Below are 141,321 nucleotides of genomic sequence, written 5' to 3'. Positions count from 1 at the left end.
TAAACCATAGTTTCCTACCCTCCTACATTCTGCGGAAGACTCCTAGTTCACTGTGGAGTTTCCCGTTGCCCTGGAAAATTAATAAGACTCCCGGATTCCCCACTGATGTGATGGAGGCGGGGTCTGGAAGAGAGGGCGTCACCTGAGAGGACCACTCTTAGGAACAGGAGTGAGGACAAGACTGGACAATGTCACAGAGGCTACTGTATTGCGCAGAGCTGCAGTCAGTGTCACCATTGGTGGGCTGGAGGCGATCCACATATGAGACCTCAGTGTGGTTGTATGTGTGAGTACAAGCGAAAGTCGGAGACATCAGTAGATGGGTGGATGGTCGGCAGTGCCGTGCAGCGGCAGCGCAGCCTGTATGCTGACAGTACCTTTACCATACCATTCCTCTCTGGTTGGCTCCTCATCCTAATCACAATCCTGCACTACCGCAACAGCATTGAGACATCAGCCTACACACAGCAACCGGAAAGCAGTGACACTTACAACCCCCAGGACCTACATTCCGCAATATCCAACCCCAATTACCTGTTATTGCTGGAACCTCACCCCTGAGTAGCATAGATATACCTATGGGTGAAGCTAGACATGCCTTTTAGTTTTTAGATGGAGCATGACACACTTCCTCGGTGGGGCATACTACCACTGATTCTAATCTCCCTTAAACTAGTTTTCAAAAGTAGGCAAGTATATATATATATTTGTTAGATCCAGTCAGAGCGAGCCGAGGCAGAAGCAGCGGGAGTGGAGCGGGCTAGTCTGGCAGCACTGGAGTGGGCCAGTCTGGGAGTACTGCACAGTGGCTGACATTCTGTGGTCTTTTGAGACCACGCCCCCTTACTGTGAGACCACACCCCCTCACAATGAGGCCACGCCCCTACCCGATATTACTGCTTCTTTGGGGGGGGACGCATTTTGACTAGTCGCACTGGGAGCCTCAGATCCTAGAAACAGCCCTGCCAGGAGGTCTGCAGTGCACCCGTCAGTGAGGGATGAAGGAGATATAGAGTAGAGTATTACGTCTTATGGGCAGTGTCCCGCTCGTATACTCACCAGAGTCTACTGCAGATTCATTTCTGGAGTCAACAGTGTTATGCTCCTAAGGTCTTGGTTATGCAATCTTCTTCTTCCAAAAGATTGATGTGGAGAGATGCAATCACAATTGGTCTCCTCTTGTACTGTAGATATGCCGGGATATATAAGGTAAATATACCCGCCTGAGAATATACCCTACACTATACCCTAAATAAATATACCCTACACTGAGACTCAGTGTAGGTACTGGCCAAATGGGAAGACCTTGATGTGGTTGGTCTGCTGGACAAATTATTACTAACATTCTATATATTCAAAGGAATTACAGTTTGAAAAGTGAGTGGCGAGTTTGTATGATATTTTTTCAGTAGATGGTGTGGTCACAAGCAGGGCCACCAAAAGCCGCGCCGGCCAGGGTGACAGGGGGTGTGGCCTAATTGTGGGAGGCGTGGCCATGCCCCCTTAGGAAAAAAAATACAGAAAGAAAACATTTTAGCGCGATGCTGCGTGCTGGGAGGGGGGTGCTGTGAGCCCCTCGGCCCGGCGCACAGCCAATGGTGGGCATGATCAGCATGATCGCTCCCCCCATAGGCATAGGAGTCTGCTCCAGCTCCTGCTTAGCAGCTGCAAGCAGTCTCCCACTGCAGCCCAGCGCACAGCAGCGTGTGCTGGGCTGCTGTGATGTAGAAGGGAGGGGAGCAGTGCTGGACCCAGGCCCCTCCAGCATGCCCAATTTGTACCCGCCCCCCCCCCTCGGTATCCCTGGTCACAAGGGCACCCCAGATGTTGAAGTGCCGTGGATTAAAACTGTCATTTATATATACATTTCAGCAGGTAGACGACTGCTTCTCCTGCCACTGGACTGCGCCTCATGTCAGTCACACTGTCCGAATAACAGTTATAAGATGGTGGAACATGGTCAAACATTGGGGGCGATTCAATTCAGCGCGCTGTTGATAGTGTCGGGAAGGATTTCCTGGGGCTATTCAATTCAGCACGCTGTTAGGTCGACTAAAATATTTATTTTTGCCCCCTCCTAAGGGTGCGAGCAGAAATCCGATTAAATAGCCGACCACAAGGCTGTTAATCCGGCTTAACGCAGCGTTAACAGCCTCGTGGCCGCAGTTTAGTCAGAGAATGTTGGTTAGCGCGACTAATCACCCAGCTTTAGTCCCGGCAACTGGCATTCTCCGACTTAAGTGGTTTTAGTTGGACTAGACAGCGTGCTGAATTGAATAGCTCCAGGAACTCCTTCCCAGCGCTATTAACAGCACACTGGATTGAATCTCCCCCTATTGAGGTGTGTAGTGTGATCAGATTTCTGAGTCTAAAGAGCACATCAGCAGCTGAAATTCACCATCAACTTGTCGAGGTGTACTGTGATAACGTCATATCATGGAAACAGGTTTGGGTTTGCTGCACTGCATTTGATAATGGCAGGACAGACCTACAAGATGAGCAATGATCTGCCAGGCCAAGCACGTCCACCACAGATGACAATTTGTGCCACACTGAAGGTCTGATGCAGGAGGACAGAGGCATTTCAGTTAGTGATGTTGGGGAACAGGAAAAAGTGTTCACGCTGCGTACCAAAGCAACCTTAAAAAAAAATTTGACACTGATTTCTTCTATGTCGGGATAGATGCCTTGGTGCACTATTGGAACAAGTATGGGGACTGTGGGGAAAAATAATCTGCACCAAGGCCATACTATTGATTATACATATATGTATGAGTTGAATCAATTTACAAAATTAGAGGTTCTGTAACCTTATTTATTGAAGTGTGTGTGTGTACATAGAAGCACACACATATTTAGGGGAAAATATTTGACTGCAAGTTGTATGAAGGTTGAAAAAAAATTCCACAAAACCAAAAAGGTGACATAAAAGCCTCACAGAGCTACAAGTGGCCCTCAAGCCGCAATATTCACAGCTTGCTTTAAATAACGTTTGCCCCTGAAGCATTTTTAAACTCCACCTGTGGAAGTGTGCTAATAATCCAGAACTGAGCTACTATACAAACCACAATACCAGAAAAATATTTTCATACAATAAAAATTGTTACTTATTTAAAAATTGCACAAGAAAAACAAAAAATACTCATACATATAAAACATCACATTCACCCTGATTCCTAACTGGTACACAATACTTATGTACAAATAACCAGATGTCCATTTTCCAAATAGAAGCCAGCTTGTAAACTTTTAAGAAGGTTTCTTGATATTTCATGTAAAGTGTCTGTCCAAAGATAGTGTATTTTCCCAGTTGGTAACACTTAGAAAAACAATTTCATAATATATCTACTGGCTGATGGGTTTTCTGTTACTCGTGTTGCTGTGGATATTAATTTCATGGTGATAACAGTCTTTGCATTAATTTCTTTGGTAATGGTGCTTAAATGTTGTTCCATTAGTGGGCCCAATACAAAGGCGGATGCTGCTGCATTTGTTACCACAGTGGCTGCTGCAATAATATGTAAATGGTATCATCAGCCCTGCCCCTGGCGTAGTAGCCTGCATCTGAAGGTGCAGGGACTGAGATGCCCACTTACAGTGTCTCTGCACTCTGTAAGACCGCCAGAGATTCCCCACACACCACCATCAGCAGGATGATTGCGACTTGCACCAACCCTATGGCAGGTTCAGTTTCTCTGTCTGAACATGGCCTCTGTGGCCCTGCATCTGCGAATATAGCCGCTTTCACTGACAAGCCCATGACACACCCATAACACGCCCATGAGACTCCCATAACACGCCCATGAGACGGCCTTTTTTAGGATTCACTTCAGGCCACCTCCCAGTCACCACACAGGAAAGCCCATCACTTTGCCGCCCCATATCTGATACCTTTCTGTCCAGATCACATCAGCATCTTTGTGCAGACAATCTGTGTAACACAAGTGTAGTAGGGGATTTCAGGACTTTGTGTGCATGCGCAGTTGCAAATAATCACTTAACTTAAACAATGGCATTGCGTTAGAATTGCCTGCACCTCTGAATTCAACTTAACTTTTGTGAAATAGGCATTTCTGGGTGGTTACAGTATGGAGGCAAAAAAACACGTCTCATGGGCATGTCAGGAACATGTAGCCCTACTTCTCTGCTTGTTGGAGGCAGGCACACACACGTGGGATGCAAGTTTTAATTGGATTTTTTGCACCCAGTATAAGGGAAGGTGTAACTGCTTATTCTAATGATTACTGCAGTCTAGAAAAATAATGGGTGGTGCAACGCACAGATACTAACACAGACGGACAGATGCTTGCATTAGCATAATGTAGTAAACAGATTCCTGCCACCACGGCTGCCATCAGAACTTGTGGGGCCCGTCTCTGACAAAATAGGCAGCGCCCCCCAGCCCCCCTCTTCCAGTTTCTCCTGCCCCCCTCCCTACAACCCCCTTTTCCCTGCTACCTTATTCATACACAATAAAAAAAAAAATTGGCAAATTGAGGCGTATTAAAAATAGCTGGAGCCTGCCAGGCAGCATGGGGAGAAATCCATGGAGCAGGGACAGGCTGTTCTCCAAGTCCCATCATGCTCTATCCACGGTTTGAATATGGAATCAATGGCCCGGGACTCTGGGAGAAAGGACACACAGTGAGTGAGTGACAAGCTTATCTTACCTTACTCGCTCCTTCCTTCTTCTGTCTGCTTCGGGTAGCTCCTCAGATTCCTCACATGACACCACCCGCCCGCTGCAGCTCCTCTCTCTAATTCAGCGTGCCCTCAATAAAGTTTTCCTTTGATCACTGGAGCCAGCGCGGCGTAATCATGATGTCACGCCGCACCAGCTTCAGTGATCAAATGAAAACTTTATTGAGGGCACGCCGGCCAATGCTGTGTATGTAAGGAAGGAGGCGGAGCGGGAGGGCGGCTGAGTGAGAAATGACTCATGATGAGTCACTTTACTCACTCTATTGTGCAGCCGCAGGGGTGGGGATGTCACTGTGTGCCTGTCAGAGGGGTAACAGTGGGCGGTAGTAGCTGTGCCAGGCGGGCCCCCCGAGTGCCCATGTCCGGGACTCCAGTCCCGGCAGCCCCCCCCTGATGGCGGCCTTGCCTGCCACCAACGTCTTAAAATTTTATATATCTCGTAATAAATAAACCATACCAGATTTTTCTCTGTCAATTTCTATTAAAAAAAGGTAAGACAACAGAAAGAAGCTATGGAGTATATGTACTAAAGTGTGGGTGTTTAAGATTCTAGCTATTATCTTCTAGAGGGTGCTAGATAAATGTTAAGTAGAATCTGATTGGTTTCTATGGGCAACATCTCCACTTCTAAAAACCAGCACTTTAGCATACCTCCCAACATGACCCTCTCCAGGAGGGACACAATGCTCTGGTCCTGGACTTCCCTGGTAATTTATGATTGGTGGAGGCTCCAGAGGTGGGGCTGCAGCACAGTCCAAAATTCAAATAGGAGAGTCACACCAACTGAGTGAGTCCCAGCCAGTGATGTTTGGCAGTGTGTGAAATGACAGTTGGTGTGACTCCCCTATTTGAATTTTAAACTGCGCTGCAGCCCCACCTCTTACCAGGGAAATCCAGGACCAGAGCATTGTGCCCTCCTGGAGAGAGTCATGTTGGGAGGTATGCTTTAGTAAGTATACCCTTAAGTGTGAAGAATAGTTTGCAGCTTTAATGTTAGTAAAGAATGTAATTTTAGCCAGGTGCTGCTAATAATATGCCCTTTATCATTACATCATCAGGAAGCACTGCCACCTCAATGTAAAAGCAGAACCTTTGGCTGTTCGGCCTGGAGCATTAAGCTTTGTGTTAACACTGTGTGAAGGAGAAAAGGCATATGCAATTATTTCAAATACGCAACTGTTGCTACTTATCAGTCGGGAAAACATTACATGGCTATTTCCATCAATATGAGTCAATCATTCCACTGTGATAATTATTATTTACAAAGGGAAAACAATAAAGTTGTCAATCTTCCGAGGAGTAGGCACATCACAGCAACTTCCCTCAAAGATCTGTCTGTTCAAAGCTCAGACAAATTGCAAAGTTCCCAAAACATTCGTGGATGTACAGGGTCTCTCTGCCAATATGTGTAAAGTTTATGGCTCTACCATCCAAAAAAGACTGACAAATATATTGCTATCATGGAAGGGTAGCCAAGAGGACCTACAGCTTATGTTTGCATTGGTGTAGCTGAATTGAACAATTTCTTCTGCACAGATGAATACAAAGTGAAGTTCTTTAATCTTAATGCACAGTACCACCAAACCCAGTTAATCACCACAGTAGCCTCATACTTTCCATCGATCATGGTGGAAGAGGGTGATGATTGGGACTTGTTTTGTAGCTTGAGGATCCCAACATATCACTATCATGTAAGGTGCCCACACACATACCGACTTTTCATCCAATTTGTCCGATTTCGACAAATCGTGATGATAGATCATGTAAAAAATGTCCAAATCTTGAGTTTCTACTCTTGATCACAATGCCAATACGTGTCCCCGCTCGTCGTGCCTCCCATCTTCAGATCTGCCATGCTGTAGGGCAGATTAGCCAATCTGGCATACAATGCACTGGCTGCACGATAGATCTTAAGTCAGATTGGACATTTTTAGCTCCAAATTGTGACCACAACTGCCTGGGGAGAGTTCAGGGGAAATCGTGTACAACGGCTGATTGGGAGCAAGTCGGTATGTATGTGGGCACCTTTAGTCCTCCTAGAACTCCTCTTTATACTAATGTTTTCTAGAGGAATATGTATCTGTTCAACAAGTCATGTGACAAATTACAAGCATAATGTAAGGCAGTAGCTTCCAGAGTCACTTACTCCTAGACCAATCCAGGAACAATGAGTGTAAGTAGAGATTAATGACATTTCCAAAACTGTTCTGCAAAATGTTTGCCTCTTTTACACATACACAGCAAAATGCATTGACTGTTGAGGTCCTAAATCAATTCATAGACTATATATTCTGCAAAACGGGATATTTACAACTACATCATGGACAATACTGGAACTTGACATGTGAGTGGTTTGTCCTCTGCTAAAGTCCTTTTCCACTGTGAAATTATGTAAAATTGTGCCTTAATTTCATATATCTATAGCGGAAAGCTTTATAAAATATATTTTTATATATAAGGTTACACTTGTGACATTAGTTTATGCTTCCTCAATGACTTGATTGTATTGATTCTGCAAAAAAGTTAATTAGGCAAATGTGGTCCAATTCGTGCATTACGTTGTGCATCAATGGAATATGAATGAATTTCAGAATCAGGTGAATTAATTGCCCTTCTCTAGCTACTTCCACAGTAGCTTACAGAACTCCTTTAAAAATCACTGGCTGCTATAAAGGTACAGTGCTTACACTGGGGACAATTCTGAGTCAGACACAATGCTGATATTAAATGCTCAATGTTTTTCAACTGCGCATGTGTCTAAGGGCCTGATTCAGCGAGCAATGCAAGTGAGAGAACGCACGGGGCGTGCCGATGTTTGCGATCTACGCATGCATCACATTGTACGTGGGCGAACAGGTTTTCGGAGTACGGTAAGGACTCTCTCAGTTTATGCAGAGAGCCCGCAGAGATCTTCGATGTTGATTGACAGGAACTGCCGATTGTGGGTGGTGGACGGCCGAACGCAGGCGTACCTGTGCATTCGCACTCTGTTACAGGGGCAGGCATAAATTAATATCAACAGCGCAGCACACAGCCGGGGGCCTCTCTGCGTGCAGGAATCTCTCAAGTCCTGTGGCAGGGTCAGGTCTACCCTTAGCTTACACACAGCTTCGATGGCACTCGATGTTCCTGATGTTTACGCTGTCAATCACGGCATAGATTGGCGGCTTTAAGTTTGGCTGGATGTCTGCATCTTGTGCTGCGGTCTCCGTGCGTATGCATTGATTAGCATATTCTCGCAGCGGCTGGGTGCGTGCGTCTGCTAGGGTGCGTTCCTTGTTGAATCAAGCCCTAAATCGCTTAATCTCTTACATTTTAGGCCATTATCTGATGGAGATTCTGGACCTAGCATGAAGCTGCTACAAGCTTCAGTGGTGCGTCCGATGGTTGCATCTAAAGGTGCACCAAGTGTCCTAGTCCTTGCATATGCAGACACAAAGATGTACACCAGGGAAGGGCTTAGACTAGTGTTTAGCATAAAGTCACAGGTTTGACTGTGACAAAAGTTGCACACAAGTATGCCGCTGCATCCAACTCAGAGTTATCGGTTTTGCAGTCTGGCTCCATATAGGAATCTTCCATACTATGGGGGATGTAGAGATTATAGACATGTTAGGGCATTGTAGAGAGGGAAATACCTTCAATTAATAATAATTCCAAAAAGAAAGTAGCTGCAGAGTCTAAAAGTAACAATTCAATCAAATCAGTTACATTGTATAAATTTTTTTAATATGCAACAAAATTAATATAACATAATAAAACAAAGTTTAAAAAGCATCCAATATCGACTGTGCCAATTGACAAACAGCACTAGGCTTGTAATCCACCTATTGCTCTAATGATCACAAATATATATATATATATATAAACATTGTTTTTAGTAATCAAAGTCAGTTGCATGTAAATCACACTCAGGACACAAGAAGTGGTTTGCTGTAATTTCAATTAAAATTTGCATCCCTTATATACTGTGATCAGAAAAAGTCTTTTGTCTGTGGGATGCATACAAATGTGGTAAGGATGCCAGCCTGACTCCTAACACATGAGGGAGGTAAACAAAGAGCAGTCTACAAAAGGTGTATTCAGACATAATCGGAAATCAAAGCCTCATCGTATTTTATATGGTTTTGATGTAAAATTGATATTTCTATAATATCTAGGAGTTCCCAAAATCCTAGAAATATATCTGAAGTTTATATGCAGGTAAGGTGCTATTTGGGAATCGCTGGGACTTATGGTTTGAGAAAGATGAAGTATCTAACCAAGCACACATTGCAGAGATCATATTTACATTAATTTGATAGCTTAAATCGTAGAGATCAATGTGAACTTATAATATTTTATGTTATTACACTGGGGGCATTATTTACAGTTATTTAAAAGTTACATGGGTGGAACTGACATGTTTCCTGGGTCAATTAACAAACCAATTAGTCATCAGAAACAGTTATGACATCATGATGGGGTGGAAAAAGTTGATAAAAGGTATGTTGCAGACGGGATGTAGTTAGGAGACCAGCCGACAGGATGCCACCAGACGAAATCCTGACGTCTCAATCCCAACATGGGACTAAAGAGAGGCATCGGTATTTCGACACCTATCTTAATCCCAACGCTGGTATCTAGACAGATGCCACCCCGAACGAAGTAAACTGGGGCGTATTAGCTGTTAGTTGTGGGGGGGGGGGAAGTGTTAGGTTTAGGCAGCATTGTGGGGTTAGGGTTAGATTCTGAGGGGATGTTAGGCACCCCTATGGGGGTTAGGGTTAGGCATGAAGGGTGGAGGGTTAGGTTTAGGCATGAAGGGGGGAGACATAGGTTTAGGCACTAATGGGGAGGGTTAGGCTACAAGAAGGAAGGGATAGGGGGAGAAGGTGGGAGGGTTAGTATACTTACCCAACCACTGCCGGGATACCTACCATTGGGATGCCGCTGTTGGTATTTTGACAGGTGGCATCCCGACTGCCGGTAATTCATACCCATTCTGTTGCAGACTATCACACTGGTTGATCAATTTCTAAGTTGAAGCCTATACCTTGATTTTCTGTCTTTCACCCCAACCAGAATAGACTGTGTGTTATATTCTGTAAGTTTGCTTTTTTTTTTTTAATTGCAACATGTTTGTCTATGTAACCTGTAACCCTTTTCCTTTACATATTTTCCATAACTAAGCAATGTACTTCATTTGTAAATAAAGTATTCCAAATTGCAGGAACATTTCATGCTTGGACAAAGACAAATGTGTCACCCAGGAGCTCAGTTATTGGTTCTGCAGCCTGACACCATATAGGAATTTTGGTGCTACATCCCCAGAGCCCCTGTGTAATGAATCTCCTGTATTTCTATAAGTCCCCTAGAATCACTCTATGGAGGACTTATGCCTGTAACAACTGCCCATTGTTCCCATAGAGTATGACGCAGTCACCAGTACTTAGGATGCCACCAGGTCTTAACCTCTGGACAGTAGGGGCTTACACAAACAGCGTGAGTTCACAAGGTAAAACTGGAGTAGTAGTACACATAATATTAACCATGGAGCAGCTTTCAGCCATGGACACAAGCAAGATAGAATGCACACTAATAAACAGGTAGCGTGAATATCAGCAATACTAATTAATAATATCTCAGGGTAATTACCATAGAGCAGCATACACTGTGGACAATAACAGAATATGATTGCATAAAAAAAAGTGCATAAAATAGTGGTAATCACAAACAACAGATATATTGCAAGACTGGTATAGCAATAAACTCAGATTCACATGCAGCTGGCAGCAAAGCAGAATGGAATAGCAATATATTAACCAGCGTGTGTTTTGCAGAGTATAATAGCAACAAGAGATATGCACATATATTTCAGGATGGAATAGCAACAGTACACAACAGGAATGCTTGCAGAGTGAATTTGCAGCACAATGAATGTTCCAGGTATACTTGCAAGGGGTACAGGTAACACAAGGAAGAGCCAGGATGGGAACCAAGAGTACCAAACAGCAGATACAGGAATAGGGACAGGATAGCACAACTTCCACAAGAAACTATCTCTGGCAAGACAGGAATGGGCTGGCTGCCCTATAACAGAAGCCTCAGCCAATCCCATGTGAGCAAACGAGACCAGCCTCTGGTAATTACCAAAATGAGCAGCTGAGTGCTGCATGTTCACAGAGGTTTCCCAGCTGGAAGCAAACAGCCGGGACCAAACCGCACTGTGGCCTTCTTTGCCTGTTAACCCTCTCAACTCTGGCCGAAACCTGCAGCAGATATGAGCTGATACGACAGCTCATAACACCCGGATGCCAAGGCAGGAATTTTGAAATGCTACATCTGCATCCTAGTTCTTTCTTTCCCCAATAATATGGTGCTATCACCCATTGAATTGTTCTATGCCTGCTCTGGTGACATCCATCATTTTTGGCCCCTGTACCTAGGAATATCAGCCAAGAATAATCTGGCCCTATCCAAGATTTTTGTCTCTCACTAAAACCAACTCTCCTCCAACCTCAATCTCCCCTGCCCCCAGCAACCAACACCCATCATCCTACTCCAAAATCTGTGTTACTATCCCCTCCCTCAGAACCAACAGCTACCAATCCATCATGGCCCTTATTGTTGCACCCAGGAGCATTTTAAGATAGGAGAGGGCCCTTTGTGCAGACTAGGGATGTGTGCCAGACCATTTTTGTTGGATTTTGATTTGGCTCTGATTTCTCATCCAGCTTTGGATTTGGATTTGCCAAACCTGCCTTGACTGACTTTGGATTTGCAATTTTTACAAAACTTTACAAACAAAACTAAAATCACATTATATGGGCTTTTTTTTCCCTAGAGTATTATTAACCTCAATAACACTAATGTCCAGTCATTTAGAGGTCAATTTAGACCACCTCACAGCTTATATTGTTTTCACCATTATTGGCCAAAGATTGCAGTGAGCTGACTGGTTACTAAGCGACAGAGCAGCGGCGCAGCGGCACAGACACCACAGTTTAAAGCACATCTATGAAACATTGCCACACAGCAGTGGCAGAAATTAAAGCTAATGCAAGATGGAATTGTCCTTGGGCCCTCCCACCCACCCAGTGGGGTATGGGCAGCAGAGTCACAGTACTTGTATAAACAGATGGCTAAGGCCCTCATTCAGAGCCGTACGCTCTGAGCAGAGCGCACGCTCTGAATGAGGGCCGGGCTCCATTTTCATGGAGCGTCCTCCTGGACGCTCGTATAGCTGTGGGTCACCACCCACAGGCTATACGAGCGTGCATTGTGATGGCCGCGATGGTCGAGACCATCGCGACCATCGAAATTGCGAGTCGGAGCCTGCGGTTGAGGTTTTCAAATGCAAGCTCCGGAGTGATTTTGGCTCTATCAGAGCCAAAATCACTCCCACTGACATCACTAGTGATGTCAGTGGGCCGGCTTCTGACGGGAGGCGTTCCCGTGGGAACGCCCCCGTCAGGGAGGCACGCCCCCGGCACGCCCACCAAAGGGGGCGTGCTGTCAATCAACATTGACAGCACGCCCCCTTTGATCGGACACAACGAGCGAAGGACTTTCCTTCGCTCGTCGCGTCTGGCGCATGCGCACGACGGAGCTCCCTCCGTCGTGCGCATGCTCAGTCCATAACATCGACCCACTTGCGAGCGGACAGCCGCTCGCGAGTGGGTCTGAATTAGGCCCTAAGACCCAAGGAGTTACAGTGCTTTATACACAGAGGGCTAAGGCCCACGGAGTCACGGTGCTTTTATTTTATACACAGAGGGCTAAGGCCCACAAAGTCACGGTGTTTCTATACACAGAGGGCTAAGGCCCACAGAGTCATGGTGCTTGTATACACAGAGGGCTAAGGCCCACGGAGTCACGGTGCTTGTATACACAGAGGGCTAAGGCCCACGGAGTCACGGTGCTTGTATACACAGAGGGCTAAGGCCTGTACCTGTATACACAGTGGGGTTTTGCACCAAAAATACACACAGCCACTTGTGAGTCTTGACAGCGTGCAGTCAGTGTGCCCCTTTACACAGTCACTTTGCCAGCACAGCCACTTGTGAGTCTCTGGACACAGCACTTAATTAGCAGAGTATAGCGCAGCATACATCAGCATGCAGTGTGCCCCCTATACAGCCACTTTGCCAGCACAGCCACTTCTCCCACTCTAGTCTCAGCCAGCACAGGGAATCAGTATGTATGGCCAGCGTTTCAAATCCTGACACCGGAAGACCGGCAGCAGTGAGGATCCCGACAGGGGATTTAGGCAAGTAAAACTAACCCTGTCCCCCCCTAACCCTCCCTTAGAGGTGCCTAACCCTAACCTCCCCCCTAGTGCCTAATGCTAACCCCCACTAAGTGCCTCCCCACAGCCTAAACCTAAGTCTAACAGGGGGTGCCTAACCCTAACCCCCCCTTCCCCTAACCCCAAGTTCCCCCCGGGAGCCCCTAATCTAACCTCACCCCCCCGCGCGGCTGTCCGCGCCTGCCTTACCTTCGTTCATTATGCTGGGCGTCGGGCTCCCGGTATAGGGATAATGATAGGCATCTGGATTTCGATGCCTATCATTAGACCCCTGCCGGGATTAGACAGTCGGGAAGCTGGCGATCTGCATTTCGACTGTTGGCTTCCTGACGGCATCCTCAGCACAACCACTTGTCCCACTCTAGTCCCTCCAGTGATCTCAGCAGAGCAGTGAGCAGTGCGGAGCGTGCAACTGAAATGGCACCGGGCGCCTTATGTAGAGGCGAACTCTTGCCTCTCGCGAGAGAGTTCAGCACTCTCGCGACGATTCGACGTTAGGAGGCTGACATTCAGCCTCGCAGTGGGATCCCCGATGTTCAGAGCGGTCCGGATTCCATAGAATCAACAGAATCCGGACCGCTCATCCCTACTGCAGACTCAGTGTCAAGGCAACAGATTCTGGCTTGGTGCGCTGGTCTCTGGGAAAATAGCACCCGCGCCTTATTCCTGGAGACATCTCTACTGCGCATGCGCAAGCCACTGGGAAAATGGCCATCGCCCTTTCCCTGTGACTTTTGCAGCTCTGCAGCACCAGCCCGGCAAAACAGCACTCTGGAGATTGTGGAGTGGTAAGTACAACTATATGAGTGCAGGGTGTGTGGCGTGGGTTCAGGGGCCCATGTGCACCACACACCGTTCACCCATTATAGATATGCCATTTGCTACACCACTATATACCTCTACTTCTCTGAATGCTTTTAATGACCCTCCGCATTTCCCTTTCACCTTTTTCATACCCCAAACTAAACTATTCCACTTGTTCCTACTGGCTCTCTTCATCCCACCTCTAGAATTTCACAGGCAAAGTCCTCTATACCTTCTGTCTAATGTTGATTATCAGTCTACCTTGTAAGTCCCTTGTGATACATCATGCTGAATTTATATTGCAAGCCATGCGATTTGTTCAGCTAATTGTATCCATGCAGTTATTATTCTGCTCAGATGTCCCCAAGTACCTATTAATATGCTGTTTTCATTCATGTATGTCACATATATCAGGTGCTATGGAATCCGTGCGCCATATATATAAATGATCATGATCATGTCTATTTTTTTCATCAGCAAAGTAATATAAATTGATGTAAGACGAGGATAAATTGTGTTGGGAATTGGTGCTATATTCTGCCTCTAAAATAACTGACAAAGAAACAGATTGTGTGTGTATAAAAAACAAACAAAAAGAACCAGGCTCTAATAAACAATAAGTGTACTAATGTTTATAAATAATGAATTAGATATAATTATATATGGAATAGAATTGCAGCAGCAATTTCAATAGTAGTGTGTATCACTCACTAATCAACAAAACATACTAATATAGAACACTGTAATACTGCACTAGTAAGCTTGTGATAATGGCAGACCACTCACATGAATCAATTAGAATCGCTCGATAGATAAGAAACAGATTTAATAAAAATAACCCAAACCAGGTATCATTCAATATCACAATAACATAGATGTATAGCACAATAAAACTACAAATAAACATGCATATATAACTGCTGGATAACCATGGTTGCTGTGGGGGCAATCAACCATCGTTGCTGTGGGGGCAACTATGGTAACATGACACAATTTTCCAGGTAATAACAACATCGGTAATCCGGAACAATATGTGAAGACTTCTATGTAAGTCTAAAGTGCCTGCTTCATTCACCTCATATTGTTCTGGAGCACCGGTGTTGCTATAGTTTGGGACATTGTGTCACATTACCCTAAGATTGCCCCCACAGCCATCATGGCTATCCAGCTATAGTAAGGCAGTATGTTGTCTATGTACTAATCCTTGGAGAGAAATAATATACCAACCAACCAGCTCCTGTCATTTTTCAAACTCCTATAAAGTGGCAGTTAGGAGCTGATTGGTTGGTGCTATTATCTCCATCCACTTTCTCTCTCTCCAGGGCTTAGTACATAGACCCCTAAATGTTATGTGTTTACTTGATTCTAATTTGTAGTGAGTTTTATGCCATTATCACACGATTACTAGCGCAGAATCAAAGTGCTCTATACAGTAAAGTGTGACTAGTAGATGGGAGCAGGCTTAGGACAACATTGGTTATGTGTCTATAGCAGTGATTCTAAAACTTTCTTGAATCACGGAGCCCTAGAGTATCAGCAGTTTTTCAGGCATCCCTAGGTCAAGCATTTCTTATTGAGAAAGTCAGAAATAAATTATTAAATAAAGTCAGTTGTGCTTATCTATCATCCTAAGGTTCCGTTATGGAGTGTTGAACAGGGCTGGGCTTCCGTTTGTACACATTTTTTGATTGGCAGCCACAAGCACTGGTTTTGCCTTTGACACTGATCATAAATAATTTGATTTGGTCCCAGACTACCAACTCGAGGCACCCCTTCAAGTGACCTGGGGCACCCCAGGGTGCCACAGCACCCAGTTTGGGAACCTCTGGTCTATAGACTCCATTGTGTAAATCCTGCTATGTTCAGTATGTACAACATACTTGCCTACTCTACCGGAAGTTGCAGGACTCTCACGATTTTTCAGGTAGGCCCGCGCACTCCAGAAGAGTAGGCGGTTCTCAGTCATCCTGCCCACTTCCTAGTTAAGTGAGCAGAATGGGGAGATAATACAGGGAATGTTGGGTGGGCTATACGGAGAGGTGAGCTAAAATGACGTGGAGAGCCCACCTCCGAAGCTGTCAGCTACATCTCCTCTGCTGGCTTTTCCCAGGGAGGAGATACTGTACTTCAGTAAGTATGATGTACAATATATTTTTACTGTTGGGACCAATCAGTGAGAGATAATCACTGCCTAATCAGGGAAGAGGCATGTCCCCTGCCATCTCCCACCAATGCTCTGCCCCCCTCCTTACCAAGCTGGTTTCCATTCATGGTGCGATGTGCACCCAGCGATACGATGCATGATCCGACACCCGACATATCGGGCGGTCTCCACACAGAGCAATCCGCTGCCCTATATGCCGCCCCCCTCCACCCGCATAGACTAGCATGAGATCGTCCATCAATTCTCAAGATCTCTTGTGCAGACAGAAAAATCTGGAGGAACGACGGATGACCTCAAGGGAGCATGCAGTGGCAGATATCATGTCCACACACGGAACAATATAGCTACGATATTGTTACAATCCATCGGATCGGCTGCTATATCGTTCCGTATGTGGGGGCCTTTAGCCTTTAAAATGATTGCCACTTTAAAAATACAGGGATACTCGCATAAATCTCCGCAGTGGCTGAAGATTGGAACCTATTACATTTAGCACCTTCGGTGCAACAAGACTGCATCTGAGTATCTCATGGAGAAATAGATCTTCAGTATGAAGTCCACACATGATCACATTTTGCAAGACTTCATGCTTTTTCTGGGGTTTATATATCCAGAAAAAGATCAAATTTAAGGCAAGAAACAATGGTCATATGAAAATGCAACGCATAGAGGTCGATTTGTCACCTAAACAAAAATGCTGGTCTGATAAGACACATCCAAATTTTTAATTATAGCAGTGTATACAGGGTAGTACAGTAAATCTATATACAGCTTGAATATATATATATATATATATATATCTTATGCCCCTAATAGATCTGTAGAAAACAACATATGTTCTATGCTGCAAAGCTGTACGTTGTTACACAATTACAACAGTAATAAGATGTAGAATCACAAAATACAGTAATAGTAATGGCCTAATATACTAAAATCCATGATAAAATGTAGTCTTGGAATCTGTCACAGCGCTGTTTTCCTCTCTAATATAACAAGCAGTGACAGTATAATTATCTACAAGCAGCTGTCTGCGATTCCAGAGAGAGAATGGGTGTGCCACAGGCTGTGCGTGGCATTCTATCTAGACACTGACAAAATAATAAGCAGCCCAAGGTGTGGGATTGCTGTCACGTCCAGCATTTTATATCTTGCATTCCTTTTTGAAGATCCTGATCAGGAGGAAGAGTGTACTGCAAAGGATGTAAGAAACCACCTTCATTAACTTTGTCACTACCTGGGAGAGTCTGAGGTATATTAAAAGAGACAAGGTCCTGGAAAATTACTGCTTTTAAAAACAAGATATAATTTGAGCTTGTTGAATACATCAAGATTACTCCGGTCACTGATCAAACTGCAGGCTGCAACAATCCACTATGCTTTTCCATCCATTTGCAGTAAAACAAAATCAGAATTTAAAGTTAAACCTTACCCTGCAGAATAACCTAAGCACTTTTAAGGAACTACGTGGCTTCTTAGATGTCAAGGTAGACTGGCATTATATTCCCACAGTCTCCAGCACTCCTAGGCGGCATCCTTGTGCTCTTAGTTCTAGCATGCCCAAACAGACAAGGGCAGTCACAGTTTGGTGGGACTTGTAGTTCCACAACAGTACTTAATGTCATTTTATTTTACAGTTTACAGTTATCCTGACACCCACTGCTCAACGGGTGCCAGGCAAAGCCCCATAGCTATTGCCTTGAGATGCTGACCAGGGTGGAGCTGGCTTCAAGATAGGCCACCCAAACAGGGAGAAAATATAAACTCCACACGTTGCCCCAGGACACACAATACTGACAAAGAACTGTGACTTAAGGTCTTTAACTAGGATGGTATAGCACATACTGACTGAATATACAAGACACTTCACGCTCAGCAAAGGTAGCATATATATGCCTGCTCTGCTCCTGATGTGAACAGTAGTATGTGTGTCTTGTTTATGCTGTGGGACTCCCCAGTAATGGTAGTAAATGCTAAAAATATAGTACACAAATCATATATAATACAGAACATGACTGGATAGTGATGTTAATAATAAAGTTGCATTATCCATGTAAAAGGTGATTAGACCATGATGCAAAGACAAATGTTTTTATTAAGTTCAAAGCACATTGTTTCCCACTTTAAAAGATAAATGACTAATCTCTCTGTGATAATGCAAATAGATAACATCACCCATATTACTATTGTATGAGTGCAAGTAGGATTCAAAAACATTTTCAGCGAATCAGAAGAGGCCGTCTATTGTCCCGAGCACCTGCAAGTGATCTGCCCCCAAAAAGGCACATATGCATTTATCTTTCGGTCACAGTGCAATGCGTTAGTTGCACTTTCAGTCCCCATCAAACCCCTGTCCCACTTTGAGCAACGATTTGTCAGTAAAACATGTGTCTCACTCCTTATTGGAAAGCATGCATGGGGTGTTTTGTTTGCGACTGTGCAGCTGAAAAATAAACACATCATTTTTTTTCACTGCAAATTGTGTTATGTGCAACTCTACATTAGCCCCTATATAACTGCAGATAGGCAAAAACTTCTCACATTATTGCCGGCATCTTTGTATGGAGAGAAATCCTAGGGAAATGAATGAAGGGTGTTGTATATATTTTGGAGAAGAAATGATTTCATGTACAATATATTAGGTCAATTTCCTCTGTTATTAATCTTATAGAATGCCTGGAGGTGAATGAAACCGGTCAATTCAGTCTCACCCATTCTGTTTTAATTCCATTATTTAATAACAGTTATGTACAGTGTTGGACTGGGTCATGACGGGTCCACCAGGGGAATGCAGTGATAAAGGCCCATAATTTGGGGTGTGGCCAGCTTCCAGAGGGGGTGTGGCCAGTCGCCACAGAGGCTTGGCTAACCATCAGAGAATGCATAGACTGGACCTCTTAAAAAATGTTTATACATAAGTACTGCTAGTGCATGTGTGATAATGTGCCAGATTAATAATAGCAATTGTCCATAGTCCTGTGCAATATAAAGTAACATACAGTATGTAAAATGTATAGTTCAGATGCAGTGTCTTAAACCTGATCCTTAGAGGAGGGGGTGGGTCCTCAGGCAGTGGGGCCCAGGGGGGGTTTCCCCTGTACCCCTGTGGGTTATGTACATAGGTTCTTATTCAGCAGTGAACCCAGATTTCCGATGTTTGGGAATCTGTGCAGGTGCCCGATCCGTACTGAGCATGTGCAGTACGGGTCCTGCGTGATCATTTACTGACAGTCTACTGCTGTTTGTGGGCGGGAGGGGGCAGTGAAGGCCTCAGTTTCTAAAATGGAGGCATGTCGCCACCATTTGGGGAGGGAAAGAAGAGGCCAGGAGCTTTGTCATCTGACGGAGATTCCTGGCCTCATTCTCTCATCTGCTGCGGCCGGCGTGACCCCATGGGTCACTTAGCCGACTGAGGTTTCCGCAGAGTATCCTATGCTGCTTTGGACAATGCAGCTGGGATAAGTAACGCATGCAGGAGCCATGATGCAAAGACGGAATTGCAAAGCTGCTTGCGTGCAGCTTGAAATTCCATTTAGTACTGAATTGGGCCCATAGAGCACACATTACATAGCGTTTTCCAGACAATGCTTAAGCCGGGTAACACACTAAGCCGACATATCATACCTCGGGTACATATTAGAATGAGGTTATGAATGACAGAACGATCCTTCGTTCCATCCTTCATTACCTGCAACGGAGCCGAACGCGATATGCGATATTGTCCGGTTGGACATTCAGCAAGACGATGGCGCATGCTTCCGCGGGAGTGTGCATATTGGCCTACACACTGAGTGATGCGGGCATTATGTCGTTCCGATTCAGCCGGACAAGTCATATCGTGCCAACATCGTCTCAGTATGTACCCAGCTTTAGTCATTAAAGTCAGTCCCTACCACTGTGCAGCTTATCTAGATTCACTACCACATGTACACATATATAATAAAGTAATTTTTTCTTGGCAGAATCCAACTAACCTACAGTACGTTTTTGGATTGAGGGAGGAAGTCAAAGCAGCTGGAGGAAACTCATGAAAACACGATGAGGACATACAAACTCCACCCAGATAGAGCCTTGGTGGGCATCAAACTCAAGCTCAAGTGCTGGGTGGGCAGTAATTCTAACCACTACTTCAGCCATGATGCCCATGAGACTCAAAGGGTGCTTACACCTATATGAAAAACAGAAATGGATCTTTCATAATATTTTCTGTATTTGAAAAAGTGATTGTGGCACTGAGCAATGTACACACCTGTGATATTCCGCTCTTACTGCTCCACTCTGTATATGCCTTACCAGGGTCTCCATATCCTCCAGGAGCCAATATACTCATACTCCCCTTCAATACCATCACTTCACACAACTGAAACATCTTGACACTTTGCCCTCCTAAATCTGCCTCTCACATCATCTACAATATCTGCCTGTCACTCCCACCTACTGTACTTCTCTGCCTATACCCACCAAAGGAATTCCCCAATTTGCTAGATCAATCTCTTCCACCTCTTTAATAAAGCAATGAGTTCTCAGAAATTGTTTAAAGTCTACCCTACCCTAGAATGCTCTACTACACTGGTACACCCTCACCTCTGTCCCATCTTCTGTGGTGAGCGCTCCTCTTTTCTTCGCACCCATCCTTTGCCCATTGAGCCAGGTCTTCCCTACCCTCGATCTTCAGGTCCACATTTTTTTTATGTATGCAGTTTTCTCCACGAACGCTATGGCTGGTATGGTATGGTAGAGCCTGACAAATTAATGACCATAAAATAATAACAGATCCTGATCAGCAGTCTACAGAATAAGGAAAAGAAATAACTATCTATTGGATATATACATTTCAACATTTAAAAATCTCAGTTGTTTGGCCCAAATCTAGATACTGCAATCATACATGCTACACAATCCTCATTTTCATTCTACAAAGTTTATTGGTGGAGCTGTTGCCATTGTGGTATATAGTTTTATTTTTCTTTCAGATAAATCTCATTACTTCTACAACCGATGCATACAGGTTATACGTCATACATACTCTTCTGCTTTTTATTGAAGAAATTTAGTTATTACATAAACTATAATGCTGTTTGCATCAGAATCACTATTCGTACCCTTCCTATCTGCCAGACAGGCTCCACTGCGGATGTAAAATTGAGATTACTTGTGTTTAACTACATTTCCACGTGTTCCTTGTTAGACATAGTATAGTTATACCCCTTTCACACATAAGCCAAAGGACAAAAGGTTTTTTCCGGTGCATGGGCATCGACCCGGGTCTTGGTTACGGATGAACAGAAACTACCCGGGACTCCGACACAGATCCGCGACCCTGCAATTGACCAGGGTTATTCCCAAGATTTGCAACACAGGTCAGTGCCCCGGCTTATGTCTAAAAGGCATGACCCGGGTAATGCCTAAAAAGACTTGAATGATAGGCACAGTAGCACTTGGAGATGACATAATTTCCAAGCGTCCACTTTTAGATGGAAGACCCAAATCTGGAAGACCGGTATGAAGGGTGATGACCTGGGAATAACCCGGGACCATCACCCAGGTGTGAAAGGGGCTAAGAACTGAAACCCCGGCTTCAACCAGTGTTCAGGCTTCCGAGCAGGATTTAAGCCGGGGTTAATGTCTGAAAAGGGGGACGAGTGGCATTTCTCTTAAGTAGGGGCAATAAGATTGTGGACTAGAAAGCATCACTTCTCACTAGAATATCTCACAATAAACAAAGTCTCTAGGTTTAAGAAAGAAGGATGCTGCTGTAGGAGAACAAATGTGAGCTAAGGTTTTGGAATTTAGCACAAGGTTGTTAAGTTTCATATCCCTGTAGAGCTGCTGCTATAGGTACATCCACAACAGGCCAAACACTCTGGCCTCTAGAGGTCAGCAGAGCAGCAATGCAGACTGGAACCATTATGGAGTTAGTCTCCAGTGGGACACTTTAGTTTACGCTCACTTCTCCTTTGTCGAATTTCACATCCGCCTATTCAACAATACAAACATTCTGACACTACATGCAAAGATATGGATAGTGTATAAACTATTTCAGATGTTTTAAATTGTCTAAACATCTCAAAAATTATATTTGATTTCAAGAAATTTTAGTTTATCTTTGATAGCTTAATAATACAGGGCCGTAACTAGGGTGGTGCGGCTGGTGCGCCCACACAGAGTGCACATGCTCTGTGGGCGGAACCGGCTGCCTCCACCATCGATTTCCCCCTGATTCATCTACAGCAGCCGCCTGCTGCAATGTAGAATAGTAACTGTCTGCCCGGCTCCTTCTTTGCCGGGCGCACCGCTACTATTACATATAACAGCGGGCAGAACTACGGCAGCAGCTGCCTGCCCCCTCTCTGGTCCTGCTGTAGCAGCTTCAAGGACGTCTCTCCCAGTCCAGTCCCAGAGTGCCCTGAGCAAAGGAGCCGTTCCTTCAGAGTTCGGCAGCAGCCCAGTCAGTGCAGAGAGGAGGCACCAACGGAGACGGAGACTGCAGCTTCCCCCGGCTCCCACAGTGATGCAGGTAAGTGCTGAGAGACCTTATACTATGTGGCATAATTTGTAAGGGGGAGGGGGATGAAGTTGTACTGTGTGTAATTAGGGAATTTGTACTGTGGGCATAATATGTAAGGGGCACTACTACAATTTAGCATAATGTGTATAAGGGGCACTACTACAGATCTGTAGTGTAATGTAAATAAGGGGCACTACTTTGTGGCTTAATGTGAATTGGGGGTACCATAGTGTGGCCACAGCCTTTTCCTACGAGACTATGCCGTTTTTGGCCTGCTCGCCTGTGGCACGCACTGTCCCTATATACAATTGGGTGGGAGACCAAAGCATTTTCTGGCACAGCTATGTAATAATGTAACTGCTTAATAGGGATTGTACATTTTCTATAAATATAAAATTATATACATATAATATACACACACCAGGGTTGCCAGATCGTCCCTTTAATAAGAAATACATGTATTACACAGGTTCTATGGATTGCTAACTTCTAGGGGTATAATCCTAGAAGTCAGCCATCCACAGAACCTGTGTAATTCATGTGTTGCATATCAAAGGGACGATCTGGCAACCATGACACATATATATATATAGCCAGGGCCAAAAGTTTTGAGAATGACGCAAGTATTGGTTTTCACAAAGTTTGCTGCTTCAGTGTTTTTAGACCTTTTTGTCAGATGTTACTATGGTATACTGAGGTAAAATTACAAGCATTTCATAAGTGTCAAAGGCTTTTATTGACAACTACATTAAGTTTATGCAAAGAGTAAATATTTGCAGTGTTGACCCTTCTTTTTCAAGACCTCTGCAATTCGCCCTGGCATGCTATCAATCATATTCTGGGCCACAAACTGACTGATGGCCGCCCATTCTTGTCTAATCAATGCTTTGAGTTTGTCAGAATTTGTGGGTATTAGTTTGTACACCCGCCTCTTGAGGATTGACCACAAGTTCTCAATGGGATTAAAGTCTGGGGAGTTTCCTGGTAATGGACCCAAAATTTTGATGTTTTGTTCCCCGAGCCACTAAGTTCTCAATTTTGCCTTATGGCAAGGTGCTCCATCATGCTGGAAAAGGCATTGTTCATCACCAAACTGTTCTTGGATGGTTGGGAGCATTTGCATTTGGAGAATGTTTTGGTACCATTCTTTATGGTACATCCTCCTGTGTTCTTAGGCAAAATTGTGAGTGATCCCACTCCCTTGGCTGAGAAGCAACCCCACACATGAATGGTCTCAGGATTGTTTACTGTTGGCATGATACAGGACGAAGACTTTTGGAGGATGGCCTGGTGTCAAGAAGGGCAGCAGCAAAGAAGCCACTCTCCAGGATAAACATCAGGGACAGACTGATATTCTGCAAAAGGTACAGGGATTGGACTGCTGAGGACTGGGGTAAAGTTATTTTCTCTGATGAATCCCCTTTCAGATTGTTTGGGGCATCTGGAAAAACGCTTGTCCGGAGAAGGAAAGGTAAGCGCTACCATCAGTCCTGTGTCATGCCAACAGTAAAGCATCCTGAGACCATTCATGTGTGGAGTTGCTTCTCAGCCAGGGAGTGGGATCACTCACAATTTTGCCTAAGAACACAGCCATGAATAAAGAATGGTACCAAACATCCTCCAAGTGCAAGTTCTCCCAACCATCCAAGAACAGTTTGGTGACAAACAATGCCTTTTCCAGCATGATGGAGCACCTTGCCATAAGGTAAAATTTATAACTTAGTGGCTCGGGGAACAAAATATCCAAGTTTTGGGTCCATTACCAGGAAACTCCCCAAACTTTAATCCCATTGAGAACTTGTGGTCAATCCTCAAGAGGCGGGTGGACAAACAAAAACTCACAAATTCTGACAAACTCCAAGCATTGATTAGGCAAGAATGGGCGGCCATCAGTCAGTTTGTGGCCCAGAAGTTGATTGACAGCATGCCAGGGCGAATTGCAGAGGTCTTGAAAAAGAAGGAAGGGTCAACACTGCAAATATTGACTCTTTGCATATATTTTATGTTACTGTCAATAATAGCCTTTGACACTTATGATATGCTTGTAATTTTACTTCAGTATACCATAGTAACATCTGACAAAAAGGTCTAAAAACACTGAAGCAGCAAACTTTGTGAAAACCAGTACTTGTGTCAATCTCAAAACTTTTGGCCATGGTTGTACAAAAACACAACAAGCCATCACTCACACAATGTGAACAGTTTGCCGTAGTACCTTCCTAACAGCAGAAACAGTGTAAAAAATAAATTAAAAAACTGTACACATGGTCTTAATCTCATTATCCCAACTAATACTAATGCCTGTAGGGACACTTCTATTGTTACACACACAGGTTTTTTTTTTAATTTAAAACAGGCTTGCTTATCAGCATGTACAATACCGCAAAACACAAAATTTTACAAATCTAAAATATTAGAAATCAGATGAATTCATTGAGAATGGATTTATAATAATTGATTAGAACAGGTAGAAAGAAGCCATTTAGAGTAAATAAAATAATCATTTAATCTAGGAGTCCTAGAATCCCAATTTTAATGCATGGTTTAAAATAAAATACATCATTATTGGAGACATGCACCTCAAAAAGTATTAAAAAGGTAAACATATGGCTTTATACAATCTGTACATAATATAGCACTACATTTTATATATTTATATATATATATATATATATACACACACACACATTTTTTACCCTATTAATACAACCGTATTATATATATATATATATATATATATATGTATTTATATATACATACATAGAGAGAGAGAGAGAGAGAGAGAGAGAGAGAGAGAATTATTAGGGTAAAAAAAACACAACACATTGTCTTGGCTGATATGCTGTGGTATCATTTTCACTTCATCATCTCTTAATTACCACATTTTATTATTAATGTTCTAGCATATATTCTCATACTAAAGAAACACTTACAGGCATCTGAGTATTTTGGCTCAGAACATTAAGTGGATACTAGTGCTACAAAATAGTAATGCTGTTAGTTTGACGCTGTGTTCGGTTTTGGCGTTCTGTTCAGGAACATTTTTATTTCAGCTTTCTTTTTATTACCAACAGGAAAAAAAGAGCAGTATGCATTTGCGAAGGATAAAAAATGTGCTTAGGGAAAATATTACATTTAACCCATAGATTCTCAGTTACTAGAATAAATTGTACCGCTACAAAATTTGTAACCTACATCTTCATAATAGACATACAAGCATTTTCTGTATAATTGAAGAACTATACAACATTTGTTACCTACCTTAATACATCCAAACCTATATTTTGTTTCAATAAAATAAACTTGAAAGATACAAATAATAAAAAAAGTGTTAATAATGCCGTCATAGTGATCGTTGTCTGCTGATTTTATATTTAAGCTATACGTTAACAATTCATAATGAATTTATTACATCTTACAGTATATGCAAGTTGTATAGGAATACAAAAAATTATGCATAATGCAGTAAATTCAGGGGTTATTTATACGGAGTTCATACAAGGATGGCATCATGGTACCAGTTTATATAAAATGAACAACAGACCACTTAAAATAAGGTCTTATAATGTAATTATTTACAAAGGTTTCTGTTCCATTTCCTACAAGAAATTAAACCATATTATTGCCCGATTACAATGATTTCCTGGGTAAAAAAATATTTAAGACTGTTTTAAAAAGTGTGAGTTAAGATGTCTAAGAAAATCTTCTCCTGATCTAGTCGATGGTGGGAAAACAGCTTGGCAAAATTCACATACATTCGAATAGACCTGTTCACAATTCTCATTGGTTGGAACGGATAGGTCGTGTTCTTGGTGCGACAATGGTTTCCAAACAGACTGCAAGAGAAGAAAATAGCATTTATTTTGTGAGGCGTGGAATGTTCAACACTAACCATTCTGCCAACATTTTTAAACCAGAGGGGTAAAGCTTTATTCTATATAGTAGAATCAGGTTCTTAAAAAAAAAAGTCATTTAATTTCAATGATGAACAGTTCATTTTTATTTTACAAATACAGAATCAGTATAGCAAAAAGTGGTATTTCATCAGAAACAAGGTACGTCAAGAATCTGATGATGGTGTTTAAAAATAAAATAGTTTCTACTTTTTTTTTTTCATGTACACAAATATATAGGTGCTGAATTATTATCTCAATAACACTGGCAGTAGGCAGGAAAAGAAAGAATAAAAATGGATGGGCAAAATAATAAAAAAAATAAAAATAAATATATGGATGATTATTTTTTTAAACAAATTTTTTGTAAAAATCAGTAAAAATCCGTATACAATTTTGGCGCTTTAATCATGCTAAAGCGATATTGGCCCTAAAGAAAACCAAGATTAAACTGTGCTAAGATTTATTATTGATATAAAGTAAACTACAAGCGATTGATTCTAAAATCAGTATTGCATAATATCTCACCGTTATTTATTTTTTTATAGACCGTGGAAGCATATTTGATATAGGAGATGAACCGACTCATTGAGATTATATATTGGGTCAAAATTTTTGAATCTGTATGTTTTATTATGTAGTATACAGATGTGCAGTTAGCATCACTAAGGGGGTGCAGACCGCTCCAAATGACACCAAAATGATGAAAGCCTGGTGCTGCAAGATAACACATTACAGCACCAGGCTCCCAGTCACCGAAGAGCTGGCAGTGCGAGGAAGTTTCTCGGGGCAGCTCAGCATCTCTGGGAGTACTGGGCATGCCCCCAGAATGATGAAAACTGGGGGTGTTGTGAGCCTACATCCCCTTTTCGGGCACACGCATGGTCCATTTCCAGCACTGAGTGACACCAACCCTAGTGATGTCACTGCAGACTTAGGGCCATATTCTCTTAGAGGCAAAAAGTCAGAGCTCGGACTTTTCGCCATCATCGGAGGTTTCTGAAGGGATAAAGTATCGGACATGTGCCCACTTATCCCCGTATTCAAATAGGATCTGTGAAAATGGGACCTGGAGGAAAGGTAAGTATTGAAAAGTGCTGTCAGTTTTTGGGGAAATCATCCTGTCCCCCCCCAAAATATTTTCTGACATGGAGGGCATTACTTTGGGTACCCCTGTTTTGGCCTGCTGAAGATAGTCAGGGTTTTTAAATAGCCGCAGCAGGTGCATAAATGCGCCTGTGAAGAATAGCACTTGGGCATAGTTATTTTTACAAAAATAAAAAGCTATCAAATTTGGGGTACATGAAAAAGGGTGTAAGCATATTTTTAAGTCCCTAAAGCCATTTTTTAAAAACTCTTCAAAAATGTACCTGCCACTACCAGACGCATTTTAGAAGACACCTGCCGAATACTTGGGAACCCCCACTCAATCAATGTCGCTAGTTTAAAACTTTGCTCCCCAATAATTTTTTTTGCCCCCAAAATGAAAGTACATTGTTTTGGGGGTGTCGTGAGGAATTTTTTTTTTATTTTTTTGATACATTACTTTTAGGGGACACTCCCTATTTTTTTTAAGCCTGCACCCCTAAACCCTAATTCTGCACTTTTTTTTCCACAAAAGAAAAAAATAGTGAAACCTTATCCCCATTTATCGCACCGGCGAAAAGTCTTTAAAATTTAATATGGGGATACTTGAAACAGGCGAAACTGACGTCGTCGGCGATAAATAACCGCCGATAACGGACTTTTCGCCTCTAATTGAATATGGCCCTTAGACATATTTGTTGGTACCTATACAGTTAATTGAAACAATGGGCCTGATTCAGAGCCGCTCGTAAGCGGCCGCTCGTTCGCTCCGAGCGATGTTTGCCCAACTGCGCATGTGTACGGATCGTTATACACATGCGCGAACCAGTCAGTGCGGTCGAAATTCATGTGCTCGCAAAATAGCGAATGCCTGATAATTTGAGTGACAGAAAGAGGCGTATGTGGGTGGTAACAGGGGAAGGTGCTTGAAAACGGGGAGTGGAGATCCGATCGCAGGCGTGATTAAAGGTCAAAACGGGCATTTTATGGGTGTGCATAATTAAAACAGCAGCGTCATTGAGCACGTCACTGGGTTATTTTATAGCCAGAACTGCTCGCAAAATTGTGGTAGCAAAAACCAACCACAAGAATAGCGAGCAGCTCATACCCTACTCGATGTACTCGATTAATCTAATAAATAGCGGACATTACGTAGGATGCGAGCGGCCAGGGGGCGTAGTTTCCCAAAAAACGACCGCAAGTTTTGTTCGCTCGTTCAGACCTAGAGGCGTGAACAGACCGCAAAGAGCGAATGGTTCATTTGAATAGCCACTCCTTTTTTTTGAACGAACGACCGCAAATAGCGACCGGCTCTGAATCAGGCCCAATGTTTGTAAAAATTATGAAATTAAAAGTTATTGTCTTATGTATACCTGCATGTCTTTGGTATGTCATAGAATAAAGCAAAGAAACTGAAACGTTATAAAAATTCTTGCTTATTCTCCAAAGATATTTTAAAATGGCCTGGACAGATTTATTGGTACCCCTTAGAAAAGATAATACATATTTGGATTATAGGGATATTCTTGAATTAGCATCACACTTCTTCAATCTTCAAAATCATTCAGCCTATTTAAATGGAGAAAAGTAGTCACTCTGCTGTTTGGTATCATTGTGCGCACCACACTGAAAATGGACCAGAGAAAGCAAAGGAGAAAGTTGTTTTAGGAGGTCAGAAAGAAAATTGTATACATGCAAAGGCTATACATGATCAAGACTAGAAGACCATTTCCAAGCAGCTTGATGTTCCTGTGACTACAGTTGCAAATATTAAGATTAAAATCCATGGGACTGAAACCAACCTTCCTGGATGTGGCTACAAAAGGAAATGCAACCCCAGATTAAACAGAAAGATAGTAAGAATGGTAGAAAAAACATCCATAGAGATATAAATCAGGCTTGCCTACCCTCCCGATTTCATTGGGAGCCTCCCGAATATTGGGTGCCCCTCCCGAAGCCCCGGAAAGGCAGGGAAGCCTCTTGGCTGCTGCCTGCCCCCCACTCCCGACTACCTACTAGAAACCCCCGATGTGGAGGGGGCCCCGATGACGCGATTCGTGCTGAATGGTGCAATCGTGGCTCCGCCCCCTGCTTCACAATGCCTTTGTGAGGAGGGGACGGGGCCACGATAACGCGATCGTGCGGCCCCACCCTGGCCCTTCCCCCAATACGGACCCATTGCCCGGCCACGTCCCCCCCGCTGCATGCAGGCATTCAGCTCCCTCCTTCCCGGCAAGTATGGGGTAGATAGCACACTGTTAATGGGTAAATGAGCACATCTTGCTTCTAATAATTGGTATATAGAGCATTTTAGATATTCTATTTGTGGGAATATTAGACAAAAATTCTCTCATTTGTAACCTGTTGTGCTGAGAGAAGGACCCCACCCCCCATTGATGTGTTAGAATGTGGTAATAGGGGGTCTAACCTTTTAAAAACATGTTCGGTAGCACCACCCTAGCCATTATATTCCAGCCTCAAAGCTCTCTGTTTTTAGCAAGTTTCTTCTTCATGGTTACAAGAGAAAAAAAAAAAAAAAAAGTTTTTGCAATGTTAATGCAATTTTATGCTTTTTCCCAAAAGGTACGTATAAACATGTAACAGTTGATGATCATTTTCCTCACTGCTATGATAAGTATCACAGTCTACCAGAGTTGCTATGTCTCCTGATCATCATTTACAGCTAAATAACCCGCATTGCTTCGTTTTATAAATAACGGTGTTTTGTAACAGAGCTTTTTTCCGTCGATGGGTTAGGGCATAAACATATGGACCATATGGGATCTCTTGAGCATATCGTGAGATGTCCACGTTATTATGTCAACCTCCGGAGTGGAGGAAAGTTGGTACAGCTGTCTGTATTGGATGTTTTAAGTAACAGATTAAAGCATACTGAGATTAGAGAAGGGAATTACTTGGCAGTATGTTAATGTATTGACTACATGTTGAAGCATTGCATGGACCTCCATTATCTGCTGTGATAACAATGTGTGTTGCTCCCAATTGCGTTTTCACTTGTCAAAAAACTTTTGTTTTAGTTACTCCCCCCCTCAACAGTGTTTCCTTTCCATAATTCCTGGTGCATTGCATTTACAGTAGTTATTAACAGGTTCACAGGATAACATAAAAAACAGCAGTAAAATATAAAACACTAATGGAGTTTATTTAATATATTAGTAAAAATAAAACATGCTGTAACGTACAGCAACAAGTCACATTATCTTCATATTATCCCAATGACACTAGACCTGAGATGCACCTCAGGGGCCGCATGGTTTGGACCTCTATCTTTTAAAAAGTATGCACCTTATCTTTAAGCTCCTTAGTACGTTAAGTGACTCTTGAGTTAAATATTTTATTGAAAATAAAATATAAGAGGGCAATTCAAACAACTGTTACAAGCTACAGTATAACCAACAAATCTGACAATAAAGCAGGCCAGAGGTAAGGACCCTGAGGGCAGTCTGTGACCATCATTGTACTAGTGCAGTGGTTCTCAAACTCGGTCCGCAGGACCCCCCACAGTTCACGTTTACCAGCTCACCTAGCGGGTGCACAGGTGTATTCATTACGCACTGACCCATTTTAAAAGATCCACAGGTGGATCTAATTATTTCACTTGTGATTCTGTGAGGAGACCTGGAAAACATGCACTGTTTGGGGTCCTGAGGACAGAGTTTGAGAACCTGTGTACTAGACAAAAATGGAGAGACATTTGGCTGCTATGGGTTACATCATTGCAACAGGTTATTAATTAAGCCCCAATTAGATGATACAGAACAGGACTTGATTGTCTAGGACATTAACTCCTGACAATGATCAGATAGGCACGAGTATCCCTATATTGTCATTATAGAGTAGTAACATTATAGTATCCTCTTACTAAACTCTCCCTCAGCATCATCTCCAGTCCACTGTGGGCATCACCCCTTCCCTGAGTATATACAAAAGGAGTATTTAAAATACATTCTAATGACTATTGGATATACTGTATTTATCAATCTCAATTCTGACCTTAAAATATGCAGAAACGACTAAGCGCTGCGGTCATTGTATTTCTTACTCATCGGCAGGACGTGCTCTATCGAAGCCTGTGTCCCGGCGACTGTAGCTTAATATAATACATACTCTAAAAAAAAGATAGAGTATTGCCACACAACACACAGTTTTCTAAATCTGTCCCTATAAGTGGTTGTACCTGCGTCACCAGGTTCTAACCAGAGTACCCTGCAAAACACTTCATATGCTTATATACTTTGTGCCTGATACAGAGAGAGTACCAGGTCAGATTGTGTAGGCATGAGTTCACGGTATGCCATCACCATGGCAACAAGATATATATTGACAATCATAATGTCAACACTAGAATGTTGACAATTATGTCAACAGTGTTGAAATGCCAACATTCTGCAGTATGTTGTGGGAAGGGGAGTGTCAGGTGGCGGGAGGGTAGGGTTAGAATTAGAGATCGCAGTAGCAGGCTCACCGCCGCTGGATAAGCTGACTGCCGCACACAAAAGGCGCTGCTGCTTCACTGGAGCTGCTAACAGGAAAATGACCGACTGGACACACAGTATTGTCAACATTTCATCAGTGTCAACATGCTAAGCATGTTGACATTACGAACATGTCTAAATGATGTACAGTATGTCAACAAAACAAACCCAACCCTATGGGTTACATCATTGCAACAGGTTATTAATTAAGCCCCAATTAGATAATACAGAACAGGACTCTTGATGGTCTAGGACAGTGCACATGCTCAGAAAAGTGGGTGTACACGTGTGCCCGGGCAGATATGTATGATTCTGCCTTTTAGATCAGCTTACGGTTTACAAAACTAGCAAACTGCTTGTGACTTGTTTATGCACATGTGATGGGAAGTTGTTTCTGCTGTATTACAGAGGTTTTAACAGTTGTATTTATGCCTAATATCAACTGCATTTGTTGCAAATAAAACAAATTGTTCAAAACGAAGGGTGACACAAGTGTATAAACCAGATACAATCAGTCAGTCTGTAAAATGACAGTTAAGAGCTGATTGATAGAACCAAAGAATAAATACATCTCCCCCATATGTGATAGGGGATATAGATTTAAGCTCCACTGGAGCAGGGGCTGATGTGAATGACTAAAATATTCTCTTTGAAAGCACTGCATAATATGTGTGCACTATATAGATAACGGTTAAAAAATACTGTTGTTGACCGTGTCAAATCTTAATATACTTACTACTTTGTCTATAGTTACATCTGGGGGTACAAATTAAAGAAGAGTAGAGACATCGATGGACAGATAAAATATTCACTGCTGCAAAAATATGTTTCAGCATATTGAGAATTGTATTTCATCAACAGTTCATATTAAAAATAGTTCACCATATTTAAAACACATTATTATTCTTTAAGTCATTGAGTACTGCGAGTTCTAAATTTAATGATCAGCCTATAGAAAAATATTATTTATTTTGCTCATCAACCATGGGCTCAGATGCAGGAAATGTAATATGAAGTTATGGAAGAAGAAAAAAAAAAAAAAAAAAAAGAAAAAAAAAAGATTTTTTCACAAACGATTCTGAAGCTCACAAACCAAAGTCATCCCAAGATCCCCCCTTCACCCTGGTGCGAAAGTCAATTATCTAACCTTCTGCCCTGTGCCTTTTGACAGCTCAACACCAATTCACTCGCATTTTTTTTTCTTTTTTAAAGCTGCCTACTTTCCTATCAACTTGTAATTGCATAGCAGCTGTTTCTTGTGTATCGGTATAGGAAAAATACACAATGCATGCTGACACCTAGTGGACAGACAGCATTAAGCAGAACAAAAGCCCCACAATTCTAAACAAAACAACACATTGAAAATATGATTGAAACAGAAGCAAATAAGTTAACGAAAATGCCACATTAGTTTCAAGATCACACAGATTTTGTATAAAAGTTCATATTCCAGCAGCAGGTGTTAAATGGAGATAGAATTTGGCTAATTAATTCTATAAACTAATACAAAGCTTCATACAGTATAACCATATTGAGGAGTATTGGTCACTTATTGTATGTTTCATTACAAATGCAATATGTTGTTTATTAATTTACAAGGACAGTTTCAGTTTTTGTCACCCCCCCCCCCAAAAAAATGGAGCTTTTTGCAGTATACATGCTACCATTGGGTGAAATAATCAGACGTCATGGCCTGGTCTACCACTGCTATGCAGATGATACACAACTGTACCTGTCCTTTGCTCCAGGTACAAAGGACCCAATAACAACCCTAAATGGCTGCCTAGCTGAGCTTCAGGAGTGGATGAGTGCCAGTTGGCTGCGACTGAACCCTGATAAAACAAGAGGTCCCTATGATAGGTCACAGGACAGGGCTACAGCATAGCCAACCAACAGGATTTGCGCTTGGGTTTTCAGAATTACAAAACACTAAACATGTACGGAATCTTGGTGTTGTCCTGGATAGTGGCTTACTTAAAATATGAGATATGGTAAGAACTTACCCTTGTTATCTCTATTTCTACGAAGTCCATAGGGTTCCACAGGATACCTTGGGGTATAGGTGTGACGTCAGTCGCAGGGCACCAAAGAGTTAAGCTTTCAGCCTCCCAGGATGCACTAGGTCCCCCTCCTATACCCCGCCCCCGGGCCAAGGCACCTCAGTTAGTTACCAAGCCATAGGCCGGAGGAGGAGAAGGAAGAGAGAGAACAAAGATCTGGACACATACAAGAATCACATTCTCACCAGAGGGAGACGGAAAACCGGTGACCAGAGCAAAGCCCATCTGCAGCACAGGTGCGACAGGGCGGGAGTCCTGTGGAACCCTATGGACTTCGTAGAAATAGAGATAACAAGGGTAAGTTCTTACCATATCTCATATTTTCTACTTCAGGGTCCATAGGGTATCCACAGGATACCTTGGGGATGTCCCAAAGCAGTATCCTTTAAGGGTGGGGACGCTCCTGTGCAGAAAGGAGAATCCGCCGCCCGAAGGAAGCATCCTGAGAGGCGAAGGTGTCAAACCTGTAATACCTCACGAAGGTATGGACAGAAGACCACGTAGCAGCCTTGCAGATCTGAACTGCCGAGGCACCACGTCGAGCTGCCCACGAAGGACCCACAGACCTAGTGGAATGAGCCTTCAGAGAAGGAGGGACCGGTAGGCCTTCATGAAGATAAGCTTCAGAAATAGCCATACGGATCCAGGCTGCCAAAGTTTGCTTTGAAGCAGGCCAACCCTTTTTACGGAAGCCAAAGAGGACAAACAAAGCGTCCGACTTCCTAAACGAAGAAGTGCGGTCAACATAAGTCCTTAAGGCCCGCACAACATCCAAAGAGGCCTCACCCACGGAAAGACCCGGTGAGTTAAAGGCCGGAACAACTATTTCCTCGTTAATATGAAACTGGGAAACAACTTTGGGAAGAAACTCGGGCCGAGTGCGGAGCACTGCCCTGTTCCCATAAAAAACCAAGAAAGGGGGTCTACAAGAAAGAGCCCCTAACTCAGAAACACGTCTGGCCGAAGCAATGGCCAGAAGGAAAACAGTCTTAGCTGTTAGCCATTTAAGATCCACTGAGCCCAGTGGTTCAAACGGCGGTCCTTGGAGAGCCCTCAGGACCACAGCCAAATCCCAAGGCGCCACAGGTGGAACAAAGGGCGGCTGAATGCGGAGAACACCCTGCATAAAGGTGCGCACATCCGGGATTGTAGCAATCCTACGGTGAAACCAGACAGATAGGGCCGAAACCTGTACCTTCAAAGAAGCAAGGCGAAGCCCATGATCTAGTCCCGCTTGCAGGAAGGCGAGAATCCGAGACAGACGAAACTCCCGCGGTGCATAACCTCTCGGTCGACACCACTGGAAGAACGTATGCCACACGCGATGGTATATCCTCGCGGAAGACGGTTTCCGAGCTCGCAACATGGTACGCACCACAGAGCTGGAAAACCCCCGGGACCTCAGCATGGCCGTCTCAACAGCCACGCCGTCAAAGACAGCCGAGTCAGGTCCGGGTGAAGGCAAGGACCCTGAGACAGAAGGTCCGGTCGTAGCGGCAACCGCAGAGGAATGTCCACGGACAGACCCTGAAGGTCTGAGAACCAGTGCCGTCTGGGCCACGCGGGAGCTATCAACAGGAGCGTCCCTCCTTCCTGTTTGAATTTCCGGATTACCCGTGGAAGAAGGGAGACCGGAGGGAACAGGTATGCGAACCGGAACGTCCACCGGACGGACAGAGCATCCACCAGAGACGCCCCTTCGTCTCTTGTGCGAGACCCGTACACCGGCAACTTGTTGTTGTGCCGGGACGCCATGAGGTCGATTTCTGGAAGACCCCACCTGTCCACCAGTAGTTGAAAAACGTCCGGGTGCAGGGACCATTCCCCCGGATGAACGTCCTGGCGACTTAGAAAGTCCGCCTCCCAATTGGGCACTCCCGGGATGAAGACCGCTGATATGGCCGGAAGATTGCGCTCCGCCCAAACCAGGATCCGAGAGACCTCTACGAGAGCCGCCCGACTGCGAGTTCCTCCTTGCCTGTTTATGTAGGCCACGGTGGTAGCGTTGTCCGACTGGACCTGCACCGGGCGACCCTGGAGAAACCGCTGTGCCTGCTGGAGAGCATTGAAGACCGCACGGAGTTCCAAGATATTTATTGGAAGCTCCGCTTCTGTCGGCGTCCACCTGCCCTGGAACAAGTGTGGACCCGAAACTGCTCCCCAGCCCCGAAGACTGGCGTCCGTTGTCAACAGGACCCAATTTGGAACCCAGAACGGACGTCCCTTGTTGAGGTGGGTCGTCTGTAACCACCACGTAAGGGACAGGCGAACCTCCTGGGTGAGCACAATCGTCTGGGACTTCAGAGACTGAGTCAGCCCGTTCCACTTGGACAGGATCAGGTGCTGCAGAGGTCTGGAGTGAAACTGGGCGTATTCCACCATGTCGAACACCGACACCATGGAGCCCAGTAACCTCATCGCCGAGTGTAAGGACACCCGGCGGCTGTGCAGACAACTGCGCACCCTTGACTGTAAAGCAGAGATCTTGTCCTCCGTCACGAAGATCCTTTGCTGTCCCGAGTCCAATAAGGCTCCAAGATGCAGAATCCTCCGAGACGGGATTAGAGTGGACTTCTGCCAGTTGATTAGCCAGCCGTGCCGTTGCAGCAGTGCAATGGTCAGGTCCAAGTGGCGTAACAGGAGCTCTGGAGATCCTGCCACCAATAACAGGTCGTCCAAATACGGCAACATGCGGACTCCCTGCAGCCGCAGAGAAGCCGCCATGACCGCCATCACCTTGGTGAAAACACGTGGTGCTGTTGCCAGGCCAAAAGGTAACGTCCGAAACTGGAAGTGGTCGCTGCTGATTGCGAACCTGAGGAACTGTTGATGGCGCCAAAGAATAGGGACATGCAGGTAAGCGTCCTGTATGTCCAATGACACCAAGTAGTCCCCAGGTTCCAGCGCCAGAATGATGGACCGTAGGGTCTCCATCCGAAACTTCGGGACCCGCAAAGACTTGTTGAGTGCTTTGAGGTTGAGAATCGGACGATATGACCCATTGGGTTTCTGTACCAAAAATAGATTTGAATAGAAACCCTGGCCCCTCTGGGAGAATGGAACCGCCACTATAACTCCAGCCTGGAGCATAGTGTGCAATACCTTCCGCAGCTCCGTAGCCTTGTTCCGGTCTGATGGGAGACCCGTGGTGAAGAAGCGAGCCGGGGGTCTGTGCCGGAAGGAGAGGGCGTATCCGTGAGAAACCACCTCCAGAACCCAAGTGTCTGTCGTAGTGGTCGACCAACACTGGGCGAACTGTAGCAGGCGGCCTCCCACCCTGGGATCCCCCAAAGGGAGGCCCGGACCGTCAGGCCGCAGGCTTGTCATCTGGCTTGGGGGCCGGACGTCTGGTACTCCATGCCTGCTTCCGGGGCTTGACCGATTTCTTAGGGCCAGCCTGTCGAGGAAACGACTGTGGTTTGGGCCTGCCCTGGGCCCTAGATGACCGAAAGGACGATGGTCCCGAACCAGAAGGAGCAGCGGCCGACGGGAGACAGGCAGATTTGGCTGCCGCCAGCGTGGCCACAATCTTATCCAGATCCGGACCGAAGAGAACTTCTCCGGTAAACGGTAACGCTTCCAGACCTTTCTTGGAATCTGCGTCCGCCTTCCAGGATCGCAGCCACAAGGTGCGACGAGCAGCTACCGCTGCTGAAGAAATTCTAGACACCAGAGTACTAATGTCTAGAGCCGCCTCGTTGATGTAGGTGGCCGAATCACGGAGATTGCCAATCAACTCCGCCTGATCGGCCGGACAGTCGGATTCAAAAGAAGCCTCTAATGAATCCGCCCAGCGCTCCATCGCTCTGGCAACCCAGCAAATGGCCATAGCCGGCCGTGCTGCCCCCCCTGCAAGGGAATAAGCGGACTTCAGGCAGATTTCTACCTTGCGGTCCGTAGCATCCTTAAGGGAGGACATGGATGGCATCGGCAATGTGGCACTACGGACAAGACGGGTCACGTGAGAATCCACCTGTGGAGGGGATTCCCACTTCGCAAAATAATTATCCGCGAACGGATAAGCCACCGCCAGGCGTCTCTGCGGCTGGTATCTTTTGCCAGGTTGTTTCCACGCCTCCTCTAAATGGTCCACCAACTGACCCGAAAGAGGAAAGACTGTGGCATCGCCCTTCACATCTTTGAAAAAGGCATACTTAGATTTAGCCGCTGGGGGAACTTCGTCCTCAATCACCAAGGCTGTGCGGACCGCCCGAATAAGTCCAGGAATATATACTTTGGACTTAGCATCAGCGTCCTTAGTATGGAGAGGTTCCTGATCGTAAGGATCTAGAATCTCCCCATCATCAGACGTCCCTTCGTCATCCTCATAAGGAGCGGACAGAGACGCCACCGGCCTTTTATGAGACCGCATCACAGACTCCCCTTGCAACACATCCGACAAGTGCTGTACAGAACTCGTCAGGGAGTTAACCCACGCTGGCTCCTGAGAACCCGGGAGCGGGGAAATAGGGAGACTGTGGGGTACCACCAATTGTCGTGGGAACCCCTGCATGGGTGACGACACCACAGACTGCTGGGACAAACCCATCGGAGTAAACGCGGGCTGCGGAGCTAACTGGCCCACTAAAGCTGTTAACGCCTGAGCGAAACAAGCCCAGGGCGGCTCCTGTACCGGTGCTGTAACCGTAATAGGCCGCGCCATGGACAAACACTGCCGGCAAAGGCCCTCCGCGCTACCCTCCCCCTCCGCTAACGGTACTTTGCACGTGGTACACTGTAGCCGGAGGGGAAAATCACTTTCAGACATGATGGCACCACGTATGTGACCTCTCTCAGCAATTAAGTATTAAATAGGCGAGAGACCACCCTGCAGCACCGCACCGCAAGGGCTTTAGCAGAAAGAACAGGGACAGTAATAAAGCTGACAGTTTAGATGAAGAAAAGATTACAGGCAGCAGCGCTAGCACAGTCACATACAATGCAGAGAAATAACAATTCCTGCACTAACAGCGCTGATCACTCAACTACACAGACACAGGGCCTGGTAGGACACAGCGCTGCATACACAGACCTGACCACAGCGGAGGAGAGGTATGCGGGGGGACCCAGACCACGATGCTTCCGTCCAGCGCTTCCAGCAGCGTTCACCATGCGTTCTGGAGAAGATGGCCGCCGAGGAGCAGAGAGGAGGCTGGCCTGGGGGAGGAGCGCTGCCACAGGACCAGTCGGCAGCATGCAGAGAGGGCTGTGTGCAGCGGGGGAGGCGCCGGCTGTGAGACAGGGAAGGCGCGCTCCCCTGGCATGCATTTAACCCCTGGGACGCCGCAGCGCTACCGCTCTGCTGCGGTCCGCTGTCCCAGGGGGTAGTGGAAGCGCAGGTTGGTCGCCTGGCTCCACGCTGCAGCCAGTCCCCAGGGAGCCCCCTGCCTGGGGACTTAGGACCATGTGATCAGCGGGGACCCACCGCGGGACCCCGCTGCTTACCTCTGTCCCCCTTGAATCCGGCCATGGTCCGGAGCATCTGGGGTCACCGCTAGCTGTGACCCCAGACGCCCACCAGCATCCCCGGATCAGTACCGGCGTTCTGGTACCGGCGGGGTGTAGGGAAGACAGCATGGACGTCAGGACTGACTGTCCATGCTGTACATCCAGTTGTGCAGCCACAGCTGCATGAAGAATAAGCTTCAGGGGCTCTTCTAGCCCCCACTCCAACAGGTGCACCCGACTCCGGCCGGGCACCAAACTAAACTGAGGTGCCTTGGCCCGGGGGCGGGGTATAGGAGGGGGACCTAGTGCATCCTGGGAGGCTGAAAGCTTAACTCTTTGGTGCCCTGCGACTGACGTCACACCTATACCCCAAGGTATCCTGTGGATACCCTATGGACCCTGAAGTAGAAACATCAGGTATCAGCCACAATCAAATCCTCATTCTTTCATCTGAGGAAAATAGCCAGAATCAAGCACTTAATTCCCTCAGAAGATCTGCCTAAAGTCATACATGCATTTATATCATCACGCCTAGACTACTGCAACGCCCTCTACCTTGGTCTCCCAGCAAAAGAATTGCACCGCTTGCAGATGGTACAAAAAAGGCAGCTGCCAGGCTATTAGCCAACCAGCCCCATTCCAGCCACATAACACCCATTCTCTACTCCCTTCACTTGCTGCCTGTCAGGTGGCGAATTGTTTTCAAGATCGGCTTACTAACTTACAAAGCCCTACATGACCATGGCCCAGGGTACCTGAAGCAGCTTCTGATTCCTTACCGTCCCTCTCGATTACTGCGATCCGTTGACGAAGGACTATTAACAGTGCCTAGAATCTCACGGAATTCGTCTGGGGGTCGAGCTTTCAGTTTTGTGGCTCCAATCTTTTGGAACTCACTTACCCGCACAGTCCGAGAGGCCTCCACTCTAGAATCCTTCAAAAATAGACTCAAGACCGTCACCCAAGCATTTCACTAATGTCCCTTGTTTAAGTTTATTTTATTTTATCAAGAGACAAAGTGGAGAAGTTGCCCATAGCAACCAAACCAGCTGTCATTTTATAGACTGCTGGATAAATGATAGCTAGAAGCAGATTGGTTGGCATGGGCAACTTTCTCCATTTTATCTGTCTTGAACAACAGCTGAAAATCACTCTGGATTGTTCAGTTTGGTTTTCAAACCAGTCTGAACCACCATTTTTTCAGACAATTTCAGGCTGTGAATGGAGATTGCCTCCATACATTGTATGGAGACATTGGCATGTCTATAATAGGTGCAGGGTGTGCGGCGCTGGGTCCGGGGGGGCCACACTACACACCTATAATTATACTTACCTTTCTGTAGTCCTACATCGGCCGGTACTGCAGATCAGCGCAAATTAGTGGGAAAATGGAGCGGCAGCTGTTTTACCAGTGTTTGCACATGAACAATAGAGAAGTCTCCAGAAACGCGGCAAAGGTGCCATGTTCCCGGAGACCTGCTCATGCGCACAACATAATCAACTGCTTATATATAGGAACATTGCGATTTTACATTTACCCGGCGGCTGATCTCCCGGATATATACTGGGGGACTGAGTGCTGCTTGATTTACCTTTCCCCAGGGGCTGCTAATCTCTGAAACCGCCAGTAGGGGGCCCTGCCAGGCTGCCCGGTCAGTGGACACTGGGGGAGAATACAAGGATGCAGAGGAGATGGGAGGTCCCTCTGAAGATGGCAACTGCTGCAAGATTATTTTCCAGCAGCCGCTTAGTAGCCGTTTCTGAATGGTCGCATCTAATGCAACCACGCCAGGCAAGTGGTTAAATGTATGTAAATACAGAAAAAATATGTACGGTCTCATTTGGTCCAATGATCTTTAGTTTCACATACATTAAGAACAGGCGTGACCTTGGGGGACAACTCATTTGTGCCTGCTGTGCACATTTTCATATTTACTTAGCTGCAAACACGTGAAAAGATTAAACAAATATGTCTGCTTGTTAATGTCCCTTTAAAGGATGACATTGTAACAAGGACTGTTTAGGCTTTTGTCCAGTGAGCATTTGTCCACCAATTGCACTTCTCCATTTAGAGATGCAAGTAATCCTAATGTACTGTTACACCACAAAGGCTAAAACAGCCTACAACAATGGCTGGGATTGGAAGGGCAGCATAATATATAGAATCCAGTAAAAGATTTTTGCTACAGAAGTCTATATCAGCATTTTGTTTCTAAATCCAATAGTGATGAATGTGACCATATATTTCTTCTAGACTAATACAGGTGTGTGAGGATTTAAAGGATGAGTGGGCTTCATTTCAGTAGCTACATCATACACCAGAAGAGCGATGTGCACCCCTGCCAAAGACCATACCATAATTATCTCACAAGTTAGTCATCAATAATACATAGATATCATTATGGAAAATATAAGAAAGCCTGATTCAGTACATGCGTAATGAATAAGGAACATATCGGGCATGATACAGTATGTCCTGAGCTCCACCTAATGTTTACTAATCTGATATTAATTGGACTTTCTATATGCATATTAAGGAACAGTTTGTTTACTGATCAACAATTATATTATACTGTATATTTAATTTGAAGCAAATTGACAGTGTGTCGTGCATTTCATATATTAGAATACTAAACAATTTTAGAATGACGACCATACCTATGTTTTTGAATAAAGTAGATTGATATTTGATATATAGTGTATATCAATAGCAACAAACTTTGGTTTGTCCATGGTGCATCCTGTACGTCCTCACAGTATAGTTAAATTGTAAAGCTTGCAATCTAATTGGCGGTGGTTTGGTCATAGTTATAAATAAATGTGTTCAAAGTCACAATAATTTCAAACCTGCCCTCTTCAACTTACACACCAGAATACTAGATTAAAAAAACAAAGACCCGCATGTTATGGATGCACACATTATAAGGCATTAGTGGCACCTTATACATGGACTTGCATGCAAATATATATATGACCCACTGAATTATATTTAAGATTGATTACCCGGTGTGGTCCCCGGACTGTCCTTTCGGCCACTCTTGTATATTCATTCGCATCACAAATATCTGGAATGCAGAAAGTGTTTGTACATGTCCCAGCCGGGCTTTTAGCCAGCAATAAAAGGCTGCTATCCTCAGCTGTCGGCACAGTCGTGTCTCTATAGTTTGTTTCTAGCCCAACAAGCTTATGGTTATCCAAGTGGCATGGTGTTTTTGGTGAGCGTGGAGAGTAGGGTGGACTGCTCCTGGCTGCATTGAAATTCTTCAGGTGAAGGGGGGCTTCAGAGTTAGTTTGGTCACAATTCATGTTCTCCCCTGTAGCAGGAATAAGAACTGGTAGGTTTTCTGTGGAGCTCTTTAAAAATTCAGATTCGTTGCTGCTTGGTGGGAACTTAACACTGAAGGTTGAGAGGGATTCCACGGAAGTGCTCAGTTCATCGTCTGGCCCCAAGCCACGTGGGGTAATTGGTGCAAACCGTGATCTTATATTATCATTTGGTTTTTGCAGGAGTGCTTCCTCATTTTCTTCATCAGTGCACTGGACGGGCATGGAAAACTGCAGAGGAACATCTGCAAATAATCAAGACATTGTAAATACAGTAAAATATATAATTGTACTCAAAGTAAAACGGATGTGAATGGTAAGATATTCTCTGTAAAGCGCTGCGGAACATGAGTGCGCTATATAAATAACTGGTAATAACAATAAATCCTGCATACACATACCAATATTATTTCCATGGAGACAACGCTACTGTCCAAATACAGTAATACAGGATTTACTCAGTCTAGGCTGACACAGAGAGGAAGATTCAATAAAGTGCGAGGTGCTGTCGTCAGCTTGGGCTGCACAATTAGCAGTCCATTATTGTATGCTAATTCTGCTTGCACCTCCATGGCTTTCTGTGAGGTTAACGTTCATGCTTGTGACTTCCGCACTTATTTGAATCTGCCCAGATGGAGACTCTATTCATCATTTCAATTTTCTATATAGAACAATTTTTTAAGATTTCTGTAACAGGTACAGTGATGGGATCTACAATTGCCCGCATCCATTGATATATGGGATGCAGTTTATAGACCAGCGGACTATGGCCCTCATTCAGAGCCGTACGCTCTGAGCAGAGCGCACGCTCTGAATGAGGGCCGCCCTCCATGAAAATGGAGCGTCCTCCTGGACGCTCGTATAGCTGTGGGTCACCACCCACAGGCTATACGAGCGTGCAGTTTGATGGCCGCCATGGTCTTGACCATCGCGACCATCGAAACTGCGAGCCGGAGGCTGCGGTTGAGGTTTTCAACCGCAAGCTCCGGAATGATTTTGGCTCTATCAGAGCCAAAATCACTCCCACTGACATCACTAGTGATGTCAGTGGGCCGGCTTCTGACGGGAGGCGTTCCCGTGGGAACGCCCCCGTCAGGGAGGCACGCCTACCAAAGGGGGCGTGCTGTCAATCAACATCGACAGCACGCCCCCTTTGATCAGACACAACGAGCGAAGGACTTTCCTTCGCTCGTCGCGTCTGGCGCATGTGCACGACGGAGCTCCCTCCGTCGTGCGCATGCTCAGTGCACACCATCGACCCACTTGCGAGCGGACAGCCGCTTGCGAGTGGGTCTGAATCAGGCCCTATATCCAGACAGGAGAAGCCCGAGAGGGGACTTAAGATAGGCGTCGAAATACCGACGCCTATCGTAATCCTGACGCCGGAACACCGAAAGACAACAGCCTGAATGAGTTAAGTCCAGAGCGTCCTAGCATTAGCCAGGGGGGAGGGGGGAATGTTAGGGAGTGTAGCAGGGTTAGGGTTAAGTTCTGAGTAGTCAACCCTAGGGAGGGGGGGGGTTAGCGTTAGGCACCGCCGGGGGTAGGTCAGGGATAGACATCCCCCCAGGAGGGTTAGGTTTAGGGTATATCATTCATATATATTAAGACAGCATTGATGATAAAAATGAGTGATAGAAGATTAACTTTATCCCTAAACCTGCAGTCTCATGTTTTGTTGGCTCCTATGATGTTTAACAAGATTGGACATGGCAGTCATCCAATCAGCTGTACTGACACATACTGCACATAACAGTCTATACAAAATCATCCAAGATGTCAGCCCTGAGGAAGTGACCATTACCAGCACGAACATGGGACAGTCTCTCCAGTTTTGCACATGAGCCTCTGCAGTTCTGCTAATTTTGGGAAAAGGGGGCTTGTCTGTAAAATATAAATGTTGTGATGGCATCTTTTATTCAGGATGACCATGACAACTCCACCAAAAATCATTTTATTCGTTATATCCCACCCAAAAGGGTATAGAATTTAATGACCGCATCTTCATATTTATGGTGGCTAGCCGAGTGACTCTGCAAAAGCGGTGAGCCCATCACACAACACTCCCGCCTTATTGGCTAGCTACGCTTCCCATTGCTGCTATTTCCCCCAACCTCTTTGGGCTCTATTTACTACATTCCGCATATTGAATGCAGATTGTAGTGTGATATTAGCGACTGAATTCGCATTGCAAATATCACAGGGATTTACTACAAATCCCTTGCAGGGACAGAGCTTGCGATAAAGCTCTGTCCCTGCGAATCCCCTTCGGAGCCTTATCACGGTATTTTCGCAAAAAGTACCGTGATTAAGTGCCCACGCATGCGCCGACAGGTCGCCGCTGCCACCCTCCCCACGATCACGGACCCCCCGTGACCACCCTCTCCCTTAATTACCTTACCTGCATGCTCCGGGCCTCCGGTGATGTACTCCATTCCTCCGGTCAGGTGATCTCCCATACTGCACTGGGACCCGATCACCTGATGACCGGGCAGCAGTGCACTATGGGAGACCAGCTGAGGGGAGTCATCACCGGAGGCCCGACCACCGGTCCCTGGAGTCAGGTAATTAATTTTTTTTTTTACTATTTTTTTTTCTTTTTTTTACAGTAATCAGCTTGCGGTCTGTTTAGACCACACAGCTGATTACTAGGACCGACTCCCGGCTCTGCTCTCCCCATTAGAGCAGTGCAGGAGTCCGGTAACCGGGGGAGACCCTGGATAACGCCACCTCCAGGTGGAGTTATTATCGCAGGGCTTTCCCCGATATTTTTTCACATTTTATTTTTAGTAACTCTGGTAACATCACATTTCCCATTACAGTTATGGGAAATGCGATCTGCTTTACTAAAAATAAGTGATACTTAGGGATTGGAGTAGAATTTTTACGAATTCTACTCCAATTGCCCTGTAATAACTATAGGTGATACTAAAATAATGTGAAAAAGGTGTGAAAACACCCTTTTTCACTTTATTTTAGTCAAAATAATGTTAATAAATAGAGCCCTTTAAATTAATACAGGAATGCCTCTGACAATTCAACTCCTTTAAAAATGCAAACAGCACTATATATGTCTGAGTGTCCAGCCACCTCCTACTCTATTAGGGCTATTGCAACTTATCCTGATCATTGTCAGGGAATGTGACCACTGTGTCTAGTCATTAATGTGAATAGATGGATTTACAATCATCTACAGTTTGCCACTGTTAACAAATGCACAAAGTCACCATGATAAAATATTTCATTCAGTCTTCCAGCTTCAGAATGTAAGTAGGCATGCAAGGGTTACAGTTCTGTAGAAATATTGCTTTTCATTCACACTAAAATATAAGACACATCATACGATTATCAGATGCAATTTCTTTCTTGAAAAACGTATTCAGTTGGTTGCTTTGTTCTCTCGTTAACTTGCAAATCCGATTGAATTCTTCCTTTAGATCGGAGAAATTCCGTTCAACACCTTGCCTGCATACAGAGAATGTCATTGGGGAGCATTCAGACGTGCAAATCTCTTTTCAGAATGAAACTGTAACCCATAAAACTTTAAGTGCTTCATACGCTAAAGAAAACACATCCCTGATAATACCCCAAAATGTAAACATCCTTATTGAAATATTCGATCAAGAACACACAAACAAATGCCAAGCAGCCCAGGTTTCCCCATACGTCTTGGCTTGCATAACACTGTAAATACTGCAGCGTCTATGACAACACTCTGCAGTTTTAAATTCTGTTTTATAAGCGCATACATCAGTCTTCACAAAAAAATTAAAAAAAGCAATAAAAAGCATTATTTTAAATAAATAAAAAACATAAAAATGAAGAAAGAGCAGCCTTTTTTTAGCTAGTAATAAGAACAGTTACATACATACATACATACATACAACCTAGCATCCCCCTCCCGTCCTTGCATAGTACATGGAACTGTTATCAAATTTCACTTATTTATATTTGCATTTGTAGATGTGCATAGGTTCAGTCCTGGACACATTTTGATAGCTAGCCATCAAGCAACAAAAAATGTAGAACCATATTTAAAATAGATTTGCAATGGTTGAAAAAGGACTAGTGGACTGTGGCGATTATGATTAATATGAATAATGAACGAGCCACAGAGACTTCTATAAAAACACAAAGAGAAGATTACTCCGTTAGGAAGAGCCGCAGACTCCTCTGGCAGCAGCTGCAGCACCTCAGGATTTCTATTCAGCAGTGCACACAACATATCACACTCAGTACTGGACAATATATCTCAAACAGCAGAGTCCAGCAAATACCAGCAGCTCCCCAAATAAACAAACAAAAACAACAAACAAAGATACCCTATAAAAAGGGCATACTGTATGAAGTGGTAGGCTATATTCTGCCGTCAGTTCTGTTTCTATAAACAAATATCACTAATAATAATACTAATAATTAATGACCTCTATCTTAATAGTGTAATCAGTAGAAGTCTGTGCTAATGACATTTATTTCAAGTGAATAATCAATGAATGTAAGAAGGTAGCCGACATGTTAGTGGGTACTAATTATGGATGACAGGATTACTAATAAATGCTAGCAAATACATCCAGCAGGTGCTGCGATCTGTTAGACAATGGAGTAATGTGTTAATAAAAACTTACAAAAGCAAAGAATTATATTAACAACTAATACTAGTAAATGCTAATGAAAGCTAATAAAACAAAACAGAAAAAAGTTGAGAGTATTAATGGACATTAACAAAGTATAGTGTAGGCTAATTAGTGTTACCAGTGGTTGGCTAGTGCCAAACACTTTACTAGGGGATGCTAATTATAGATTATCAAAATACGATATGCTAAGAAGAGGCCGGGAAATCAGGGAACACTGATGTGTGCTAACATATGCAATTTAGCTACAAAGAACCAACTGGAAAGGAAATAACACAAACACATACATACACACACTAGGAATGTTAATGATGGTGGACGTTCGGTGACGGTGCCTAATTAAAGCTTTTTGAGAGACACAAAATATGGAAAAATGGAATTAATTGACATGACTGAAAACTTATTAATATAAAAAATATATTTTTTTAAATATGGTGCATATTGCAAATCGGGTCTTGTACAATAAAATAGTGAGCAAAATGTCCTGTATCTCACAGTAAACAACCAGGCTCTGCCTGTCATCATTGTAGTGCAATATAGAAAATGAAAGCAAATGTCTGATTGGTTGCTATGGGTAACACATACTTGTCTACTCTCCCTGAATTTTAGGAAACTTCCATATTTGTGCAAGTCTTCCCGGACACCCGGGAAAACAGAAATTCTCCACTCTTGCACACTTTTCCAGTGAAATTGGCGGGAATGTGATGGTGGGTTCGCTATGAACAGCGTCAGCTTGGCTTTGCCACTGCAACATAAGTCTGTGAATCATGGCTTTACAATGTGGGGGTTCAGGGCCATTCTGAGCAATTGGACCTGATGAAATTGATATTTGGGCTAAACAACAAATACTGGGAACAATTAGAACAAATAATTGTGGTGGCATACAAAAGCCAAGACCACAATCTGTATATCAGATTTCATAGCCAGCTCAATCAAAATGTTACTGATAACTTCTGGCCCATGTGTGGTCCAATGGTTTATTTTTGTAGACAGCAAATTAAACATATTGTGTCCAAGGACATCTGTGTCTGATGTGACAACTCGGACATGAAAAAATATTTACTGACTTTAATGGAAAATTTGTTTAGTTGCATTATTACCTGAAAGGGGTTGAGTATTGGATCCCGTCAGTCAGAATACCAACAGCAGCATCCCGACAGGCAGAATCCCAACAGAATTAGGTCCTAACCCTCCCCCTAACCCTCCTCTCCCACAGCCTAACCCTAAAACAGCCTAACCCTCGCCCTAGTGCCTAACCCTCAGAGCCGTAACTAGACTTTTTGGTGCCCTGTGCCAGAAAGAGCATTGGCGCCCCCCACATTTTTCAAAGGGAAATAATGCACCCAAAAAAGGGCACTGGCCTCATGGGGAAGGGCCAGGGAAGAGATAGGAGAGGCCAGGAGATGCTGGGGATGAAATAAGAGGAAGCTACAAGCAAGAATGATAATAAACAGAAATTTGACAGGCCCAAACAGCGCCCCCTGACCTGTGGTGCCCTGTGCGAAGGCACCGGCCGCACTACCCTAGCTACGACCCTGCTAACCCTTACCCCTTTCCCTAAAACTAACCCTAACACTTGCCGTCGGAATGTCGGCGGTCGGAATTCTGGAGCCGGTATTGTGACTGCCGGCATCCCGATCACATCCCCCTGAAAGGGAAATGCTTACTAGAGAAATGTATTTTGGAAATGGGAAAATGGGGGAGCACATAGGATATACTTGATAATATTTTTTGCATTGTACCGCAATACAATATAGTACAAGGCAAAGTAATAGAATATTAAAACTGCGGTCTCAACAACTGCTTAGTGCGGTCCTTACTGAAATAAAAAATACGTCGTAGCTGGAATAGCTTTTGGAGTATAACAATTTTAATGAAAGTACCAGATTTTGTAACAGCTGCTAAAGTTGCCCTATGTAAATATTCAGCAATTTTAAACGTCTCAGATTCTATGTATTGTGAATAGAGAAAAGTCTGAAGCAATACAGCGAGATGAGCAGTGAAAACCCTCAGTCTCATCCGCCTCAGTGATTATTTGTGATGTAAACTCATCTTAATTGGCAACTTGTTGGGTTGTTTTTTTTTTTTTTGGCTTTTTTTTTTTTTATCACCACAAAATGTTGCTGGTTTTTAAATACATATGTGCATTAGTGTTTTAGAGATTTTAATAATACATGAAAAGTGTATTGAAAATTGGAAAATAAATAAATGTTAAAAAAACACTAAAAGGTCATACATCCAGTTAAGTTTGTATGGTTTAGAGAATTCCAGCATCTTCTAATAACTGAAAATATAACAGCGGGCGCAAGGAAGTTAAGAAACAAACATTCTAATTTAAACAACAAAAAAGTACTTGTGTATTATAAATGTAAGCATAGCATTACAGTGTAATTATGCAAATACAGAGTACCTTGCACTCTCATTGAGGTCAGGTGCTGCTGAAGACTGTTCTTGAATGAGGTTTTCACTTCTCATCTAATAAAAACAAATATGCATAATAATAATATATTTAGATCAATTTGGCCAGTAATTAGAAATAGGTTATCTTACACTGAAACAATGGACTAGTTACCCTTTGTAACAGTTTTTTTTTTCTTCAAAAACTCAGTTTTTACCTGGTAAAGTTATGATGTAAAACTTAAATACATACATTGACTTTATTATGTTGACCAGAGATGAACATACTTCAGTGAACACTTAAATGTATTTAGGAGACCACAGTGAAAAATAAATGTCAAAAGGTTAAATGGTACTCTAAAAACAAGTTGCAGTGTTCTATCTCCTCCTTGTGGTCAAAATCTGTATAGCCGACAAATGGAGAAATTGGAATGCTGACTAAATAAAGACAACCTCCTTGAATTGCAAAAATATAATATAGTTTGCATAAAAATATTTTAAATAAACTGATATTGGTCTACGAGTCAAAAACAGTAAAAGCTATTTTTTAAATAATGGCATAGCAACTAATTCATAAAAAAAAAATATGTGGACTAGCCCAATTTGATAAGACAAAGGGCCTGATTCAGACTTGGGGCTCTATTTATTAACATTATTTTTACTAAAATAAAGTGAAAAATGGTGTTTTCACACCCTTTTCACATTATTTTAGTATCACCTATAGTTATTACATGGCAATTGGAATAGAATTCGTAAAATTCTACTCCAACCCCTAAGTATCACATATTTTTAGTAAGCAGATCGCATTTCCCATAATTGTAATGGGAAATGTGATCCGACCAGAGTTACTAAATGTAAAAAAATACCGGGGAAAGCCCTGTGATAATAACGCCAGACCTAAACAGACCGCAAGCTGATCTCTGCTATAAAAAAAAAGTAAAAAAATAAATAAATTCCCTTACTTGATTCCAGGGACTGGTGGTCGGGGCTCCGGTGATGTTCTCCCTCCGGTCAGCCGGTCTACCATGGTGCACTGCGGCCCGGTCATAAGGTGATCGGGTCCCAGTGCAGTATGGGATATCAGCTTACCGGAGGCATCGAAGACATCACCGGAGCACCGATGACTGCAGGTAAGTGCTATTAAGGGAGGGGGAGTCACAGGGGGGGTTCCGCGATTGTGGGGGGCGGTGCTTACCGACAGGGGGGCTTAGCGTCAGGGGGGGGATAGCAGCAGCGGCCGGTCGGCGCATGCGTGGGCACTTTGTCACGGTATTTTTTGCGAAAATACCGTGACTAGTTTGTGGAGGGGATTCGCAGGGACAGAGCTTTATCGCAAGCTCTGTACCTGCAATGGATTTGTAGTAAATCCCTGTGATATTGCCTGAATTTGCAATGCGAATTCAGTCGATAATATCACACTACAATCTGCATTACAAATGCGGATTGTAGTAAATAGAGCTCTTGGGAATAGAGTGAGATATCTCTCTCTCAACTGATCATCTTGGTGAAAACATGTTGCACTGCAGGTGGGGCAGATTTAAAATGTGCAGAGAGATTTAGATTTGGGAGGAACATTTCCAAAGTGACATCTAAATTGTAGAGTAATAATAAAGCAGTGCAGTATTTGTGGGCTACATGCAAAAGCAGCCAGTATTTGCCCCACATGTAAAAAAATGTATGTATTACACCCCTTGCATTGCAACATGGTTTGTTCAGGTTCACAGTTGAGAGAGATATCTCACTCTATTCCCAAGTCTGAATCAGGCCCAAAGTCCATACTCTAGTTATAAAATAAACGTTTGTGACTCTCCTGTGGCGTAGTGGGAGAGTGACATGACGTTTTAGCTCCTTTTCCCCTTCATAGTAATGACCACTAAAAGAGAAGGAGGCAACTCCTCTGTAAGCAGATTGCTTAGAATATTTAATACGAGCTTTTAATGCAGAAGAATAGTAGTCATTTATTTTCACTATTATTGTTTATTTACAGTGCCTTGCAAAAGTATTCACCTCCCTTTTCATTTTTCATGTTTTGTTGCCTCACAACCTGGAATTACAATGATTTGTTCATCATTTCATTCACAGAACATGCCTCCAACTGTGAAGTTGTGTTTTTTTTATATTGTGAATCAAACATTTAAGACAACATAACAAAACCTCAGCGTGCATACCTATTCACCCCCCTAAAGTCAGTACTTTGTTAAGCCACCTTTTGCGGCAATTACAGCTGCAAGTCGCTTTGGATAAGTCTCTATGAGCTTGCCACATCTTGCCCCTGGAACTTTTGCCCATTCCTCAAGGCAAAACTGCTCCAGCTCCTTCATGTTGGATGGTTTCCACTTGTGAACAGCAATCTTCAAGTCTGACCACAGATTTTCAATTGGATTGAGATCTGGGCTTTGACTAGGCCATTCCAACACATTTAAATGTTTCCCCTTAAATGTTGCTTTAGCACTATGCTTCGGGTCATTGTCCTGCTGGAAGGTGAACCTCCGTCCCAGTCTCAAATCACAGGCAGACTGAAACAGGTTTTGCTCAATCCCTGTATTTAGCACCATCCATCTTTAACTCGACTCAAATCAGTTTCCCAGTCCCTGCTGCTGAAAAACATCTCGACAGCATGATGCTGCCACCACCATGTTTCACTGTGGGGATGGTGTTCTTGGGGTGATGGGATGTGTTGGGTTTGCGCCAGACATAGCGTTTTTCCTTGGTGGCCGAAAAGTTACATTTTAGTCTCATCTGACCAGAGCACCTTCCTCCATACATTTGGGGAGTCGCCCACATGCCTTTTGGCAAACTCAAATTGTATCTTCTTATTTTTATCACAAAGTAATGGCTTTTTTTCTGGCCACTCATCCATAAAGCCCAGCTCTATGGAGTGTACGGCTTATTGTGGTCACATGCACAGATACACCAGTCTCTGCTATGGAACTCTGCAGCTCCTTCAGGGTTGCCCTTGGTCTCTGAGCAGCCTCTCTGATTAATGCCCTCCTTGCCATGTCTGTGAGTAAAGGTGGGCGGCCCTCTCTTGGCAGGTTTGTTGTGGTACCATGTTCTTTCCATTTGATGATGATGGATTTGATGGTGCCTCGGGGATCATCAAAGATTTGGATATTTTTTAATAACCCAACCCAGAATTGTACTTCTCAACAACTTTGTCCCTGACTTGTTTGGAGAGCTCCTTGGTCTTCATGGTGTGATGCCTCTTGCTTAGTTGTGTTGCAGCCTCTGGGGCATTTCAGAAAAGGTGTGTTTATACTGACAGATCATGTGAGACTTAGATTTCACACAGGTGGACTTCATTTCACTAATTATGTGACTTCTGAAGGTAATTGGTTGCACCAGAACTTTTGAGGGGCTGCATAGCAAAGGGGATGATAACATATGCACATGCCAATTTTCAGAATGTTATTTATATAGATTATTTTTTATATTTTTCTCATTTCACTTCACCAAATTAGACTAATTGGTGCAGATCCATAACATAAAATTCAGATAAAAAAAATAAATATATTACATGTTGTAATTTAACAAAAAAGGTAAAAAGCCAAGGGGGTGAATGCTTTTGCAAGGCACTGTATATATCACCACCATATTACATAATACTGTACAGAGAATATTTGCCATTCACATCAGTCCCTGCCCCACTAGAGCTTACAATCTAAACAATACCTAACACACAAGTGCAGGATTAATATATGTCAGTTCGTCTCTGGAGTGCATTAATTTTTCTCATATTTATATTATTCTGTACAGACATACATACATACACTCCTAATGCTGTAGCTTACATGCATCCACTTGATATTATATATTCTTTTTTAGGGCTACTATCATGACACGCCATACCATATTACACAAAATATTCGGCACACAGATGTCCACAACACTGCTTACATTTCACCCATCTGTGGACACGGAGGGCTTGATTCATCATGTATCTCAATTACAACTGCGTACGCAGATCGGGCGACGGGGTGTACCGTAGTGCGCGCGAGTTGGCTTTGTATCTACGTAGGTGATCGCAGAGCAATTGCAAAGCTATTGCAGAGTGAGTGACGTCAGGTCAGCGTTTGGGGGGTGGTGATGGGGAAGCGGTCGGAGAAACACAGGCGTGTCTGTCCATTTGAACGCCATTACTTGGGCGTTCATAAATTAGCGACGGCATACGCAGCTTGTGTACTCACTGCGTGCGACGAGGTTAGTCATTTCTGAGTAAGGTCACATACCTGTTGCAATTGTGTGTGAGGGGCTGATGTTACTCAATGTTCCCAATGTATACACAGGATTGCAAGGTATTACGGATGTGCGAAAGTGGTAATGGGCGTCTCTAAGCTGGCTTTGGGCATCTCTATACTAGCTTTGCGATTGCAGTCATTAGCATATTTTTGCAGCATACCTGCATGCATACCTCCCAATTGCCCAGATTTTCGAGGCATAATTCCATTTTTTGGGAGCTGTCCCACCCGCGCTTATCAGCTCTGACAGCAGTGAAACTTTGCCACGCACCAAACCTTGCAGTTATATGTTGTGGGTGGCAGAGACATTCCGCCCAGCCACGCCCCCACCATTGCCTGACAGCAAGCAGCAGTGTTCTGGGAGGGCGTTCTCTGTCAGCGCAGCTGTACAGCCTAGTCTCTCCAATCAGTTGAAAAAAAGTTGACCTAGGGGCGTTTCTACAGAGGAGGGGGCCCTTGTGCAGTCTCCGACATGGGCCCCTTCCTCTCCGCCCGGCAGCGCACTGAGTTGTGCGCAGCCAGCGACGGAGTTATAGATTCTGGGCACTAGAGTGTGTCCAGAGTCTATAATGAATGCACAGATCACCAGGAAAATGGCCACAGCGGCCATTTTCTCTGTAGTGCGTATGCACAAATAACAGGAAAATGGCCGCCGCAGCCATTTTTCCGTCGTTTTACAGCACAGGACCCACGCGCCGTCGTGGGACTCCGGAGAGGCAAGTAATATATGGGTGCAGGGTGTGCGGTGCGGGGTCCCCCTGGACCCAGGGGACTGTGTTCCCCGCACACCCTGCACCCATTATAGATACGCCCCTGGTATGACCAGAAATGGAAAAAAGTTTGTCAGCATTCTACACACAACAGTAGACTGCCCACTGGGTATTACAAGACACTCAGTGGGTATAACAAGACACGCCCACTAGGTGTATAAGACACGCCTACCAATCATGTAAGCCACGCTCCCTCCAGCGTTGTCCATCTTTGGATTTTTCAAATGTTGTGAGGTATGCCTGCGTGCAATAGCGATCCGTAGTGAATCAGGCCATGAGATCCAATATTCTATCATGATGACACATTAAAATAACAATGGATAATCCACAGTCCTATAGCTCATAGAGTCACTGATTTTTCTTATTATTCCGACTTTGACAGTTAATGCTGTTACCAGATACCCGCAATGCAGCATGACATTCCCACAGACTTTTAAGCCACCCAAATGCCGCCTTTCATATCCCCACACAGCATAATCCCACGGTCCACAAAATTACTACCACCTTACCACAGCAGACAGTCATTCACATTCCGGTTACCATGGTAATTGTGGATTGAGTGAGCCCATAATGTCCGCAAGCATCACATGCACCACACCCCAGCCAGCAGATAGACAATATATGCAGAAACTTTATGTTCATCTTTCCCATTGGCTGTACACATCACATGAAGGGATAAAAGAACGCCCATTACCCACACACCCATACTTGAGAAAGGCCTATGATAGGCTGAAACGTATTGGAGGACACACCGTTACCCTGCACCAGCTCTGCGCTCCCACAAACCCCTGTTCCAGAACCACAACCGGTAATCACATCACCACTGAAAGCACCACCACTCACTGCAGCTGCAGGACCCCACTGGCTCATGGGAGCTCCCATCAGCACACATAGCTACAGAGTCTTCAGTGAGGATGCCCCAGAAGGGGTGGAATGGACTGAGAACCTGCCAACCGTATCCGCCTAAGAGAATTCAGCAGCAGTAGACCAATTCACTCATTTATTTGCATACTATTGAGGAGGACTGTCTCCCACTGTAATCGACAATAATTTAGGATTTCACACATTGTCTTTTCACACAACAATCATCACTTGCAAATCCACATACATCTACACTTACCCAAGGTACAGTGCTGGCTACAACCTTTTAACCTCTGGAGTGTATGAGAAAACCCATGCAAACATGGGGAGGACCCCAGCGCTGTGAGGTGCCATGGTGCTGCCAGCACTCATAGGCAAATGCAGGGGGGGTTTCCGTCTGCCTGGAAACCCCCCTCTCCGGCCCACACCATGACCACAATAAAGTGGAAATAGTAATATAAACGTGGTGCATATTCTTCTCAGTATCACAAATGAAATAATTAGCACCACCTGTGGATCTTTTAACATGTATCAGCTAGTAATAAATAACCTGTGCATCAACTAGGAGATCTGGAAAACATTCACTGTTATGGATGTGCTGCTATAGAGCCTAACATGTACATATATGTCCAGGGCAGTGCTAGGTCATTCTGCTGCTCCCAGACTCCTAGACTTGCTCTAATAATCTGGAATGGTGCACACATCTAAAAAAAAACATTCAGCTTAGGCAGGAAAGCCCTACTGACCCATTTAATGGCTTACTGTGATCACTGGTCCTGTATATGCTGTAATTATGATACAAAGTGTCTTGTGTATTACGCATATTAAAGCTGGTTAAGTGCTAAAACTACCCTCTTCATGGACTGGCCATACTCACTCTAAAATCAAGCATTTGGAAACCCCCCTCTAGAAATCCTGCATTCGCCACTGGCACTAGTATTTAAAGTGCAGCAGACGGTGGAGAAAGCCATTTTGCGGAAAGCACTAATTCATGGGAATGAAACTGATCAATTCACTAGGCAGGTTTATTTTTCCTCACCTCCATTTCATGGGCTGCTCTAGACTCCCTTCTCTCATTCCAGTCTTTCAACAGGTTTTTTAGACGTTGAATTTCCTCATTTTGACTGCGTTCCAAATGAACCTGTTTTTCTTCCATTTCCAAAAATCTGAGCTTTTCAAATTCCAGCTGTTCCTGAAATAAAAAATAAAAAAATAAAAAAAACTTTAAGAACCATGATCCAGTGTAGGCAGTGTAGCAGCCTATTGTAGTGTTAACGTATATCAAGGGTAGCCAACAAGGTCCTCGAGATCCCCTAACCGTTCACATTTTCAAGACCACCTAGCTGGTGCACCGGTATAGTCATTACTAACTGTCACATTGTAAAACATGTGGTGCATTCAATTCGAACTGACACATTCTACAGATCCACAGGTGGTCTGGAAACCATGAACTATTAGGGGTCCTTGACGACCGATTAGGCCACCCCCTATATTTAATGTATGCATGTGTAATTTCTTTGACGTAACCTCTTCTTATATTGTTGGAAGACAAGATGCCGAGAGGGTTTACATTAAATGTTTTCAGAGTCATTTGATTTCATCTTGTGCTCTCTAATGAAAGTTCTACTTTGTTGTGTCAATAAAGCAAGGAGGAAGCAGTAGTCATTCTCTTTTTTACTTTTTATTCAATTGGACTATCACAGGAATAAGGAAACAAGATTCTCTATGGCGTAAGGACTAAACAATTACATATGGGGAGTGTTAATTGTAATGAAAGTATTTAAAATCTATATACTGTATGTGGGTTTTTTTTTCTATATTTAGGTAAGGACATGTACCTTAGGGCCTTGGCTATCACAGAATGCTGGTTTTTGTAGTTGTTCAGGCTCTAGAATACTTATAGTTTTACAAGCGCCAGCATGCCTAGGAATTCGATGACCTTCCAAGGCATACCTAACAATTTAAAAAAGGGGAATGATCGTGCATCACAGGAGTTACTCCAGTGTTTCCGAAGTAGTGGGCTTCCCCAGACCACTTCCCCTCCCTTAAAACCACCTGTTGAATGCAGCGATGTCTAGCGGCAGGTTTGCTATGCAGAGGAGTAGTGAAGTGGACATTTCTCCCAACCTTCCGGTCCACAAGACAATCCTGTCACAATGGAGTTGCTGAATAGAGTTCCCAAATAAGGACTGACCTAACAGATAGTTGGCAGGTATAGGCAAGACTTTCTGGGACCTGTAGTTCAACAATGGTACTTACTTTCTTTTTAAAAGTATTCCCCTAGATTCCACCATTGGGGTGCCAGGAAAAGCAGTAGCTGGATTCAATAGAGGGTTGGATTGCCCTGCGATTGGCATGATTGGTAATGTTGCGCTGTGCTGACTTGGCTGATGTTGGTTTCACATTAAGACAGGAGCCCCGATACTGCAGGTTTCTCTGTTACGGTGTGACCATCAGAGTCTAGTACTGGTTGCTACCATTGCAGGGGAACACCAAAAGTGTGGTTCTCCTCTGGCTGTAAAAGGCGAAACTTCTAGCACCAGTGCTAGTTATTTCTAGAGATGTGCGCCGACCCTCGTGTTTTGGTTTTGGATCTGGATCTCCCCTGGTTTTGGATCTGCATATGGTTTTGGATTTTTTTCCCTTGGCGTTTTGTTTTTCGGTTTTGGATCTGGATTTTTTCTTAAAATATCATAAAAACAGCTAAATTCACATAAAATGGGCCTGTTTTTGTTCCTACAGTAAGATTTATTTCCAATCAAATTTGACCACCTCATAATATTATTTTTTTCATCTAGTTAAGGCCAAAAGGTTGCATCCAGCTAGCTGGCTGACCAAGCAAAGTGACACAGTGGGCGGCACTAACATGTGGCAGTTCAGCTTCCAATTTCCAACACGGATACAGTGTGTAATACAGTGTGGGTTGGATACACCAGTAGTGCACTTACTGTGACAGCAGTGTCGGCAGGGCGGGGTTGCTGATGATGTCCTCAGTACATGGAATGGCAGTGCTGCGGTGCTAGCAGTATCCTCAGTGCAAGGTACCGGCGGTGTCAATAGAGTGGGGGTGCCAGCGCTGCCTTTAGTGCAGGTTTGCAGGCTGTGTCGGCACTGCAGGGATTTGCTGACTGTGTCCTCAGTACATGGAATGACAGTGCTGCGGTGCTGGCAGTGTCCTCAGTGAAGGGTACCGGCGATGTTGGCAGTGCCAGCGGTGTTTCTAGTGCAGGTTTGCTGGCTGTGTCGGCAGTGCAGGGATTGCTGACGGTGTCCTCAGTACGTGGAATGGCAGTGAAGGCTACGGTGATGTCGGCAGTGCAGGGATGCCAGCAGTGTCCCCAGTGCATGTTTGCTGGCTGTGTCGGCAGTGCAGAGGTGTACTCAATGCAGGGTGCCGGTGATGTCGACAGAGCGGGGGTGCCAGTGGTGTCCTCAGTGCAGGTTTGCTGACAGTGTCAGCAGTGCAAGGGTGCTGGTGGTGTCCTCAGTGTGGGAGTGCCGGCAGTGTGGGGGTCGCTGACTGTGTCCTCAGTACATGGGGCAGCAGTGCAGGGGTGCTGGCAGTGTCTGCAGCAGTTGTGTCGGCAGCAGGGGATGCTGGCGCTGTCGGCAGCGGGGGGTGCCGGCGGTGTCAGGCGGGCACCATCTTCTTTTGCTTCCTGTGTGCATATTAAATGGGCTTAACGCTGATAGGCTGAGAGCCGTGACAGACGGCTCTCTCAGCCAATCAGCGTTAAGCCCGCTCAAAACAAAACCTTGCGACCCGACAGCGGGATCGCAAGGTTTTACCTCAGGTGAGGGATCTGGGGCAGGCAGGGAGATCAGAGCTTGGCTCGGATCACCCCGGATTCCCGAAATTCGGGTGGGTTTGGTTCTCTGAGAAGCGAACCAACTCATCCGTAGTTATTTTAGGGGAGGGAAAGTGGGTGTTAATGCCATTTTATTCTTGAATTATTGGTATTATTTATATTTTAGATCTATCAGAAAATACTGTAGTAATCATCAGGCTGCTCTAAGAGTACCTTGATATGCAAATTCAGATTTCTTAAAATTTTAGACACCTCTATTTTCAGTAATAGTAGATCCAATGCAAACTAGATTGCACAGTTCCAATTATATCCATGTCAGCAAGGATCTATTAGTAACGTACTGCATGTCACACCTAAATCAGGTATTATAAGTAACCGCCCAGGTCTGTCTAACCATAGGTCGCCTTGGAGACAGCGCCAGCTAATGTTACCTTAGAATTCTTTTCTCGTTGCAGGCTGGCTTTGAGCTGTTCTTGAAGTTGTTCAACAGATAAATTAGATGCACTCTCACTTATACAACCATCTGTATTCTCCAGTTTAGGGGACATTGGTGGGAATGGAGCACCTCCTAGAACACACAAGCAATCTTTAAACCAAAATGGTATTTCAAATAGGGATGTGCAGGCTCGGATAGGTTCGAGTTTGCACGTTGAGTTCGGATTTTTCCCTCCAAAAAAACGGAACTCAGAAAGAGGCTAAACGTCATCTTACATGGACGAACATCATCATTCCTGGACAAAAGTCCAGGAATGATGATGTTCGTCCATGTAAGATGACGTTTAGCCTCTTTCCGAGTTCCGTTTTTTTGGAGGGAAAAATCCGAACTCAACGTGCAAACTCGAACCTATCCGAGCCTGCACATCCCTAATTTCAAATTGAAAAGGACATTTGTCAAAAGTTCAAATCTTCTAAACGTAATAGTTTTCCTTGTGGTAAGATACTGTTATGCTCTTCAAAACCACCCCATAAAACAGATTCCTGAACCTGAATGGGGTGCAAAACATACAAGTTAATTTCTCCAGCTAGAATGTATAGTACATTGTAATACGAAGTGTGAATGTGTATGGAGTTATGTGGGGTCGGGGTGGAATCTAGGTTTAGAATACCATCTACCATCTACTTCCGGAGCTTCTTAGGTCCTCTTCAGCATGGTGATTGTTACAGAAGCCATGTTTGTTATGTAGGCAACATCATAATCACAGGATGTGTCAGCTAGCACAGCCTGACCTTGGTGAAGAACCAAGAAGCTGTGGTAGACTGGAAAGAAATATTACTCTATCATAGCTGCTCATACCACCTCACACTTCAAATGAAGGCTGAAGCTCTCACAGCATTCCTACACAAATCACAGCCTATATAAAACTTTACCTCAGGACCAACAGCAACTAAGGACCCGTATCAGCTGCGTCTATTGGCGGTCACCCGTCTGCAACTTTATACATATGCCAATTCAAAGCCCTTCCCTGGTGTACAACAGTGCATCCAAATGTGCAAGGGCTGAGATGCCCACGGCCAGTGCCTGTACACGCAGTAATACCGATTGGTGCGCTCTTAAGCCCTAATTCAGAGCCGGACGCTCTGACAGAGCGCTCGCTCTGAATCAGGGGCGTCCTTCTCTTTTTTTAGAGGGGCCTCCTGGTTGCTCGCATAGCTGTGGGTGACCACTCACAGCTATAGCGAGCGGCCAGGAAGATGGTCGCGATGGTCAAGACCATTGCTACCATCGGGCTTGCGACGAGACCCTTGAGGTAGGGTCTCGCTGCCGCAAGCCCAAGAGTGCTTTTGGCTCTGATAGAGCCAAAAGCAGTACCACTGACATCACTTGTGATGTCAGTGGGGCCGGCCCTAGACGGTAGGTGTTCCCATGGGAACGCCTCCGTCTGGGCAGCCACGCCCCCTGTCCGCCCACCAAAGGGGGCGTGCTGTCACTCAACAGCGACAGCACACCCCCTTTGTAGCGAGACCCGGACCGGCCGCTTGCCCGTCGCTATCCGGGTCTCGCGCATGCGCGCGATGGAGCCGCCTCTGTCGTGTGCATGCGCACTGGGCCACATCGACCCGCTTGCGAGCGCTTAGCGCTCACGAGCGGGTCTGAATCAGGCCCTTAGTCACCTGAAACAAACCATCTCCGCGCGAGTGCCAAGATACCTCAGTGTCACCGCCCAGTAATGTCACCTACATTTCAATGCACTTCTCCCTGCGTGCACTGGACACAATTGGGACGAATGCGCAGTGAGACTAGACGCACACGGAGCAGCAAAAAAAAAATTTCATAAATTGCTCTGCTACATCGAACATAGGCAGTGCATACACCTCTAAATCAGGGCCTAAATGGGCAAAAACAAAAGAACAAACCTAACTTATGATTTTAGGGGTCTATTTATCAACGCGTTTTAACATATGCAACACATGATAAACCTCGTTGAGTATATTAAATTGTGCTCAAGCCAATCAGCTCCCAACTGTCATTTTTCAAACAGATGACAGTTAGGAGCTTATTGGCTGGAACACCATTATCACCTGTAACAAGTTTATCACTCGCTGCGTAGGCTAGTTAGTAGTTAATTTCATTTGAAAAATATATATATATTGAAAAAAAAAAAATTAGGTTATTCATAGTGTAGAAATACAGTCTGCTAATTTTCAATTAAATGCTGCCTGGGAGATATTGCAAGCAAAGGGGTCAATTTCCTAAATACTTGCATCTGGTGACGTCAAATAAGATGAGCCTCACTTCCGTTATCTAGCCTTCATGTTTAAAGAGAGCAGATTGTGAAGATAATGGACAAGACCCAACAAATAAGCACAAATTCCAATCATTTTCAAATTCTCCAGAACGAGCAGTCTAGTGGATGGATCGATTATTTTACTATAAGGGGTAAATTTACAAAAGTGAGAGCTTTTAGAAATGGAGATGTTGCCCATAGCAAAGTGAGTATGCCAGAGGTTCCCAATTGCGGTTTTAGAGATATCCATGGTTGAGCACAGGTGGTTAAATCAAATTGACTGATGTACTAATTAAGTCACCTGTGGTCAAGCATGGATATCCTTAAAACCTGGACTGTTAGGGTGCTTTGAGGACAGAGTTGGTAAACCTTTGGAGTATGCTAATCCTCTCTGGTCTAGCACAGACAATTCCCTGTAATGCTTCCCAAATAATAGATCCCATATATGTATGTTGCAATACAGCAGATGAAGTGATTGCAGAGCTTTACCTGTACCAGCAGGAGATGAAAGCCGGGAGATACAACCTTTCAGATTCACTATCTGTTTGTGCTGATTGCGTAACTGCTGTTCATAAAACTCAGTCTAAAAAGTGAAATACGAGCTTTTAAAGGTCAGGTGAAAGTAATGGCATATTGTAAACATTTACTTAATACAGGCAGCAGCTCAGAATGGGGACTAAAAATGTGTGTACTTTGCCGATCTGGGACAGCGAACTGCGTTCACCTACATCACACATTTTCCCTCACCTCCTATAGAAAACACTAGTGATGTCTATAATAGTGTACTATGCCAAATATTATTGTATGAAAAGTTTACATTTAATCAACTTAAATGTAGTCTGGGTGTAACATGGGTAACTATGGAATGGCTCATATGTTCCACTTTTCATATAGTAGTAATGTAATATATATATATATATATATATGCCTAATAGCTTATATATAAGCTGGGCGGCTGTAGAATATTACACATACAATCATATATGCATACACCCCGATACATACACCGGGAGGGAGGGAGCACCTGTATAGGCGATTCATATCTACCAGCAAGGGAAGGGGGCATATCAACTCCACTATATAAACCACTGAATTCTTTTTCATACACGGAACCATTAGTATTTTGTGGCACCTACAGTATCATCTAGGCTTTTAGTTCATCCTTGTGTATATTGTGGGAACTGGCGCCCGAGATTACACACCGATATATTATTTCTGTCGTAACATTTGTATTCTAATAATTTATCCTAAAAATAATTATTCTTATATACCGAGGTCCCCTGACAAACATGTTTCCTGAATTTCAATTGGAGGTATGGAAATCCTGCCCAGACTGACACTGTACTGTATTATACACCAATACCTTTATATTGGAATCAGTATGATTTACCGCCGACCCATGCCTGGCGGTTCAAATCCCGACAAGGATGAAAATCTCGATCGTCCCCAGGTAAGTATTCACTAACCTATTCTACCCCCTAACCCTCCCTTAGGGGGTGCCTAACCCTAACCTCCCCCTTAAGTGCCTAAACCCAACCCCCCATTCCCCGCCGCCTAAACCTAAGTCCCCCGGGGGAGTGCCTAACCCTAACCTCCCCTGGGGGTGCCTAACCCTACACCCCCTTCCCCTAGCCTAAACCTAACCTCCCAGGGGGGGTGCCTAACCCTCAGTCCCCCCCAGGAACCCTAAACCTAACCCTCCCCCCCCGGCGGCTATCTGCGCTTGGTGTCCCTTCGAGCGGGATGACGGGCGCCGGTAAAATGACAGGCGTCTAGATTTAGACGCCTGTCATTTAACCCTCGCCGGGATTAAGCAGTCGGGAAGCCGGCTGCCGGGATTAGGTCCCACTGATAACACAGACCGAGCAGTACTGGCTGCCTATGAAAGAAAAGGATTTAATCTGCTAATATCAACCTCTGCTAACAGACTCATTAACAGGCCTCCCTAATGGCGGTGGGGGGAGTTAACCCCCGAAAGGGATCTAGTATCAGTGGGGTTGGGGTAAAATAAAGTAACATGATGCTGAAGGGGTGGTGGGAGGGGGGTAAAATAAAAATTACACTGCCCACAACAGGCTAGGAGGAATAGGAAAAGTAGGGTGTGCAGAAAAACAGGGGCATTTTACAGGGGGGGTGGTTTATAAAACAGGTATTTTTTTATTACTACAAAAGGGGGTGTCAGGGGTACTGTTATTAGGATTTATGATCACTTGGAGGTCTATTGACAATGAGGGGTGGGAAGTTATTTTATAATGGGGGCTTATGGACACGAGGAGTTGCTAAACACAGCTTTGGCATTTTCTTTTTCCCAATAAAATATCTAAATATATTTTTAAAAATACTTTGTAAACTATAGTAAATACAATAAAAAATAAATAAATACAATTTCTGACTGGTTTTGCCAGAAATAAAATCAGTCAGTCAGTCAAGTGGTTAAGTAATAATAATAATAATAATACAAAAATTATACAAAGATGGACATATTGTTTCAAAAAGAATCAGACAATATTCCACAATGGCCCAGTGGGCATTTACCTTTTGCTGCAATTCTTTTCTGAAGTTTTCCTTCTCGATAGTTGCCTGACGAAAGGCTTCGTAGGCTCTGTTAAGCGGATCTGCTGTGTTTTTATCCATATTTCCCTAACCTGTATCATCACTGAAAAGGGTGTGGATAATAACAGCAACCTAAAAAGAACCAAATAAAAGCCAGCGTGATCACCTATGCATTCACATAACAGAATCACATACCAATAGCACAAGCTAAAATGACATAACTCACCTGAAAAGTAACTAGAACACAAGATACCAGTAACTTTTGTATTGTCCTTATATTTAAGTCATCTTCATGGTACAGTTTTGAGTCTGTAAAGGTAAAAAAGTTATTATAAAAATTATAATTTGCCATGTAGTAAAATGCAATATAACATACAATGAACTTGATAATACATATAAATGACATTTCAGTCATTTTACAAAGGTTTACTTCCTTTAGAATGTTGATATTGGACAAACCTCAAAACACAAGTTTTAAAAAAGAAAGACACAAACCTTAAATTTAACAAAAGGTATGTAGATGTGATAAAACTTTTCAATACATTAATTTATTAGATAAAAAATGCAAACTTCATTAATATCATGGGGGCAGATTTAATTAGTCGTGGGCTTTATTGCGTGGCTTTAGATCCCGGGTTAAGTGCCCGAAGCTACTAATATACTGCTCGGTAGAAGCCCAAAAATAGCTTTAGCCTCCGAGTTAAGTGATGGAGGTATTCAATTACTGCCCACGACTAGCCCCATCTGTACACTTAACGTGGATTTTCTTTGCAGCCTTCGGAGCTGTGATGAAAAAAAAAATTGCCATTGAGTGAACCCTCAGGGCTAGCATTGGCATTGCCATGATTATCAGTCCATATCATGACAGACTTAATTTAAACAAAAAAATTAAAAGACGGAAAAATAAGTTTACTTTTTCAGATTACTACATAAGGAGAGATTGATATTATTCCTTTCTCCAGCTAGAAAGCTGGAGAAAAGCATATTGTTAAATAAATATATAAGGAACATGTAAGCCAAATATCAGAACTTCCACAGTTTCAGCATTAACAGTATCTTAGAGACAAATCGCAGCAGATTATTCCTTGTAGCATTTAAAATGAGCTACCATTCAAAAGTAGATGCCTGAGCAATTAAAAAGTTCATTTTTTTTTAAATTGTAATAATTTTGTTTATATTTATATTCTGCAAATGTTTAAAACCCACTTAATAATCTGTATAGAGTCAAAACCAATAGAACCGTTAATAATCTGTATATATTGTGTACAGACTAGTGTGTGTAGGTAAATAAAATGCCCAGTACTGTACTATCATCAACTCCCAGTGCCAAGATTATGAGCCTCATAAAAAACACTCCCAACAATTCCCCATCCCGATTACCAGTCAACCATCTTTCTAGCTAGTGAAAAAGTCCAATTGTTAAGTGGTGCATAACACACTGGCACTACATAAATGTTAATAATTAAGAGGAATATGGCTGTGCCATGAAAGTTAGCCAGTAAATTCCCTCTATTCATCAGCCATATGTATGTGTGGGCAGAAAACATTTATGAACATGTGTTATCGTCTTTGAAATTGCCTGGAAACAGTCCATACACATTGATGGGGACAATGCATATGTCTACACAAAATACTTCTCACACCCTTTTGTTTGTTGTCAACTATTTCATATTTTTTTTATCTGTCATTCTGATTAAATTATTTCCTGCCAGAAAAGCAATCATCACAGCAACTCTTCAGGGATTCAGGGAGACTTGTATGGTTTTTCAACTCCTTATAAGTAACGTAGGACCTGGATGCCAAATATAGGGGCAATTAAAAATATGTGGCTTGTAAAGGCTGGAAAACAATTAGGTAAAAACAGAATTAGATCATCATGCAATGTGAATGCAGGCAATAATGGCATGCCCATTGTGGAACATCAAATCATTGGGGGAGATGTATCAAATCTTGGTGATAAGTATCAACTACTCAGCTGCTAATGGTCATATTTCAAAGCAGGCTGTAAAATGGTATTTAGAAGCTGATGGTACTTTTTTCTCTCTCCACTTTATCTCTCCAAGATTTGATACATCGCCCCTAGCCTTAAAGGAGAACTCCGTATCCAATATCTAACCCCGAACACCCAGGGCAGTGAAGACATAATTGCCCAATTTTATAAAATAATTTTATATTAAAGCAACACGGATGTGCATGGTGCTGAAGGCTTGTTCTGCTCTGTCTGAGGGCCTAATTCAGAGATATACGTAGATTGGATATTTACATACATCTCTGAGATTTACAGATCTGCGCATGTGTAGCCTAAAGCCGTAGCATGATTGACGTGCTGCTGGCTGTTGAGGATGATGACGTTGAGCGTTCCAGAAAATGGGGGCATGTCAGCCCCTTTTCCTGGGTGTGCTGAAGGAAGTGGATGCGTCCTTGGGCGCAGCATCACAGACCCTGGCAGTGTGATTTTGCAGGAGATCCTGAAACCCCTATGGGTTGTACGATTACCAGAAGTCTGTGCATGTGTCTCACCAAGGTATATTACCGTAGTCGCCGTTTCCAGGAGACGTGCGACATCCTGCGCCGTGATCCAGTACGCAGAAAACATGGCTCCAGCGTCTCATTTCCCACGGCCATTCTGCGCCACCATAAAGTTACTCAGGACTGCCAACATCGAATGATCTGCCACCGATGCTGCGTCTTTGTACGCAGATGCTTGGATTTGCCAAGACGCCAGTTGGGGTCTCACAAGTAATAATACATTTACCGATGTGCCTATATTTCCGCCATTAGACACACCAGGCTCTACGTCTGTACACAGCATCATTTAGAGATTGGAAATCGTTAGAGGACTATAATGTAACCCCCCTTCTATCACTAAAGGGTAACTGGGTTACTAACTCCTATATAGTCTACTGTACCCACCCTTACCCTCTCTCTAACAGGGGTATTCAATATGGGAGCGATAAGTCCGTTTTTGCGTTAATATCGGAGGTATGACGTCATTATCGCAGGTTTTACTTTTACACCGTATTCAATTTCAGAGACTTATCGCAGTTTTTTTAAAGTCTGTGATAAAAAACGGGGATAACTTTTCACCATTGAATAGGTGTTGAAAAAAAGTACAGAATTGGGGTTTAGGGGTGCAGGCTTAAAAAAAATAGCCTGCACCCCTGGGAATTACATTTAAGAAAAAACTGTCAAAAAAAGTTTAAACACAAAAATAGGGACACCCCAAAATATTAATTTAAAAATTGGGGTGAAAAAAAAATGGGAAACAATTGTTTTACAATAGGGAAATAGGTTCAGGGCTATTCTGCATGTATGCGGCAGGTGTATTCTAGAATAGAATTATAGCGGCAGGTGCACAATTGCAGAATTTTTAAAAACTTACTTTAGGGACTTAAAAATATGCTAGTACCCATTTTCATGTACCCCAAAATTGATGGGACCACTTCAAAAAAATAACCTAAGTGCTCTTCTGCAACACTTCTTCAATGTCGGGAAAAAAACACCTGCTGCGGCTATTTAAATCCCCGACTTTCAATTAAAGGCTAAAACTGGGGTACCCATAGTGATCCCCCATGTTTTTACAACTTTAGGGGGGTCTTACAATTTTTTTAAGGAAAAATTCGTATGCAAATCCAACTTCGGAGGTTCCCGTTTTCGTTAATTTTATATTCAATACGGGGATAAGCGGGAGCGCGCCCGATACTTTAACGCAGGTAAAAACTCCGATATGAAACGTTACCTTCGGCGGTGAAGTTAACGTTTCATATTGAATACCCCTCTAAGTGGTGTGCCTTTTCTCTATCAGTGCCTCCACCCAAGCTGTATTAACTGGTATTCTGTTCACCGGGCTCGCTTGGGTAAACCAAGTGCCTAGTACTATACCCTCTATTTCCTATCGTGTAAGGATACTGTGTATTGCATACTGTTACCACATAAAATTGTTATAATAACAAACCATCTGTGTTTATAGATTTCGATGACCACAGATTACCCTGATCGCTCCTCTAGGTAAGTAAGCCAATAGTAGATATATCTCAACACCTTTTCTCTTTATAGATATAGGTAAATACTGTACATATTAATAACAATACATTACTACTATGTCACAATCTGTTACATTTATAAGAACATACTACTCCTTAACTGAACAATATATATTATATAGATAAACAAATTCCCTTTAATATTGCTGATAATGTTCACAAATTAGTATTGTAGGTAGCATATCTTTCTAAGAACAATGAAGCCAAATCCTTTCCTAGAAGTATCCCTTTGGAGAAGCATATTGTAGTGAGGTCCTTAAGGATGTCCAACTGCACTTTAGTGTTGCTGACGACAAATAATTGATATATTTTATCAGTTATGCTGCTGGCTGACAGATAGATGTGTTTCCTCCATAGGTAGTTTCCAGTGGCGGGCTGGGCCGGGGGGCAGGGTGCCATGTGCCCCCCGGGCCGCAGCGTCATGCGGGCCGCGGGCCGGTGGTGGTGCAGTCTGTGTCACTGTGACACAGACTGCACCGCGTGTGTAGCGCTGACCGGACGGAGTTCGGTCAGCGCTACACTGACAAACACACAGGCGCCGGCTCCGGCAGCTGTGTGTTTGTTGTAGGCAGCAGCCAATGAGAGTCTGTCACACTCTCATTAGCTGCTGCTGCTGCGCCCACTGCGGGAGCCGCTCCATCTTCCGGCTCCCGCAGTGGGCAATGGGAGAGACGTCATGATGTCATATGACGTCTCTCCCATAATGCAGAGCGGCCCGGCCCGGGAGGACAGACGGAGGAGCAGATGGCGGCGGCGGGAGCGGGGATTCAGGTGTTTTTTTTATTTTGTTTTTTTATATTATGTTGGTCTACTGGTGGGGGGGGTCTGGCACTACTGGGGGCACTACAAAGGGGGGGGTCTGGCACTACAAAGGGGGGGTCTGGCACTACTGGGGGCACTACAAAGGTGGGGGTCTGGCACTACTGGGGGCACTACAAAGGGGGGACTACTACTACTGGGGGCATTACAAGGGGGGTGGGGGACTACAACTACTGGGGGCAATACAAGGGGGGACTACTACTGGGGGCACTACAAGGGGGAGGGGACTACTACTACTGGGGACTACTACTACTGGGGGCACTACAAGTGGGGACTACTACTGGGGGCACTACAAGGGGGAGGGGACTACTACTGGGGGCACTATAAGGGGACTACTACTACTGGGGGCACTACAAGGGGGGTGGGGGACTACTACTGGGGGCACTACAAGGGGGGTGGGGACTACTACTGGGGACACTACAAGGGGGGGGGACTACTACTACTGGGGGCACTACAAGGGGGAGGGGACTACTACTACTGGGGGCACTGCAAAGGGGGGGGGGGCTACTACTACTGGGGGCACTACAAAGGGGGGGACTACTACTACTGGGGGCACTACGAGGGGGGGACTACTACTGGGGACACTACTGGAGGCCTGCATAAGGGTGTTCTCTCCTGTGGCACATGGGGGCACTGCATATGGGCACTATGACAGGGGGCTGCCCTAATCTTTATTTTTGCCTTACATTAATCCCATCTGGACCCGCCTCCTCCCTGGAACACTTGAGGGGGGTGGGGCGCCGTAGCACGCATATTCTTCGGACACCCTGGCTACACGCTACTCCTCTGCCAGGGCCGCCTGCATGCATTTGCCCCCCAGGCTAAAAGTTGCCAGCCAGCCCCTGGTAGTTTCCAAAAGCTACATATTCATATACTGAAATTGCTGAAAATGAGAGTCCAAACTTATCTGGCTCTTAGTATTGGCTTCAGATGACTGTGCTCCCCTTCCCATCTGTGACAGCTGACCTGTCCCTAGCACAGTGCTTATTTAATTAAAGATACAATCAGCTCATACTGTAGATCCTGTAGTGGTAAGTCAGAGATGCAAGCCTTGGACTTATAAAACTGTATATAATTATTCTATGAGCTTCCCAAATCCTATCACTGCTTGTTTGCTGTAGTTCAGTTATACACTGTTAAATATTCAAGTCTCTCCTTATCCCAGCTTATACTCCCCCAAGGTCTCATTGTCCCTATGCCACTGGGGATGCGGTGGATATATATATGAATGTAACTGACACCCCTGCACAGGCTTCCAATACCAACCCTCCACAATATTCTCAAGTCTCCTGATGCTCTGTGAGACTTTGTATGGGATGCAATGTACTGCGGTTACTCACTACTACTGGTGGGCACTACTGCCACTACCAGTCATCCACCTGTCACTATTGGAGCTTTTCACTAATTTCCCTAACGAAGGGGAAATCCCACCTCCACTGACAGCATCCAGATCTGCCTCTCATACCACAGGATGGCTCCCGGCAACCTGACTCTGATTGGCAGCTGACCTCTTGATGCAGCCGCTGCTGCTCCACATCCACGCCTTCGGGAGCACAGCCTCTCAATAGTGGGGGTGTACCTTAACTCCACCCCACTCACAGCCTCCGCCAGTTGCCACCAGTCCCTCTGCGCTGCTCCGCCGCCGAGACCTCTGCCTCCTGTCAGCGATGGGCTTACACCGCACTACTGACAGCCAATGCTGCTGCCTCCTCACTGGCTCCACCCCCCTGTGCCCAGCAGCCCACATGGCCATGCTGCCTGGGTCACAGGGAGGTGGGCACACAAGGAGGGTAATGTCAGACTCCTGTCAGCTGCTGCTGATAGCCCTAATCCCTTTCTCAAAACCGGACCCACTTTCCCTGACAGAAACCAAATCACTCCCACCTATATCACTCCGCCCCCTTCTTCCCCAGTGCATGTGCATCCCATACACTGTGCACGTGCATCCCATACACTGTGCACATCCTCACCACAGGGAAAAAAAGTACCACATAAATGTATATGTAAATACATTAAATATATATATATATATATATATATATATATATATACACACACACACACACACACACATATATACACACACATATCATGAACTACAATACTCCATTATAAATACATGACACACACATACATTTTACCTCAAGAACTGTGACTGCAGTACATATATATTTACCTCATATATGTACTTATTAATATAGTATGTTGTTTAGACCTTAACCAGGGTTACACAACAAATTAACAAAAGTGGAATTAATGTCAGTCTACCCCCTTGATTTGGGCAGATCAAACATTCTCTGGAGAAAAAAAGGGGTTAGAATCCTTGCTCCTCAATAGAAAGCTTCATTTAATTGGCAACCACTACTAAATGAATCCAACAATCAAAACTAATGAGTTGTCGCATGAAGAAGATACATTTCCAAAAGGTACAGAAACTTTAATGGGGGGTCCAGCAAATTCTTCCCCTCTTTACAGTTGTATTTTATTGTCTATTTTTAGGTCTATATCACAGCAAGCAATATCCTCCAACTAGGAGCTCTTAGTTTATGTATCATCTGCTTTTTCTAGCGCAGAACAATGGGCAACTGTAATGCAGCTATATGTAGCTCTTCATACTTCAGCAAGAGAACCCTTTGATCCATTTCTAGACTCCACTCCAGACCCACGACATCCTGGAATTTGTGGGACTTCTCATTCAGGAAAGGCCAATTCTTTTAGTCCAAAGAGATTCATCTGATAAACAACATAATGCTCCACTAAGATAGTTTCCCGAAGAACAAGGTGGTCCACAAAACTGTGCACGTCCCCATTACTCTTAAGGTGCATACACACGGTCAGATTTGTCAGATGAACGATTGAACGATCTGAACGATTTGATGAAGGATTTGACCAACGATTTGAACTATGAACGATTTTTTTACTGCATTAAAATGACTGAAATCGTCCAACTCTGACTGCAAACACATCAGATGTCAGATATCGTTATCTGACCATCGGGAACACGCATCGTTCAGACATGTCAGATTTGTCAAATTTTCCTTCAGATATGACTTGATTTAAAAAATCGTTCAATCGTTATCGTTCAGATCTGAAGAAAAATCTGACCGTGTGTATGCACAATTACTTCTCTAAATGATATCCCTGACATGAGGGAACCCCAATAAACTTATGTAAGTGATAGACACCATCATTTAAACTGAACAAATATTAAAAAATTCCTAATGGAAATGAATCACACATGGATGATAGGTTACCTAATCAAAGACAAAGCAATTTATTAACCAATCTGTGTGTATTACCAAGAAAGAGAAAAAAAAACAACTTTAAAACCGCAGAAAACAGTTGGTTTGTAAAACAGACAATTGGTAAATAAATAATGTCCTAGAACGGAATGCTTACAATAATAAAAATGTAGACCAATCTCATCATACTTTCTTACAATGTCTTACTTCTGTTTTCCTTAAAGAGGAAATTCAGTGTGCAAACTAGAATGTACACTATATTGTGATCCATGGATGGAATTTATATACATGAACATTTATAAAATAAAAAAAAAGAAAAATGTTCTGGCGGCTTTTCTGAAATACAGAAAGTTTTTTTGCAGCTGTTCCACGTTGTTTGCAGTAACAATGCACAAAGAATTTTATTTCTAATAATTGTATTTATATAGCGCTTTTCTCCTAAAGGACTCAATGCATTAGAACAATTCTTATGGAACAAGCTGTTAAATGTAGAAAGCCGATACTTCCTGTAAAGAAATCAGGCTAGAACACATATAGGTTTGTAAAGTCTCTTGGAGACATTAATAAAGCAGTGTTACCTGCTTTTATTGTAATTCCAGCAACTATTCTATCCTGTATACCAGCCAGATGCTTCATGACGACTACAGTTCATTCTGCCGTCTTTACTTATACCTATTCAAAACAACAGACAATTCCTGTTTGCATTCAGCTGTATGGGATACCAGTATACCTGGACTGTCCTATGTACTACACCTTCTGAAACCATCACTTGCAGTCCAAAGTTAAACCCTTCTAACCTTTACCTACTGAGTGAGAGCCACATGATTGCATAAGGGCACCACAACTTTCTACAGTACGCATAGATTTGCATGGCACAGTATTCCAGAACTAGATATGTAGATGAGCCATGGTTTAGGAATGAAAAAGGGACAGCAGTTGCATAATGTTCTGTCTTTCCACAGTATAGAACAATTGAAAGACTTCCTGTTTACTCATTGTAATTAAGTGCACTTTCATGGTGCTCATTGGGAAAGTTTATGCGGAACAACACTACTTTGACATCTAATATGAGCTCATTAGGGTGGATACAGCACATATTTACAATTAGCACACCACATGGTGTTTAGGTTTAACACTGTGTTTTGCAAGATCTTAAAGAGAAAGCTCTTTATTTCCTTCCAAAGAGGTCCGATCACCAGACAATTCCAGAATACATGCTGAACACATGCTGCATAATATCGTCTACATCGTTGTTTTTCACTAGCATAACCTTGACTGGGAAGGCCAAATTTTAATTATCCTTTCCAGGTTAATATGATAAAACAGTGTAAACATTTCAACATGGTTAATGCAGTTTGACATTTAAAGATTTTCCAAACATATGTTTCCACATATTGTACCAGCTTGGCTTCCCAGTTTACCTGAGCAGGGAGGATACCAGACTGAAGCACACTTAAGAGACTGTACTACTGGGTTATCCCTCCTCTATGACTCAAAGAAGAAATATGTACCGTAATTAAAGAGGGTGGAAGCCACATAAAAGGCACATAAAAGGAAATTATTAAATCCAATGTCTCACAAGAAAGAGTTTGTAAATAATCTTTCATAGAGACTCAATGAAGCTTTTCCAATTCTTCTCCAAAGTCACTGTTGTTACACCTACTCTTTAACCACTTTCCAAACCAGTAGATACTATTATTATTACCAAAATATTCTGACCACCTTCTTAATATGCTGTTGTTCCTATGTGTGCTGCTAAAACACATCTGACCCACTAAGCATGGGCTCTACAAGACCTCTGAAGGTGTCCTGTGGTAACACAAGATTACCAGCATATCCTTTAACTCCTGTAAATTGCTAAGTGGAGCCACCATGGATAATACAGATGATTGGACTGGCATCTGGGGAATTTGGAATGTAGGACCAGGGCCGGATTAAGACCCACATGGGCCTGGAGCTGAAAATGTTCAAGGGCCTATACTGAGAAGGGGAAGAGCTGTGATAGGTGCTGTGTGGGTGTAGTCAGAGTAACCCTGGTTTATACACCCCCTAAACTATGAACCCAATGTCTCTCTAACTACATAGAAATAGAAATATTGCATAATTTGTTTTTTTTTGGAGGGGGGGGGGGGGGGACTAGAAAAGTTATTTAAATACTTAAAATGTGTGGCCAGTTAGGCAGCTGGTAATCATGCTGTCATGTTGATGGGCCTATTTATGTGTGAAGGCCTGGAGCTGGAGCTCCATCCGCCCCATTGTTAATCTGGCCCTGTGTAGGACAATACCTTTAAAACTTCGTAGGTATAATTTCACTTCACCATGGAGACTGAATATATGCCATACTCCTCTTCAGCTTCCTCTCCCACCATGAATTGGATGTCATGGCGTGAAATATGTGGCGGAAGGGGAGGGTGCTCAATTTGTATATCATTCATCTAAGTCTGACCCTCTCTAATTTAGCTTAAACTAAGCTGTTTCTCCTTAACATCTTTTCATATTTTAATATTTACATATTTATGTTAATTATGAACAATTTTTTGTTATACACCCAATTTATATTTCTAGTTATTCTATAATGAACCAGTTATATACTGTATTGTGTGATTTTATGATTACAGGTTGAGTCTCCAATATCCAAAATGCTTGGGACTAGGGGTATTTTGGATATCGGAATATTCCGTATTTTAGACTATTTGCATAATATAATGAAATATCTTGGGAAAGAGACCCAAATCTAAGAACAGAATGCTTTTATGTGTTATATACACCTTATACACACAGCCTGAAGGTCATTTTATACAATATTTTCAATAATTTTGTGGCTCAACAAAGTTTGTGTACATACATGAAATTCATTTGTGTTTCATAAACACCTTATACACAAAGGAGCTCATTCAGAGCTACTCGCTGCTGGCGGCCTCTCGCTATGAATGTGGGAGTGTTTTTTTTTTTTTCGGTCTCCGGCCACTCACAAAGCTGTGGGTGACCACCCGCTGCATACTGCATTGTGCAAGCGGGTTGGAGACTGTCGCGATAATCGCGACCATCGGCCCTGCGACGAGACCCTGGGCTAGGGTCTATCTGCCGCATAGCCGAGTGGACTACCTGCTCTAATAGAGCAGGAAGTCCACTACCGACATCAATAGTGATGTCAGTTGGAACGCCTGCGTATGTGCAGCCACCCCCCCATACCCGCCCGCAAAACAGGGCGAGCTGTCAAACATCGACAGCCGCCCATCCTGTTGCGAGCCCCGTAGCGACTGAACTTCATTCGCTCAGTGGGGCTTGCACACGCCAGACCTTGCGGCCCTGAATCCGCTCCAAAGCCTGAAGGTAATTGTATACAATATTTTTAACAATTTGTGCTTTAAACTAGGTTAATGTACATTGAACCACCAAAAAAGCAAAAGTTTCACTATCTCAACAGGAATGGGTATGATATACCGCCGGCCCCGGGGGTGCCTAACCCTAACCCTCCCTCCCCCTAGCCTAACCCTAACCCTCCCGGGGGGTGCCTAACCCTAAGTACCCCCCGGGAGCCCTAAACCTAACCCTCTCCCCCTCGCAGCGCCCGGCATCACTACGATCGTGATGCCGGGCGCCGGTCTCCCGGCGTCGGGGAAATGCGGGCGTCTACATCTAGACGCCCGGCATTTCACCCATGCCGGGATAAGACAGTCGAGAAGCCGGCTGCCGGTATTTAGGCAGTCGGCTTCCCGATTGCTTCCCTCTCAACATGCTAAAAAAATTCCATATTTCGGAATATTTGGATATGGGAGACTCAACCTGTTTTGCTTCTTTTGTACCATGTTTTTGTTCCCCTTTTCCCCTCCTTTTTCTTTTCTGTACCCCCCTCCCCTTTAAAACTCTATTTTCAATAAATACTATTGATGATAAAAAAATCCATCCTCAAACAATATGTGGAGTGTGGCCAGGGGCATTGTCCTGATAAAAAAAAAAGGCCACTTCAATGGAGACAACCCATGCCATGAAAAGATGTACCTGGACTGCAGTGATATTTAGATAGGTGGCACGCATCCACATGAATGGCCAAAACCAGGGTTTCACAGCAGGACATTGCTCAAACCATCACACTCCCTCCACTAGTTTCTTATCTTCCCAAAATGCACCCTGGTAGCGACGTCCTAAGGTAAATTATGCACACGTACCCAGCCGATCACACAATGTAATAGAAAATGTGATCAGGCCAGGCCACCTTCCATCGATCCAAGGTCCAGTTCTGAATCTCACATGCCCATTGTAGGTTCCATCAATGGCTATACAGCCACATAAGCAACAGGATTACATGCACTGCGTGTCATGATACATTACTTCTGTTACTACCAATAACATTTTCTGCAATGTGTGCCACAGTAGCCTATTGGTTCGCACAAGACAGAATACCCTTAATTGATCGCTCGCATTGATGAGTTTTGGCCTCCCAACACCCCGTCGGCAGTTTATGGTTTCTCAGTCCGGTCATTACGTACTCATAAGCTTGACCATTTCCAAAATACATTGACCCAGTTGTTTGGCCATAAAAATGTGGCCCTTACTAAGGTTTTTATACCTTTGCATATGTTCTGCATTTAACAAAGTGACAAGGACTTTTTATCAAGTACCTAATATCAGCTTACTATCTAATATATCCCTAGTGTCGTGCAGGGCGCGGCACCCTGCTAAAACAGCCAAGCGGGAACACCATATCCTTGAGCTTGACATGTGATGTGCCATTGTTACAAGAAAGTAAGTCATATTAATATGTGATGAATCACACTTGCTCTTCAGATAGAACAGGCCTAGAATAGGAGATGGGGCACTAAATTTGGCCCTATCCCAAAATACACTTTGTACAATTAAATCCTCAAGAATGTGATTTTATTTGTTTATCCCTACCTGAATAATTAGAACAGTACTGAATTATAATATGCAATATCTATGTGCTCTTTAAGTCGGGGTTCTCAAGGTGATAGCTAACAGGCCCCATATAGTTTACAATGTTTGCATAATGGGCAACACTCTAAAACAAGTGGTCTTGCTGACTGCTTTGGCTTCAGTTCACAGCAGCAAATTGATTCATTCCATGAATGATTGAATATAAACTACATGGTTTCAATTTGAAACCAGGAAGTAATTGGGTGAAATAGCGGCACTTTCACTCCAGTGGTTCTTTACACTAGTACAGTGCTCTGCTAATGTTGAGAGAACACTAAAACACCATAGAGAGATGGAGAAAAGCAGATAGCCACAAAAGTGCCCATGAAATACTAAAGTGAAAGCTTTCTTTAGAAGGAAGTTCAATTAAGACACATGATGAAGGACAGACATGGTTGCTAGCAACCGAGCTCTCACTTTCTACCACAGGGATTCCCAACCACGGTCCTCAAGGCACACTCACAGTCCAGGTTTTAGGAATATCCATACTTGAGCACAGGTGACTTAATTAGTGGGTCAGTTATTTTGATAAAACCATCTGTGCACAATCATGGATATCACTAAAACCAGGACGGTTAGTGTGTCTTGAGGACCGAGGTTGGGAATCACTGTTCTACCATGACCGGCTCATGTTTCCACCTTCCACTGGCTCTCTTCAATCCAGCCGGGCCACACTACCAACCACAACTGCAAAGAAATGTCAACCGCGCCTTTATTATTGGCTGCTGCTAACTGACAACAACTACAAGCATTTACCCACCATAAGCTACAATAGTTATTCCACTTATGTTTTAAAGTTCTTAGATTGTAAGTTCCTATGGGCAGGGCAATCTTTAGATTGTACTTTGTGTCACTGTAATTGGTTTGTGTCATGGCTTCTTTTATGTACACCACTGTATAATAAGGCAGCATTTATAAATAAAAGATAATAATAAATCATTATCTTATTTACCAAGTGTTACTAACACTTCTTAAAGCGCAAGATCATCAGGGTAACTTTACCTCCCATTTCAAGTTATCGTACATCATTTGTCTGTATCCTAGTCCCTTCGTTGTTCAGCAATGGGAAATAAATTGTCAGTTTATAAATAATGGATAAAAATGACAAGTATGAGGATTACTGCAAAAAAGGAACTGGAAATACTTAGTGCTCCTCACTGTCCTATAAACTTCTAACAAAAGTGCTGGGCACATCATAAAAACTAAACAGTACAAAGGGGAATAAATAACTGCTACAAACATACCAACGAGAAAGGCACCACTGTCCTAAATTGTCTGATAAGAATCCAGTTTCCACTACACAGTTTTGTTATATTGAGAAAACTAAAACAACAACTGATAAGTGTTTTTTCAAGGAAGGAAGTAGAAAATTGCTCCACAGAAGTCATTAAGTGACCTAAACCAGTGTCCAAGAGGATGCAGACTAATCAGACTTGCTACAAACTAGCAAATGAATAATGGCCAAGATGTACTACAGTAATACCACTCAAACACTGCTTAAGTCCGCACAATTGCCTTCTGAATTGTATGTATAGGGAAAGTAGACCTACCACATATATATATTAAGTGGATACATGAAAAAGTATATAATTTGCATGCACCTATTATTATAAAATGCTTTTTTTTTTTTTTTTTTAAATTCACATTTCCAGATAACACCATGAAATCCCCTCTAAAGAAGTCATTCAGTGTTATGAAATGCCTAGGGTGGTGAAGGAAAGGAGGAACAAACAAATTTAGCATGAATAAAGGTGGGTACACACTGCACAGATACACTATATCTGCAGATGATGGTTGTTAATACACACTAAACGTCCATCATCCGCTGGTCGGTGGTGTGTTCCGCCCCCTTCCCATGCCCTCTTCTAAATGTGGACGGGCATTTGGTAGACCGCCCATACACACTGCCCGATGAACAGATATATCTGCCATCAGCTGTGTAGCACAGCCGACGCGATATGTCTGTGAACGACGTCGTTCACAGACATATCGCTGGTACATACAGGCTCACAGGCACAAGATATATTGGCCGATCAATTTGTGCCCGTCGGCTAGTATATCTGGTGCCCAGCCAGTGTGCCTGTTGGTCCGTTGGCCAGTGTGTACCATCAATATGTCTGAAAGAGGTCGTTTACAGACATAACGCGTCGGCTGTGCTGCACAGCTGATGGCAGATATATCTCCCAACCGCCCATACACTTGCAGCAGAGGCCACGGGAAGGGGGGATGGACACCCCCACCAGCCAGCGGGACCCGCGGCCAGAAGCAGGTGATGGTCGTTCAATGTGTATGAATGACCATCATCTGCAGATATATCTGTGTAGGGCCTATCCATTAGCAGATAAATTTGAACGATGAACGATTTATCGTTCAATTTATCTGCTAATGGATAGGCTCTGAACGATGAAAATGCGCACTACCACGGCCAACAAATTTTGTCTTTTGTCTCTCCAACATGTTGGTCAATTATCGCTTATCGCTGACAGATATTAGAAATATCTGTCGCGGTAAACGACGAACGATATATTTTTAATGAAAATGAATAGAAACATAAAAAAAAATCCACTCCCTGACTGATGTCATGCAATATCGTTCGTCGTTTTCAAAAATCTGTCATGTACATGACAGATATCGGTCACCACAGCCCCAGGAATTTGCAAGAAATAATCTTTTGTCTTTCGTCTTTTGAAAAAGATCTGCTAATGGATAGACCCCTTTAGAAAGGACTTCTATTGATCAAGAAGATATTGTACTTACAGCAGCTCTACACTGCATTGAACAAGGAGCAGTGAGATTACAGAGAGGGACTCTCGCTATACACTTTCATGAATTGATGAATTGGTTTATCACATGCTTTTTTGATCTTGATCTTCAGGGGCAAAAAAGTATTTGGGCAGCCACCGATTGTGCAAGTTGTTGCACTTTAAAAGATGAGAGATGTCTGTAATTTCCATCATAGGTACACTTTAACTGTGAGAGACAGGATCTGAACAAAAAATTCCAGAAATCACATTGTATGATTTTTAAACAATTTATTTGTATATTCTTGCGGAAAATAAATATTTGGACACCTACCAACCAGCAAGAATTCTGGCTTTTACAGACCTGTTACTTCTTCTTTAGGAAGCTCATCTATCCTCCACTCGTTACCTGTATTAATGGCACCTGTTTGAACTGGTTAACTGTATAAAAGACACCTGTCCACACCCTCAAACAGTCAGACTGCAACCTCTCCACCATGGCCAAGACCAGAGAGCTGTCTAAGGACTCCCGGGACAAAATTGTAGACCTGCACAAGGCTGGGATGAGCTACTCGACAATAGGCAAGCAACTTGGTGAGAAGAGATCAACTGTTGGCGCAATTATTAAAAAATGGAAGAAATACAAGATCACTGACAATCTCCCTCGACCAGGGGCTCCATGCAAGATCTCACCTCGTGGGGTATCAAATGATCTTGAGAATGGTAAGGGATTAGCCCAGAACTATACGGGAGGACCTGGTCAATGACCTCAAGAGAGTTGGGACCACAGTCACAAAGGTTACCATTAATAACACACTAATAGGGGTATACAATATGGGTGTTTCTTGCGTTAATATCGCACTTTTTAACGTTTTTGCGTTAATATCACTTGTTTTACTTTTACACCCAATTCAATTTCAAAGACTTATCGCAGTTTTGAGAAGTCTTTGATAAAAAACGATGATAACTTTTCACCATTGAATAGGTGTCGAAAAAAAGTGCAGAATTGGGGTTTACGGGTGCAGGCTTAAAAAAAATAGCCTGCACCCCTGAGATTGACATTTAAAAAAGAACTGTGTCAAAAAAAGTAAAAAAAAAAAAAATAGGGACACCCCAAAAAATTTATTTAAAAATTGGGGTGCAAAAAAAAAAAAAAATGGGAAAAATTGTTAAAGAATAGGTTCAGGGTTATTCTGCAAGTATGCGGCAGGTGTTTTCTAGAATAGAATTATAGCGACAGGTGCACAAATGCAGAATTTTTAAAAACTTACTTTAGGGACACCAAAATATGCTAGTACCCATTTTCATGTACCCCAAATTTGATGGGACCACTTAAAAAAAATGAAAAAAATAACCTAAGTGCTCTTCTGCATCACTTCTTCAATGTCGGAAAAAAACACCTGCTGCGGCTATTTAAATCCCCGACTTTCAATTATAGGCTAAAACGGGGGTACCCATAGTGATCCCCCATGTTTTCACAACTTTAGGGGGGGTCTTACAATTATTTTAAGGAAAAATTTGTAACTTTACGCAAATCCAACTTCGGAGTTTCCCGTTTTCGTTAATTTGATATTGAATACGGGGATAAGCGGGAGCGCGCACCATACCTTAACGCAGAAAAAAACTCTGATATGAAACGTTAACTTCGGCAGTGAAGTTAACGTTTTATATTGAATACCCCTCTAAGTCGTCATGGATTCAAATCCTGCAGAGCCCGAAAGGTCCCCCTGCTTAAGCCAGCACATGTCCAGGCCCATCTAAAGTTTGCCCGTGACATCTGGATGATCCAGAGGAGGATTGGGAGAATGTCATGTGGTCAGATGAGACCAAAAAATAACTTTTGGTATAAACTCCACACGCCGTGTTTGGAGGGAGAAGAATGATGAGTGGCATCCCAAAAACACCATAACCACTGTGAAGCACGGGGGTGGAAACATCATGCTTTGGGGATGCTTTTCTGCAAAGGGGACAGGACGACTGATCCGTATTACTGAGAGGATGAATGGGGACATGTATCATGACATTTTGGGTAAAAACCTCCTTCCTCTTAGTAAGAGCATTGAAGATGCAACGTGGCTGGGTCTTCCAGCATGACAATGACCCCAATCGCACCGCCCGGGCAACTAAGGAGTGGCTCAGTAAGAAGCATTTCAAGGTCCTGGATTGGCCTAGCCAGTCTCCAGACCTCAACCCAATGGAAAATATGTGGAGGGAGTTGAAAGTCCGTGTTGCCCGGCGACAGCCCCAAAACATAACACTTCTAGAGAAGATCTGCATTGAAGAGTGGGCCAAAATACCTGCTGCAGTGTGTGCAAACCTGGTCAAGAACTACAGGAAACGTTTGACCTCTGTAATTGCCATCCGAGGTTACTTTACAAAGTATTGAGTTAAACTTTTTGATTGTCCAAATATATTTTTTCCGCAAGAATATACAAATAAATTGTTTAAAAAATCCTACAATGTGATTTCCGGAATTTTTTGTTCTGATTCTGTCTCTCACAGTTGAAGTGTACCTATGATGGAAATTACAGACCTCTCATCTTTTAAAGTGCAACAACTTGCACAATCGGTGGCTGTCCAAATACTTTTTTGCCCCACTGTATATACATACACACACACACACACACATCTTTTCTACTATAGAAAAGCGAAAATTTGTCCTTCTGTCTTTCTATACAAATCCGCAGTTTACAAGCGAAGATCGTAACATTTTACATACGAGCGTATTAAAACACGGCGGAAGCAACTAAAAGAATTTGAAATCAAAATTAATTACTGTTATATTAATGAAAAAACACAATTTTTGCATAGTATTCGCCCTCTACAGTTCACGTACGGAATTAGAAAAGAATTTAGCTTATCTTCTCAACTATATAAAAGCGAAAATTTGTCCTTCTCTCTTTCTATACAAATCCAAAGTTTACAAGCGAAGATCGTGACATTTTACATAAGAGCGCATTAACACACGGCGGAGGCAACTAGAAATTTTTTTAAATGGAAATTACTGTTAATTTTTAATTAATTAAAAACCACAATTTTTGCTGGATGCTCATTGTGGGGCTTCACGGCATATGGGTAGGGCCTCGGAGCAAGCGTTTTGTGTTGTCATGTTTTGTCATGATCTTAATGTTTATTATCGAAGAGAGCCTTAGCAGGCTTTGCCAGCATTCTCAGCTCTCTGACTATACCAAATTACGCAACAACATTCACTTCTTTCTTCCAACTGTGTCAAAAGGAAGACTTTGCAAGGACCTGCTGTACTGTGAGCTGCCAAAATATTACACATGGAATGCTTCTCCAAAAGTTTTTCTGTGCAGAAAACAGGGAGTCACTGTAGATGGTCATCCTGGTATCAGAGCAACAGAAGCTCTTGACCGTGTTCACACTGTACATCCTACAAATTTTGAATGCTTCTATCTGCGAAGTTTGCTTTACACCGTTACAGGTCCTACATACTTCGAAGACTTTAGAACTGTTGATGGGGACGTTTGTCACAATTTTCTTGAGGCCTGAATAAGGAGAGGTTGGTTGGAGGATGATGTGTAAACAAACATTCTTAAAATCCCGGGCAATGCCGGGTACTCCAGCTAGCGCGCGTGTGTATATATTATATATAAAACAAGGAAAGGGCAAAGTTTAGTTTGTCCTTTCCACTATCAGCTTTAGCTTTACAGTACTTCTATGGCAGAAATGTATGCAATTTCCCATCCTTGTAACCATTACTGATAATATATATGTTCCACCTGTTCGGAGCGGTTCGGATTCCTCAGAATCCGAACCGCTCATCACTAATTAACATTATCATAATGTCAATATTTCTAGGAGACAGGGTTAGCGTAAAGGTAAGTACATACGGTACGATATCTATGAATTATATCGTTCAACAATAAATCGTTCACATCATTCATTTTTATGCAGCGAACGACCAACGATGTGCGGTCCCACATGGACGAGAATGATATCTATGGTCATCCATACATGCAGGCCAACCTGGGCGATATCGTCAAGAATTGCCTGTTCAGAGATGTGGCAGGATGACTTCACTGAAATAGATCTATCATAGATATCCATCAGTGTGTACACCCAATATCGTTTGTCCTGCACTACAGAAAGTTGAAGGGAAATCGTTCGATATCTTTCATTGAACAGATTGTACCGTGTGTATGCAGCTTTAGGCTTACCATTACTATAGAGACAGAATCAGTAGGAAAACAGTATGTCAACATTCTAACCATGTCAACACATCAGTGTGGACATACTGAATGTCAATAGCATGAACATGTCGACATGTTTAATGTTAACATTGATGACCATATCTACAGAATGAATGTAGGACATATATACACCAAACCCTGAAAGGTACTGAGCTGTGCTGTATTATATTACTTGTTCTGTAGTTTGCAAAGCATATCAAAAAGTATGATGCAAGGTGGCCCCTTAAGTTTTAGTATGTGACCTGTCTGTTCACTGTTTCACTCCAGGTTTCAAACCCTCAACATTTTTCTTACGAATCAAGTTTTCAAAAAGTCTTCTCTCCCAAACTTAATCTATGCACCCAAATTCATTGTAAGTCTCCAGGTAGGAAAAGAATGGTAGTAGATGGTTGTGAAGCTTTAAGTCTTTTAGTGACATCACTATCTAAACAGCCTTTTAAAAAAATGTCAGTCACCATCAGGGCTGTCGAGAGCCAACATGGGCGCAGGTACTAGGGAGCCTGGCCCAATCCAGGAGGTGTGGCCACGCCCCTCCAATAAATATTGTAAAAAGTATAACCGGCGCCATGCGCTACATAGGGGGATATTTGCAACACTGCAAACAGGGACATTAGCCTCAGTGGCTATAGTGAATAACCTACCAGTACATTTTTGGATTATGAAGGAAACCCTGGTCTGAATCAAACCCATGACCTCAGCTCTGTAAGGCACTAATGCACTGAGCTCAGGGCCGGATTAACAATGGGACGGGTGGAGCTGCAGCTGCAGGCCCCACCATTAAAATAGGCCCACACGATCTGCAGAATCTGAACTGGAGACAGGAAAAAAATATTTTCCTGTTACAGCCTGGCTGCCAGTGGCCACTCAAGACCCGCCCACTGAAACCACAACCCTCTGCCTGCCAGCCCACCGGCGGCTCAAGAACCGCCGTGCCCGTGCCAAATACTGCCGGCTCAATGGGAGGCCTTATAAGCCTCCCCTACGATGCAGTGGATGCACGCAGTTGCCCGGTACCTCCCCCTCGCCATGTGATGTCACACTGCGTGATGTGAGACAAGAGCCGCCGGCCACACCATCAAGCACAAGAGAAGCTAAGCTCAGCTCCGTGAAGGTGGCCCGAGTGACTGAGCTGATTGGGGATGAGCTGCAGCTGGTAATGAAGGAAGTGGTGTCCGTGTCAGTGCAGTGCCTATGAAGAAGGAATGCTCCCTATGTAAGTGCACTGCCACTGACCAAAGATTTTAATAATTGTTTTGTGATGTATATTGTAATATTTACGTAGTGTATGTATGCAATTGTGTTTGTGTGTGTGCATATATTTTATTTATTAACAGTTTCTTATAAAGCGCAACATATTCTCTTGCGCTTTACATAGATCTATATCCATTTGTCATAAAGTACGCTTGACATTGACACCTTTATAATTATTTTGTGATTTATTTTTATTTTTTTACATATTGGGCTATGAGCTCTCTCCTCTCATTGTTTGTTTGAGCTAAGGCTGGTGCAGATTGAAGGGGGCGGAACTGCATGTATATATGGACTACATGCTATATATTAATTTGAAGCTCTGGGGTTGGGGATTTGTCTACATTGGACACTCTTTGCAAGTCAAATGAGGCTGCAGCCTGTCCGCTTGTAGGCGATACTGACAAACTGCGAAAACCTTCTGGGATACATTACATATGCATTGCAGAAATTATGTGTGTGTGTGTGCGCATATGAATAAGAATATATATGTACATATGCCTCGCGTCCTCAATTCTGGCTAGCTCCGTTCACTTTCTGCGGTTCTGACCTCCCATTGATTTTTCTAGATACCCCACACCCCCCTTTCGCTCAGTCCTGCCAAACTTCTACTTGCTCCGTCCCGCCCCCCATACTTATCTTGTATACAAATACACAGATATATAGATTATATCTATATAAAGTGTGTGTGTGTGTGTGTGTGTGTGTGTGTGTGTGTGTGTGTGTGTGTGTGTGTGTGTGTGTGTGTGTGTGTGTGTGTGTGTGTCACCCCTTGTGGCAGCACAAAACAGGCCCTTCATCAATTTCAGCTCCAGGCCCATATGGATCTCTATCTGGCACTGACTGTGCTGTCTACAAAATGTGTTTCTACTGTTTGTATTTTAAAAAGGATGTAAATAAAAATGTATACTGCACCACAGAACGTCTCAGTTCAATCATAGCAATTTTACACTGACCTGAAAACCCCGGGTTGTTGCACATGAATACGTAAATGGATCCACCCAGGTCCAGTGACCCGTTAATCCAACTCGGTTAGCTTTCAGTTTTGGGCATGGGTTGTTCCCGTGTCACCCTGCAGTGTAAACGGCGCGATCCAGGTCATGATGACTCGGGTTGTGCTGCATTCTACCCGATTGATCGGCTTCAGTGGCGCTTGGAGATTACATCATTTCCAAGCGTCCACTGCAACGCAGGAACACTGCAAACCCGACTCTGGTGTGAACGGTGCCGACCCAGGCATACCCTGGGTTGTCACCGCAGGGTAAAATGGGTCATGGGGCAGTTCTAGACTGTCCTTTTAGGGGGGGCATTTAATTATGGATCAATAGTGGATGAGTGGCACCCGAGACATACACACAAATATACAATAATATATATGTATATATAGATTTATTGCAAGTGGAACGGCAGGCAGACATATTCAGATATAATAAAACAGGTTACTTACTGACTGTCAGCTGTCACACTGTGTGAAGTCAGAATTTGCAGGCTGCTGCTGTGCCCGGCATTCTGTGTGCACGGGCTGCTTGTTGTAGCAGCCAGCGTGCACGTTCTGTAGATGGTTCCATTAATCCTGGATGGAGGCCGGCTGCAGAACGCCTGGAGGCAGAGCTGTCAGTGACAGGCTCCGCAAAGGTTTATGGGAGGAGCTGCTGCGGCTGGGCATGCGCAGCAGCTCCCCCGGTGGCCATTTTACTTTAGGTATAATGTAAGTAGCAGCCTGTAACTCTGCCCGATCTGAGAGCAGCCTGGCCACTAAAGCAGAGGGGTGGATGAGGGAAATGCAGCCGCCGGCCCCTAAAAGGCAGCTAAGGGACCAGCCCAGCGGGAACAAGCCCGGCGGCCCAATCCGCCCCTGCCCCCCGGATCATGGACTGAGCTGTTGGAGCAATCGCCGCCCCTAGCACAGTCTGCATCGTGCACTGAGCGGGCTGTGTTCAGCCTGTACTGTGATCGGAGCCTGTGTAATGCTCTCCCCGCACATTACACAGGCTCCTATCACAGCACAGGCTGAACACAATCAGCTCCGTGCATGATGCAGACTAATACTAGTAATACTGAGCTATAGAACCGATGTTAGTACATAAAGATTACTAATTTACCCATTTACCATTTTCATTTGCATAAATCTTCACCACTTACACTTTCAGCTCTTCTCTTTATTTTCATTTAAAAAAATAATAATTAGAATAAAGTATAATCATAAGACTACTGCCTGGGAAGGAACAACATTTTAATATGATAAAAGCTGAACACTATGAAGAAGAGACAACGTATATGCGAGTGGTTTCAGTACAAATAAAGGCAAAACTTGCACGTGTTCTAAGGCCTTCAGAGCCGGATTACCAACAGGGTAGTAGTCTTCATTCTAGCACCCTGCACCTGTCACAACCTGTGCAGTTCCTGTATCCGGCCTGGGGTGTCAATCTCTGCTCTGAAATTCAGCAGTTTGTGTGCTAGAATCACCAGAGCAGAGTGTGACACCCCAGGCAGGAAAGACGAACCGCACAGGTTTCAACAGGTGCAGGGTGCTAGAACGAACACCAGGGTAGCCGGAGCAGTCACTCAGGGGCCCTCACACATACTTACTTCATCAGCGAGGGGGCACTGTGGTATATGTAAACTGGGGGGTCTACAGTGTATTTAACATATTTGTGGAGCTAGGAGTATTTACACATTATAGGCCTGATTCAGAGTCGACGTTGCTGCATCTGCTCTTGCATCTGTTGGCAGAGTCAAGGGATCGATAATATGCAAAAGACTTCCCCTGGTGTAGCAGCCTGCGCCTGAATGTGCTGAGACGCCCAGTTTTAGCATCTGTGCATGTGGTCACACCGCTGGTGATTCCTGACACGCAGCCATTGCTCACACCATCAGCCCTGTGGCAGGTGCAATCTCTGCCTCTGAACTTGCCTTCTGTGGAAGTAGCTGTGCATCCGAGAACACAGCCACTGTCACCGACACTCCCATAACACGCTCATGAGACAGACTTTGTTTGCGTTCACTTCAGGCCACCTCCCAGTCACTGCCCAGGAACGGCCATCACATGGCCACTCTATTTCTAATACTGTCTGCGCCGATCGCAGTACCATTTGTGCCGTACTTGCCTACTTTTGAAAAAGCATTTCAGGGACATTGTGAAAGCAGCACCACTGGACTTACATACAAATGTATATGAGCCCTAAAGCAGTGAGTAAGATTGATTTGTTGATAAATATACACTTACTTTACAGAAAATGCATGTAGCCATAGGGATCATTGTGCCCTATAACAATGCAGGAAAATGGTAATAATGATCCCAATTGAATATATAAATCGCTGTGTTTTTTAATATAACAGCTTCATAATTGGGATAAGGTGCAGTCAGGGAGATTGCTAGGCTCTTCAGGGAGATTGCTGCTATTTCAGGGAGTCTCCCTGACAATGAGGGAGAGTTGGCAAGTATGATTTGTGCGTACACTCAAAATAATGCATGCGCCTTAGGGTTTTACAGAATTGTTTACACATGCGCAGCAGCAAATAATCTCTCAACTACAGTACATGAACACTGGAATGGAGTTCGGTTTGCGCCCCAATTCAGAATCAAGAGGAGCCAAGTGGTCTTCTTTGAACAGAACTTAGGGCCTGATTCAGACCCGCTTGCAGGTCTGATGGGCATTTTTTTTTTTTCCCCCCTTCAGGCTGCTTGTTAAGCTGTGGGTCACCACTGCACTAATAGAGCAGGAAGTCCACTACTGTCATCACTAGTGGTCCTAAGGGAAAGCCTGCGTTTGTACAGCCACCCCCCCTCCCCGCCTACAAAACGGGGCGAGCTGTCAATCAACATCGACAGCCGCCCCATCTTGTAAAGAGACCCGTAGCTATGGATGGGTCTCGCGCATGCCGGAGGCGGCTCATGCAAGCGGGTCGATGGTCCCCCACTGCGCGAGCGGGTCTGAATCAGGCCCTTAGTACACACGCAGATGTGCATAATTCTGCAGAGCAATGAAGAGACCAGCTTTCCTTTTGCAGTGAGAGAGATTAGTGATATAACATAGAGAAGGCAAATTTCTTAGCTGTGCAGAATGACACACATCCGGATCAACTCCAAAAAAGGACTTGAATCCTAAATCCAGATCAGTGCTAACACTCCTCGGTTCTTGTCCTCCAGGATGAAAGTGCCTTACCGAGGGGTACTCTAAGCAATGTAATAAAAAGCATAGACGGACTACAGCGCCACATGTAATGAAGAACGTTCCTATGTCCCCTCACTCTCATTATTAATAATGATTAAGAACACTCACGAATACATGCTCTCATTGTAAAAGGGATCAAGGTCATCTAATTTTAGCATTTAGTCATTCTTTTCATGTGTAGCCTAAAGCACTGTACTTAACAGCATGAAACAATCCCACAGAAACTTGAAACTCTGAACGTCACAACCAATGATTCCCTAAGGGAGTGACAACTCTGTTGCAAGCTGCATGACTGTCCAACTTAAATCAAATGTGATCATAGTGCACAGGTCAAACCTTATTAAGAAGACCAGTGGGGCTGTTGCCCATGGCAACCAGATTCTAGCTTTCGTTTTAAAGAATGTTCTAGATCAGTGGTTCTCAAACTCAGTCCTCAGGAAACCACATAGTTAACGTTTTGCAGGTCACCCAGCAGGTGAACAGGTGTACTCATTACTCACTGACACATTTTAAAAGATCCACTGGTAGAGCTAATTAATTCACTTGTGAAGAGACATGGAAAACACGCACTGTTTGGGGTCCTGAGGACCGAGTTTGAGAACCTGTGTTCTAGATAAATGATAACTAGAAGTTGGTTGGTTGCTATGGACAACACCTCCACCTATCCTTTGTAGAAGGTTTGATAAATTGATGTATCTAACCATCTAAGAGGTTAGATGGAGAAGTTACCCAAAGCAACCAGCTTCTACCTATCAATTTACAGAATGTACTTGATGGGCAACTTCTCCACTTTTCCTCTTTAGAAGGTTTGATAAATCTCCCCTCCTGAGATCTAAACATAAATGACAAACATGTAATTATTTATGCCTTCTTCTGTTTGATTGTAATAGTTAAATTACTGCAGATTAAGGGCCTGATTCGGAGATGTACGTTAACCCGATGGTTAGCGCACATCTCTGATGTTTGGAGGACTGCACATGCGCAGCAGGTGTACTGCGCATGTGCAGCCCTCCGGCTGCAAGCCCGCTCGCAGTGTGTCCCAGCCGCAGCCTGATTGACAGGCTGTGGAGTTTGGGAGGCGGAGTAGGGGCGTTCCCGGAAACGGGGGCGTATTGCCCCCGTTTTCCGGGAGGGACGAGGCCAGGGTCTGCGTGGGTGCACACAGACTTCCTGGCCTTGCAAGCTGCCAGGACCCGGCCAGGCTGTGGGAAGCTTTAGCTCCTGCAGCCTGGCCAACAGAACATTGACAACGTCTCGATTGTTTCGAAGCTGATCACAGGCTACGACCTGGGTCGCATCGCTGGGATCACGCAAATGCAGCAAGGAGGTGTGCAACACCGCCTTCTGCATTTGCATTTTAAATGGACGGACCTGCACAGCCGCCTGTGTGCTGCTGTGCAATTCCGTCCAACTATAAATCAGGCCAAAGTTCCGTGTGATCTACTGTAGCCACATGCCCATTAGATGTCCAGACACAAATATAGAGACTCTGGGCCTGAATCAGAGTTGTGAATAGAGAGAGAGATAGCACTTAACTGTGCACCTAGTCCTAGACAAACCATGTTGCAATGCAAGTGGTGTAAAGACAATTTTTTTTGCGTGTAGGATAAATACTGGCTGCTTTTACATGTAGCCCACAAATACTGCACAGTTTTATTATTACTCTACAATTTAGATGTCAGTTTGGTCACCTCCCTCCCAAATCTAAATCTCTCTGCACATTTAAATCTGCCCCACCTGCAGTACAACATGGTTTCACCAAGATGATCAGTTGAGAGAGATATCTCACTCTATTCCCAACTCTGAATCAGGCCCTCTGCACACAGATGGGTTCAATCTGTAGTTGTAGCTGGAAGCAGGCAAAGAAAGAGTTCTCTATGGAGTAAAGGACAGAGAAAGTACATGGGATTTCCCACCATACAGTATACACAATGGAATGTAAACAAGAAAGGATGGGATGAATGTACGGAATTTCATGCAGAGGTGTGTTTGACACTCACATCAGTACTCAGTACAACTGAGGGCACCTCACTATTTAACTCCGCTTGTGGCTTCTTGCTGGTCTCTCTTCTGAGCCACAGATTGGCAGTGTCCCCGACCTATGCAGCTTGGCCCTCATTAAACATAACAGCACAAGTGGAAGGGTCACCGTTCCCAATCCTGCTGCTGTGAGCATTTCACCTGGAAAAGCAGGAGATGAAGGGCAATATTTACGAAGAGGGCGCATCTCGGTGGGTTGGAGCAGAAAATTTAAAGCGGCACTAAAATTCAGCGTGAAGCACACTGGGCTTTACACCGAATGGTAGTGCCACTTTAAATTTTCAGCTCCAACCCGCTGAGAAGCAGCAGCTTGCATCATAAATATAGCTCCTGCATTTCCATGTGGAATGCTCACAGCAGAAGCATTGGGAAACGGTAACCTTCGTAACTACAGCCTGAAGTCTAAATATATAAAGCTGCTCAGGCCCTCATAAAGGCATTTTCCCTATACATGTGCACAATGGGCCTGATTCAGTACGGATCACAAGTGCGATTGACGCTGCGATTACGCACGCAGTCTCACTGCGAAGATATGCTAATCCTCTACGATCGCTATGCCATCCCAGCACAACATACGGACGCCCACCTTGCCATACACACATCCGTAATACTTAGCAAGACTGCGAAACCATCGGCAACATCGAACCATCGCAGCCTCATGCACACTTGCACAAGCTCTGACCTTACTCAGAAATTGCTAACCTTCCGGTATGCAGTGAGAGCTCAGGCTACATATGGCATCCCAGTAAATGATTTATGCACACCCCTGCAACGGTGATGCACCCGCAAAACGCAACAAGCGGCCGTCTGCGTGCGTATTCACACTTGCAATTATTGTTGAATCAGGCCGCATGTACTTTATTAAGGGGCTGATTCTGAGTCACACGCTGCTGTGAGCGCTTCAGCATCTTTCGTCATAGTCCCGTCTGCAACTATGTGCTAATGCTAGGATCAGCCCTTCCCCTGGTGTACAAGTGAGATTCTGAATGTGCAGGAATGAGACGCCCTCTTTGACGGTCTTCAGACACTGTAATACCGTTTGGTGCATAGGCGCACCAAGGAACATTTCTGATCCGGTCACAACTACACGTCTGTGTGCACACACAGTGTAATCATACATGCCTACCCTCCCGCATCCCGCAGGAGCCTCCCGCTTTAAAGGTGGGAGCTCCAGCTACCCCAGAATGTAATGTTAATCTCCCCCGGTTTCCCCACTGCCACATCTAAAATCCGGACTGCGCATGCTCGACTGGATGTGACGTGGTGGGGCTCAAATACGTTGCGCCGCTTGACGTCAATACACTTTATATACTATATGCCGGCCACCGCAGGGTTGTGGGAAATGGTGGCCGGGCTGCCTAGCCCAGCAACCAGTCTCACTGTTACAGTGCTCAAGAAATAGATGGGCCGGTGGCCGGTAGCGCTGTGCTGCGGCAGCGCAGCCTGGATGGTCGTATGGTCCCTTATATTTTCTTTCTGATGGCTCCTCCTCACAATGCAGTGGGACCAGCTTCCTCCTCCACGGCAGCCAGCCACACTGTAATTGTCAGAGCAATGAGCACTCAGCAGCAGCATGAGAGACTGGTAAGTGACTGTGTAGACTGTGCACTGACCGGGGTGGTATAGTTGAGGAAGTCATCAACTCCCAGTGCACACTGAAATGGGGTATTATTTTTATTATTTACAATAGAGGGGACAGTGACATATGAGGGGAGGGGGCGGACAGCTCCTAGTACACACTGATATGTGGTATTATTATATAGAGGAGAGGGGATTACAGTGATATGAGGGGTAATAACAGCTCCCAGTACACACTATGGACCTTATTCAGAGTCGGTCGTAAGTGGCCGCTCGGTCGTACGCATCCGATGTTTCCAAACCATGAATGCGCACGGTTAGTTGTGCGCATGTGCATACGAGGCTTTGCGATCCAAAATGCTGTAGATCGTATGGCTTATGAGCAGGAAGTGGCTTCCGGGAGTTGATTGACATGATAGGCCGTTTGTGGGCGTTGACCGGGGTGGTGGTCTGAAAACGCAGGCGTGCCTCAGCGTTTTGAGGGTGTTTTAGGGGCGTACATAAATTACCTGCCATGACCGACATAGAAGGCCGGAAGAAGTAAAACGTCACTCTACGAGCAGGTTAGAGGCCTGGCTGATCGTTCAGCTTGAAGTTGGGTATGTGCTCTCGCAAGCCCCAGAGTACAATCGATACTATCGAATGTTATTGTTAGGATTGATGTTTCTATTTTGAGCCACACAATGCAAGCAGCTAATCGATTGTTGAAGCTAATAACACTGCTAATTGGCTTGTAATTGATTCAGCTGCGTTTGCATTAGCGAATAATAAGAATAAATAAATTTCATGGGGACGGCTATTACTATCCAGTTTTTTTTTTTTTTTTGTGGGCATCAACACAACACAAGCGGCCGCAACCATCAGAAGAAAATTAAGATACTGCGACTGACAACGATTGATTCGATCGCTAGCTGCTATCACTCGTTAGCTAGAGGAGGTGCATTGTTCACGTATGGGCGCCACTTTGGTTGCGACCGACCCATTGCTTCCTTTTTCATTTTCTCGGTCGTTAGGTGTACGACCGAGCGGTCGCTTACGACCGACTCTGAATGAGGTCCTATATGTGGTATTATTATATAGAGGAGAGAAAACTGCACAATAATATATGACACATCCTGCACCGCTGCAACAGGAATGACACACCAGCCCACACAGTAACTGGACAGCTGTGACTCTTACCCAAAACCACCAGGACCTGTATTCCGCAGTATCCAACCCCAATATCGCCAGCACCCCCACCCAGAGTAACAATTGATATACCCATGGGCAAAGCTAGACACACCCTTTGGGTGGAGCATGGAACACCCCCTCAGGTGGCACATACTACCACTCACTATAATCTCAAAATGTGCAAAAGTAGGCAAGTATGAGTGTAACGCATGCATCATAAGAGTTTCTCATGCACGCGCAGTAGCAGAAAACGCTCAACCCTGTGACTTAGAATCAGAAGATTTGGATGCAATTTGCATATCACGCAGCGCCCATGAGAAAAATATTAGCATTTTGCTATCTATGTAAAGTGATCTACAAACATGAGATGCAACCAACTCTGTCTAGGTAGACAAAGCTTCTCCCTCCATTTCTGAAAATAACAGGAGCAGAGGCACCAGAATATGATAGGAGGCGTGGCTTCACTGGGAGTACAAAAGATGAGGGGAAAGTAACAGTCAGGGGCAGAACTATGGGAGACAATGGAGGCACCTGCCGCTGGGCTCCAGCACTGAAGGGGTACCTCCTCCATTGTCCACAACATATTCACCCCACTTAGGGCTGTAACTATGTACCCGGAGTGTACCGTCACGGCCGCCCAATACATGGCACCCCTTCCAGGCACCTGAAAAGCCACCATACACTAGTGGAGAGCTCCATGTCAGACCATCAGCTGCTGCCTTCATCTATCTATAGCAGTGTTGGCTAACCTTGACACTCCAGCTGTTGTGGAACTATATATCCCAGCATGCCCTGCCACAGTTTTAGCATGCCCTAATAGCAAAACTGTAGCAGTGCATGCTGGGTTATGTAGTTCCATAACAGCTGGAGTGTCAAGGTTAGCCAACACTGATCTATAGCCTGTCTGCATGCAAATTGCTACATTACAGTGTCAGCGGCTGTGACATGGGGGGGCCAAATTATAACTTGCCTCCGGGTGTCTGGGATGAATTCACGCCACTGGTAACAGTACACAATTCATACACAGTAAATACATGCAGGTCGGAATTGGTATGACATACCACCGGACGTGAGCCCGGCGGATGGAATACAGACGCCGGAAGACAGAAGAGTGAAGATCCCGACAAGGTAGGTAACTATACTATCCCTAACCTTCTCCCCCCCTAACCCCTCCCTTAGGGAGGCCTAACCCTACCCCTCCCCCCTAGTACCTAAACCCCCTCCCCGCACCCAAAACATAACCCTCCCTTGGGGGGTTCCTAACTCTAACCTCCCCCCGGGGGTGCCTAACCCTAACCCCCACCCCCCTTCTCCTAGCCTAACCCTCCCGGGAGGTTGCCTAACCCTAAGTCTCCCGCGGGAGCTCCTAAACCTAACCCTCCCCCCATTGCGGCTGTCCACTCCGACGCCCGGCTTACCTTAGTTTGGTATGCCGGGCGTCGGGATTTCGGTGGGTGGATAATGATAGGTGTCAGGATTTCGACCCCTATCATTAGTCCCATGCCGGGATTTGACAGTCAGGCTTCCTGATCTCATACCCTTAGGTCACATGGAGCCTGTTAAAAGCAAATCAAACAAGACGTAAATGTGTTTTAGCTTTAAAGTCCGAATTATCAGTAAGCAGCCCATCCCTTCAAAAAACAAAAGTAGGAATAAAACTTTATTATAAAAAAAACAAAGAGGTTTGTTCAGCACGCTGTAATCATTCTATTAGATCGCAGTCATTATACTATATTTACATAACTGGTGTGCCTTAGACGCGATTGGCGACTCATCCAGTGGCTGCTGTGAGCTTGCAACTAACACCGGGGGTCAGAAAACTAGCGAGCGGAATGACATTCATTGACCTACCCTTGATGGAAATATTAATTTTGTAAAGGTGGGTTGTCAGGGTAAGCAGTAGCAGGCCCCCTTCTGCCAAACTTACCATGTTTCAATGTCCCTGTATATACATAATTTAATGTCACCTAGGGGCAAATTCATTATCTCTAATGGGCACAGTATGAAAGGCAGAAATGCTAATTTAGTGAAGGAACTCTTCATTATTAGGAGCACAATGGAATGCTTAATATTCAGCAAACTCCTGACACTGAAAGTTTTCAGAGGTTGCCTGTGGGAGCCTATGCCATCTTCCCGAAGCTCTGCTCCTTCCTATGGGAAGAAGATCCAGGTTGTGAAGAGGGGTCTATATAACACACAAAAGCTGACGATCATGCTTTTGAGTAACACTAATGGAGCATACACACGGTCAGATTTGTCAGACTTGTCAGATGAACGACTGAACGATTTGAACGATTTTACCAAAGTTTTGAACGATTTGAACGATTGAACGATTTTTGACTGCATTAAAATGAATGGAATCGTCCAAGTCTGACTGCAAACCCATCAAATGTCAGATATCGTTATCTGACAAACGGGAATGCGCATCGTTGATCGTCCATCGTTCAGGCATGTCAGATATGAACGATTTTCCTTCAGATATGAACGACTGAACGATTTTTAAATCGTTATCGTTCATATCTGAAGGAAAAATCTGACCGTGTGTATGCACCATAAGAGGGGAATTCAATTAGAGGTGAAAAGCCATATTCGCCTGTTTTTTTGTGAAAAATTTGCCTAACAAAAATTCGCCAAATTCAATTCCAGGACAATTTCGCTTAAGTGGAAACAATTCTCCAAAAATGATTCTCCAATCAATAGCTGGTGAAAAGAAATACAAAATCTTTATTTTGGGGTGCAAATGTGGGGAAACAACTCAGACCCCTTGGGACAGCCCCGCAAAGGACAAATACGCAAAAAAACCAGAAACTAAAACCTAAGAACACCCCAAAAAAGACATGTCATTTTTGGGGTGTAAATTTAAAAAGTGGGGGGATAAACATTAAAAGTAGCGAAAAAGACTTCTTGGGGGTCCACAAGTATGGGTCAGGTGTTTTTGGGATTGCAGGTGCATGCAGCAGGTGGATTTTTCACGGTTTTTAAAAGTTCACTTTAGACACATAAAAACATTCTAGCACCTATTTTCAAGTACCCCAAATTTGACAGGACTACTTATTTTCACCGAAAAATACAGCTTTATGCCATTCTTCACCACTTTTACAAAAATGCTAATAGCAAGCAATTTACACAACTTAAGTACGCAAAATAGTTTTATTAGGGATATTAGTACACATCTATATTGATTCCCTATGTTAAAGCATCTTTTTCTGGGGTACAGACTGATTTCCTCATTTCTTTCAGTACTTTTCACCTGTTCCGTATTCGCCTGTTTTGCAATTGAATTAGGCGAAAAGCGGGGATGAGCACGGAATAAATTCGCCTCTGAAACAGGCGAATGAAGTGAACAGTCGGACAGGCGAAAACTTCGCCTCTAATTGAATATGGCTCTAAGTACCAGCCTAACCTGCCAGTCACATGATCCCTAGCCGACCTGTGCCTCTTTAGTTGTTGTGAAACCATTACCTTCTAGTTCACACAGCCAGCTTGGTCTGCTGAGACCTGTAGTTTTACAGCAACTGGCAAGCCACAGGTTACCCAAACCAGCACAAGAAAAAAAGTGTAGCAGTGAAATTTATGGACAACCATGATGTTGGTGAAGGATTTGTATTATTTTATTTACAAGCAAACTACTGATGTGTCCTCAATAGTCTATTATGTTGTTTAGAAAGCAACACACTTAAACTCTTCTGATATAATAATATTACATAAACAGCCTTGGTAAAAGTATACTACAAGACAACCAACTGCTCTTAAAAATACTGAACAGCACTTTATACCAGAGCACCTTGGCATTCCCCCAGTCACATCCAGGAACAGTTACCCCCAGATAACCTTTTGTTCTGAGCTGCTGAGACACTACTCACCAGTGAGGCTGTTGTACAGTACTGCGGAAGCTGTTCCCTGACCGGGACGCAATAGGAAGAGCAGATGTATAATAGAAGATACAATGTAGCTGCCTATGCAGAAACTTCACTGACTACAGCTTTCTCTGTGTTAGAGGAGGAAAGGAAATAGAAAGTGTCCGAGTCCCACCCTCTGACGCTGTAGATACACCTCTTTTGCACACGTTGAAAGGAGAGAGAAGAAACAAACACTCAGTCAGTACAGTAGTAACTTTTCTGTGCTCAGTTGTGCTGCAGCTCCAGTATTTCTGGCAACGAGTTTCAATTCAAAGTACACACATTTGAAAATATGCACCTGCTTTATATTAACTGTATGTGATTTACACAGTGATTAAACAATTAGTAACGTCATATCACACGATTATAATGTATTGCATGTTGGAGGTGGAAAATAGAGGCCTATGTATCAAGCTTTTTTCATAAAATTACATATAAACTGCAGATTATGCATAATGGTACAATGCAGGTGATTTCACAGAAATCTCCAACAAAGGGGCATATTCAATTAGACGCGAAAAGTCCCGTACTTTTCGCACGCCGGACTTTTCTCAGACATCACTGGTTTTCCATGCAAAAAAGTATCGCACGCGTCCCCGCTTTTCGCCATATTCAATTCAAAAGATGCGAAAATGGGACCGGTGCAATGCAAACAGGCGAAAAGTGCTGTCAGTTTTGGGGAAATCAGCCTGACACCCCCCCAAAAGATGCACTAACATTGGGGATCATGGTAGATGCCCCCGAATAGCCTTGCTGAAGCTATTTGGGGTACTTAAATGCTCTTATTTGCTGCTAATTCGTGTTTTTGCACAAGTGGTGAAGAATTGCATTTTGCAGTGTTTATTTGGTGGAAATAAGTAGTCCCAGCAAATTTGGGGTACATGAAAATGGGTGCAAGCATGGTAAAAAATTGCAAAAGTGAGGTCTTAAATAGCATTAAAAATGCACCTTCAGCAAGTACCTGCAATCAAAAAAACACCTCCCTCATACCTGCAGAACCCCCCCCCCCCCAAAGTCTATTTCACTAGTTTTTAAGTTTGTATCCCCACTTTGTACTTTTTCGCTCCCTTTTTCAAAGTAATTTTTTGGGGTGTTCTTTATTTTTTTTACGCAGTTTACCTTTGGAGACCTGTCCTAAGGGTGCAGGGTGATTTCCCCACCTTTGCACCCCAAAACTGCAATTTTGCACTTTTTTCCGACAGCTATTCATAGGTGAAACTTTTCCGCTGGGTATATTTCATTGCATTTTCACACCAGTGAAAAGTCGCAACAATTGAATACGGGGATAAGTTTCAGCTGGCGAAATGACGCCACTGGCAAAACTTTTTTGCAAAAAACGGCTTTTCGACACTAATTGAATACGACCCAAAGTACTAATTAGCACTGCAGATTGCAGTCCTCTCTATTATCATTGGGCCCTACGATCTGACCCCTATATACCAAACTCCAAAAACAAAGCTTATCAGAGTTTGGCCCCGGTAGTTTATACCATCTTCAGATAGTGTAAACTGCTTTAACCTGTGGAGGCTTGCAAGATCTTCTGATCTCTCTCCCGCAGCAGCCGACTGGAAGAGGGTGCTGACACAGGGCCTCATACATTATGGATTGCAACTGCAAAAGCGCACACAGTTGGCCGATTGTTGCGTACAGCGCATGCGTATGCATCACAGTGTGCGAAGGCTACACTGCTATCACACTGCGATTACGCAGAGCACGGTAAGCCATCGGAGAGTGGGTGACAGTTAGTCAGGGTTTGCGGGTGGTGACGGGGGAGTGGTTAGAGAAATGCAGACGTGCCTGTCCATTTGAACGCCGTGCACAGAGGGCCTGATTCAGACCCGCTCGCGAGCGCTGAGCGCTCGCAAGCGGGTCGATGGAGCCCAAGTGCACATGCGCACGACGGAGGCGGCTCCATCGTGCGCATGCGCGAGACCCGAATAACGACGGCCAAGCCGTCGTTATGGGTCTTGCACCAAAGGGGGCGTGCTGTCGATGGTGATTGACACCACGCCCCTTTGGTGGGCGTGCCGGGGGCGTGGCTGCCCAGACGGAGGCGTTCCTATGGGAACGCCTACCGTCTGGGGCCGGTTTGCCTGACATCACTAGTGATGTCAGTGGGAGTGCTTTTGGCTCTAATAGAGCCAAAAGCACTCCTGGGCTTGCGGCAGCGAGACCCTACCGCAGGGTCTTGTCGCAAGCCCGATGGTCGCGATTGTCTTGACCATCGCGACCATCATTTTGGCCGCTCGCTATAGCTGTGGGTGGTCACCCACAGCTATGCGAGCGGCCAGGAGGCCGCTCCAAAATTAAGGAGGGACGGCCCTGATTCAGAGCGAGCGCTCTGTCAGAGCTTCCGGCTCTGAATCAGGGCCAGTGTCAGCTTCCCCTGGAGAAGTCTTTCACAAATGTGAAAGACTTCTACAAAATGCAGGGATATAACTAGTTAGGGACAACGGTTACCACAACCACTGGCCCTGTGAGTTCCCCTTTGTACATAGTGGTGCGGAAATACAGTATCTGCTGTGATACGGATCCTTAATAATCGAGGCAGATATGCGATTATTTGTACATAGACCCCATAGAGTGTCTAATTTCTGCAGTGACAGTGAAGGGCACATTCTGTGTTGTGACGTCCAGGCATGCCAAAAGCCGCGTCAGGCGCTGTGAGCCCCCTTAGCCCGGCGCATAGCCAGTGGGGGCGCGATCAGTGTGATCATTCCCCTCACAGGCATAGGAGACTGCTGCGGCTGCTGCTGCTTAGCAGCTGCGAGCAGTCACCCAGTGCAGCCCAGCATGTGCTGAGCTGCTGTGATGTAAGAGCAGGGCCGGCTCTAGGGGTGTTCTTCCAGTGCCACCCATAGAGGGCGCACCCCTCCCCAACATCCCGATTTCAGCAGGAAAGTACTGTCCCGCTGTTCCATCCGTGTGTCGTAGTGGCCCGCGGGTGGTCAAATCGGGAGGTTGGAGACCCCCACCGCTGCAGCTGTGTGGTGGTGCCGTACCCGCGGAGTTTGAATGTATGCCGCGCACATGTGCACGGCATCCATTCACTGATGGCAGAGGGCTGGGAGAAGCCCAGCCAGTGACGGAGGGGTGGGCTTTACCCCCAGCCTGACGTTATTTGGAGGCGTGCCATGCGGGCACACCTCCAAATAATGTGACACAGGCGGCGTGGCCTATGGAAATGAGGCCACGCCCCCAATTTTGGTGTACCGGGCCAGCACAGGGTTCACAGACGCCTGCAGCCGGCCTTGTGTAAGAGGGAGGGGGAGGCGACACCGGGCCCCTCCAGCAAGCCTGGGCCTGGGTAATTAGTACCCATTCCTCCCCCTCTCGGCACCCCTGGTGACATCACATGATTTTGTTTCACAGGAGAAGAATATTTAAATGATATCAAGTGGCAAATAAGGCACATTTAAGGGAGTGGACACATAATTTATCATCGTGAAATTAGGTATTTATTTTTTATCAGTTATTTATATAGTGCACACATATTCCGCAGCTCTTTCCAGAGAATATTTTGACCATTCACATTAGTCCCTGCCCCAGTGACGCTTACAATCTATTGTCATCAGAGCCGGCCCGAGCCAATTAGTGCCCTAGGCAAGATTTTGGTTGATGCCTTCCCATGTGGGATACTGAAAAGGAGTGTGGCATCATGGACGTGACATGGTATCACTTTGCTTTGGCCCCTTCCCCCATTGTGCTGTGCTCCCATCCCTTGCAGCCTCATTCCCCCTTATGTGTCTCCAGCCCCAGTTCAGCATCTTATTTCTTGTGTAAAAACATTTATAATAAAACACTTACCTATTTTTTTTAATCTTCTGTCTTCTCCAGGGCATACTTGTCAACTCTGCCTGATTGTCAGGGAGACTCCATGAAATAGCAGCAATCTCCCTGACTCCCTGAAGTCTAGCAATCTCCCTGATTGCACCTTACCCCTATCACAGGGCCAGATTAAGGCTTGTGGGTGCCCCAGCAATAGCACTAGGCTAATGCGCTGTGTGCTCAGCCGGGGATTGCTGGAGGAGGGACCTATCACTGCCCCTGCTCCGGGCGATGAGATGTTTATACATCTCATCGTTAGTGCTACCTGCTTCACCTCAGTAAAGAGGCGGAGCAGGAAGAGTTATAACGCCAAGATACAGTCAGGTGCATAAATATTGGGACATTGACAGAATTTTCATATTTTGTCCTCTACTCACCACCACAATGGCTTTGAAATGAAACAAACAAGATGGGCTTTAACTGCAGACTTTCAGATTTAATTTGAGGGTAATTACATCCAAATCAGGTGAACGGTGTAGGAATTACAATGGTTTCTATATGTGCCTCCCACTTTTTAAGAGGCCAAAAGTAATGGGACAAACTAAACAATCCTAAATCTAACTTTCACTTTTTAATACTTTGTTGCAAATCCTTTGCAGGTAATTACAGCCTGAAGTCTGGAACGCATAGACATCACCAGACACTGGGTTTTGTCCCTGGTGATGCTCTGCCAGGCCTCTACTGCAAATGTCTTCAGTTCCTGCTTGTTCTTGGGGCATTTTCCAACTACCGTCCCATCTCTCTCCTCCCTTTTGCCTCCAAGCTTCTTGACCGTGTTGTTTACAAGCGCCTTGCCACCTTTCTTTCCTCTCACTCCCTCCTTGACCCTTTTCAGTCTGGCTTCCGTTCTCTCCAATCCACTGAAACTTGCCTCACTAAAGTCAGCAATGACCTCCTTGCTGCTAAATCCAAGGTCACTACTCTCTGCTCATTCTCCTTGACCTTTCTGCTGCTTTCGACACGGTGGACCACCCTCTCCTTCTGTAAATCCTTCACTCCCTTGGTCTACATGACACTGCACTCTCCTGGCTATCCTCCTACCTCTCTGACCGATCCTGCTCTGTCTCCTCTAATGGCTCATCTTCTCCCCCACAGCCTCTTGCAGTAGGTGTTCCCCAAGGTTCTGTTCTTGGACCTCTCCTTTTCTCACTCTATACATCCTCACTAGGTGAACTCATCAGCTCTTTTGACCTCCAATATCATCTCTATGCTGATGATACTCAGATCTACCTTTCCTCCCCTGACCTCTCTCCCTCTCTCCTCACTCGTGTTTCCAACTGTCTCTCGGCCATCTCTTCCTGGATGTCCCAGCGATTTCTTAAACTTAATTTGTCTAAGACTGAGCTAATCATCTTCCCTCCCCCCTGCATAACCACACTTCCCACAATTTCCTTATCAATTGATGGCACAACTATCTCCTCTAGCCCCAAAGTGCGCTGTCTTGGAGTTAACCTGGACTCCTCCCTCTCCCTCAAACCACATATCCAGAATCTCTCACAGTCCTGTCATTTTCATCTTAAAAATATTTTCCAGATTAGACCCTTTCTTACCCAGGATGCCACTAAAACCCTCATTCACTCATTGGTCATCTCCAGATTGGACTACTGTAACCTCCTCCTGTCTGGCCTCCCCAAATCCCTTCTCTCCGATTTCCAGTCTGTCCTCAATGCTGCTGCTCGGCTCACCTTCCTCTCAAAACGCTCTGCATCTGCCTCCCCTCTCCTACAAGCTCTCCACTGGCTCCCTTTCCCTTTTAGAACCCAATTTAAGGTTCTCACACTCACTTACAAAGCCCTCAGCCATTCCTCTCCCATTTACATCTCTGATCTCCTCTCCCTTCACTCTCCTGTCCGCCCTCTTCGTTCAACAAATGCACGCCGCCTCTCATGCCAATTGATTACTTCCTCCCACTCCTGCCTCCAAGATTTTGCCCGCGCTGCTCCCCACCTTTGGAACTCTCTCCCGCTTCCCATCAGACTCTCCACCTCTCTTCAATCCTTCAAACGGGCTATCAAGACCCACTATTTCATCAAAGCCTTTCAGCTCTCATCTTAACTTGCTGCTACATACTCCTCTCTCCCTGCCTACCCCATCTGTTTCACCCCTGTCTGTCTGTCCCTCCCCCCTAGAATGTAAGCTCCGATGAGCAGGGCCCTCTACCCTCTTGTGCTTCTCCTTACTCTACCTTCATCTACTTCTTACTCTCTACCAGGGCACCTAACACTTGGTTGCTTTGCATTGTTGCTTATCTGGGTGTTATGGTCGCGAATGTAGCAATGTATATTATCCATGCCCTGTAATGTATTGTATTGTGTACTGTAAGTCACTGTAAATCTATTTATGTACATTGTAAGGCGCTGCGGAACACTTGTGGCGCCATATAAATAAACGATAATAATAATAATAATTTTCCCTTCAGTTTTGTCTTCATCAAGTGAAATGCATGCTCAATCGGATTCAGGTCAGGGGATTGACTTGGCCATTGCATAACATTCCACTTTTTAGCCTTAAAAAACTCTTTGGTTGCTTTTGCAGTATGCTTCGGGTCATTGTCCATCTGCACTGTGAAGAGCCGTCCAATGAGTTCTGAAGCATTTGACTGAATATGAGCATATAATATTGCCCGAAACACTTCAGAATTCATTCTGCTGCTTTTGTCAGCAGTCACATCATCAATAAATACAAGGGAACCAGTTCCATTGGCAGCCATACATGCCCACGACATGACACTACCACCACCATGCTTCACTGATGAGGTGGTATGTTTTGGATCATGAGCAGTTGCTTTCCTTCTCCATACTCTTCTCTTCCCATCACTCTGGTACAAGTTGATCTTTGTCTCATCTGTCCATAGGATGTTGTTCCAGAACTGTAATGGCTTTTTTAGATGTTGTTTGGCAAACTCTAATCTGGTCTTCCTGTTTTTGTGGCTCACCAATGGTTTACATCTTGTGATGAACCCTCTATATTCACTCTTGTGAAGTCTTCTCTTGATTGTTGACTTTGACACATATACACCTACCTCCTGGAGAGTGTTCTTGATTTGGTCAACTGTTGTGAAGGGGTTTTTCTTCACCAGGGAAATAATTCTTATGTCATCCACCACAGTTGCTTTCCGTGGTCTTCCGGGTGTTTTGGTGTTGCTGAGCTCTCCGGTGCATTCTTTCTTTTTAAGAATATTCCAAACAGTTGATTTGGCCACACCTAATGTTTTTGCTATCTCTCTGATGGGTTTGTTTTGATTTTTCAGCCTAATGATGGCTTGCTTCACTGATAGTGACAGCTCTTTGGATCTCATATTGAGAGTCAACAGCAACTTATTCCAAATGCAAATGTCACACCTAGAATCAACTCCAGACCTTTTACCTGCTTAATTGATAATGAAATATCGAGGGAATAGCCCACACCTGTCCATGAAATAGCTTTTGAGTTGATGTCCCATTACTTTTGGCCCCTTAAAAAGTGGGAGGCACATATAGAAACCATTGTAATTCCTACACCGTTCACCTGATTTGGACGTAATTACCCTCAAATTAAATATGAAAGTCTGCAGTTAAAGCACATCTTGTTTGTTTCATTTCAAAGCCATTGTGGTGGTGAATAGAGGCCAAAATATGAAAATTCTGTCAATGTCCCAATATTTATGCACCTGACTGTAAGTGCCACTATAATACATCCTCTCTAGTATCTAACACACTGCCAGGGGCAGACGCAGGATTTTGAGTCAGGGGATATATATAGATAGAGATATATATGTAGATATACTGTATTTATAGGTAGATAGGGAATATATATATATACACACACACACACACACACACACACACTATAGACAGAGAGAGGGGGGGAGAGAGAGGGAAGGAGAGGGGGAAAGGAGAGAGAGACAGAGAGGGAGGGGGCAGAGGGAGGGACAGGGAGAGAAAGGGTGGAGGGAGTGAGACTGAGGGATGGGGAATAGAGACAGAGCACAAGATAGAGGAAGAGGGAGGTGAGGACAGAAGGGGGAGAGAGGAGAGCGTGCACACATTACCTGTTTCAGCTGCTGCAGCATCAGCTTTCTGATGGATGGGGGGTACTTTGCGGCATTAATCGGGGCTTCCAGGTCTGTTAGTGTCAGTAAGTGTGTGCTCACTGTGCTGTGTTTTAGGATCCCGGGAACAAGGTGTGGGGGGCTCTGGGCGACCGCCCCGTTCGCCCCTCCTATAATCCAGCCCTGCCCTATTATGTAGCTATTATTTAAAAAATTAGATATAGACATTCAAATGGGATCATTAATATAATTTCCCTGCATTGGTTATAAGGCACAATGATCTCTCTGGCTACATGTATTTTATGAAAAGTATCAGTGTGTTTCCTTCAACAAGTAGATCTTACTAACTGGTTGGGGGCTCATTTACTTTGGATGTAAATCAGGCTTGTCGACATTGTGAAAGCCCCCTCCGCGAGGTGGCAGCCAGGTCGGACAAGCAGCGAGCGTGGTGCGGTAGAGGGGGACGTGACCAGGAATACTACCCGGCAATGGGGGTGTGGACATGGAGTCGCATCATTTTGACTCCGTCCCCGCTACACAATGCCGAGATTTTCGGCATTGTGAGGCAGGGGGCGGGGTCACAATGATGCAATTCAGCACAAATCTTGTCACTGGCTTCCCCCCCGGGGGTTTTATTATAATCATGGGGGGGGGGGCTGGATGGGACTTGCCTGCCTTTCCGGGGGACTGGGAGCGGCACACAATTTTCGGGAGGCTCTCGGCCAAATCGAGAGGGTAAGCAAGTGTGATGTAAATCAATTTTATGATACACCTCTCAGATGTAGCAGTACATGTCCATTTGAATGCTGCATTTATAGAGGGCATTTCTACTCTGTGGACAGTGTGCATCCCTTCCCTTTCTGCTGGCTGGTTAGCACCCATTCCTTCAGGGTCGTCAAAATCGGGCAATGAGCCCGGGTATTTGTGACGTGGCCAAAATCTGGGAGGCATGGCCATGTCCCTACTTCCAAAAAATAGACTAAAATCGCAGTGCCCCTCAGCAGCTGACCCTGCCCACGCCAGGCCCCTCCAAGAAGTCCAGGCCCGGGTAAACAGTACCAGCTTCCCCCCTCTCAGTGCCCCTGCCTGTCTGCCCTGGCTGAGTGGCTGGCACCCATTCCTTTCATAACTCAATTGTGGGATAGTCCCTAGTGCCCATGCCATTAGACACTGTCTCCTTTTTTGGGGCATGCCACACCCCACTGTACTGGTGTGCACCTACAGCACGCGCAAATGGTCCTACTTGGGAGATGGCAGGAAATGTTCTGCCATTTAGAGTAGATCAAATGTCTGACCACCCCTGATATACTGTACAGTACAGTATTAAATGTTGAAGACTGGAGTGCGCTACTGCTCAGACTCCATGACGTTCCTTCAGGGAGGCAATAAGAATTCTACCAAGATGGCCACTGTTTGGTCTTTTGGTGTTATCTTTTCACTGTGTTAGAGCACCACTGTGGGACACGCACATGTTCCACTCAGTGACAGCCTGCGATATACTGCATTTCACAGCTTGTATCCTGCACTGCTACCAACATACAGTTACCGGCTGGTGGTCTGTATGCTCCCCACCACCTCCGCTCCATGCTGAGTGTCTGTTAAATGCATGACAGAGTACGGCTGTACATCCACATTACTGCTAAATACGTCAACCCACTGGTTAAGTTCTGGGCTGTTATTTTGACTAAGGAGATCCGTTGGTGTGTATTATAACTCTGCCACATCACTGCCAACACATATTTCAATATGAAATTGACGTGTTCTCTATGTGGTGGGCATAAGTGTAATCACCCCTTTACACACCACTGGTAAAAGAAAATGGCATGTACATATTGGTATATTGACACAGCAACTGGATCAGAAAATTAATGTCAGTGGGGTCTATTCACTAAGCCTTGGCTAGAGATAACATGGAGAAAGATAAGTCCCAGCCAATCAGCTCCTGTCATTTTTCAAACAGCCTGTAAACTGACAGTTAGGAGCTGATTGGCTGTGACTGTCTCCAAGACTTAGTGAATAGACCCCAGTGTATCTTTCCTTTGTTTTATTTAGTATTCTATCCAATTCAGAGCGCAAAGTAGTAATTTGCTGAAGGTTACGGGTCACCTTTTTCCTGTTTGTGAGGAGAAAACATAAACTAGAAAAAAAACTAGTTTAACCACAACCTTTGCAGTTAGGACCTGTTTGATCCCTGGCATTTGGATCTCACTGCCATACTGTAGCCTGTGTGCTAAATGAGGAAGCTTCTGTAATAGCGGAATTTCTCCAATGTAACCAGGGATTTCCCTGACTAAAGGGAAGCTTGGGCAATAGAGAACCATGCTGACAGACAGACTCCCTCCCTTTCTTAGCTTAGTTAGTTCATGTCAATGGGATCTCATAGTTGCTTTCATTACTGAACAGTACATTCAATTTCAATATGGTTAAGCCCATTAGAATATAGTAGTGATGGCCATCGATAGAAACATCGATTGTGACCACAGCAGCCGATGTTTCCATATCATCGGTAGGGGGCTAAAATATATATATATATATTTTACACACACTTTATGGCCAGGGCCCTGCTTTATTCATGGGGGTGGGGCTTTCAAAAATGGGGGAGATGCTGCTGGTAGCGGAGGTGGAGTGAGGGAAGGACAGCGCTGCGTTTTCTGCCCGGCGGCTGCTGCTAGCCAGAGTTGGAGGGAGAGAAGGACAGCGCTGCCTTCTCTGCCCTGTCAGCAGCCGCTGGGCTGCTGCTAGCCGGCAAGGAGGGAGAGATGGACAGTGCTGCCTTCTCTACCGTGTCAGCAGCCGCTGGGCTGCTACTAGCCGGCAAGGAGGGAAGAGAAGGACAGCACTCTCAGTGCTGCCTTTTCTGCCCTGTCAGCAGCCGCTGGGCTGCTGCTAGCTGGAAAGGAGGGAGAGAAGGACAGCGCTGCCTTCTCTGCCCTGTCCTCTTGGAAGACGCTGGGGGGGGTGCGTGCTCCAGCACTGGGCTGGCCGATCACTGCAGATCGGCCCACGGGGAGGGACAAAGGGCCTGATTCAGACCCACTAGCAAGCGGCTGTCCGCTCGCAAGTGGGTCGATGTTGTGCACTGCGCATGCGCACGACGGCGGGAGCTCCGTCGTGCGCATGCGCCAGACGCGACGAGCGAAGGACTTTCCTTCGCTCGTTGTGTCTGATCAAAGGGGGCGTGCTGTCGATGTTGATTGACAGCACGCCCCCTTTGGTGGGCGTGCCAGGGGCGTGCCTCCCTGACGGGGGCGTTCCCAAGGGAACGCCTACCGTCAGAAGCCGGCCCACTGACATCACTAGTGATGTCAGTGGGAGTGATTTTGGCTCTGATAGAGCCAAAATCACTCCGGGCCTTGCGGTTGAAAACCTCAACCGCAGGCTCCGGCTCGCAGTGGCGATGGTCGCGATGGTCAAGACCATCGCGGCCATCAAACTGCACGCTCGTATAGGCTGTGGGTGGTGACCCACAGCTATACGAGCGTCCAGGAGGATGCTCCATAATTATGGAGGGCGGCCCTCATTCAGAGCGTGCGCTCTGCTCAGAGCGTACGGCTCTGAATGAGGGCCAAAGTGTGCAGAGGGACTAGAATGTCCCTCTGTGATTGGCGGCTGCTAGAAAATAATTTTCCAGCAGCCGTCCAGAGAGCTTTCCTGACTAGTCGTATCAGATATGAACATGTCAGGGAAAGCCCAGTCTTGTATGGTCGTATCTGATACGACCATGCCAGGCAAGTGGTTAAGGTGAGGTCTTCAATTCCTCCCACACATAGTGTTGTAAATGGGGAAATAAATACAACAAGCCTCCATGGTACAGATCAATTTACCCAATCCAAGATTTTACACAATATGCAGTGTACTCTCCTTGAATGGGATAGATTATACGCCTTGGACATTCATTTTCTCATCCAGATGTCCGTCGGTATATTACTATGGGTCCTTATACCCAGTCCAAAAATAATTGTGGATATAGACTAATTTCTTTATAAAGCAGTAATTTATTTCTTAATCTGTATATGATAAAAAGGTCTCAGCAGTATTTAGTTAATTTCACCAGACCTCAAAAAATATACAACAATTTCTGTTTAAATTAAAATTTAAAATATATAAAAATGCAAAAATAATAACATAAATAAATAAGGACTTCCGGTGGGCGGGGCACCCAGAGTGGCCGCATTTTACTTGGGCTCCAGCCTTACATACTACAAAACTGGGCTTCTTCACCTGACTTTACATTTCCAAAGTCGCCTATTGCAGTGCCACTATACTGAGGAGTGGCTTGCTTCAGTTATTGGGTCTGGAGCTGAAATCTATCCACCGGAGTCAAGCCTGAAAAGTTCAGGCGTATATGACCGCCCTCCGCCATCTTGGGCGTGAAAAGCTGGGAGAAGACTCTCCTGCTGTGACAGCCATTCCTGCCTTCCCCAGAGTTACACCGCCGGGACTGCTAGCCTCCTTGACGAGCTACATCCGCATAGACTAATTAATGTGGCAGTGGAAAACTGGCCTGAGTCTGTGTACCATCTACCCCACATGCTGCTGAGGTCCTAGCTTGGAGAGGATTACATACGGAGGCGCCGCTACCTGTAAACGCTCCCTTTGCTCGGCGGTGCATGTGCCCTGGACATGTGTCCAGAGCCTCTCGTCGGCGGTGGTGAGCTGGATATCTGCTTAACTCCCTCTGATACTGTGCCATACCCTGTGGGAGTTCTAGTAACCGCACACCTGTCCCCTTCACCGAAACGTACCTGCCAGCCGTGGACTGGAGATTTCTGGTGGGAGTCCGCGCAGTGTCCGGACGGTGGAGGTGGAAGCTGCACTTGTCCGGTTCATTGACTAGGTCTCACTGCTTGCCCCACTGCCGACGGGGCCACCCTTCTGGGTACCTCTACTGCAAGTTGTGCGGCCTGGCACCTCCTCTACTGCTGCTGCTGTAATTAGCACATGAACCTCTGGCTCTCCAACTCTCCACACGCTACCCACCGACTAGGAGACTCCTATCTGGATCACATCAGTCTCCCTGCTGTGTCTTCTCAACCTCCTCATGTTTGCACCAGGCTGTGTTAGTCACTGTTGGAAAGTATTACATACTTAACTAAACCTTTTCTGCCACCCTCAAACGGCTAGGCAGGGGGTTGAGACTGCAGTTGGAACTGGCACCTATTCTTCAGACACTGCCCGGCGATCCAGGTCCCCTCATTGGATACCAACAGCCCTGCGTCTCTCCCTTGTGTGTCATTAATATTTTTTTTTTCTATGTACCCTACTTTTGGCTTTAACCCTTGTATTTCTCCTTTGTCCCCCAGCCTTTGTCCTGCTATTTCCTCAACTTATTCTCATATTTCTGCCTTTTTCTTCTTCAACAAGGTGCTCACTCTCTCATTCACAGACTGTGTACTTATAGTAGTGGGTACGAATAAGATTGTCAGAAACAGAGACACTTCGGGATAAAGGAGATAATGCCAATATAGGCCCTGATTCAGAGCCGGATGCTCTGACCAGAGCGCTCGCTCTGAATCAGGGCCCACCTCCATTAATATGGAGCGTCCTCCTGGACGCTCGTATAGCTGTGGGGGTCACCACCCACAGCATATACGAGCATGCAGGATGATGGTCGCGATGGTCTTGACCATCGCGACCATCGAAACTGCGAGCAACAGCCTGCGGTTGAGGTTTTCAACCGCAAGGCCAGGAGTGATTTTGGCTCTATCAGAGCCAAAATCACTCCCACTGACATCACTAGTGATGTCAGTGGGGCCGGCTTCCGACGGTAGGCGTTCCCTTGGTAACGCCTCCGTCTGGCAGGCACGCCCCCGGCACGCCCACCAAAGGGGGCGTGCTGTCAGTCAACATCGACAGCACGCCCCCTTTGATGAGACACTCCGAGCGAAGGAAAGTCCTTCGCTCGTCGCGTCTTGCGCATGCGCACGACGGAGCTCCCTCCATCATGCGCATGCGCAGACCATCGACCCACTTGCGAGCGGACAGCCGCTCGCGAGTGGGTCTGAATGAGGGCCATAGTCTGTATCTGGAGTCAGCAGAGTTGTGTTTTAGTCTTCTCTCATTTAGATTGTATGCTAAGTTTGTATGTTTTACTAAGATATTGCACTGTTAAAGTCCGCTGCAGCATAACATTATCCTCCATTGGTGGTCCACTAATATAACTATACAGCTTTGATTGAAGGTTTCTGGAACTGTGCACCATTTCCAGACATATTGTTCAGAATTTCCTTATGTGAAAATATCACCAAAGGTACTTTAACTAAACCATACTGTATGTAATAATGTTTTCAGTTCACTCTTTGTCTGTCGTTGAGTTGGCAGAAGCCATTGCTCATGTCCTTCTATCCCACATTGATAATTGTTTGGAGAAACTAGATTTTAAACTAAATGCCTCTCTCTCTAAAATGGAAACCTCAGCAAATTTTGTAACCATAACTGCTGATAGTTCGGGCAGTTTGGGAGTTCCGGCCACTCTCCCCTAGGAAGTTTTTGTTCAACTGGCTAAAATCCCTTCTTCCCAGACTGCCGAGGTTGATATTCTCCATTCTCAGCAAAACAAGACTACCTTTAACCTCATAGAGCCCATGGGATCTCCTGGTGTGCAGTTATCTTCTGCCCTAGATGTAGAGGCTGACAGTCAATTTCCCCATTTTGACAATGGTTTTTGCCTGGGTCCTGATGGTCAGGGAGTTGCAGATATTCCCTTGCTTGTAGTGGCGAATTTCTTTGTTAATTGGGATAGCACCAACTTTTCCATGATTCGCTTTAAAACTAGCTGCTTCTCAGTACCTTTCCATATTGGTCTTGATCCTGCATACCTTTTGATGCTTAGCCCTCCGGTTACCCCAAGCCTCCCATTGTACATTTCATCATTATTTCTGAGCACCATTGGCTTTGTGACATGAATACTGTGTAAATACTTTATTCTATTGGCCTGCCTACTAGTAATCGATCTTAACACGGTTCCTCCAACAATCCTTTGATCTCAATGTACTGCTCTCTGCTCTACAAATTCTCTCTATTGTACTTCATTTACATAAGTTGGTCTTGTCTGGCACTTAAGTACCTACTGACTGCAGAGCATATGTTCAATTATCTACTTTATTGTTTGTTAATATTATAATTGGCTCTCTCTGGTATCCAACCCAGAGATGGCCCCGTTTGTTTGGTTAGGAAAAGTAAGAAAACTGGATGGAGCATAGACGTGTTGACACTGCTGTATTGACACTGTGGTTCTGGTTATTACCTCGGGTATACTTATTTAAACTATTTTTTGTTTTCAGTGTTGCTTTTGTCTAGTATGGATACAACCCTATATATAATATATTATATTGTTGGCATTTCATTTGTTTGTATTTTCAATCTTATATTCATGTCTGATATTTGAAATGATTTGTCTATTATAACTGTGTCAATATGTTGTGCTTCAATAAAATGATTTAAAAATAAATAAATAAATAAATAAAGCAAAGATAATTCCAAATCTTAAAAGTAGAAAAAGGAGAAATGAATGAGTGGAGGATTCTAACAATGAATACCTAGCAACATGTTTCTCAGATCCTACGTCTGCTTCCTCAGGCTGGTAACTGAGAAATGAACAACCTGGTCCTTAAGTAGGGAACTAAGGGCATGTTTAATTAAGTTTAATGATGATTGACAGGAGCTATAATAATGATTGACAGGAACTATGTGTGTTTAAATCTTAGCCAAAATAACTTCTGAGTGTGTCTAAAACACCTCCTATAGTCATGTTAAAAACTGATGGCCATAAATCCCCAAAATATATGTATAAAAATATATATATATAAAAATCTAAAATGTGGAGGAGGGAAGGGTTATAATCACAAGATTGGGTAATAAGTGAAAGAACTAGATAATTTTTTGATTTTTGCATTTTTATATATTTTAAATTTTCATTTAAACAGAAATTGAATTGAGAAAATGAATGTCCAAGGCGTATAATATATCCCATTCGAAGTGAGTACACTGCATATTGTGTAAAATCTTGGATTGGGTAAATTGATCTGTACCATGGAGGCTTGTTGTATTTATTTCCCCATTTACAACACTACACATGGGAGGAATTGAAGACCTCACCTTAAAGGCCAACGTTGCATTCTGCAAACACCGCAGGACCACGGTGAAAATTGGGTCCAACGTCTACAACTTACTTCTGAAGGGTGAGTTTATATCAACCTTTCACGATTTACAAAACATTGTTACGGTTTTACACTATATATTTTATTTTTCATATATTTTTTGGAGAAAAATGAAGCGCCGGAACCACTTCACAATACTTCTTAAACATGTGGCAAAGGTTTCAATGATGTGATTATAGGTTTTTTTTGGAGGAATAAAATTAGCATAAATTATTTACAAAAGTAACAACTAAAAAAAATATAATTTTTATCTTTTTATCATCGAAATACCGTTTCCATCAAACTATGGTGCTTTGTAAATTATTAGCAAATTATAAACATCACATCAGTGTTCATTTTTTTTGTAAATATGTTTATTGAAAAGTTCACACAAATTATTATTACAGTAAATTCTAAGTGCAATAGGATGCCTGAAAATACTAATCTACAATTTTAAACTGGAATCAGTATGTTTGACTGCCGGACGTGAGCCCGGCGGTTCAAATCCCGACTCCGGCAACCCGATGGATGAGATCCCGACAGCGGAGGTCAGTTTACTTTACCTAACCCTTTACCCCCTAACCCTAACCCACCTTTTAGGGGTGCCTAACCCTAACCTCCCCCCTTAGTGCCTAACCCTAACCTCCCCGCATTAGTGCGTAAACCTAACCCCCCCCTCCCCGCACCCTAAACCTAACCCTCCAGGGGGGTGCCTAACCCTACCCACCCCTCTTAGTGCCTATACCTAACCAGCCCTTCCCCTAGCCTAACTAACCTTCCGCGGGGGGGTGCCTAACCCTAAGTCCCCCCGAGGGGTCCCTAAACCCAACCCCCCCATCCCCGGCTACATGGATACTTACCCTCGGCGTTGGACGATCGATCTGGCGTCCTGTCGGAGTTCCGGCGTCGGGATTAACATAGGCGTCGGTATTTTGACGCCTATGTTAGATCTCTTGCCGGGAGTACACTGTCGGTATTGAGACTGCCGGGATTACACTGTCGGTATTGAGACCGGCAGCCATGCGTCCACTGGTCTCATAACTACATACCGTTGTTACCATGTATTTGTAAGAAAGAGACGATATAAAACAGAGAATCCAAATAGGTAAATACAAGTAATACCGTTTTCATCATAATATAAATGCAATACAAAAGAGAAAATAGTTTTGTCTGTAACTCATAGAAGAGATTAAAAAGGAGGGCACTGTCCTGCGTGGTTCCCCACATCCTCCCTGTCTTCATTTTGTTTTGACTGTATATGGGGACAACATTGTTACTGTCATAACAACTGCTTTCTATGGTCATTTACTGCATTAACCCATTTTTTCACGATGATCTGTATATTATTCACTATGGGCCTGATTTAGACCCAGTCACAAGCACTGAGCACTCGCAACCAGGTCGATGGTGGCCCACAGCGCATGATGGAGCCGGAGCCACGGGCACTCCGTCGCTCCGGGTCTCGCACCAAAGGGGGCGAGCTGTCGATGTTGAGTGACAGCTCGCCCCATTTGGTGGGCAGGCCGGGGGGGTGTCTGCCCAAACGGAGGCATTCCCATGAGAACACCTGCCATTTGGGGGCGGCCCCACTAACATCACAAGTGATGTCAGTGGAGAGCTTCCATCTCTGTTAGAGCCGAAAGCTCTCTGGGGCTTGCGATGGGCGAGACGCTACCACAAGGGTCTCGTCGCAAGCCCGATGGTCGCGACCATCGGGCTTGCGGCCATCATCCTGGCCGCTCGCAATAGTTGTGGGTGGTCACCCACAGCTATGCGAGCGGCCAAGAGGCCTCTCCAAAAAAAAAAAAGCCCGGCTCTGAATCAGGGCCTATGTCCATAGATGGATGGTCAGTATTGATCATTGATTTCTAAGCTTTGGCATTGTTTTTCTTTTTTCTCTGTGACGATAACTATCTGTTTGAATACTTGTTTACTGCCATGCAACTGTATTATTTAGATTGTGTATTAAATTGTGTATCGTTGATGCTTATGGTGCTTTATACAATAACATTTATTTTTTTTAAAAAGGAGGTGATCCTTTAGCCAAAGTTTCTAGATTATACCAAGATGTTAGTTTAATCGCTTGCCTGGTGAACGCTCTAATATGGGGTGGTAAAATGACAAAGTAAGGTAGCCAGATACTGAAAAACTTTTCAACTCTGGTTTCCACATCTAATGAGCATTTAATTCAGTCCATTTGATATAAATGTGCCAGTTTTGGGAACATTAAGGAAATGGGAACCGGTTCTTTAAGATGCATACATATGAGACGATGTGCTGTATGAACGATATTGGTGAAAGATTTCCCTTGAACTTTCTGTAGTGCAGGAAAAACGATATTAGGTGTACACACTGAAATATATCTTATAAAGATATCTTTCAGTGTAGTCATCCTGCCACAGGCAATTTCTTCACGATATCATCAGATTGGCCTGCATGTTCGGAAGACAAAGATATCATTATCGCCCAGCTGGAGCGCGCATCGTTGGTTGGTCACTGCATACAAACTGAACGATATGAACGATATATCGTTGAATGATATCGTTATCATCCATATCGTTCATAAAACTCTTCCTATGTGTATGCACCTTTAGTGATCCATTGAGACAGCATTGTCCTTTTAGAAGCTGCAGCAATACTGTATTTGCAAAAGAGAGGCGTTGCCTATTGAGCAACGGTGTGGGGTTCATGATGAACAGAGGTCCCACAGTGCCCAATCCATATTAAGTGAAAATAAAATGCCCAATTCCCTAACAATGTAACTCTGGGCCTGATTCAGAGCCGCTCGTAAGCGGCCACTCATTCACACTCAGCGATGTTCGCACAACGGCGCATGCATATGGGTCGTAAACCAGTCACTGCGGTCGGAAATCGTGCGCTCGCAAAACAGCGAGGGGCTGCTAATGTGATTGACAGAATGTACCGTTTGTGGGTGGTAACAGGGGAAGGTGCTTGAAAACTAGGGGAGGGGAGATCCGAACGCAGGCGTGCCAAACGGTCAAAGGGGCGTTTAATGGGAGTGCATAATTAGTAAAGGAGCGTCATCGACCACGTCACTTGGTTGTCTTTTAGCCTGAACTGCTCGCAGTGATTGCGGTAGGACAAACCTACCACAAGCACTGCGAGCAGTTCAGATGCCTTTCGATGTACCCGATTAATCTAATAAATACCGGAGATGACGTGTGTTGCGAACGGCAAAGGGGCATCTTTACAGAATAGCAAGCGCATTTTTAGTTCGCTTGCTCAGACATAGAGGTGTCAACAAACCGCAAAGAGCGAGCGCTCAATTTAAATAGCCAGCCCCTTTTTTGGAACGACCGTCTGCAAATAACGACCGGCTCTGAATCCGCTGCCCAGAACTCCTGAACCCTGGGCATGACCACATGCAATGCAGTAAATCTGCATCAGGCTGTGGGTCTCATTCAGACCCGCTCGCAAGCGCCTATGCGCTCACAAGCAGGTCGATGTTGAGGCCCTGCGCACGCGCAAGCCTCGGAGCGAGAGAGAAATTCTCTCGCTCTGGGACTCACTACAAAAGGGGCGGCTTTCGATGGTGATCGACAGCTCGCCCCATTTTGTAGGTGGGGCGGGGGGGTGGCTACACAAATGGAGGTGTTCCCAAAGGAACGCCTGCCATTTGGCGGCGGCCCCACTGACATCACTCGAGATGTCAGTGGTGAGCTCCCGGCTCTAATAGAGCCGAAAGCTCACTGGGGCTTGCGACGAGACCTTACCACAAGGGTCTCGTTGCAAGCCCCGATGGTCACCCACAGCCTAACCCTAACCTCCCCCCTTAGTGCCTAACCCTAACCTCCCCCCATTGGTGCCTAAACCTAACACCCCCTTCCCGCACCCTAAACCTAACCCTCCTGGGGGGGTGCCTAACCATAATCTCCCCCCAGGGTTGCCTAAACCTAACCCCTCTTCACGTAGCCTAACCCTCCTGGGGAGGTACCTAACCCTAAGTCTTCCCGGGGTTTCCTAAAGCTAACCACCCCCGCCCCCCATGGCTAGAACCTAAGACACCTGGCTTACCTTCGTTCGTTATGCCGGGTGTCGGGATTTCGGCGTAAGGCTAATGATGGGCTTCAGGATTTCGACGCCTATCTTTAGTCCCATGTCGGGCTTTTAGTGTCGGGATTTCGACGGCCGGGATAGCGGCTGCCGGTATCCTGACTACATCCTGGTGAAAGGTATGTAATGTAACCAGTAGCGAAAGGAATAGCTACCTTTGTTTCTCTGAAATAAAGCAGTAAATCATCTGTAGAAACAGATACTTTAATTTCCTGAGCACCTATGGCCACTCCCTTCCACCTCGTATCTTTAATAAAGGTTCTAATTAAAGGATCAAGGGCTAAATTAAAAAGCAGATGGCATAGCAGGCAGCCTTGCAGAGTACCCCTATTTAATGAAAAAAAAGGAGTATTCAAACCATTGACAGTTAAAAAAGCAGTCGGCTGCCGATACAGCATCTGAAAAATTTGTATAAAATCCACCCCAAAACGCTGTAAATGTAGGACTCTCAGGAGATGTGACCAGGAGACGCGGTCAAAGCTTTGTCAGCACCACAAATAACAATAACAGCAGTTTTATGTAATCTAGACCAGGGGCGCCGAGAGGGGGGGGGAGCGGGTACAGATTACCCGGGCCCGGGCTTCCTGAGGGGCCCGGCGCTCCCCCCCCCTTACAGCGTGTGCTGAGCTGCAGTTGGAGACTGCTCGTGGCTGCTGAGCAGCCACAGCAGTCTCCTATGCCTGTGCGGGGGAGCGATCACTCTGATCGCGCTCCCCCTGGCTTTGCGCCAGGCTGAGGGGGCTCAAATCTTTTTTCTTGTTTTTTCTGTCACCAAGCGGGCGTGGCCACGCCTCCCGTGATTAGGCCACGCCCCCTATTACCGGGGCCCGCCACGGCTCTTGGTGGGCCTGATCTAGTCATGGCAGCTACTAAGAGTCGAACTTTATGCACTGACGTACGGCCCTTCACAGATCCAGTTTGAGCTGGGTGTAAAAGCGTAGGTAAAATGGTTTGCAACCTCATGGAAATGAGTCTAGTTTTGATATACCACCGTTGTTCTCAGTATTGTGGTACTTACAGGTCTGGTGAGGGTTCTCGTCTGATCTTCCCCGTTAACCAAAAGTATTCCTTGGATTTCTATCTATGACAGAGAGACAAGTTCCCCTAGCTCCCTGGTGTCTTATTAATCTCAAAATGAGCTAAATCCTATTTTACCCATGTAACACTTTTTATTCTTTGCATAATACGATCAACACAACTTGACATAGGGGCTAATTCACGCAAGATTATCGGGAATCTGCACATGCGCAGGACCCATTCTGCAGGTGTGCAGAATGGGTCCTGCTAACACGCACGCTAACCCTATATTGCCTCTGCCTGATTGACAGGCAGAGGCATTTAAGGGGCGGGGGCCATTATCGGAAATGGGGACGTATCAGCCCCTTTTTCTGGGAGTGGCCAGCCCAGCATCTGCGTTGATCAACACAGTATCCTGGGTTTGCAAGCCACCCAGGCTTACTCAGCTGGCCGGCCACCCGCCCGGTGCCGTCCACCATCATGACCATCAACCACCGATGGTCACGATGGTGATCCCAGCACTGCGACCTCCGTCACAGTGCTGGGATAGCAAATGCAGCAGGGGGTGTCATACACCTCCTGCTGCATTTTCATTATTGCAAGGATGCAATTGAAAAGCTGCCTGCGTGCACTACACACTACAGTATATGCCTGCATGCAGCTTTGCAATTGTGTTTCTAGCTGAATCAGGGCAATAGTTCACACTTATTGGTCACAATAAGAGGAAACAAGTTTTAATTTTATTTTTTAGGAATGCTTCTTCAGAAACTTTCAGATAAGGATCTTCATCACAAATTCGTTAACAGCATAGCAGCGTATTAATATCGAACAATATGGTCGCAACCCTGGAATACACAGTCAAACTAACCTACTTCCGAAATGTAATAAATTCACTACCTAGATAGAATTTATGAAATTAACTCACCTATAAAATATTGCTTACTCGAGCTGACACTAGAGTTTGCTTTGAGTGATAAGCGGTACAACCTTTACAAAATTAAACTTATTACATTTTGAACACAAATAACGCTAATGTATATATCCAAACTAGACTTTATACTGCAGTAAAAAACATACATCAATTATATGTCCTTCAGGGCTTTTACCCAGGTCATGACCTCGTTGGTGCACAGTTCGCTTCTTTTAGTTGTAGTGTCTCCAGAGTCATTAACTGGCTGATGGCTAACATTATCACTAGTACTCACTTTAAGGCATACGTACCGACTTTTCAGGAACCCTTACCAGCCGGAGAGGAGCTGCTGCTCTCAGCTTCGGAGGGCGAGGCCAGACTATAACTGCCATTAGGCCCCACCCCTTTACAATACAAGATCGTAATTCGCGGGTCCGTGAGGAGGGGGCAGGGCTAAATGACGTCCCCATTCCCTCCCTACGGACCCGCAAATTTATCTGAAAATCTCCTCACTAGGAAGTGGGGGCGGGATGCTGGAGATCTGCCTACTCTTTCGGGGGTGTGAGGGGTTACCCGAAAAATCGGGAGCCTCCCACAACTCCCAGGACAGTAGACAAGTATGCTTTACAGAGTTCAACCAGCAACTTCCTTAAGCTCATGGCTCTTTATGTTTTCCTCCAAGGTAACGGTCTATATAGTCCTTGGAATTTTTGCTATAGTCAGTGATATATACCTATGGAGGCTTTAACTCTTTCAATCTGTCATTTAATTTAATGTGAGAGTCTGTACCTGTGGATTGCTCTATCTGTCCTCACACTGTGGAGTAGCTGTCCCTGAGTTACCAGTAGATTAAGCAGCAGTAACTCCCTGCAGGTAATGTAGGAGGGCAGTTCCTTGTGAGCTAGCTGCAATGTTAGGACTATTGCTGTCTGTAGGTGGATGAGCAGCTGTTGGATTTATCCAAGTTATGTCTGTGCAGTTACTTTGCAAATCCCTGTACTCACAGTGCTATATTCACTGCTGCTCTCTATCTGGCTCCACTGGACAGGACTCAGCACCGGGAGCTGCTCTCTATCTGGCTCCACTGGACAGGACTCAGCACTGGGAACCACTACCTCATCTCGCAGCTGTACCACTCAGTGATTTGCTGAGCTGTTGTCCTCCCTGGAAGGTTTGTGCTGCTGAGACTGCTGCTCTGAGAATGCTGCCGTCTTTCATCGCACTACACAACCAGTCACTGCTGCTGCCAGTATAAAGGACGGTACACACTAGACGAGTGTGTACCGACCTCGTTAGCGATGCGTCCCAGCGGGGTGCCGGCATCGGCCAGTGCATACACACAACGGCACGAGAGCGGGAGCCATGCTGCATTCGGTAGCATGGCCCCCGCTAACGATGTCACCCCGTCAGACCTGCATGCAGGTCTGATGGGCAATGTCACTGACGATACGCGGGAGTGCGCATTGTCAGTGACATTGAGGGTACACAGTAGACGATGCTGCCGACATATTGTCCGATCATCTGGTGTGTACCTGGAATTAGTGTTACTCCTTGAACACTACATCAGCCTCTCAGTTCTGCTTCTGATGCAGCGCTTGCCCAGCTTCCCAGACTAGGCTGCCAACACAGCCCTCCTCATCTTACGTACCTCTCTGAAGAAAACGCTGAACTGCCGTCTGCCTCCTCACAGCATCGCTCTGATCTCTGGGTCAGTTAAATCAGCTCTGCTCTAACCAAATGACAACTGCATCAATGCCTGACACCGCTCACGTGACCCGACACTACTCATGTGATCTGACGCAGAGGCTGCTGAGAATTGTGGTCTGTGTAATGATCTACACATGCTGTAGTGTGATGCAGTGTCAGACATAATACCTCGCATAGCAGGGTGCTACATATGTGACACACCGGTATTTGATACAACAACAAGAGTAAGAATAGGTTCCTAGTTGTTTACAGCGAGGTAAAGGATGCAGTAATTAATAGATCCAAGCTATATCAGACTATTTATTTGTTTTATTTCTGAATCTTTTCAAGGTAACCAAGTATTAAAACTGGCTGTATGCTACAATTTGTAGTTTCTATTGCTTTTTAGCTACAAATACATATATTTAACACAATCACCAGATGCAACATATAGACAGTGAAGTGAGAAAGGTTAGAACAATAAACACACTACATTAACAACTTCTCATCTATTTTTCACTACAAGGACAATATATACTGAATATTTATCTGACTATAAGAACTAACACAAGCTATTTTCCTATCTTCACCTAATGATTTAATTCCTACTGGCCAGAAGGCTACTTTTAATTACAAGTTCAGTGCTATATACTCTTGGTGGTGCACGGATAGTTGCCCGGGTTATTTAGTTTTAAATACAATTAGCGGCCACAGTATCCTTAGATCTTCTTCACTGTGTTATCCTAAATTATTGTCTCTGATACAGTCTAGTCTCGGTCCTTTCTGTAGCTGAATTTTACTGCAATCTTGCTAAATGGTTGCTATTAGAAGAGATACAGTAGCTAACTCTGGGTTATCTACAATTATGTAGAAATTTAATAGCAGTTGGATGTGAGGATAACTTGTGTCCATTAGTTTGCAATCCCTGTTTGTTACGGTTACAGCGGTGCATAGCAGGAATTTGACGGGCTGCGGAGGTAGATAGTCTAACTCCTGTGTTACTCAAAGATACTGCGGATTAATGTGCATGAATTCATAACCCACACAATGCCAGGTTGTACTATCACCAGCAGAGTACTGCCACTATTGCCTGTGGTCTCATTTCTGTCCGTGTCTTTCTTTACTTGGTGGTGCGGCTTACTGGGGTACTGGGTGTAGTGCAGGCTGACTATCAATTCCGATAAGGCTCCTTATGACTATGGGACCTGACACTGCAGTGCAAGTTTTCTCACAATGACAATGACACTGACTGGATGAGTAGAGATCACTAGCTGACTAACTGCTGTCTGAGGACTGTGTTATAGTGTGCTTGGTGTTTCCACATACTCTCAGTCGCACTGCTCCAGTCTTTTCTTTGGTTTCCGCTTTTTCTCCTTGCCAACCAGCCGGAGAATTACCAGTCTCTTACAGGTCAAGGGGCAGAGAGGGGTTCAGTCCGAACTCTGTACCTCACAGAACTGCTGCCGGATACACAGCGCAGTCAGCCGCTGCAGTAAAGCCCTCAGCGCAGGTCTCTCCCTCAGAGTACTCTGTAACCAACTGAACTGTCCCCCTCAGCCACCGGTAGCTGTTTCTAGCAGATTCTGCATGACCTCCTGCTGACTAAAAGAGTCCATATTTCTCCCATTGGAGGGGTAGTCCAATAGGGCATGATTGAGAATATTGATGATGAAAGTGTTTTGGTGGTGGAGATTGCAGATGCTTGGATCTAGCAGAGAAAAGGGAGCCAGCTGACACTGGACTGCTTGTTGTTACTTTTTTAGCATAAGTTTCTAATTTTGCCAAAAACTTTTCATAAACGCTCTGCAAATGACATAACAGGGAGGAGGTTCCTAAATGGTTAAAGTCCCTACCTCTACTTACAGTGGCTTTACAAACACTACAGATGTCAAGACATGTTGCCTGGAATTGGGTAAAAAAAAATTACACATAGGTGTTTTCTTTTCATCTCATGGCCTTCTTGTTATCACGGGCAAGAACTGCTTCCACTAGTGCCTCACTTACACAAACAACACCCTCATCATCAACATCCTCTTTAGTGCCAGCGTCAACTACACAAATATTCCACTCATCCTGTTGCACTTCCATTGTAGCATCCTCAATGTCTAGGTCAGCATCTTCTTGACTTGTGCTGCTCATCCCCACATTGGCAGAGGGTGCAGAAATAGAGGAAGGAGTCTTCTCTATGAGTACAGTATTAGAAAGGTCAGGCTCACACATAGCTCTCGCGAACACACTTAGACTCTCATGGATTTGTGACATTTCTGAACAACACACAGTTTGTTCTACTGGCTTAGTGGTTTTCTCACCACTGACTGACAGCAGATGTAGATCCACCACTCAGAAATAAAGGACAAGGCCAGAGCCATTCCTTGCCACTGTGTGTGGTGTATGGCATGTTGGCAATTTTATGTTTTTCTGTCTGAAACTTTTCCTTTGTTAGAGGTATTTTTCTTTAGCAATGTAGTAAAATGTTTTTTTTTATTTTAGATGCCCCTATGCCCTTGAGCAATGGCTTTAGTAGATGACGTTGTAGCGGTATCATCATGATGACTGGTTGTGGCAGCAGCTGCAGTGCTAATGCTTGGTTGCTGTTCCTGCTGTTCTATTATTTGTCGTTGTGTTCCATATCGATGCCTGAATTCTTTTTCCCAAAAAATACGTGCCCTCTGACTGTGACACATGGCGCAGATAGTATAAGCCGTGGTCCTTGACCTACTGACCGTTACTGATGGTATGCAATCGGGAAGCCAGCGGGCGGAAGCCCGACAGCCGGCTTCCCGACTGCTTTATCTTGGCGAGGGTTAAATGACAAGTGTCTAATTCTAGACGCCTGTCATTTTACCAACGCCGGGAGACCAGCGCCCGGCATCCCGATCGAAGTGCTGCCGGGCGCCACTGCGGACAGCCGCAGTGGGGGGGAGGGTTAGGTTTAGGGCTCCCGGGGGGGACTTAGGGTTAGGCATCCCACCGGGAGGTTAGGATTAGGCTAGGGGGAGAGAGGTTTAGGGTTAGGCACCCCCAGGGGGGACTTAAGGGTAGGCACCCCCCCAGGGGATTCAGGATCAGGTGGCGGGGAAGAGGGGGTTAGGTTTAGGGACTTAGAGGGGGGATTAGGGTTAGGCACTGGGGGGAAGGTTAGGGTTAGGCACCCCTAAGGAGGGTTAGGGTTAGGGGGGTTAGGTTAGTTGATACTTACCTGGGGACGATCTGGATTTTCAGCTGTGTCGGCCAGCCGCTGTCGGTAATTCGTATGTATTCCTTACTGACTGTTATATATCACAGACACAGTACCACGGCCTGAAGTTTTCATCACAGAAAATATATTTTAACAGAAAAAAAGGTGCCCATCGACTGCGACATGCTGCACAGTTGGTATAAAGCGGTGGCCCTTGACCTACTGACCATTACTGACTGTTAGATATTACAGACACAGGGCCTTATTCAGAGCCGGACGCTCTGACCAGAGCGCTCGCTCTGAATCAGGGCCCTCCTACCTTAAAATGGAGCGGCCTCTAGGAAGCTTGCATAGCTGTGGGTTACCACCCACAGCTTACGCGAGCGTCCATGATGATGGTCGCGATGGTCAAGACCATCGCGACCATCGGGCTTGCAACGAGACCTGCGGTAGGGTCTCGCTGCCGCAAGCCCTGGAGTGATTTTGGCTCTATCAGAGCCAAAATCACTCCCACTGACATGCACTGATGTGCAGATCCGAGCAGCGGCTTGGATCTCCTCAGATAAGGTAAGTTCGAACGGGTTCGGTTCTGGACTGTATGCACAGTATGGGTCTGCAATCCTACATGCAGTCCAGGATAATACTGTCAGTGATTGACAGTGTGCTGCCATTTCTGGGCAGGGAGTGGGCGGCGAGGACCTCCACTGACAGAGATTTCCTGGCCTCTGTTACTCATCTGTGGCAGCTGGCTTGCCTCTATGGTCACTCAGCCGGCCAAAGGGATTGCAGGTGATCTGATGCTGCGTCCTTGGATGCAGCTCGAATCAATACTGCATGCGCTGCTGCATTACCATATTACAGCTATTGCAGCTGTTAACATGTTATTTTATAGCATATGGGTCTGTGTCTGCAGATGAATCACCCCCTCCGTTCTGCAGTGATTTCTGGAAGCTCAAGTGATTTTGGAAGCTATACTGATTTCTGTTCTGTAAGTCAGTCTGCTCCTGATATACCCCAACGGTATGAAAATAAGCTGCCTGCACTGTATTTTAGTCATGATATGCATAGTTATCCAGGTTATAGGCTATGACATGCACTTTCTCTGGGCGCCATGGTTCCATGCTACTCCTCTGCTCACAGGTAGTCTGACAATCAAGGCAGCTAATCAGCTTCTACTGTATGTATATATATAGGTTGGGTACGGGACCCCAGCAGTCAGAATCCCGACTCTGGCATCCCGACCAGGTTAGAATGCAAACACCCCCAGGCAGGGGTTTATCTAGGGGTCCAAGTGCCCCTGGCAAAGTAAGGTACTTGCACCCCTCCATGTATTTACCCCTGGGGTGAGGGCAGATTACGAATGAATCCTGACTCCTCCCATCTCTATTTATTACTTATCCCACTTCCATTCCTGGTCCTTCCTATTTTATTTTTATATTTATAGTTTATATTTCATGACTTTGTTTGTCCCCCTCCACCCCTCAGTTATGTATATATTTAATTATCTTGTTTGTTTTTCCCATCACCACTTCGCTTATTTATATTTAAGGATACCCTATCACACATATATATATATATATATATATATATAATGACCCCTTCACCCCTTTACTAAATATATATATATATATATATACATATATATACATATATATATATATAAAAGAGAAGGTGCGGCACTCGAGACACAATAATGGAGTCACAGATTGGAACTTAGGTCAACAACGTTTCAGTATTCTGACTGTCTTCAGAATACTGAAACGTTGTTGACCTAAGTTCCAGTCTGTGACTCCATTATTGTGTCTTGAGTGCCGCACCTTCTCTTTTATATGCTATATTTGTGAGGGCACCGACCGCAGCTGCTATACACCTCTTTGGGAGTGCCGGTCCAGTGGTAAATATATATATTTATATATATATGGGTGTGTGTGTTTGTGCACCTCCCTCTCTCACCTCTTCACTTACACATAAGATTTTTTGACCCCTCTTCACTCATGTATATTTTATGGTCATCTCCTCCCCTCACCCTCCCCCCCCCCCTCCCCACAGACATGTATATTTACTTACCCTCTTTTTCCTTTCCCCTTCTGTCTTTATACTGAATGGAATGCTGGAGGTGGTGCTGGACTCTATCTGGTGGGTAGTGCGTGCTGCCTCTGGCTCTGTTTGGATGCTCCTCTTCAAGCCAGGGAACGAGACGTGATGACGACATGATGTCTTACACCTCAATCCCCCACCAGGTGACCGCTTCAGTTCAGGTTGCCTTGCAGGGGTCAGGAAAAGCTAGGATGGGACAGCACAGCTGGGCACGTCGGCACAATTTTTCATTTGCGGCGGGTTCCCAGGATTCCATCACAGTCTTCAGTGGAGCACATGTGTGTTGCTGGTAAGGCACCGCCAGGCAGCAACCCCCTCTTTGCCGGCGCCCCTGGCGAATACCATCTTGGCCAAAGAGTAGATATGCCCATGCCTCAGGTAAATCAACCTAACCCCTAACCCTAACCCTCCCTCCTCGGTGCCTAAACCTAACCTCCCCCGCTAGTGCCTAAACCAAACCCCTACCCCCGCAGCCTAACACTGGGCCTGATTCAGAGCCGCTCGTAAGCGGCCGATCATTAGCTCCGAGCGATGTTCTCACATCTGCGCATGTGTATGGGTTTTAGTACGCATGAGCGAACCAGTCAGTGCGGCCGAAAATCGTGTGCTCGCAAAATAGCGAATGCCTGCTAATTTGAGTGACAGGATGAGGCGTTTGTGGGTGGTAACAGGGGAAGGTGCTTGAAAACGGGGAGTGGAGATCCGAATGCAGGCGTGCCAAAAGGTCAAAACAGGCGTTTTAAGGGTGTGCATAATTAACAAAGCAGCGTCATCGACCACGTCAGTTGGGTATCTTTTAGCCAGAGCTGCTCGCATGATTGCGGTAGGAAAATGCAACCACAAGAATAGCGAGCAGTTCAATCGCCTTTCGATGTACTCTATTAATCTAATAAATAGCGGAGATGATGTAGGATGCGAGCGGCCAGGGGGCATTTTTTACAAAATAACGTCCGCATGTTTTGTTCGCTCGTTCAGACATAGAGGCGTCAACAGACCGCAAAGAGCGAACGGTCAATTTAAATAGCCAGCCCCTTTTTCTGGATGAGCGAGCGCAAATAGCGTCCGGCTCTGAATCAGGCCCACTATCCCTTCCCCTAGTGCCTAATCCTAAACCCTTACCGTTACCCTCCTTCTATCCCCAGTACTTACCTTCGGGATTCCGGCGGTCGGGATTCCTGTTCCCATTTTCTGACAAGTGTCGGAATTCCGGCATCAGCATTCTGACCTCCGGAATCCCAGCAGTCAGCATTATGACCGAATACCATATATATATTTAACAGCTTAAAGTGTTATTTGAACACTTCCTGCTTTTAGAGAGGAAGCAAATAAAAATTGAACTAATCACTTTGTACGTAAAGCAGGAGAAAGAAATAAAGCAATGAGGTTAAGTGACACATTGATAATCTATTCATTGTTCATTATGTGAACATGATATGAAAATTAGGCGGGTGATGTCATTGCTTGGCTATAGCCAAGTGCTTTTATATAGATCCCTGAAATATTAGATGACTTCTAATATGTATTTTCATTTACAGTAGGTGCTGCATTATTCTATATCATACTGAAGTTTTCCTAATGACCACCGAAGTGATGACATCAGACCTCACTGATTATAAATTGCTGATATCAGAAATCAACATCAATACAAATGTTATATTTACAGTAAATACATATATTAGTTGTGTATTATAAGAGGATATACAAACAAATATTTACTGTTACATGCAGGTGGTGCCGTAGCCAGTTAATAAAGTGCCCTGTGCTGACCTCGCACCTTGGTGAAGATGTCATGACATCAGTGTCAGACTGAAGCATGAAGGGCCCACCTTGCAGTCGTTAGGGCCCTTGCTTTGGGGTGTAGTCAGTTAGCACAGGGGATGAGGCAAGCCCCTACAGAGATATGGGCAGACATTAGAGTCCATGTAACTGAACCTTTAATAGAGTAACAATGTTTAATTTAAGTGCACAGTCTGGAACCCGACATTAGAAGAAGTGGTGGGGCCCTCAGGCAGTGGGGCCCACTGTGGATTTCCCCTGCACCACTGTGGGCAGTCCAACCCTGCATGACATCATAACAAGTTGACAGGGCCGTCAACACCAGGGGCAATAAACTGAGCTTCTAAGGTCACCCCGGGCAGCTCTGCGGTGGCTTGCAACCTGAACTAGGGGGAAGCTGATGCACTGGGCTTTTTAGGCCGCAGGGTGTCATTCCAGCAGTGATGTGCGATGAGGTCAATGGCTGGGGAGGCACACATGGAAATTGAACGGAGTGTTGGGAGCCTGTCTCACCCCCTACTCACTGTAACTCTCTACTCACTACACTAAGCATCAGTGTCCATTGACTCTCCTACCTGCATCACTGTGTCTTCTCTTGCTGCCACTGACTGAGCCCTGATCTCTAAAAACTGCAGTGCACTTCCTGGTCACATGACACATCCAAGGTGTCCATCAGTGATCAAGACACGCCCCCCGATACTCAGAGGCATGCCTCTATTAGCTCTCTTTCTGTGCAGCTTACTGCCTGTGGTGTGGCCCAGTCCCAATCTCTCCTAGCAGTGTCTGACTATACAAAAGTGAGGCTGAGTTGTTGCTGCCTCATCTCTCGTCTCCCTGCAGTCCCAGAATGCTCCACAAAGCTGGTGAGTGTTAACCATAAAAATGCTTACCATAAACAAATAAGATGTTTATAAGTTATAAATATCTTCTCTGTATTATTCTAATAATTTTATATCAAATCTCAGGAGTATGACAGGGGAGGCACACAGACATAGCATTAACTTATAGCTTAATCTAAAATGGATGTTTTTGAGATAATAATGTTGCTTTTTTTAAATATGAAATGTATACATTTACAGCAGATCTTAGTCTGCAGGGCTGGATTAATAATACGGCGGGTGGAGCTGCAGCTCCAGGCCCCCTATGAAAATAGGCACTCAGGATCCACTGCAGTGGAGAGAGAAAAATAAATGTTTCTCCTATCACCACCAACAGGACTCCAAAGTCCTGTCCATTCACGATCCAAAGTCTCATTACTCTACCCCCGCCTCCACCACTGGGGTCCATCCAAAGCTCTGCCTCTTGCAGTCCAAAGCTCCAACCCCTGCAGTCCGAATATCTTCCCCTGGTCAAGCTAAGCCCCGACCCTTGGTCCCTCCGCAATTGTCTCCCTGGGTGGCACCAAAGCTGCAGTCATTTGATGCCCTGCTTATTCACTCCCCTCGTCCTTACAGATAGTGCCCCACTAAACAGTGGTGGCTGGGTTAAATTTTGTTCTGCCCACCTCTCATTGGGTGCTCTGGTCTATGATCCACCATCCAGAGGTACCTGGTGGCAACAACATGACCGTAATCAGGTACTGTACTGTTAGAGGGGAGCTGAACATCAAGACTGGTAAGAGATGGGGGAGGTATGAGCTGTAACAAGTGATTCTCTATTGGGCCAAAATAAAAGTGAGTGCATTTGAGTGTGCTCCTATAATTGGCACATCTAGAAAAACTTATGTGTAGCACAAGCTCATTTTTTGATGGCTTATAAATGACCCTAATGCAAATAATGGAGAGACAGCTCTGTGTGTCAGAGGTACCACTGCTCCTTTGTATGCTCCTGCATGACAATGATACAGACAAAAATAAACCAAAAAAAGACTTTAATGCTTCCATGTGTGTACCTGTGTTCATGTGTATATATATATATATAGTGTGCAGCTCCCTCCCGCATTGGGATGAAAGAGCATTGGTAAAGAGTTCTGAAACATTAAAAAATGACTTTTGGTCTCCTGCGTTGGTCTACTATACATCCATAGTGCCAGTCATCTTTTCCTGATATGTATTATAGTAGTTATAAATATGCCAGCAGCTTTCTGTCTCATTTATCCAATTCCATGGGCGCAGCTTTCTGTCTCATTTATCCAATTCCATGGGCCATGGTGTGTGGCTGTGGTGTCCTATGTACTTTGTGGTGGTCATTGGAGTTCTCTGTATTAATTGATACTCATTGTAATGTTCTCTGTAGTGTAGTGGCGGTTACTTGGATGGGATGCCTGGTGTATTATATGGCGGACACTGATGTTCTCTAGAATATATGGTGATCACTGCAATGCTGTTTGCATTATATGGCAGTCATTGCAATGTTCTTTGTATCATCTGGTGTTCACTGTGATGTTCTATGTACTATATGACAGTCACTGCAATATTCTCTGTATTATATGGTGGTCACTGTGATGCTCTCTGTGTTATATTGCAGTGACTGCGATGTTCACTGCATTATCTGGTGGTCACTGTGATGTTCTCTGTACTATATAACAGTCAATGTGGTGCTCTCTATATTATATGGCTGTCACTGCGATGTTTTCTGCATTATCTGGTGGTCACTGAGATGTTCCCGATGATCTCTGTATAGTATGGTGGTCACTGTGTTGCTTTTTGATGGATGAAGCAGTGTAGTACAGGCTGCAATACTTAGCTATTTAGGTTTGAGACAGTTGAACCTGCATGCTCCATTGAAAAGTGTAGATACCCAAGAACCACAGGCACCAAGTCGAGTCTTGTCTTTACCCTAGGTGACAGAATGCCTAGCTTCATCCCTCTACATATACATATAAATATTCCCAACCGTCCACATGTACTATAAATAACATATGTATATGTACTGTAGGTGTGTGTGTGTATATATATATATATATATATATATAAGCTGCAAATATAAGCAGCACTCCCGGCAACTTAATAAACAAGTTAAGCACTCGTTGTTAGTTGATTGAACCTTTCAGAACTCTTCATCGGTTCTTTTGGTAGGATGTTTTTGTATCCTGATGAAAGAACCGATAAAGAGTTCTGAAATGTTGAATCAACTAATGAGTGCTTAATTTGTTTATTAAGTCACTATATATATATATAGGATGTGTAAGATATTGGTAAATATTTATGGGACCCACAAACCAGCTCGCATAGACAGATCTGTAAACCAGTGAGTTAAACTTTACCACCCTGGTATATTAGAGTCATTGTACTGTAGCTATTTTGTTTTTAAAAATGGCAACGGTTAAGAAGCTAGTACATTACTTAATTTACTGCAGTGGCTAGGGATGTTGGATGAACACTCATAGAAATATGTCAATAATCAATTAACAATTTTGGATTTTTTAAATGTATTTGTTTATTAATCTAAACTATTCTAACACTCAAAGAAAGAGAGTACGGTTCTCACCATTTCACAAAAATAAACTTTTTCTTGTTATAGCTTCACTATAATGTGTTTGAAGGTTGGCACCAGCTATGACCTCCATGGAGATAGCCACGGCACAGGCCACACCTCAAATATTGGACTCCCCCCACATCACTAGTCACACAGCCGCAGCGCCTGTCACACCGCTCTGCAGTGGGACATAATAGACCCTTCATAAATTTCAGCTCCAGGCCTATGTGGACATTATTCTGGCACTGTCTGTCCCTAGACATAACAATGGCCAAAATAAAAGCTCTTGGTGCCCATGGTAAAATGTAATTCACCAGGAAGCTATGTGCCAGCCTGGGTAGCATTTTAGCATCAAAGCAGGGCTTGGCACGGTTTCTACTTCTGATACCCCTACCACCACTGGGATGTTATTTTTATTATTACCATCTTATTTTCACTGTAATTAAATCATTTAGGTAAATATGGGGCCTTATTACACACTGAGGCTCTCATTTTGCAAAAAAAAGCTTCATGAAATACAGTTTGGAATGAAAAATAATTAGCAAGATTTGGAAGAATTTTATAGCTCAAACAAAACCTAGTGAACCAAAACGTTATTGGCTGTTTAATGAAGCTGCCATTGTACCCAAAGTTTAAGCTGTGTTCATATACATTATCATGTTTCACATGACATAAGCAATGCAGGATATATCGTGTTTTTATATGCAAGTGAAACTTCCAGAGCAAAATACTTTTGGTAACAAGCAGGATTTCACTAATCCAATATTTTAACAACAAATAACAGTCAATAGCTAATAATTTTTTGGAAAGATAACAAAAAGAAGTAGTAAGGCACGTTACATTGTTATTGTTTATGAGAGAAAGCCAAAAAGTAATTAAAGTAAAAATAATAATGAAAAAAAAAAAAAATCATATGAACATATATGATTAAAAATACTATCTGTACTTTTTCTATTGATTTACTCAAAATATGAGTATCAGACTTCGATGCTTTGTAATGTCTATATCCATAGTCACACTGAATATGTCACACTTATGAGGTATATGTACGGAAATCTAAATTTAGAAGTAATTTGCCAAATTATTGTCTTATTAATGCAAAACTTTGTTCAAAAAATTGTAGACAGCTCAATATAATTATAGCAACTGCTTTACATTATCACAACCATCAGCTGTAATTGAAAATAATATAAAATATATTTTGTTAATTTAATAGAAAAGTTTCCACATGGTCCAAAAGGTCTAATAAGCAAATACTGTAAACAACTTAACGGCACATTTCGATGATGAAATAAAAATAATTTTAATTATAAAAATATAAAAACAAGCAGATCATATTTTGAAAATGTAAAACTATAAAAAGCATGTATGGCTGTGGCCAGCCATACAAAAAAATTAAATAAATATAATTAAATGTTTCATTATGCAAAATAATAATGATAGCAATACATTTCTGTTCTGAAGCAAAACTGCACCTTTGATGTTCTGAATGCCCCATTATAAACAATCACAGTACAACTAATATATAAAAGTTAAAAAGAATAATTTTAGTAACAAACATTGTCAATTACCTTAGTGTTCTCTGCTGCAATGTTCAATTCGACAAAAAGTATACATAATACAAAATGAGAAGGTCGGTGGAATTGATTGAACAAGTCTGTATTCTAAGGTTTCAGCAAGCAGACTGGCCTATGCAGATGGAGATTGCTGCTAATGCCTGGGAACTTCCAGGGGGAATCCCCATAACACAGCTTCCTTATTTGTTGTACATATCAACCAATTGCTTTCAGTATCTCTTAACCCAAAATGCTATGTAATAGCGGGCTATTCTTAGACAGATACACTTTTTTTCTAAGAATACATACTATTTTGAAATATTTTACAGCTCATTCACACATATGCACTGGGAAAGTGTGTAATTTTAGAGTAAAGAGTTGGCAAAGCAAACTTTAGAGACATTTTAGTGTTGTGTTTTTAAATGCTATTTATATGCATTTTTTATGCTTTTACAATACAATCTAGTGTATTTTTAGTAATCTTTAGCACATGAGAAATAGGCCACACCACAATATAACATTTTTAAAGCAGTGTTAAACTCTTAAAATGAAATGGTTGGAATAGTACTATTAACTCTTATGTAATCTGTGTTTAACGCGCTTTTCATGCATTTCATAACGTTTGAAAAATGCTTTCCCCTGCCCTGTGTGGTCCAATATGCCAGCTCAAGACAGAACCTGTAAAATAACCTAATAAAATAATTGGAGCGACCCAAAACACTAGCCCAGATCTAAAATAGAATTCAGAGACTCTTACTAGCAGCATCTCTGACGCCATATGACTTCTATAAAATGCAAACGGGTAAACACAATTGCAGCCTCAATGCCAAGATCCGCAGGGCACCCACTTTCATCTACCAGTTCATCAGCTGTTAGGTAGAGGCACAGATGCCTGCACATGACAGCTGAGTTATGAGGCTCATCCGGGTCTACTACCACTCCATAACTAGGCTATACCTGCCAATGTGGTCAAAACCTTTAAAGCCTATTTGACCCTAAATAATCCCTTTCTATTGTCACAGTCAGAGCTACATATTAATAATCCCACTTATTACAAATTAATAGCAAAGTCTTGAACATGATATTAGCCAACCCTACCAGAGCCTCGTAGGCCCCCCTACAATGCTGCTGTCACAGCTCATGTGGCCCCAGTCCTAGAATAAAAATAGTGCCCATAGTGGCCTGTACAATAGGATAAGAGACTGTTGTTGGAGCACCTTCCTGTGGACCATCACCTGCTGTGGGTCTCACCAGAGAGTGGCTCCCACATTGACATACCACACCCTTCTGACAAGCTGCCAACACTGACAAAGGTGTCTAATCCTGGGTCTGTCCCCTTGAACCTGTCAGTTACATATAACAAAATGTAGACCCAAAATCAGGATCTTTATTAACATCTGTTCACCTCTGCTGCCTCAACTCAAATTCACACATCACCTCTTGCAGCCTGTACATCCTCTTTACTTGAGCTAATCAGGTGCTCATATAAAAATCCCAATAACATTAAACCATCTGCCACCTGGGCAGGTATAAAGTGAGAGACTTACATGGCAATTCAATTACGTGCAATGTGCCAGGCCAGTAAATTGTCTATAGGCTGTGGAAACTCCAGGTTTTTAATAGATAACAATTCTTTGTTTCCCACAGTTACTGAAGGTGATGAAGGTGATGTTACTTTTTGTTACATGGGATTGGGTATAGGTTGCCGGCAGACGGGATCCCGACGAGGTTAACATACCGACACTTGTTGGTCGGTATGCTAACCCTCCCCCTCTCCCTACCCTAACCCTCCCTTCCTGGTGCCTAACCCTAACCTCGCCCCTAGTGCTTGCACCTAACCCACCCTCCCCGCACCCTAAACCTAACTCTTCCCCCCAGTGCCTAACCCTAACCCTCCCCCCAGTGCCTAACCCTAACCCTCCCCCTAGTGCCTATCCCTAACCCTTCCCCTAGTGCCTAACCCTAACTCTCCCCCTAACCCCAGATACTTACCTTCGGGATGCCGATGGTCGGTATTCTGAAGACGGGATCCCGACTGCTGTCGGGATTCCGGTACCGGTATTTAGGCCATTGGCATCCTGTCAGCTGGGAAGCTGACTACATCCCGCTACATGTATCTTTGTTGAGCAGTATTTAGATTGTCAATTAATTCTTTCCATTTGTTTTTAGGTTTCTATGGTCTTGTACAGCAGGTACATTACTCTAAAGGAGGCAATTTAATTCACCCAGCTTTAATTTGCGCTAACTGGCATTCAGACTTAACAGCGTGCTAATTGAACAGCTCTGGGAACTCCTTCCAGGAGATTTAGGGGCTCATTTATCATACGCAAAGAGTTTTAAAACTTGTTGCATATGATAAATGATGCTCCAGCCAACTGTCAATTTTCAAACAGATGACAGTTAAGAGCTGATTGGCTTGAGCACCATTATCATACACGGCGAGTCTTAAAACTTGTTGCGTATGATAAAACTTGTTGATAAATGGGCCCCTAAACCTTCTAGAGAGGTCAGGTGGAGAAATTATCCATAGCAACCAGGCAGCTTCTAGCTATCACTTTATGAAATGTACTCAACCTGTTCTCACTAGAAAATTTTAAAATTTGGGCCTGTCAGATTTCTGTTTATTATCATTCTTGCTTGTAGCTTCCTCTTATTTCATCCCCAGCATCTCCTGGCCTCTCCTATCTCTTCCCTGGCCCTTCCCCATGAGGCAATTCCCCTTTTTTGGATGCATTATGTCCCTTTGAAAAATGAGGGGGGCGCCAATGCTCTTTCTGGCACAGGGCACCAAAAAGTCTAGTTACGGCTCTGATGCCGACGGTCGGTATTCTGGAGCCGGGATCCCGACTGCTGTCGGGATTCCATTGCTAGTATTTAGACCATTGTCATCCTGTCAGCTGTGATGCAGTATTTAGATTGTCAATTAACTCTTTCCACTTGTTTTTAGGTTTGTATGATCTTGTACAGCAGGTACATTACTCTAAAGGAGGCAATTTAATTCACCCAGCTTTCATTTGCGCTAACTGGCATTTAGGCTTAACAGCGCACTGAATTGAATAGATCTGGGAACTCCTTCCTGGGGTTATTCACATCACTCTGAATTGAATCACACCCATTGAGGCATGTAGTGTGATCAGAGATTGGCTGCAGAGAAGAAGAGCGAGATCTGTTCAGAGGACAAGAAGGGGTGCTGCTTGGATGTAGCATGCCTACAGTGGCAAGAGAGTGTGCAGTGTTATGAGAGCCCCTGCCAAGGCCCAGTGGAATAATTCTAGTTGTACAGTTGATGGGCAAGGAGGAACCTTCTGTGAAGAAGTGAAGCGGACAGGCCATCCAGAGTGAGGGATCTGATTATAATTGTTATGGGAAAAAGGGAAAGTCCCTTACTTAATTTCATAGATTGCTGTAAACAGGTGACTGGATTCTGTCATTGAAATAAGAGGACAAATATTGTTGGAAAAGCATGCCGGGGCCATAACAATTGGTGTGCAACCATTGCTGCTGCCTAAGGTGTAAAACCAAGGCAGTTGCAGTGTCACTTCCCCAACAGCAGCTTTTTTAAGCTTGCAAAGTACTTAGAGAGGCACCCTGCTATATAAATACGTGCCTGTTACCCATTATTTTGTCTCTGGTGCATGTTCTTGGACATCTTGATACAAACACCAGGGATGGCAGCCCTGGGTGCATAAGCCCCCTGCTACGGTACTGGAGTGTGCTATGTGTGTACATATGCCTAATGTCCTCTATGTTCACCATGTAAACTCATATTCATCCATGGTTGACTTCTTTCTACACCATAGATCCCCTGCCAAGTTCGAGCATCGCAGCTGTAGGAGAAAGCCACCCAAGAGTAAGCATGGGTCTGTCTCTGTAGTTTTAGTTAATGCTAGGTCATATACTGGTCTGTTCTGAAACACACTTAAGTCAATAGCAGATGCATCTAGTGATTACTTGCAAACTGCACATGTGCTGCATTATGCATATGCATCTGGATGGAGGCTACAAACCACAGTCGGTTCTCTGTGTCTGTGAAATGGGCGTTTCTGAATTCCAAACTGGGCGGCACATGCAAGAGAACCGCTTTGTGAGAGTGTCGTGGACATGTAGCCTGAGATCGGTGCTATTCCTGAGCATGCGTATGGCAAAGGGACTATTTCAGATTGAACTTCTGCATCCAGCATGTAGTAGGTGATGATGACGGTTGCAATTGTGGATGGAAAAACAGTTGCTGGTGCAGCTTTTCACATGAAGCCATGTGGATAGCTACTTTAGCATCTGGTATGAAACCTGGCTGATGCTGCCGTCCAGGCTTGCAGACGCTTTGCATGTCAATGAGAATCATGCAATTTATGTGTAAAAATAACTTTGTCTTATAAATTACATATTATTTTTAAGATTTGGCAGTCCTTTAATAATTAAGATTGTTTTTACCTATTAGTTAGTGAATGTCAGACATAATTTTATACAGTAACAACTTTTAATTTTCTATTTAAGCAATAACTTTAAAAAAAAAAAAAACATTAGCAAGATGAACTTGTGTGTAATAGTGTACAGAAAGTGTAATGGTGCGTACACACGGGACGATCGACAATTATAACGATATTGTTGTGCGATCTCCTGGGTGTGCTGGATGATCAATATCGATCATCCAGCACACCACCAACTCACCAACCACTATAACGACCCACGATCAACCAGATTAGCCTGCAAGCACGGTCGATGAACGATATCGATATCGTCCATACGTGCCCGTGCATCGCAGGTCATTGGGCACTGAAAAATGCACGAATGAACGATAATGATATGTTCGATAACGTTATCGTTCATATAGTCCATTTTAATTGTACCGTGTGTATGCACCTTAAGAGATGATCAAAATATAAAAGCACAGGATCAGTCTGATCAATGAATTTGTTGTTTTGCATAACTAAAGTTAACAAAAAAAGAAAACCTAGCTTGGCGCCATTTCAGCCATTTCATTTACCAGCTGCTGTACCATATTCATATGCCTGAATGATTTTTCAAAGGCAAAACACACCTGTTCCTTTAGCATTTTACCCATTTACTGCAGCCTGTGACAGATTTTCCTCTGCAAGCTCTCTACATCATCACAATTTATGGCATTTACCAGTCACAGTCACTAAGAAATAGTAAGAAGAAAAAAAATAGATTTATGATATAGTGTATGAGAAATTTGATATCTGTGGCCTAATATATCATGAGGATCTTGTGTAATTATGAGAGGATTTCTATCACATAAAGTGAAGATTCAGTGTTCTATTTAAGAAAGCATTAAAAGATGGAATCGGTATGATATCCCGGCTGCCACATGGCCGGCAGCTCGATTCCCGGCAGCTGCAGGCCGACAGATCAGTAGAGCCCGGCAGCGGAAGCCTGACAGCGCTGGAAATCTCGATCGTCCCTAAGGTAAGTATAAACTAACCTAACCCCCTAACCCTAACCCTCCTTAGGGGTGCCTAACCCTAACCTCCCCCCAAGTGCCTAACCCTAATCCCCCCTCTAAGTGCCTAACCCTAACCCCCCCTTCCCCGCTGCCTAAACCTAAGTCCCCCGGGGGGGTGCCTAACCCTAACCTCCCCCCCGGGGGTGCCTAACCCTAACCCCCCCTTCCCCTAGCCTAACTCTAACCCTCCCGAGGGGGTGCCTAACCCTAAGTCACCCCGGGTGCCCTAAACCTAACCTTACCCCCCCGCGCGGATGTCCGCTCGCAGCGCCCGGCATCCCTTCGATCGGGATGCCGGGCACCGGTCTCCCGGCGTCGGGTAAATGACAGGCATCTAGATATAAATGCCGGTCATTTATCCCACGCCGAGATAAAGCAGCCGGGAAGCCGGCTGTCGGTATTAAGGCAGCCGGTTTCTTGACTGTGTACCTTAAAAGACACATCTCCAATGGAGAAAAAACAAATATAGGTTATTTTTATTAAAAGTAACTGTGCCAGCCGTGTGTACCATCGTGTTACCGTCTGTAGCCATGGGTAGGCGCTTTTGGAATAGCTTCCCCAAGCTTTGCCTAATTAAGGATGGTAAAGAAAAAGGTGCTGTATTTAATGAAATAGAGCAGTGGTTCTCAAATTTTCTTGAATCATGGAGCCCTAGAGCAGTGGTTCTCAAACTCGGTCCTTAGGACCCCACACAGGTCACGTTTTCCAGGTCACCCAGCAGTTGCCCAGGTGTATTCATTACTCACTGATACATTTTGAAAAATCCACGGGTGGAGCTAATGATTTCACTTGTGATTCTGTGAGGAGACCTGGAAAACATGCACTGTTTGGGGTCCTGAGGACCGACTTTGAGAAGCTGTGCCCTAGAGTATCAGTATATCTTTCAGGGGCACAGCTAAACCAACATTTTCTTATTGACCATAAATAATTTGGTTTGGTCCTTGACCTCCAACCTGTGGCACTCTTTCAAGTGCTCCAGGGTGCAACCCAGGGCCATATTAGAAAATGTGTCCAATGGAGTTGCAGATCCAGCCCCCCTATGAAAATAGACCCACACAGTCCAGGGGCAGCTGGACTGAGAGGCAAGAGGGTAACTGCAAAAGAGCACTGTAAGGCACAAGGGGAGCAGAATGAGGTGACCAGTGTGAGGCATGAGGGAAGCACTGTGAGGTCTAATGGAAGGAGTGTGAGGTGTGAGGCGAGCAGTCTGAGGGAAGTAGTATGAGAACTTAAACCAAGTCTCATATACATAGAGATGAGCAAAAAAAGATTCTTCAAATTTATTTCGGT

General features: G+C 44.5%; 1 protein-coding gene across 5 annotated transcripts; it reads right to left on the bottom strand.

Annotated features, from left to right (window-relative positions):
• Positions 1-25,042: 25,042 nt before the first annotated feature.
• On the bottom strand, positions 25,043-134,675 carry TANK (TRAF family member associated NFKB activator). Of its 5 annotated transcripts, XM_088474815.1 has the most exons (11): positions 98,825-99,016; positions 96,380-96,517; positions 64,983-65,065; positions 64,739-64,888; positions 62,693-62,786; positions 59,909-60,045; positions 56,708-56,860; positions 49,813-49,877; positions 46,115-46,236; positions 42,451-43,016; positions 25,043-26,300 (listed from the first exon to the last, which is right to left on the bottom strand). In XM_088474815.1, exons 4-11 carry the CDS (start codon positions 64,835-64,837, stop codon positions 26,124-26,126), a joined length of 1,413 nt encoding a protein of 470 aa, XP_088330941.1. In that variant the 5' UTR covers positions 64,838-64,888; positions 64,983-65,065; positions 96,380-96,517; positions 98,825-99,016; the 3' UTR covers positions 25,043-26,123. The 5 variants fall into 5 exon arrangements, with proteins under 5 accessions (XP_088330941.1, XP_088330943.1, XP_088330940.1 ...); XM_088474817.1 differs by lacking the exons at positions 96,380-96,517; positions 98,825-99,016 and adding an exon at positions 134,583-134,675; XM_088474814.1 differs by lacking the exon at positions 96,380-96,517.
• Between the last annotated feature and the right edge of the window lie 6,646 nt (positions 134,676-141,321).

This window comes from Taudactylus pleione, unplaced genomic scaffold, assembly GCF_031769625.1.
Source record: "Taudactylus pleione unplaced genomic scaffold, aTauple2 ptg000156l, whole genome shotgun sequence".
NCBI lineage: Eukaryota > Metazoa > Chordata > Amphibia > Anura > Myobatrachidae > Taudactylus > Taudactylus pleione.
The sequence above is the reverse complement of the archived record's forward strand: the minus strand, read 5'-3'. Positions and strand labels throughout refer to the sequence as shown.

Excerpts from the sequence above, each read along its gene's own strand:
- TANK (XM_088474817.1), bottom strand. The coding sequence starts at position 64,837 with ATGGATAAAAACACAGCAGATCCGCTTAACAGAGCCTACGAAGCCTTT. Across the intron at positions 60,046-62,692 it reads TTCATCTCCTGCTGGTACAG|GAGGTGCTCCATTCCCACCA; the intron begins GTAAAGCTCTGC and ends TGTGTGTTCTAG. Across the intron at positions 49,878-56,707 it reads GAGCAGCCCATGAAATGGAG|ATGAGAAGTGAAAACCTCAT; the intron begins GTGAGGAAAAAT and ends TGTTTTTATTAG.